Source organism: Chiloscyllium plagiosum, unplaced genomic scaffold, assembly GCF_037043375.1.
Source record: "Chiloscyllium plagiosum isolate Xiang-an unplaced genomic scaffold, Cpla_swu_hap1 HiC_scaffold_45, whole genome shotgun sequence".
Lineage (NCBI taxonomy): Eukaryota > Metazoa > Chordata > Chondrichthyes > Orectolobiformes > Hemiscylliidae > Chiloscyllium > Chiloscyllium plagiosum.
In genome coordinates this window covers 68,020,092-68,164,270 of record NW_028270183.1, presented here as the reverse complement: position 1 = coordinate 68,164,270, position 144,179 = coordinate 68,020,092, and the positions used below count along the sequence as shown (strand labels likewise).

The following is a 144,179-nucleotide window of genomic DNA, read 5'->3' as shown; positions in this document are numbered from 1 at the left end:
AACATAAGTGCATCAGAATTAGCAACAGGATCATTAATCCAGCCCCTTGTACCTGCTCTGCCATTTGATACAGTCACAGCTAATCTCATCTTGGCATGAATACCACTTTCCTGCCAGCTCTCCTTAACTTTTCAACCCATTACTAATTAAACCTGTGTGTCTCCTGTTTAAATTTACTTAGTGTCCCAGAATCTACGTTGTTCAGAGGTAGCGAATTCCACTGATTCACCATCCTCTGAGAGAAGTAATTCCTCCAACTTCCCCTTTATTGTAAACTTCTGACTCCTCATTTTAGGTGGAATCATCTTCTCTGCATCTACTTGGTCAATCCCTTGACCATTTTATAAACCTCAATGACCCACTTCTCATTCTTTTGCTCCAATGAATATGAATACAAATAGTGGTTGTAGTTCAGCTTGTGACATTTGAATAACTGTGGCAGAGGATGTTTGTTCAAAACTGAGCTGGACAGTTAGTGCTTTTCAAATAAGAAATAGTTGATGAGATTAAGTACATTCATATATTGGAGTTTTGTTTTTAGAAAGACTTACTTTTGGGAAGATTTGGTAAAGGGAATATTGCAGTCAAAGCTTTGGAAGATTAACCTCCACCCATGTGTGAGGTAGTACACTGTGGTCAATAGAATAAAGAGATCACTTACTTTTTGGAAATATGTCCTTAAATAGGGCAGAGGGATCTGGAGATAGGAATGTGTCACTAGCAGTAAATGGCACGGATTTGTGAGGTTAGTTAGAAAAGTAGATTATGGGTTTATTTCTGGGGCGACAGAATGGAAATGTATTAAATATGTGTAGAACCACAGACAGATCACCATTGAAGCACTGCAAACTTCATATTGTAATATGGATGTCGAGACAGTAGAGAAGATAGAGAATAGTCATTGGACTTATATCAAAACTGAAGTTGAATTCATCAAGTAAGATTGGACAGTCTTGTCTTGTTGTAAAAGAATGACATGGTCCTGTTAGGTAGGCGTTTGATAGGGAAGACATAGAAAAGATGTTTCTGCTTGTGAATGACACTATCCACTGGAGCTGGGGATATAATTGTAGTCACTATTAAATCCAATGGGGACTTTGCAGAGGGCGACAAAGTTTTTACCCAGAAAGGGGTCTGACTGTAGAACCTAGCTCATCAGGAATAATTGAAGCAAATAACAAATGAGTTCAAGGAGGAGTTTGAAATACAAGAAATCAAAGAAAATTATTTTGATGGGTTTCGGTTGAGAAGGAGGCCTGTGTAAATCACAAATACTGAGAACCTGTTTTTCTGTCCTGAAACTATGCATCTGTGTTGATCTGTGATATTTCTATATTAGCAGCAGCGGCAGCAGTAAACAAGACAGCTCACTCTTACCATTCTTGGAGAAAAGCAGAACCTCTAGACACACCACGGAAAATAACTCTTTTGAGGAGGTGGTTCAAACAGTGGCCAATGACTCGATCCGCAGAGACAGTGTGCCTTCATTATCTGGTAGGAAAGGCGAATTCTTTAACCAGAAAAGGTGTTTTGTCCTTCCACTGATCTCATGACTTAAACGGGGAAATGTGTCTCTTCAATCAATCAATCAATCAATCAAATCTATTGCTACGTTAGCACTCCTCCGCTACCCAAAGGATATGTTGGTCAAATAGGCACATGTCCTGCGCTGATTTAATTCAAGGCACATGTCCTGCACTGATTTAAGTTGGATTGAACTTAGGTTATTCAATCCACGTTCCTTGTGTTTCCCTTGGATCTGTGGTTGTGCATAAGGAAACTTAAATAATGTGTGATTCAATATCAAAGTTGTATTGAATCAATAATTGTAACCCAACTCTGCTCCTTGAGCAGATAATTAATCCAACGATTCTAGCTCAGCATCTAACTTCAACTTCAAATTCTAAACCTTTCAGTGAGCAATGGAAAATAACAAAGAATAATGTCAATCATTTATTGACTCTCCAGACTCTGCTTCTGTTGCCACTGAATACTCTCATGAGTTTGACGAGTCCATGACTAAAGATGAGATTGAAGAGAAATCCTTCCGTTCCCTTCTGCTGTCAAAGAGTCATCACCGCTTTAATATGGGGAAGAAACGCAGCCAGCAGGATGATTCAGATGAGGACATCGTGCGGGACCAATTGGCTTCTCCTATGGATTAGGGTGACTGGTGGTGCCAAATAGTGGAATCTCAGTGCTTGGAATTGTTGTTCCTCTCCATGTTCGAGGTATCTTGCCACGAGATTCAGATGGAGAGGACGAGGAAAATATGGTGGAACGAGTGCGAGTCAACAGTTGGGCGGGGCGTGTATTTTTGAAACAAAAAGTGAGTACCACTCGGTAACAATGTGCCCAGAGTCGATAAATCATGACGGGGAATAAATATTTCACATTGTTAATCTTTGTGATCGAGTTCCCATGTAGTGAAGGCAAAGATTAATATTTACTGGGAATCCTTGCTCCCCAGTCAGGTAAACACATGCTAAATTTGACTGCTAAGAATGTCCCTGAATTTACACCTTTCTACTGTCCATTCAAGGTGATAAGATGCAAAAGACAGGGGGCGTTTGCAGAGGAATTTGATTTGAACAAGAGACATTTGTGCAGATAATAAGAGATATTCTAATTAGAAGGATATAGTTAGTGATATCCTGCACGGATCGATGTAGGAGCCCTAATTATTCGCTATTCACAATGAATGGAAAGCCACATTCAAAATTTGGGGCCACTCTACAGATACACCGATTTCAAGTGTAGGTAGATGGAAGCACAGCATTAGAAAGCAATCTTGATAGATTCAGTAAATGAAAAAACAACGACAGATAAGTTTATGTCTGCAAGTGAGAGTTCGGATCAAAATAGGATATTTCTTGATTGTGAAAATTGAGAGAGTGTGGACTCCAAAGAAACTTGTTGGGATTGATCCAGCTGTATAGTTGACGAAAATGTCTCAAACAGGTTCAGAAAAGTGACCAAGGGGCCATTGTAATGTAGACATTGATCTCGACAGAAGACTAGAAATCAAAGGATTAGAAATCATGCTTCAGCAAATCAGAGCCTAGTTAGACAAAGCTGTCAGGGCTGGGCACCATGGCTTAAGAAGGGTATCACTCTGAGTGGAAGTGCAGTGTAGATTTACTGACGTGATACTTGGATTCCAAGACTTAACTTAAGAAGAAAGATTAAACAGATAAAATGTTCGAGTCAGAACATTGCGGTCTGATATCCGGGAACACTTAAAGACCCAGAAATGGATAAAGTTTGATAACGTTCCACGAACAGCGATTGATTGAAAATCTTTTGCAAATTTTAAATCAGAGGTTGATCGATTTTGAATGAAAATGCTGATTATGGGACAAAGACAGGGATTTGTCATGATGATGAAGATTACCATGATTTGGGTGAATGGTGGAATAGGCTCACGAAGCTAAATAGCCTCCTCGTGTTCAGATGTTGATGTAACCATGGCACCCTTATTCTCTGCAAGTGCACCTCCTGTTGTGTTTTTGGTTATTTATCAGAACGTGGCAGCAAATTAGTGACTGAAGTCCTGACCAGAAAATTATCAGCATGAGGGACTTCGCTGGTCTTAATTTGTTTCACAAATAATGAAATGACATGGAATATTTACTAATCCTGATAAATATTGGGATAGTTTGTTGGGATTACTTGTGATGCAGCATGATTAGCATGTCTGATGATACTCCAACTACTTTTAAGCGTTGCTGTTGTCTGCACTCAGTCCGGTGTTTTCGTGGATTACAGGGCAATTTTTACTTGAGTCAAGATAAGCAGATCACTTCACTCTTTACTGTTTGTCTTCCTGTCTTTTACTGTCCCATATTGTTTGAGCATCCTCTTCTCGGGGGACAAGACAGTTTCTCTACATTCACTATGGAGATGATGCAACAGTACATGGAGGAGGAGGAGCTGCGTGCACAGCACCAGGTGTCACTCCTCAAACTGTGAAGACAAGCCTTGAAGGAAAAGACCAAAACAGAGCTGGCCTGGTTGGAGCCCCAAAACAAGGGAGGAGCTGACCTATGCAGTGATGTTAAGCTTAATTGCCATGCAAAAATATGATGTTAGAATGTGCAACTCCTTCCAGTAATCCTTCCCAGAAAAGGGAGGAAAACCGTTGTCAATTCTCATTGCAGTCTGGCTGTTGTCCAGAATCTAGGGATTCACATCATCTTTCCCCTTATCATTGTTGTGGACTGCGTAGAATGAAGTCCATTTTGATTTTTTTTTGTTTCAGATTTTTAAGTTCCTTCTTTGAATTTGGATGTTTCCGGGAATGCTGGTGTTTGTTCCCTTTCCCTCGTTCTCGAAATGGTCACGGTGGTGAGCTGCCTTGAGCCACTGCAGTCTGCTGGGTAAACATAAACATGTCAACCCCCACGTGCTGTTAGGTTTGAAGCTCAGGGCTCAGTAGCAGATTGATTGAAAACTGCTGTCCTAACCCACGTGTCAGACTTTTAAATAATATTTTTCAATGGATGTCAGCACTGCTGGCAAGGCCAGTGTTGTTGTCTCTTCTTCATTGCACTTGGGGCGTTGATAGTGAACCATTTCCTCAAACATCTGCAATTCACCTGCTCCAGGTACTATCACAATGCTGATCAGAAAGAAATACTTGGAATTGTGATCCGATAGCAGTGAAGAAACGATATATTCTTAAGTCAGGACGGCGTGTGGCTTGGAGAAGAACTTTACCGGTAAGGTGTTACCATGTTATCTACTTGCCTGTGTCATTTTAGGTGGCAGAGGTCGCAGGCTTTGAAGATGCTGTTGAAGGAGTTCAGTGATTGCTGCAGTGCACATAGCTTTCCCTGTTTATTGGTGAAGGGAGTGAATGTATAGTTTGATGAATGTGTGCTGATCAAGCAGGTTGCTACATCCTATCTGGTGTTATGTTTTTTGGGCATGTAATGGGAAGACAAAAAGTGAGTTACTTAGTGAAGAATTTTCAACCTCTGACCTGTTTTTGTTGGCATAATGTTGTATAAAGTTTGTGAGAAGATTTGTAGCTCGGGTGCTCGTTGTTGTGGTTCTGTTCGCCGAGCTGGAAGTTTTTGTTGCAAACTTTTCGTCCCCTGTCTAGGTGACATCCTCAGTGCTTGGGAGCCTCCTGTGAAGCGCTTCTGTGGTTTTTCCTCCAGCCTTTATAGTGGCCTGTCCCTGCCGCTTGCGGTTGTCAGTTTCAGCTGTCCGCTGTAGTGGCCGGTATATTGGGTCCAGGTCTATGTCTTTGTTGATGGAGTTTGTGGATGAGTGTCATGCTTCTCGGAATTCCCTGGCTGTTCTTTGTTTCGCTTGCCCTATAATGGTAGTGTTGCCCCAGTCAAATTCATGTTGGTTGTCGTCTGCGTGTGTGGCTACGAGGGATAGCTGGTCGTGTCGTTTCGTGGCTAGTTGATGTTCGTGGATGCGGATCGTTAGCTGTCTTCCTATTTGTCCTATATAGTGTTTTGTGCAGTCCGTGCATGGGATTTTGTAAACTACATTAGTTTTGCTCATGCTGGGTATCGGGTCCTTCGTTTTGGTGAGTTGTTGTCTGAGAGTGGCTGTTGGTTTGTGTGCTGTTATAAGTCCTAGTGGTCGCAGTAGTCTGGCTGTCATTTCAGAGATGTTCTTGATGTATGGTAGTGTGGCTTGTCCTTTGGGTTGCGGCATGTCCTCGTTCTGTTGTCTTTCCCTGAGTCATCTGTTGATGAAATTGCGAGGATATCCGTTTTTTGCGAATACCTTGTATAGGTGTTCCTCTTTCTCTTTTTGCAGTTCTGCTGTGCTGCAGTGTGTTGTGGCCCTTTTGAATAGTGTCTTGATGCAAAAAGATGAAGAGGAACACCTATACAAGGTATTCGCAAAAAACGGATATCCTCGCAATTTCATCAACAGATGCCTAAGGGAAAGACAACAGAACGAGGACATGCCGCAACCCAAAGGACTAGCCACACTACCATACATCAAGAACATCTCTGAAATGACAGCCAGACTACTGCGACCACTAGGACTTATAACAGCACACAAACCAACAGCCACTCTCAGACAACAACTCACCAAAACGAAGGACCCGATACCCAGCATGAGCAAAACTAATGTAGTGTACAAAATCCCATGCAAGGACTGCACAAAACACTATATAGGACAAACAGGAAGACAGCTAACGATCCGCATCCACGAACATCAACTAGCCACGAAACGACACGACCGGCTATCCCGAGTAGCCACACACGCAGACGACAAGCAACATGAATTTGACTGGGACAACACTACCATTATAGGGCAAGCGAAACAAAGAACAGCCAGGGAATTCCTAGAAGCATGGCACTCATCCACAAACTCCATCATGAAACACATAGACCTGGACCCAATATACTGGCCACTACAGCGGACATCTGAAACTGACAACCGGAAGCGGCAGGGACATGCCTCTATAAATGCCGGAGGAAACACCACAGAAGCGCTTAACAGGAGGCTCCCAAGCACTGAGGATGTCACCCAGACAGGGGACGAAACGTTTGCAACAAAAACTTCCAGCTCGGCGAACAGAACCACAGCATAATGTTGTATAGCTGATCCGGTTCAGTTTCAGGTCGAGGTTAACTCTATTGTGTTAATCGTGAGGGAATCAGTGATGATAATACCACTTAATATCAAAAAGATTGCAAGAGATGGTCATTGCTTGGTATGGTCATTGCTTGGTGTGCATGCCAACCATGCTGCCATGATACTGTAGTCACACATGCGAGACTAGTTGTGGGCAGAAGATTTCCTTCTTCAAAGACTATCCATGAATTAGTTGAGTTTTTATGGCTAGTTAACGTCTTTGTGGACACTTTTAGTGACACCATCTCTTTATTTCTAGATTTTCTTTTAAAGTACACTTTTTTTTTAATTTCGTGAGCAGAAACAATGTCTAGTTTTAATAAATTTTCACCAAATTGAGTATGACAAACATGTATGGGCATTAAAGTTATAAAATATCTAGAAGAATTTGCTGTTGAACAAAATCTTAAACCCTGAACATTCTCTTTCTGGTTTAGTTGCTAATTCGTGAAAATGTGTGATCTCTTTGGGCAGATTTACCCAAGTTTGTCTTCCAATTAGAGCATCATTATACCATGTGTAGTGAGCTGCGGTTTAATAAAGAATTTGAATCTCTTGTCAAGAGGAAGAAAAGGCTTATGTTAGGAAGGGACGTGAAGCTTAGTTAGGACTCTTGAGAGTTACAAGTTAACCAAAAAAGACCTAAGGAGAGAGATAAGAAGAGCCAGGAGGAGACTTGAGAAGTCTTTGGCAGACAGGATCAAGGAAAACCATAAAGCTTTCTATAGATATATCAGGAATAACAGAATGACTAGATAAAGATTAGGGCCAATCAAGGATAGTTTTGGGAAGTTGAGCGTGGAGTCCGAGGAGATGGGGAATTATTTTTTTTTTGTTTTGTCAGCATTCACACTGGAAAAAGGTAGTGTTGTTGAGGAGAATACTGCGAAGCAGGCTACTGGACGAGACAGGATTTAGGTCCAAAAGGATGTGTTAACAATTCTGGAAATTGTGAAAATATATAAACCCCCTGGCCCGGATGGGATTAATCGTGGGAATCTCTGGAAAGCCAGGGAGGAGAGTGCCAAGCCTTTGGCTTTGATCTTTCTCGTCATTGTCGACAGGAATAGTACCAGAAGAATTGAGGATAGCGAATGTTGACGATAGCTAATTAGAGACCAGTGAGACTTACTTCGGTTGTGGGAAAAGTGAATGAAAAGGTTATAAGAGATAGGAATTATAATCATCCAGAAAGGAATACGTTGATGAGTAATAGTCAACACTCCTTTGTGAAGGTTAGGTCATGCTTCTCAAACCTTATGGAGTTATTTTGAGAAAGTGACCAAACAGCTGTATGAGATTAAAGCAGTTGATGTGGTGTCTGTGGATTTCAATAAGGCATTTGATAAGCAGACCCACGGAAGGCTATTCCACAAAATACGGAGGCATGGGATTGTGGGTGATTGAGTGGTTTGGATCTGTAATTGGCTAGCTGAAAGAAGACAGAGGCTGGTGGCTGATGGGAAATGTTCATGCTGGAGTCCAGTAACGAGTGATGTACCGCAAGGATCTGGTTTGGGTCCAGTGCTGTGTGTCATTGTTATAAATGACCCAAATGAGGGCATCGAAGGGTGAGTACATTTGCAGATTACATTAAAATCGGTCGACTCGTGGAGACTGGTGTAAGATGTTGTAGGTTACAGTGGGAAAGAGATAAGCTGCAGAGCTGGGCTGAGAGGTGGCCAACAAAGTTCAATGCAGAAAAGTGTGAGGTAATTCACGAAGGAAGAAGCAACAGGAATAAAGAGTTCCGGGCTAATGGTAAAATCCTTGGTAATGTAGATGAGCAGAGAGATCTCTGTATCCTGTACATAGATAGAACATCGAACATAGAACAGAGAAGAATACAGCGCAGTACAGGCCCTTCGGCCCTCGATGTTGCGCCGATCCAAGCTCACCTAACCTTCACTAGCCCACTATCCTCCATATGCCTATCCAATGCCCGCTTAAATGCCCATAATGAGGGAGAGTCTACCACTGCTACTGGCAGGGCATTCCATGAACTCACGACTCGCTGAGTAAAGAAGCTACCCCTAACATCTGTCCTATACCTACCCCCCCTTAATTTAAACCTATGCCCCCTTGTAATAGCTGACTCCATACGTGGAAAAATATTCTCACTGTCGACCCTATCTAAACCCCTAATGATCTTGTACACCTCTATCAAGTCACCCCTAAACCTTCTTTTCTCCAATGAAAACAACCCCAAGTGGCTCAGCTTTTCCTCATACGATCTTTCTACCATACCAGGCAACATCCTGGTAAACCTCCTCTGCACCCGTTCCAGTGCCTCCACATCCTTCCTATAGTATGGCGACCAAAACTGCACACAATACTCCAGATGCGGCCGCACCAGAGTCTTACACAACTGCAACATGACCTCAGTACTCCGGAACTCAATTCCTCTACCAATAAAAGCCAGTACGCCATATGCCTTCTTCACCGCACTATTTACCTGGGTGGCGACTTTCAAAGATCTGGACACCAAGATCCTTCTGCTCATCCACACTACCAAGTATCCGACCAGTAGCCCAGTACCCCATCTTTTTATTACTCTTACCAAAGTGAATCACCTCACACTTAGCTACATTGAACTCCATTTGCCACCTTTCTGCCCAGTTCTGCAGCTTATCTATATCCCGCTGTAACCTGCCATATCCTTCCTCACTGTCTCCAACTCCTCCGACTTTCAAATCATCCGCAAACTTGCTCACCCAACCTTCTTACCCCTCCTCCAGGTCATCTATAAAAATGACAAACAGCAATGGTCCCAAAACAGATCCTTGTGGAACACCGCTAGTGACGGCACTCCAAGATGAACCTTTTCCATCAACTACTACCCTCTGTCTTCTTCCAGCCAGCCAACTCCTAATCGAAACCTCCAACTCAGCCTCAATGCCATACCTCCGTATTTTTTGCAGGAGTCTACCATGGGGAACCTTATCAAACGCCTTACTAAAATCCATATACACCACATCTACCGCTTTCCCCTCGTCCACCTCCTTTGTCACCTTCTCGAAGAATTCAATAAGGTTTGTGAGGCACGACCTGCCCTTCACAAAACCATGCTGACTATCCTTGATCACATTATCCCTATCCAGATGTTCATAAATCCTATCCCTTTCAATTCTCTCTAAGATTTTGCCCACAACAGAAGTGAGACTCACCGGCCTATAGTTACTAGGGTTAACTCTACTCCCCTTCTTGAACAAGGGAACCACATTTGCTAGCTTCCAATCTTCTGGCACTACTCCTGTAGAAAACGAGGACATAAAAATCAAGGCCAATGGCTCTGCAATCTCCTCCCTTGCTTCCCAGAGAATCCTAGGATAAATGCCATCAGGCCCAGGGGACTTATCTATTTTCACCCTTTCCAGAATTTCCAACACCTCTTCTCTACATGCCTCAAAGCCATCCATTCTACTTAATTGTGACTCAGTACTCACATTGACAACAATGTCCTGTTCCTGATTGAATACTGACGAAAAGTATTCATTCAGTGTCTCCCCAATCTCTTCAGCCTCCACATAAAAATCAAGGCCAATGGCTCTGCAATCTCCTCCCTTGCTTCCCAGAGAATCCTAGGATAAATGCCATCAGGCCCAGGGGACTTAACTATTTTCACCCTTTCCAGACTTTCCAACATCTCTTCTCTACATGCCTCAAAGCCATCCATTCTACTTAATTGTGACTCAGTACTCACATTGACAACAATGTCCTGTTCCTGATTGAATACTGACGAAAAGTATTCATTCAGTGTCTCCCCAATCTCTTCAGCCTCCACTACTATCCTTGACTAGACCTATTCCTACCCTAGTCATTCTCTTATTCCTGACATACCTATAGAAAGCCTTAGGATTTTCCCTAATCCTACCAACTGAGGACCTTTCATGTCCCCTCTTTGCTGCTCTTAGCTCTCTCTTCAGGTCCTTCCTGGCTACCTTATAACTCTCAATCGCCCCAATTGAACCTTCACGCCTCATCTTTACATAGGCCGCCCTCTTCCCTTTAACCAGGGATTCCAATTCCTTATTAAACCACGGCTCCCTCACACGACCCTTTCCTCCCTGCCTGACGGGTACATACTTATCAAGGACACTCAATAGTTGCTCCTTGAACAAGCTCCACATATCAATTACGCCCTTGACTTGAAGCTGACTTTTCCAAGCCACACATCCTAAGTCATGCCTCACCACATAATAATTTCCCTGCCCCCAGCTATAACTCTTGCCCTGTAGTGCACACTTATCCCTCTCCATCACTAGAGTAAAAGTCACCGAATTGTGGTCACTGTCCCCAAAGTGCTCACCTACCTCTCATTCTAACACCTGGCCTGGTTCATTACCCAGAACCAAATCCAGTATGGCCTCACCTCTTGTTGGCCTATCTACATATTGTGTCAGGAAACCCTCCTGCACACAGTGGACAAACACTGACCCATCTAACGAACTTGAGCTGTGGCTTTCCCAATCAATATCAGGAAAGTTAAAGTCCCCCATAACAACCACCCTATTACTTTCACTCTTCTCTTGAATCATCCTCGCAATCCTTTCTTCTACGTTTCTCGGAGTATTAGGAGGCCTGTAAAAAACTCATAACAGGGTGAGCTCACCTTTCCTATTCCTAACCTCAGCCCAAACTACCTCAGATGGCGAGTCTTCATCCATCGTCCTTTCCACAGCTGTAATACTATCTTTGACAAGCAATGCCACACCTCCCCCTCTTTACCCCCACCTCTGACCCTACTAAAACATTTAAACCCTGGAACCTGCAACAGCCAATCCTGTCCCTGTTCTACCCATGTCTCCGTACTAGCCACAATATCGAAGTCCCAGGTACCAACCCACGCTGCAAGATCTCTTAAAGTTGCCACCTAGGTTGCTAGGGTTCTTAAGAAGGCATTCGGTGTGTATGAGGGATTGAATTTCGGAGACATGGGGAAATGTTGCAGCGGTAGAAAGCCCTCGTGCGGCTGCACTTGCAGTATTGGTTACAGTTCTCGTCACTGCATTTTAGAAAGGATGTGGAAGCTTTAGAAATGGTGCAGAGGAGATTTACTAGGATGTAAACTGGTATGGAGAGAAGGTCTTATGAGGAAAGGCTGAGGAACTTGAGATTGTTTTCATTGGAGAGAAGAAGTTTGTGAGGTGACTTAATTGAGACATATAAGAAAGTCGGAGGATTAGATTGGGTGGACAAAGACAGCCTTTTTCCTCAGATGGAGATGACTGGCACGAGGAGACATAGCTTTAAATTGAGTGGATCTCGGACAGATATAGGACAGATGTCAGAGGTAGTTTCTTTACTAGGAGTTGAAGGGGTATGGAATGCACTGCCTGTAACAGTAGTGGACTCACCAACTATAAGAGCATTTAAATGGCCATTGGAATAACATATGGTTGATAATGGAATAATGTAGTTTAGATGGGCTACAGATTATTTTCACAGGTCGCGCAACATCGAGGACTGTTCTGTAATGTTCTATGTAAGTAGGGTTAATTTTCAACAAAGACTGAGCTTACATTGTGCATATTAGTTTGATTTCCTTATACTTCATAAGCATTTTGTTAAAGTTCTGTTAATCCATGCTTGCTATCAGCAACGTTTGTAGTCTACTTTGTCATTAAAATATAATTTTTTTAGTATTTTACAGAAATGAAATAAGAATGGTTTGTCTGTTCGTGAGAAACATCAACTTGAGACTCAGTACAGTTATTAAGTTGATAAGATGTGCACATGTTTATTTACGTAGAGGTCAAAGCTCTGCAACCTATACCTGTATATGCAGGAATACCTTCTGCTGTTGAGAATACCATCCTTTGTATTCATAGATATCGCGATACATTCTGCATTCTGTAGAAATAACAGCACAATCAATTGAGCTTTCAGCCAAATGTATATGTGTTTCTGTTCTTTCACTCCTGTAATCTGGCTCCTACCTGTTATCAGCATATCCTACAAAGGGATCCAAACATCTTGGCACTTGATCATGTGCATAGGAATAGGACTAGATAGTTGAGCCACTCATCTGTTTGCATTGAACAATAATACTTTCTTTTCTAGTAATAATAGTTCTTTTATTATTGATCTACATCTAACTGCCTTAATCTGTTTCCCTGAAAAATCAATCCCAAAAAAACAAAAAAAATCACTCTCACTTTTGAACTTTTCAATTTATTCAAAGCCTAGCATACTTTTTTTGAATGGCCCAAAGCAGGGAGGGGTAAGAAAGGGTAAATATTGGGATTCACACAACCCTATGTATGAAAGACATTTCCTGAATGGTTTAGCATTGGTTTTAAAATTATGACCCCTTGTTCTGGTCACCACACCAGAAAAACCTCACTGCGACTGCTCTCCAAGTAGTGCAGTGATTTTCTTGCCGTCATCTTTTTTTATTTACCCCCATTGTCCTAGTATAACAGTCTCAGAATTGAATTACAATGTGAAAATGTTCACTTGTTGCAAAGCTTGCTTTGCCTTTTAGTGCTGAAAATGTGTTGCTGGAAAAGCGCAGCAGGTCAGGCAGCATGCAAGGAACAGGAGAATCGGGCTTGCCCGAAACGTCGATTCTCCTGTTCCTTGGATGCTGCCTGACCTGCTGCGCTTTTCCAGCAACACATTTTCAGCTCTGATCTCCAGCATCTGCAGACCTCACTTTCTCCTCAAAGATTTTGCCTTTTAGTGATTGTGGTGGGAAACTGGCGGTCCATGCAAATGTTGCAGTATTTGTACTTCCTGGTGGAAGTATCAGCTTTACATCATGGTGCAAGTATTTTTTTAATCCTATGAAGAAGATTGTAAAAAATAATGGAGGATGCAAACAGGCATTATTAATGCGGCACCATGCTTAATGGTCTCAAAGTGCCAAGAACTCGAAACCATGCCTGACAGTGCCAGGAACCCAGGTTCGATTCCACCTTCAGGCGCCTGTCTGTGTGGAGTTTGCACATTATCCTCGCGTTTGCGTAGGGTTCCTGCTTCAGTCCAGAAATGTGGACTGGCCATGCTAAATTGCCCACAGTGCCTAGGAATGTGCAGGCTACGTGAATTAGCCATGGGAATTGCAGGGTTACAGGGAAAGTGGAGGGGAGTGAGTCTAGGTGGACGGTGTTCGAAGGGTCATTGTAGACTCAACGGGCTAAATGGCCTGTTCCAAAACTAGGAATTTTATGACTTGTTCCAATCAGTTCACATCAGTGTTACTGCTCCACTCGAGTCTTCTGTCACCTTTGTTCATCTATTACCCTAACCCTCTATTCTGCTATCCCTCTTATCTTGTCTATCTTCCCCTTAAACCACTCCCTGTGCTTCTTTTTTGGTAATCCAAAGCTTCCATATCTCCCTTTTGGATTTCTTGGTGACGACTTTCTGACCTCAAGGTATGCTCTTCCATTTGAAAAGAAACATTCTGTCTGTATCCAGTCTGTTAAATCCTCTCATCATTTAAAGATCTCTTTTACGTCCTTTTTTGGCCCACGTTCCTTTTTAGCCTCCTTTCAGAGAAGAGAGATGCAGCCTGTCAACCCTTTGATGACATGTAAACCCACACATTTCTGGGATCCACCTTGTCAATCTTTTCTGTGTACCCATTTTTGTTTCTGTTTTTCTATTTATTGTATGGTGAACAGCGTGCACACAGTATCCAAGAGTTGTTTAAGCAAGGTTTGATTCAGGTTTAGCATATTTAATGCATAATTAGATCGGGATGATGTGCTAAACTACTGGTGGGTTTTTTTCTGATCTGATTAATTGAGATAAATGTGAGGTACTGCATTTTGGTAAGGTAGATCAGGCAGGACTCAATGGTAAGGTCCTGGTCAGTGTTGCCGAAGAAAGAGACCTTGGGTTTCAGGTTCGTAGTTCCATCAAAGAGGTGAATGGGTGGTGGTGAGGTTTGGGGAAAGATAGCTGGGAAAGCAATAGATCGATGAAAGTAAAGGGAGAAGGTGATCAGAGTGGGAAGTGAGGGACAGGTCCGGAGGGCGGGGCAGAGTTGCCACGGCAGGAATTGCATAACCTGTACCCACACCACTCCCCTCACCTCCGTCCAAGGCCCCAATGTATCTTTCCACAACCATCAGAAATTTACCTGCACCTCTTTCAATGTCATCTATTGCACCCGGTGTGGTCTCCTCTACATCGGATAAACGGGACACCTTCTTGCGAATCGTTTCAGAGAACATATCTGATACACCTGCACCCAGCAGCCCTACCGCCCCTTGGTTGAACACTTCAACATCCCCAAATAATCCATCAAGGACATGCAGGTCCTGCGCCTCACCCATCTCCAAACCATTGCCAACCGACGCCTGGAGGAGGAACGCTTTATTTTATGCCTTGGGACCCTGCCACCACACGGGATAAATGTGGATTTCAACAGCTTCCTCATTTCCCCTTATCCCTCATTATCCCAGTCCCAAGCCTCCAACTTGACACTGCCTTCCGGACCTGTCCATCACTCCCCCTCTGTCCTATCACCTTCTCCCCAATTTGCATACACCTTTCGCTTTCCCAGCTACCTTACTCAAACCACGCCCTCTCCCATTTATCTCTCATTCCCCAGACCCACAAGCCTCATTCCTAATGAAGGGCTTATGCCCAAAATATCGATTCTCCTGCTCCTCGGATGCTGCCTGACCTACTGTGCTTTTTCAGCATTACACTCTCGAAACTTGCTTCACAACATAATGCTACGAGTTAAATGTCAGTTTCATAGATAATTGTGGAACTGATTATGTTAATTGAGAAATTTGGGCTACTCCACCTTCAATGATAATAGCCCTGAAGGTGAACAGTTCTTACAGTAAGCGTAGCACTTAACAGCCACGATGCTAAATGGGACAAACCTTTGAGCCAATTTAGGAAATTGAGACTGGGCATCCATGAGGCACTGTGGGCCATCATCATCAGCAGAATTGTACTCCTCAATCTGTAGTCTCATGGTTTGGCATATCACACACTCAACCAGGAGTTCAGCCCTGGTTCAATGGAGAGTGCAGGAGGGCATCCCTGAAGCAGCATCAGGCGGACCTAAACGTGAAGTGCCAACCTGGTGAAGCTATCAAACGGGACTACTTGTTCACCAATCAGCAAGTGATAGGCAGACCTAAGCGATGCCACAACCAGTGAATTAGATCAACATTCTGTAGTCCTGTCACATTCAGTCGTGAATGATGGTGGATTTTTTTTTTCTCTGAGAAAAAGCTTGCTGGAGGAGAAGAACGTAGAACATGGAACATAGAACAATACAGCACTGAACAGGCCCTTCGGTCCACGATGTTGTGCCGAACATTTGTCCTAGCTTAAGCACTGATCCATGTACTTATCCAATTGCCACTTAAAGGTCACCAATGATTCTGACTCTGCCACTCCCACAGGCAGCGCATTCCATATCCCCACCACTCTCTGGGTAAAAGACCTACCCCTGACATCCTCCCTTTACCTTCCACCCTTCACATTAAATTTATATCCCCTTGTAACACTCTGTTGTACCCGGGGAAAACGTTTCTGACTGTCTACTCTATCTATTCCTCTGATCATCTTACAAACTCTATCAAGTCACCCCTCTTCCTTCGCCGTTCCAATGAGAAAAGGCTTAGCACTCTCAACCTATCCTCGTACGACCTATTCTCCATTCTAGGCAACATCCTGGTAAATCTTCTCTGCACCCTCTGCAAAGCTTCCACATCTTTCCTAAAGTGAGGCGACCAGAACTGCACACAGTACTCCAAATGTGGCCTAACCAAGGTCCTGTACAGCTGCAACATCACTTCACGACTCTTGAATTCAATCCCTCTGCTAATGAGCGCTAATACACCATAGGCCTTCTTACAAGCTCTATCCACATGAGTAGCAACTTTCAAAGATCTATGAATATAGACCTCAAGATCTCTCTGCTCCTCCACCTTACTAAGAACCCGACCGTTAACCCTGTATTCCGCATTCTTAAGTATCCCTATCGTCAATAATGGAAGAGCCCAACACATTAGTGCACAGGTTCAGGCTTATACATTTTGAGAAATCTTCAGTCAGGCGTAGCTGATCCAACTTGGCATTCTCCAGCGGTCCCAAACATTGTTAATACCAGTCTTTAATGAATTTGATTCATTCCACACGTGACCAAGGAACAGTTAGAAGCACTGGATACTGCAAAGACTATGAGCCTGACAACATTCTGGCATAAACCCGACAAGATAGAAAATTGCCCAGTTATGTGCTGTACACAAGCAGAACAAATCCAACCTGGCCATTTACTGCCCTATTACTGTCGCTCACCAGTAAAGTGATGGAAGGGGTCATCAACAATCCTAACAAGCAGCACCCGCTCAGCACTAACCTGCTCAGCGATGCCGAGTTTAGTGTCTGCCAGGGCCACTCAGCTCTTGACCTCTTTACAAACTTGGTTCAAACATGGACAAAAGAGCTGAATTCCAGAGGGGTGGTGAGGTGACAGGTCTTAACTTCAGAGCCGCAGTTGTGGAATCAAGGAGGCTGAGCAAAATTGGAATCATTAGGTATTGGGGGCGAATTGTCCTCTGGTGTCATACCTGGGAAGTAGGAAGATGGGTGTGGTTGTAGGAGGTTAGTCATTTCAGCTCCAGGACATCTCTGCAGGAGTTCCTCAGGGTACTGTCCTGGTTCCACTCATCTTCAGCCAATTCATCAATGACATTCCCTCCATTACAAGGTCAGAATGTGCACCCATTGCTGAACATTCCCAATGTTCAGCACTATCTGTAACTCTTCAGATACTGAAGCAAACTCTGTTTAAATGCAGCAAGGGCTGATCAATATACAGGCTTGTGGCAAGAAATATTTGTAAAGCCCTAGTTAAAGACCATCTGCAATAAGAGACAATCTAACAACCATCCCTTGACATAAATTTCCATCACTAAATTTCCCCCTATTAAAACCCTGAGGGTTACCATTGACCAGAAACTCAACAGGACATACAAGACAATCACAATGTGGCTACAAGAGCAGGTCAGATGTTAGGAATATTGTGGCGAGCAACTCACCTCCTGACTTCCCAAAGTCTGTTCACCATCTCCAAGACACAAGCCAAAATGGCGATAGTATGCTCCCCACTTGGCTGGAATGGTAGGGTTCCAAGACGCTTGACCCCATCCAGGACATGCGAGCTGTTTGATTGGCACCACATCCACATGCACTCACTCCCGCCTCCGCTATGCTCAGGAACAAAAGTATGTACGAGGTAAAGATGCATTGTAGAGATTCACCAAAGAACCTGAGGCAGCAACTTATCTGCTGACAACCACTTAGATCTCGAAGAAGGCGAACAGCAGATCCATAGCAGTTTTTTTCACATCTGGTAATCCCATAACAGGAATTAGTTGCATTTAAGACAGCATATAATTAACGAATAATTTGCAAAATTCAGTGTAACCACATCAAATAAAGTACGTTCTGATAACGAGTGGGCCATTGTAATATTTCTGCAGTGTTGTGCCCTTGCTAAAATAACATGCATATTACTGGAACCAGCCTTACTTAACCCTAAAACATATGGTTTCATATTTTATCTGGCACAATAAATGTTAACAGATGATTTATGTGCAATGGTACGATACGATCTAGACTAGAAATCCTAAATATCAATCTCCAAACTATTTAGTGATGGTTTTTGAATTGATTATTTCACACCCCACTGAGTAAGAATGCCATGCAGTGTTGAAACCAGATCTATAATTCCTCACCTGATAACTGGTAATTTATGATAGTCAAGTGATATTTGAAGATCTGTACTTCACTTGGAAAGATAAAAGACCAAAGACCTAAATCAGATTGCTTAATTTAAACTGAAAACACACTTGAGGTGAATTGCTGAAAAACTTCCTCTTAAATTTGAGATTAATTTATGACACGAAGGGGCGGGGAAATACATTGCGTCAAGTGGAGCAGAAGGTTTCAGTTATTATTTTCTGCAGGTCTTTACAAAATGCGGGGTAAGGCCCTGTTTGAGCTCACAACCTGAAATTTCGGTGTCATGAGCTCCAAGGTAGCAATGGTCAACCCCTTCCCCACCCAGACACTCTACGTTTTAACAATTTACAAGCCTTAAAATGGCGTCATGGTGGGAACAGATTTGAGAAACTCTGATCTACTGCATCTTTTAAATAATTGACATTGAGTTGTGCTGGGGCTTATATCAAATTCTTCATTGTTTTTAATCCATTTAGACTTGGACGTTTTGTGGTATACTTTAAGTCCATGAATTCCCACTTGATTCAGGCCCTGTTTTAGTTTTGTAAAATGAGAGTCATGTTTCTGCAAACCTTACTATGCGAACTGAATGCCACGTTTCCAACACTGAAAGAGTGGAAAATGGTAATCCACTTGTTGCTCAGTGAACTGCAGTCTTACATCTGCCTTGGCAAGTCTGTGCAGCCAGATCAGCAAAGATCAGAATCCCTGGGGCATTTAAGGAAAGTTAAGGAATCCAGATAAAAGACTAAACTTTTCCCTCTTTGCCAAACATGCTGGTTGATTCGAGATTAAGTACTCTGTCCTTATTCACACGACTGACTAGTGTGTTTTTGAGGTTGGGTGTGAAGTGGAATAGTACATCACAGTGGTGTGAATTTGGAATACTGATTTAATTCACCCTCTTTTATTTCCTTTGCCTCATTCCAAGAAAACGATTTGTCAGCAGAAAAACAGAATCCCATTTTGCTTGTACCATCGAGGAACATTTCTTCATTCTGTATCCCAATGCTGCAGACATTCTCACCCTTTTTCAGAGGGATGTGTAAGCTGTGGTTGGACCTAAGTTGGATCCAAATCAGAAAGAGAAATGGAGCTGGTGTTGGCTTTACTGAGCTCTGTTGCTATTTGAAGTTAACGAACCTTAGCAGAAGGAGTTGTGTTGAGCCAGAAGGTGCAGGGAGATTGAATAGAAATTGTTGTATGGAATACTTGGAATTTTTGTTTAAAATATGAGGTTTTCTTGAGTATCTAAAAGATAAAGCAATTTCAGCTGCTTCTTTTTTTTTCATTTCGCTTTTTTTGTTGTAGTGTATTCTCCTGTCCACTGTTTCTTTTTCTGTCTTTACATCTCATCACTGGGCTTCTGTCAGTGTCTGTTTTCCCAACCAGCGTCCCGAATTCCAGCTGTACATCTGCAACTAGTTTGGCAGTTACTAAGCAAACCTCTGCTTCTCACTGATCGAGCATGCTCTGTTTCATCACATGCATGTGGATGCTGTGGGGGTCGGTGGAGGGTCAAGGGAAAGGAATTGTGTTGAGAAATGTGCATTCCTATGTCTTAGTTGAGGCGTCACGCAGATGCAGCAAGCTGCTGGTTAGCAATATACTGCAGACTTTATAATTAATCTGGAACAAGCTTTAAAAGTGGCATTACTGTAAAGCAAAAGTTGAAGTTACACAAGCAATCTAGAGCTGCACGTGCTAACAGGATACTATTAAAGTTTGACTTGTTTAGCATTGAGTTAGACTTTCGCAAATAGTCTGTCAGAGTTAGCAGCCCACTAATCTTGATAAATGCAGCTTTAAGAAATCTACAATTTGATTTGCAAGCTTGAATTTTCCGATTGCAATGCCCCTTTAAGAGTGCAATGTGTCTTTGGTTAAAATTTGGGGTGTACTGATGAATGTGAAACTTTAATTGGTATGTAACTATTACAGTGGACATGGGGACCTACAACTACATGTAGCTACATTTGTTAAAACCCCTGTCAGTTTAATAGTCCCTTCAGCTATTAGATGTTTGTGTAAAATTGAAAGTACCGATTAAAAATATAATTCAAGGCTCAGTGCTGCATTTAGTGGCATGGCTCCTCCTTGACACTGGATGGCTCCTCCCAGTAACTCAGACTAGCAATTTGAACTTTTTACCACAGTCTCAATTCAATGTCAAGAAGCTCATTTTCTAGCCTGACTTCCCTTTGTGCACGGTTTTGTGAAGTATTGCAGATTGCCACGGGCTGAGAATGGGCATGTGTAAATCAGTTTTTCGTTCGCAGAACAAATTTGGAACAGTGCATTTCCTTTGATTTGTCTTTATAACTCTACTGTGATGTGTCTTCAGTTTGAACTGTACTACTTCCCAGACCAACATTTCTGGGCGAGTGCCTTGCCTCTGGCAGTGTTAGCAGAGAAACCTATCAAAATCTTCCTGTCTGGAGCCATGAGAGACATTCCTGAAATGCTGGGTCCGCTGTATGAATCCACTTCAGCCCCAATATTTATTGTGAAACTTCCCACAGTGCTGATCTTGAATTGTCTGCCTACATACTATTAAAGTCAGAGCATTTTTGGAATTTGACGGAGCAGAAGAATCTTAGCAGATGCTGTTGGCATACTTCAGAAACATGTAATGCAGTGAATCGATAAGTGACTAATTAATCATTTCTCAGCCTTCGTCTTAAGCAAGCTAAAATGTCAAACCTTCTCACAGTTTGGAAGTATTGCATGTTACCTTACTGATGTTATGCACTTCAATTATAATTATTTTTTCATGCATTTCGCAGGTTTTTGTTTAATAGACCATGTTTTGCGGTCCGTCCAACTTTACATCATCCAAAATGGGGGAGGAATCAGAAGGTCCAAGCATCAACGTCTTCATTGGGCAGTTTTAGGAATGGATAATGGATTTGGAGTCGTTTTGTCTGTGTATTTAGGGTCTGTGCAACAGCTGTCATTTCTCCTGCGCTTCTACTCGCAGATCCTGATTTCAAATGAGGTTATAAATTTGTCTGGATTCAACCAAGAGCAAAATCAGAAGACAGACTGGCAGAAGTTGAAGATATTCGGCAGGTGAAAACGTGATAAGATGGATCATGTTCTGGTAAGTGCTTCAGTTTAGGAACTGTTCAATTTTGTATTGCACCATTGCATCCCAGCCGACAGAAAGATTAGGATTTCACTCACACTCAGTGAATGGGGTAAGACAAACTTTAAGAATGCTTATTATTGTTGGCATTTTGTGGAGAATTATGCAGAATTGGCAGAACCTGTTCAGAGGTAGATACAGTCTAGTGAAAGAATAGAGTGCACCCCTCATTCAGAGGAAGCCTTTATCAGTTAAAGCAAGCCTTACCATTCGCCCCAGGATTAGGACTGCCAGACGGGTCAAAGCATTTTCATAATTTCTGTGATAATGTGAATGGACATTATATAACAGCCACGTGTCAAAGACCCGGTGATAGGCAGGTCCATTACGCTGAACTGTGTGACTGATCACCCATTACCCTGATGGGACATGGTGGCATACACACAGCCCACAGTTTAGTGACTCTGTCAGGGACAGAACAATTAAGGGCAGGATCAGATAGTCATTCGGTAACTGGGAATCCATGTTACTCCCTGCAGATAAACATGTACAAGCAGTCAGAGATGGTTTAGTCAACCCAGCAGGACTGATGGTGAAGGAAGGAGATTAACAGGAGGGTGAGAGAGAGGTTGATGATGGAGTGTGTGGTGGGATTGCTGAGGCTCCATTAGAAGGAGATTGAGTGTTGGAGTTATTTGTAGATGGATCGAGGAAATGCAACGAGGGAACACTGCACACTACTTCGGTAGTGGTAGATGGAGAGGGAAAATTGATAGCAGGAGAGCAGGTATCTGGGAAGGATTCAGCCCAAGCAGCAGATTAAACCCCTGACAGAAGCACCGATATAAGCCAGGGGCCAGGGAATCAACATCGATACAGACAGTTGGTATGCCTTTAATACAGTTCAAGACCATATATTGGCCTGGGCTTGGTGAGGGTATGTCACTGTATCTGCGGGCCACAGACAGCACAAAGAATAGAGTAAAGTATTTGTGGAAACAGCTAACTCTCCTCCTGACGCAGATCAAATTAAGATTAATGGTCACAGCAAGGAATAAATTCTGCAACAACAGGGCAGAGTGTTTGTGGGTAAAGCAGCAAAAACACTTACTGAAACAGTGCAGATATGCCACAACTCTCTCGCCAACCCCTCACTACCTCTCTCTCTCCAAACCTCTCTCATCCTCTCTCTCGCCCCCTTTCTTGCTCCCCTCTCTTGCCCCCCAACACCCCGCACCCCACCACTCACAACCCGCATTCACGCCGCCCGCTCACGCCCCCTCTCTCGTCTCCCTCACTTGCTCCCTCTCTCTCTTCCCTTCTCTCTCCCTCTCTCTCGCCCGCACTCTCGCCCTCTTTCTCGCCCCCTCCCCCGCCCCCTCTCATACCTTCTCTCTCTCGCCCCTCACTCTCACCCCTCTCTCTCTCACGCCCCCTCTCTCACACCCCCTCTCTCATGGCCCTCTCTCACACCCCCTCTCACGCCCCCACTCTCACGACCCCCTTACGCCCCCCTCTCTCTCGCTCCCTCTCTCATGCCCCACTCTCTTGGCCCCTCGCTTGCTCCCTGTCTCATCCCCCCTCTTGCGCCTCTCTCTCGACCCCCTCTCTCGCCCCTCTCTCGCCCCCTCTCTCGCCCCAATCTCTCGCCCACTCTCTCGACCCCTGTTGCCCCTCTCTCTCTGCATCACTCACACCCCATTTCTCTCACCACCTCTCTCACACCTCCCTGTCTCGCCACCTCTCTCGAACTCCCTCTCTCGACCTCCCTCTCTCGATCTCCCTCTCTCGATCTCCCACTCTCTTCGCTTGTTCGCCCCCTCGCTCACCCCCTCTCTTGACCCATCTCTCTTTCTCTCTCTCTCGCTCCCTTCCTCTGTCTCTCGCTCCCTGTGTCTCCCACCCCTTCTATCCCCGCTCTCTGTCGCCCCCTCACACTCGCTCGCCTCCCCTCTCTCTCTTACTCTTGCCCACTCTCTCGCCCAATCTCGTGGCCCCTCACTCTCTCTCGCCCCCTCTCTCGCCCCAATCTCTCGCCCACTCTCTCGACCCCTGTCGCCCCTCTCTCTCTGCATCACTCACACCCCATTTCTCTCACCACCTCTCTCACACCTCCCTGTCTCGCCACCTCTCTCGACCTCCCTCTCTCGACCTCCCTCTCTCGATCTCCCTCTCTCGATCTCCCACTCTCTTCGCTTGTTCGCCCCCTCGCTCACCCCCTCTCTTGACCCATCTCTCTTTCTCTCTCTCTCGCTCCCTTCCTCTGTCTCTCGCTCCCTGTGTCTCCCACCCCTTCTATCCCCGCTCTCTGTCGCCCCCTCACACTCGCTCGCCTCCCCTCTCTCTCTTACTCTTGCCCACTCTCTCGCCCAATCTCTTGGCCCCTCACTCTCTCTCGCCTCCCCTCTCTTTCACTCTCGCCCCCTCTGTCACACCCTCTATCTCCCACTCTCTCTCCCCATCTCTTTCCCCCTCTCTCACACCATCTTCGGTCCTTGTCTCGCCTCCTCTCCCGCCCCATCTCTTGTCCCATCTCTCTCTAGCCCTCTCTCATCCCCTCTCTCATCCCCTCTCTCGCCCCCTCTCTCGCCCCCTCTCTGGCCGGTTCTCTCGCCCCGTCTCTCACCCGCTCTCTCGCCCCATCTCTCGCTCCCTTTCTGGCCCCTTATCTCACCGCCCTCTCCTGCCCCCTCTCTTGTCCCGTCTCCCTCTACCACTCTCTCACCCACTCTCTCCTCCCCCTCTCGGCCCCTCACTCTCGCACCCTCTCTCGCTCACCTCTCTCTCTCCCCCTCTCTTGGCCCTCTGTTGTCCCCTCTCTCGCCCCCTCTCTCGCCTCCTCTCTTGTCCCCTCTCTCGCCCCCTCTCCCGACCACTCTCTCGTTCCCTCTCTCATCCCCTCACTGTCGCCCCCTCTCTCGTCCCCTCTCTCACCCCCTCACTGTCCCCCCCTCTCTTGAACCACTCTCTCTCCCCCTCTCTTGATCCTCTATCATCCCCTCTCTTGCCCCACTCTCGCGGCCTCTCTCATCATCTCTCTCGCCCCCTCTCTCACCACATCTCTCTTGTGTCCTCACTCACCCTCTCTGTCACCCCTTGTCTAGCCCCCTCTCTCGCCCCTCTCCCGGCTCTTCTCTCTCTCTCTCACCCGCTTTCTCATCCTCTCTGTCGCACGTTGTGTAGTCCCCTCTCTCGCCCTCTCTCTCTGCCCCTCTGTCTCTCACTCTTGCCCCCTCTCTCTCTCCCCCTCTCTCACCCACTCTCCCGCCCCTTCACTCGCCCACTCCCTCACCCTCCTATTGACCTCCCTCTCTCTCGCCCCCTCATTCGCCCCCTCACGGATCCCCTCTCTCACATCATCTGTCTCGCGCTCTCCCCCCTCTCTCGCCACCTCTCCCTCTGTGCCCTCTCTTGCTCCATCTGGCCGCCTCTCTCTCTCTCTCTCTCTCTCTAGCCCCTCTCTCGCCCCCTCTCCCTCGCCCCCTCTCTCACTCTCTCTCTCACCCCCTTTCACTCTCGCCCCCTTTCAATCTCTCTCTCACACGCCCTGTCTAGACCCCCTCACGTCCCCTCTCTCATCAAACTCTCTCCCTCACTCTCGCCCCCCTCTCTTGCACCCCTCTCTCGCGCCCTCAGTCTATCGCACCCCCTCTCTCGCCCCCTCACTCTCTCTTATCCCTCTCTCTTACTCACACCCACTCTCTCGACCACTTTCTTGCCCCTTCTCTCTCAGCCCCCTTCTCACGCCCCTGCTCGAAAACCCCACTCTCGCGCCCCTCTCTCACCCCTTCTCCCACTGTGGTCTCTTGTACCCTCTCTCTCGCCCCACTCTCGCCCCCTCTGTTGCAGCCCTCTCTCGCTCCCTCTCCCTCGCCCCCTCTCTCACTCTCTCTCTCACCCCCTTTCACTCTCGCCCCCTTTCAATCTCTCTCTCACACGCCCTGTCTAGACCCCCTCACGTCCCCTCTCTCATCAAACTCTCTCCGTCACTCTCACCCCCCTCTCTTGCACCCCTCTCTCGCGCCCTCAGTCTATCGCACCCCCTCTCTCGCCCCCTCACTCTCTCTTATCCCTCTCTCTTACTCACACCCACTCTCTCGACCACTTTCTTGCCCCTTCTCTCTCAGCCCCCTTCTCACGCCCCTGCTCGAAAAACCCACTCTCGCGCCCCTCTCTCACCCCTTCTCCCACTGTGGTCTCTTGTACCCTCTCTCTCGCCCCACTCTCGCCCCCTCTGTTGCAGCCCTCTCTCGCCCCTCCCCCTCTCGCCCCCGTCTCTCTTACTCTCGCCCACTCTCTCGCCCCCACCACTCTCACCACCCCTCGCCCCCTCTCTCGCGCCCCTCTCTCTCGCCACCTCTCTCTCGACCTCTCTCTCGCCCCACTCTCTCTCTTCCCCTCTCTCACGCCCTCTCTCATCCTCTCTCTCTCTCACCCCTCCCTCTCTTACCCACTCTCTAGCCCCCTCTCTCGCACCCCACTCTCGCTCCCCTCTCTCACTCCCCTCTCAAACCCCCGCTCTCTCCTTCCTCTCACTCACCCCCTTTCTCTAAAACGCCCCTCTCTCGTCCCCCCTCTGGTTCTCCTGTCTCTCGCTCCCCTCTCTCTCGCCCCCTCTCATCCCCTCTCTCTCGCCCCCTATTTCGCCCCCATTTCTCCCCATCTCTCTGTCCCCATCTCTCTCCCACACCCTCCTCTCTCTCTCATCCTCCTCTCTCTCACCAACTTCCTCTCTTTTTCACACTCTCGCCCCCTCTCTCACGCCCTTTCTCACCCTCTCTCTCTCTCGCCCCCTCCCTCTCTTGTCCCCTCTCTCGTCCCCTCTCTCGCACCCCACTCTCACTCCTCTCTCTCACTCCCTTCTCAAAGCACCGCTCTCTCCTCCCTCTCACTCACCCCTTTCTCTCGTCCCCCCTCTCATTCCCCTGTCTCTCGTTCCCCTCTCTTTCGCCCCCCTCACCTCCTCTCTCCCGCCCCCTATTTCGCCCCCATTTTTCCCCATCTCTCTGTCCCCATCTCTCCTCCACACCTTCCTCTCTCTCACACCTCCTTCTCTCTCACCACCTTCCTCTTTTTTCCTCTCTCGCCCCCTCGCTCTCGCCCCCTCTCCCTTCCCCTCTCGCTCCCCTCTCTCTCCCTAATCTCTCATCTCTCTCTCTCGCCCACTCTCTCTCGCACCCTCTCTCTCATCTCTTTCTCGTCCCTCTCTCTCCCTCACTCTCTGCCCTCTTTCTTCTCCTCTCTCTCCTCCTCTCTCTCCCCCTCTCCCCTCTCTCTCTCCCCTCTCTATCCTCATCTCTCGCCACTCTCTCTCTCACCCCTTTCTCCACTCACTCTCTCCCCTCCCTCATCCTCTCTCATTCCCTCTCTTACCACCTCTCCCCCTCTCTCTTGCCCCATCTCTCTTCCACACCCTCCTTTCTCTCTCTCTCTCACCACCTTCCTCTCTCTTTCTCTCTCTCACCGCTGGCTCTCTGACCCTCTCTCTTGCCCCTTATCTCTCTCACACACACACATACTCACTTGATACTCTCTCCCTTGCCTCCTATATCTCTCTCTTGCCATCCCCCCCTCCCTGGTCCCCCATCTCTCAACCCCAGTCTCTCTCTCGCCCACTCATTCTCTCTCCCTGCCCGCTCTCTTTTTCCCTCTCCTCCCCTATCTCTCTTGCCCCTTTCTCTTCTCCTCCTCCCTTTCTTGTCTCCTTTCCCTCTCTCTCGCTGCTTCAATCCCTCTCTTTCTCTTTCCCTCGCACACTCCCTGTCTCCCCTCTCTCTGATTATCTCCTCCCCTGTCTCTCTTCCCGCTCTCCCTCATCCTCATTCTCTCTTGCCCCTCTCTCTCTCTCCGTGCTCCTTCACTCTCTCTCCATCTCTCTCCACCTTCTCACACTGTCGATCCCCTCCCTCGGTGTCTCTCCCTCGCCCCGCCTCCCACTATTGCTCTTTGACTGAATCTCTCTCTTTCCTGTCTCTTCCTCTCTCTCTCTCTGACACTCTGTCTCCCTGGTCCTTCCATCTCCCTCTGACCCAGAGACTGGGTGTGGGGTTGCTGGGGAGACTGTATATGGGTGGGGTGGGTGTGAGAGGATAAAAAGATTTGGGATGAGGGGAAATGGGGTCGAGACGGAATGGCGAGAGGGAGACGAGGCGGCAGGAGAGAGAGGGAGTGACGGGGAGGGGAGAGGAAAGAATGGAGGCAGCTGGAGAAACCGGGCTTGGGGGTTGTGTGAGAGAGAGGGGGACGAGGGAGAGTGAAAGAGAGAGGTGGTGAGAAAGAGAGACTGTGCAGAGAGAGTTAGGGGGAGAAATGAGGAGAAAGAAGAGGAGATAGGAAATGGGGAGGTCAGTTTGGAGTGGGGACGACAGCGGGAGTTAAACCCAGCTCCTGAGCTCAGGGCGCGGTGCCCCCACCTTCCCTGAGGACCAGGACTTGGGGCTGAGTCTGTCTTCCACCAGCTCAGCTTCTCCAACACAAAGACACACAACAACATCGGTCACTCTGCTGCTCAGCACGCTTTCAAGAACATTTTTTATTGTTTACAAATGGAAGTGATGGATACAGTCAGTGGGATGGTGCCTTTTCTCACCGGCCCCTGAGTTGTGAGAAACATTGAAATGTTTCCCTGTAAACCCGCTTGTGGGATAAGGATGTAAAAACCAGCGCTACCCTCAGTCTGTTACCATAACGACAGGCTGCTCCATCGCTGAAACACTGAACTGAAATAAGAAAATCCCGGATGGAGTGATTAATGAGGGAATTTGATTGATGGATGGATTTGGGTGAAGGGATATTTCAGCACATTCTTCAGCTGCTGCCTGAACTTAGTCTGGGTCACGGCATAAATCGCGGTGTTTGTGCAGCAACTGAGGAGCTGCAGCATGAAGCCCAATTCCTTCACAAAGTCATGGATAAACATAGACTTATACCCAATATTATACATCCGGTACCATATAGAATATACCATTACCGTTGACCATAACAGGATGAAATTGGCCGAGATCACAAACAGTAAAATGATGGATTTTTTTCGGTTTCTCATTTCTGTGTCAGACTGAGCGTCCCCATTGGTGTGAGTGCGGAGTCTCCTGCGGGCTCGGCTGGTCACTAAAATGTGTCTGACGGTGAGAACATTGAGCAGCAGAATCAGGAGAAATGGGACGCACGGGGTTAGAATGTGGTGGAGGAACTCGATTGTGACCCAGACACTGGAGGATGGAACAGCGTTTTTTACATCACAAAACCAGGGCTCGTTCATCAGCCGATACCGAGCCATGAGCATAAAATACCAGAAAAGGTCCTTTAAACAGCTCAGCACAGTCACTGCTCCCAGAACCACAGCCGCCGTTTTCTCACTGCAATATTTACTTTTCAGCTTCTGGCAACAAATGGCCACAAACCGATCAAAGGTGAAAGTGACGGTGAACCAGACAGAGCAGTCAGTGGCTGCATAAAGCAGGACGGCGTGGATATTACACACGGGGACGGAGTACATGAGGAAATGAAACTGTTCCCGATAAACAATGGGAATGTGTCTCAGTATCAGGTCGAGGATAATGACCAGGAGATCTGCCGCTGCCATGGCCCCCAGGTAACGTCTGACACATGGAGACAATCCACAATCTTTATAAAGCAGGACGTAGATGGTCACTACGTTAACTGTGAGGAAGGAAAACAAACCCATTATCCATCAGCCTGGAGGCAAAGGGACCCGTTTGATCGGGGACCCAGTGAGATTTTCAAATGTGTACCTGTATTCAGGGATTTATTAAAATAATTGGAGCTGGAATCACAAATGGGAAGGTCGGAATTACTGACAAAAATGTGACATAAAACACAAAAGACCCTCCCTCTCCTAACACACAGAGACACATCCAAAGGGACAGATGGTTTTTGGAAAATTCCTATCCACTCGATCACTCACGAACAGATACAGGTCACTCCTTCCCAGTTCCTAATACGGAGGATGGAAACGTTGCTGTCCTGAAGGATTCTCTCCCAGTTTCCTGAAGACACACGGCGTTTGGAAATTCCTGTATTTTTGTCTAAATTGTTGTCGATCCTGTGTTTATTCAGCAGGGTAAGGGTCACGCACTGCGTAACCATACAGAGTCAGTGTTTATTCAGCAGGGTAAGGGTCACTCACTGCATTGATCTATAATCCCGGACTAAGTATCTGTCCAGCACAGGGAGCTGTGCAGACCACAGCTCTGCATTGATCTATAAACCCAGACTACATATCTGTCCAGCACGGGGAGCTGTGCCGACCACAGCGGTGCATTGATCTATAAACCCGGACTAGATATCTATCCAGCACGCGGAGCTGTGCAGACCACAGCAGTGCGTTGTTCTATCAACCTGGACTGGATATCTGTACAGCACGGGGAGCTGCACAGACCACATCATTGCATTTTCTATAAACTGAACCAGATAGTCTTACCAGCACAGCGACCTATGCAGTGATCACCCGTGAATTAATCTGTAAACCAGGAACAGCTATCCTCCCAAAATGTAGGACTGTGTACACCACCCCAGTGCATTGATCTTTAAACCAGGAGCAGTTACCCTCCCAGCATGTAGGACTGTTTACCACATCCCAGTACATTGTTCTGGAACACTGTGTTAGATTCCTGCCCAGCGCGGGGAAACTTGCAGCCCATGCTGGAAATGACAGCATGTGCAGCCCCCATCCATTTACAGCTCCACATCTCCATTATGCCATGACAAGTGGTTGTTGTGCGTGTGAACATCACTGCCAGAGAGAGGTGGCGGGGGAATAAGTTAAAATATCACCACATGGGAGGTGTTTGGGAAGTAGACAGAGACGGGGAGACTGAGATACAGTGTCATGGAAGGATGTGTTCCCAGGGTTCAGAATGTTGAAATTGCATCCGGTAACATGAGGCAGTCTTCCTTGGAAAGATTGGGAAAAGGGATATTGGTGTGAGGTGAAATGATGGAGAGTTTTGGATGAACATTTGTTCTACAGCTTTGTAAATCGGATTGGTTTCAACAGAGTCCAATGCTCATTGAGCAGATTCGAACAATAATTTCTCTCAGTGCCATTTTCATTGAGTTTGACAGAGGGATCATCCGCACGAGACCGAGCTAGTTTCCTGGTGCTATCTTATCGGACTCACCTCATTAACTACCCACCCCACCCCATGGTGACCCTCTCATTCAATGCCAGCCTGATTCTTCTCCCCATCATGACTGAAGGTACTCACCATCGCCCGGATACCCCTAGGTATTCCGTGACCCCTGGCACTCGTGCCATCTTTAAAAGGCAAATGGGCACAGAGTTGAGCTTTCTCTGTTAGGAGCTGCCCTGCACAGTTTACCCCGAGCATGGCAGATAAGTGGCAATTACACCATGGTTTGTCGACAGGGGCACAGTGGGCCTGGTAGATGCGATAGTACAGAGGGGGACCATTCTCTTCCCAGAGGGGTCCACACCAGCAGACCCACCGAGCACGGTCTGAGCTCACCACCCAGATCAGTGCAGTATAGTTCAGAAGAAATGTCCAGCAATTCAGGAAAAGCTCTGTCAGCAAAAGGGTCACCGTGTACTCTTTGCTCCCTCACACTCATTTTATATCTGTTATCGCACCTCCCCCCCCCCCACGCCGCACGCTCTCTCTCCCCCTCTCTCCCTCTTTCTCTCCCTCTCTCTCACTCCCTCCTTCCACTTTACCCCTCACAATAATAACACTTCATGGATACAACACTGTAGACTGACTCCCTCTGGACCTCTTGCCATGTCCCCCACCTACACTGGCACTTCAATAGGGCCACCCACTCCCACCGATTCTCCATCCGTTGCTCCCATTCCAGGAGAAACAGCCTGGAATAGGACAGAAATGACCAAGCCGGGTGGTGGAGAGTCCGATATCCGTTCCCTCACCACCCCCCTCCTCCCGCCATGTGGGGAGGACCCTGGTAGGAGCTGGAGAGGACAGGGACACCTCGTGTGGAGATTCTGAAACATCCACGTCCCACCAACCGAGCAAGGAGCAATTTCAGTGAAGGACAATTCTCACTTTAAAATCTCTGGCAGCTCCGTTCCCCCACCCCGCCCTCCACCGCCGCACCGGCACAACTGAGATGCCGTAACCCTGATGCCATCTCCCTTTTGTGTCGAGCTGTTACAAATGGAATCTCCACGGTCTCGGTGAGCAGGAGGGTGGGCTCACAACACATCATCACCGTCACCTCCCAGGAAGGGAGCACGGTGACTCCCTCCTACACCGTCCCCCAGTAAACAGCTCAGATACTGTAACTAATCTGGGATAGTAACTGCTCTCCTCACTTGTCCTGATATCTGTAACAATCTGTGCTCATATACACGCAGCGCTCTCTGCTCCTGCCCGCCCCCCCCCCCCCCCCCGTTATAATGGCACAGCCTATTTTAAACTGTCTTTCATTGTCTTTCCTACCAAAGTGTATCACCTCACACAGCTCTGCACTGATCCCCATCTGCCATAAACCTGAACACTACACCAATGTGTGATTGTCCTGTTAGAGTTCCACACTGTCCTCCATAGACTTCAGAGTTCTTCCAGGTTCGGTGCCATCTACAAACATTGAAATTGTCATAGCCTCACAGTCCCCATGAAACAACTGAAATCCTGTCCCACATACACGAGTGAGAGCAAGTGAAATACTGATATATTCTCACGGACAGAGTCGAATAATGACATGCTGTCAATGGAGCAACATAAATCCTGACACATACGAGACAGAGTAGACGAAATATTGACAAACCACAGAGCAAGAGAAATCGGAGAGTTTCCATTTATCTATATTCATCAGGGTATAATGTGATGAAGTTGAAAGTGTGTACTGTATCTTAAAGCGAGGGTGAATGCTGTTCTGAACTGAGAGCTTACAAGCACCTGTGGTATGAGAGGATGGCAGACCCTGAAACAGTATATTGCTGTAGAGCTGGAGTCGGTTAATAAGTGGTTAAGAAAAAGAGGGTCCCAGAGTTGTGAGCAGTTGACGTAAAATGTTCACTTCCAGAGTGAAAAAATAAATTGATGCTTTTATTTAAACAGTGGAATTTAGCAGATCTGTCACTCATATTTTAACAGTTTCCGAGACGAATTGAGCATTTCTTTATGTTTCAATTAAGTTACCAGATGAGCTTCACACCGTGTCCTAACAATTGCTGTGTGTGTATCTGTGTGTCTCTGTATGGGGAGGTCTGGCAGTCTCTGTGGTGCTTAAAGTGATGCAATACCTCCCTCTGCTGGGCTCCCCACGCCACTGTACAGGCATTGGCAGAGGGTGAAAACCAACAGAGATTCATTCAGAGAGGGGGCCGGGGAGGACAGATGCTCATAGCATCATCCAAACTGATGTCTTGTCCATGTACTGATCTAAATGTCCTTAAACGTTGCAGCTGTCCCTGCTCTCACCACTTCCTCTGGAAGTTCATTCCACACACAAGCCAGATTGTATCTAAAATATTTCCATCTCATGACTTTTGTAGATCTTTTTCCTCACACATTAAAATATCCCCCAGTTTTGAATCCCCACTTCTGGGAAATGACATCAGCCCTTCCGCTTATCTGTACCCCTCATTATTTTATAAACCTATGTAAAGTTACCCCTTAATCTCATATTCTTCAGTGAAAAAGGCCCAGCCTATCCAGTCTCTCCTTATAGCTCAATCCCTCCTTTCCCAGCAACATTCAGGTTAATCTCTTCTGAACCTTCTCCAGCTTAATAATATCAAGGTCAATAATATCAAAGTGAATAGTCCAGGAATTTTCTAAGTGTACGGGAAGTCCAAAACTAGAGGACATCGGCTTAAGGTGAGAGGGGAAACATTTAAATGTGACCTGATGGGCAGCTGTTTCACCCAGAGGGTGGTGTGCCTATGGAATGAACGGGCAGGATGACCAGACTGGACACAGTATTCCAGAAGAGGTCTCACCAATATCCTGTACAAGCTCGACATTGACGTCCCAATTCCGATACTCAAAGGTCTGATCAATGAAGACAAGTGTGCTAAACATCTTCTTAACCACACTATCTATATGAGATGCAAATTTTAAAGAATTGTACCTGTCGGCCTAGGTCTCTGTTATACAGCACTGCCAAAGGCTCTACTTTTAATTGTATAGGTCCTTCTGTTGTTTGATTTACCAAATCCAATACCTCACATTAATCCAAACTAAACTCTATCTGCCACCCCTCAGCCCAGTGTGCGATATTACTGCCACCCCACCACCCTTCTTCAATTTTAAAACGCCCATCCCTCTCCAGGATGCCTTGATTTTCACAAAGATCCTGAGCTTGGTTTGCCTTGTGTGGTTAGGGGGAGGAGGGACAGATTGCAGACACAATCAGTGGGGAGGAGAGGTTGACTGTAATCAGCAGCCAGGTGTCATTTCATGGTTTTAGGAATAGGGCAGTCGCATGTTCGATGTGGGTAAGAGTGATCGGTGTTTTGGGACCAGAAATTAAGCTCTTCCTTCGTCTCTGGTGTTCAGTAATAAATATCTATTTGAGACCCTTCATTGGGCAGAGTGTGTCTGCAGGATTTCTTTCCCTAATATTGCAGACTACAGATAATAGCGATTAAAGCTGATCATAGTTAATTTCGATAGCACAGCACAAACAGTCAATATCCAACAGTTGAGACAAATATCTTGCATTTGTTTAACAATACAAAGTGATTTTTGTAATTCAGTAATGGTAACCTGATTATAATAAATCCACACCGAGCTGAAAGTGGGCACTAAAATATGACTCAAAATCTGGGTAAGGTAGTGTGGTGGATAATGTACCTGCCTCTGAGCCAGAACTCTGGATTTGATTCCAATTCCTGAACTTGTGTGGTATTGTTCCTAGCTCTGGACTAGAAGGCCTGGATTCAAGTCCTGCCTGTTGCAGAGGTATGTCACAGCATGTCAGAAAAGGCTGATGAACAAACACACAGGAGAATACTGTTACAGCTTTATGGGTATTGCTGAATGATGTTAGTGTCCCTACCTCCGGACACAAACGTCTAGGTGTAAAGCTCACAGATGTATCGCGTGATACATGTGAACAAAATGATTAAAAGGGATTTAGAATTGTGACTTGATGGAGAAGGAAGAGGTGCCAGCATTGCATTTCAGAATTTAGGCCCAGGATGACTGAAAGCACAGCTCTTCGCGTTGATTGGGGTCACATCTTGCAGCAGTATAAACTCAGGATGGTCATGGGCGGCACGGTGGCACATTGGCACAGTGGTGAGCACTGCTGCCTCACAGCACCAGAGACCAGGGTTCAATTCCCGCCTGAGGCGACTGACAGTGTGGAGTTTGCACGTTCGCCCCGTGTCTGCGTGGGTTTCCTCCGGGTGCTCCGGTTTCCTCCCACAGTCCAGAGATGTGCAGGTGAGGTGAATTGGCCATGCTAAATTGCCCGTAGTGTTAGGTAAGGGGTAAATGTAGGGGTATGGGTGGATTACGCATCGGCAGGTCGGTGTGGACTTGATGGGCCGAAGGGCCTGTTTCCACACTGTAATGTAATGGATAGGGTGAGTAGTCAGAGTTTTCCCCCAGGTTAGGGTCGTCCAAAACTAGAGGGCATTGGTTGAAAGCGAGAGGGGAAAGGTTTTGATGAGGCCTAAAGTGAACATTTTCACGCAGAGGGTGGTGCGGGTCTGGAATGAGCTGCCAGAGGAAGTGGTGGAGGCTGGTACAACTACAGCATGTAAAAGGCATCTGGATGCTGACAGACCTGCCGAGCTTTTCCAGCAATTTCTGTATTTCTTTTTAAAAATGCGTTCATTTTAACACAGGTATTCTGAATAAATTAAACATTTTATTTTTTCAATGACTAGGGACGTTTAAATATATTTCAAATCGACCGAGACCATTTTCTGCTAAGTGTATGGCTCTCTGTATGACAGCAGCAATGCTGCACCTGCATGGAACAGGGAATGTGATGGAGACATTGTTTTGACAATGTACAAGGAGACCTCACATGATCCAGGGTGGGAGAGGATGACATTATTGTGTGGTTCAGCTCAGAGAGGGAGACAATGTAATCTGCCCGAGAAGAAACGACCTATTGCACTGTTTTTCCTTCATCGTTCCTCATCACAGCACTGTGTGCAAGCTAAAAAAACTCTACAGTCATCGTTCCCATTCTTATTTTTATAGAATTTCTGCAGTGTTGTAACAGGCCTTTCGGCCTAACAAGTCTATACCCACCTTCCCATCCCATTCCCCTATATTTACCCCCGACTAATGCACATAACCTAGAAATCCCTGAACACGACAGACAATTTAGCATGACCAATCCACCTAACCGACACAGTTTGAGCTGTGATAGGAAACTGGATCACCCATTAGAAGCTCACAGAGGAAAGTGGAGAATGTGCAATCTCGACACAGAAAGTCATCCAAGGCAGGAATCGGACCCAAGTCCCTGGTGCTGTGAGGCAGCAGTGCTAACCACCGTGCTAACCTTTGCTTGACCTTGGACCAGAATTCACTGGAATCTACTCACTGCCCGAAGCAAAGGGAATTCAGCCAAATCCAACAGTCCCAGGATGAAATCCCATTGCTAGCAGCTTTGTGAGTAGAATATCTTCAGAAGAGAATAATATGTTGGACAATCTCAATTTTTTACTTTTGTCATGAGTTACACTAATATTTGGACAAAGTTCTTTCAAATTAAAATTGCAGAGATTTTGTTAACCGGTTTGTGTGTGTTTGTGAGTGTGTGTGTGTCTCAATGTTTTAAACACGGAAATATCAATTATATATTTGCAATACCCAAACACTTTTCCATTCATCTTTCCATCAGAGCTTGAGTAACATTGCTGTGGATCATAAACTTTTTAAAGAAACTAGCCTGACTTGTTGCTAAAACTGACCCTGACACAGTCTGAGACCGATATCATCGGCCATATTACCAAGCTGGTTACATTTAACATTTGTTCTGAGCAGTGGAGGAGTGGGACTAGAAAGGAAACAGTGACCCAAAAGTCGGGGAACTATAGACCAATTAGCCTAATGTCAGTGGTGGGTAAATTGTTGGAGGAGATTCTGAGGGATAGCATTTACATACATTTGGGAAGGCAAGGGCTGATCGGGGTAGACAACGTGTCTTTCTGCATGGGAAATCATGTCTCATTAATTTGGTTAAGTTTTTTGAAGAGATGACAAAGATTGATGAAGGCAGTTTGGTAGATATTCTATATGGACCTCAGCAAGATGTTCATAACATTCCGATTGGTAGACAGATTAGTAAGGTTCGATCACATGGGATACAGGGGAAGCTGCTCACAATTGGCTTGAAGGAAGAGGGGTATTTTTCAGATTGGAGGCTTGTGAGCAGCAGTGTGCTGCAAGAATCAGTACTGAGTTCAGCATTTCGTCATTTATATCAAGGATTTGGATGTGAACATTGGGGCCATAGTTAGTAAGTTTACAGATGACATCAGAGAGATGGTGTAGTAGATTATCTCAGAGTACAACGAGACTACAATTATATGGTACAAAGGGGCAAGGAGTGACAGATGAAATTTAATTTAGATAAAGACGAGGTTTTGCATTTTGGGTAGACAAATCAGGGCAGAAATTATATACTTAATGGTAAGGTCCTGGGGAGTATTGTGGAACAAAGGGACCTAGGGCTGCAGGTGCATTGTTCCTTGAAAGTGGAGTCGAAGGTAGACAGAGTGGTGCTGAACACACTTGGCACATTTGCCTTAATCAGTCGGAGCACTGAGTATAGGAGTTGTGGTGGCATCTTGCATCTGTGGTAGGAAACTGAGCACCCATGAGAAGCTCACACAGACAAGGGGAGAATGTGCAAACTCCACATAGACAGTCACCCAAGGCTGGAATCGAACACACGTCCCTAGTGCTGTAAAGCACCGTGCTACCCTTTGGAGTGTCCCCAACCAGAATTCACCGGAATCTCCTCAGTGCCTAAAGCAAAGGGAATTCAGCCAAATCCAACTCTCCCAGGATGTTGGTGAGGCTACTTTAAGAATACTGCGTACAACTTGGTTGTCTCCAGAAAATATTTACACGGATGTTCCAGGACTGGAGGTTTGAGCTTCGAAGAGAAGTTGATTATGTTGAGGTGCTTTCTCCTAGAGTGTCAGAGTCTGAGGGGTGACATTATAGAGGCTTATAAAATCATCGGAGGTATGGATATTTTGAACAGCCAAGTTCTTGATCCCAGGATAGGGGAGTTCAGAACAAGAGGGCGTAAGTTGAAGGCGAGAGGGAGAATGATTTAGAAAGGACCTGAAGATAAATGTTTCACGCAGAGAGTGGTGTGTGTACAGAAATTGCTGTCAGAGGTAGTGATCAAGGAGAGTACAATCACAGGAAGAATATTGGCCAAATGCTGGCAAATGGGTCTAAATCAGATTTGATATCTGATCGGAGTGAACAGATTGGACTAACGGGTCTGTTTCCATTCTGCATGACTCTCTGATTCTATAAGAGGGATGACGAAAAATTCTTAAAGGAACTTTCAAGTGGCGGTTCTCTTCACTTTTTATTGTGCCTCTATGTTCAAATGGACTGAAAGCTGTGTTAGTTAGTTATTTGACAGGGAAGTGAGTCACAGATACTTGGACACAGACTGGAAAGTGGGGCTGAGACCACAACCTGATCAGCCACAATCTTAGTGCCTGGTGGAGAAGGCACAAAATATGTAATGACCCACTCCTGCTCCTCACTCCCATGTTCCTGTGTTCCATTCAGCCCCTCAAACTTGCTAGACAGGAACAGTTGGAGGCTACATACAATTGTAATCTGATGCACAGAAACAGACGAGACCATTCAGCCCTTTAAGGATGTCACGTGCTTTGAAGTGATTTGGGAAATGAATTGAAAAATTCAGGCTGGGTATGAAAGAGGCCCGTCATCTCTCTTTACAGAGCTTCCCATCTCTGAAACTTGTGTTTCATTTGTTGATCATGTTATAGACCCAGATTCACTATGAATACAGCCCATAAACCTCACCAAAGATGTCTCACAAAATCCTCTGGTCTCACTGGCTGCAATATGCAGTAATGCACATTCATAAAAATAACAGCCACTAACTTTCCAATAACAGAATGTGAGAACATCAGAAACAGGGGCAGGTCCTTCACTCCCCAAGCCTGCCTTGCCCTTCACTAAGATCATGACTGATCTGCTCTTGGTCTCAAATCCTCTTTCATACCCAATTCTTCTCCGCCCTCAACTCTCTGACAGGTCAATATCCATCTACCAACTCTTCAAATACTTGAAGCCATCTGGCTCCCCGAACACTCTTGCAAACAGAAATCCTGACATTCAACACCACCTGTTTGAAGAAAACACTCGCTGCTCCTATAATATGCTCCTATTGATATGAACAAAAGAGGCTGACACAAGGGTTCAGGTAAAAATGACTGGCCCTGATATCAAGGCAGTGGTTGCCTTCTGTTGACATCATGGAACTTAGAAAACTGGATATAATGGGAATCAGAGTAAACTCTCCAGTGTTTGTAGTCAAACATAGCACAAAGGAAGATGTTCGCCATCTCAGTCCTGGGTAAGCTCTGTGGGAAATCGTCAGGGTACCTTCCTCTTCACAAACAGCTGTTTCATCAATGTCTCCCCGCCCCCACCCTCCCGACCATAAGATCAGAAGTGGGGATTTTCACTGAAGATTCCACAATGTTCAGAATATTTTGTCCCCCCTCTGCTCCTGAGCTGGTCTGTGTCCATGTGCAGCAAGACCCAGACACCACTCGGGTTTGTTCTGTTAAAGTGTCTGCAACATTCGTGTAACAGCACTGCCTGGCATTGCACATTGCCACAGTAAAACAAGAGTTCATTCAGCACCTCACGCTGGTTTCACAGGAATATGAGGAAGTCATTCAGCCCCTTGACAGTATTGGAGAAGAACAGGGACAGCCCATTCAGTGCCTCGAACCGATTACTCCGGAAGACAAGGAGTGTAGTGTGATGGACCACACCAGAGCCCCGCGAAAATAATTGAAGGCGGTAGCCTAGACTCTAATATTTTCAAATTTTAAAGGAAATCTACACTGTCTGTTCCAGATGCAATGTGAATGGTCAAACTACTCGGTGTGAAACAAAACACTATTTATTTAAACACAGAAGATAAAATGAAACAAAAAAAGAGACATTTTGAATAACGTAATTCTATTGGACAAGTTAACAGAATAATAGATCTAGGAACTATTACTAATAAACTGCTCCAATATAGGAAAATCGCATAAACACAGCCCCTGACAAAAAGGAATATTCAGACACAGATTGTCACAAACATTTCCCCAATCCAGGAATTAAAAACAGCATCAAGAGAAAATTCAGAGATAGTGGCAGCCAGGAGACATCTACTGAAGCTTCCAACTCTGTACAGACCCCAATAGTTTCTGATGTTACTGAGAAACCAAAACCCAGTGATCCTTATCTGTGAGAACTGGCCACACCCATTCAGGCTCCATTAAAATAAACGTAAGGCCTTCCTAGCTGTTTACTCCAGTGGTCCGAAGTAGCCAGCTTTGTCACAACCGTTCAATATCTCTGTTAAAAGAATCAAGTAGAAAATAACCTCTTATGCTACAGCATCACCACACTTGTCAGCACATGGAGCTGTCAAACAGGAACCAGGGGTAACCCAATCAGGCCCTTGGCCCTGTCCAATCGGACGAGGAAGAAGTCAGTCAGTCCGTTGAGTCACTGACACAGCAATAGGATGAGGCCATTCATTCCCCTGAGTCAATTACACAGGAACAAGAGGATGCCATTCAGCACCTTGAGCCACTTATACAGGAATAGGAGGAGGCCATTCCTCCTCAACGCACTTACACAGGGACAGAATGAAATAATTGATACTGATTCCTGATGAACGGCTTATTCCCGAAACATCAATTCCCCTGCTCCTCGGATACTGCCTGACCTGCTGTGCTTTTTCAGCAAACGACGCTCAACTCGGATCTCCAGCATCGGCAGTCCTCACTGTCTCCTAATAGATGCTCGAACATGATGAACAAGTGGAGCAGAGGCTGCGCAGACAGACTGCTCAACGTTGTTCCTCGTGCCTCCGTTGCTCATGATACACACATGGGACTTTAACGTGGTTTTCTCGCGGTGAGGAGAGAAGCCATATATCTTGTGTGAAGTCTCAAGAAGGCATAAATCATCTCCGAGAAGACAGCCTGGTGTTCACTATGTAGGGCGGAAGCTGGTGGGAATGGCTACCTGTTTCAGATGGAAGGTATTGTGGCTGCTGTTGGGGATTGTTCACACGCCGACTTCACATTAATGTCGGGAGAGTTAATGTAGGCATATAAACTATTAGGAAAGTCACATTAGACTGATTAATGTACTCTCTAAGTTCAAATAATGATGATATTAATCATGTTGATCTTGTCTAGTGCACATCCTGTTCAATGTACCTGTATGCCTTACTCTGTCCAAGCCTATTTCCACCCTATGATCTGTCTGGCCATGCTTACTATGACCTGCCTCCACTGCTCAGAACTAAAATGTTTCCCTGTACTGAGGTACACGTGGCAATAAATCAAACCAATTAATCCTTTGTAAAGTATGGAATTTCTCACACTATCAATGTCTCTTTTGGAAATAAGTGATCGCTGCCACTCCTCTTGTTTCAGCGTCACCATTTCTCCATCTCACACAGCTCTACAGATTAAACACTCAGCTTCTTCACTCTATTCTCATGCTACCATCATCCGTGTCTGTTGTAAGGAGATCATTCCTTACAAAGGAGATCAACTCTGGAGAGAGTGCCCCAATGCTCTCTCAACACGGCTCTACAACAGCAGGAAGATGGCTTTACTTATGCACTCGAATCATCATACAGTGAAGGACAGTATACCATTGACTGCACCCATTATTACACAGGGTTTGATTCAGAGCAGTCCGCAAAGACTTCTGAGTGGGAGATCATGCGTCCCAAATTTGTTAGAGTTCTTTGATGAAGTGACCAGGAAGGTTGACGAGGGCAGAGCAGTAAATGTAGTCTCTATGGATTTAGTAAGGCCTTTGAGAAGGTTCGAGGAGAAAGTTAGGTCTGCAGATGCTGGAGATCAAAGTTGAAACTTTATTGCTGGAACAGCACAGCAGGTCAGGCAGCATCCAGGGAACAGGAGATTCGACGTTTCGGGCACAGGCCCTTCTTCAGGTTCCTTTGAGAAGGTTCCACATGGCAGGCTGCTCAGGAAGGTTGCATCACGTGGAATACTGGGGGGACTGGCTAATTGGATACACAGTTGGCTTGATGGTAGGAAGCAGAGGGTTTAGTGGAAGGATGCTTGTCAGACTGCAGGCTGGGTCCATTACTGTTTGTTATCTATGATTTGGTTGAGAATGTACAAGGTATGATTAGTAAGTTTGCAGATGACACTAAAGTAAGTGGGAGCATGATCAGTGAGGACGTTTATCAGAAATTGCAGTAGAACCTTAATCAGGTCTGGAAGAGGGCCGAGAAATGGCAAATGGAATTTAATATAAATGTGTGTGGTCTTGCATTTTGGAAACTCAAAGCAAGGTAGGAGTTTCATGGTCAATGGAAGGGTCTAAAGGGGTACAGTGGGCAGAGAGACCTTGGTGATCAGGTGCACACGGTTTTTTAAGAGTGGAGTCACAGGGAGACAGGGAAGTGAAGAAGGCTTTTGGCACATTGGCCTTCATCAGGCAGGATATTAAGTATAGAAGTTGGGAATTTATGTTGCAGTTACACAGTATTTTGGTCAGGCCACACTTGGAGTATTGTGTTCAGTTTTGTCACCTTGTTATAGGGAGGATGTTATTAAATTAGAAAGAGTGCAGAAGAAATTTACAAAGACGTTGCTAGGACCCAATCGTCTGAATTATAGGGAGAGGTTGGACAAGCTAGAACATTTTCTTTAGCGTGTAGGAGACTGAGGGAGTCCTCATAGAGCTGTATAAGATCACGAGGGGTATGGATAGAATTAATGCTCTCAGCCTTTTTCCTAGGTGCAGAGAATCGAGGATTAGAGGAGATCAGTTTATGGTTAAAGGTGAAGGAATAAAAGGCTACCTGGGGGACCAATTCTTTACCAGAGGATGGTACGTTGTTGAGCTGCCAGCAGATGTGGTTGAGGGGTATACATTAACAACATTTCAAAAGCATTTGGTTAAATATGTTGATAGGAAAGGATTGGAAGGATGTGGGCCAACTGCAGGGAAATGGGGTTAGCGTGGATGGACATTTACAAGGTAGAGTCGAACCCCTCTGTTAATTAAAACCAAACACCCAGAAAAAGCTCACCTCACCTCATAACCTGTTAAAATATGAGTGACACAGATATCCTGAATTCCACTATTTAAACAAAAAATAACAAGTTAGTTTCTTAACTTTAATAGTGAACACTAAACAACAACTATTCACAAATACAAGCCCCTCTTTTCTTAACTGCATATTATCTGACTCCAACTCTGTAAAATTATGCTGTTCCAAAAACCCACATATTAAACATTATAATCTCAAGACCACACAGTTTCTATCTTCCCCACTATGTTCCCTCTTCCAGCTGCTGATCTCCCTGGGTCATTTTGTTTTTTTACTGCAAGTAGGTTTGACATGAGCATATATCTTTGATAGAGAGTGTTTGAGATGTCCAGTTAGCACTCCTGCTCAACAGCAGTTACTCTGTTGTTGGATGGCAGTGGCTCTCCCTCTCGTGTTCAAAATCCTGTGTTCATATACTTCCCATGTTACAATAAATCTCATACTTCCCAGGTGTCCAAACAATAATATCGAAATTCCGTTGGCTTCTGGTCTGTTAAGCGTTATTTAAACTCTTTGGTTGTATTTGAATTGTTGCCAAAACAGCAAACAAAACTCAGGTATCCATTTCCCAGCTAATAGTGACATGTGGAACAGTGTGACCTTTAGCTGGCATCTGTGGCTGTACTTTCTATTCAGCAAAACCCGTTCTGTCTTAAAGTGACCAGACATGCTTACGGCTTAATTCCCCTCCCCCCTTCAGAAATAAAATGCACCATCAGTGTAAAAAGATGGCTTCATTTCTTTTCCTCAAATTCTTAATCCCATTATTATGAAATACAAAAGTCATTAATCTCGGTTATACCATTCATATTAATTCTGTACACATATATAACGTTGGAAAAAGTCAAATCATATCTACACTTTTTCCTTTAAATTCGCGGTAACACATCTGCAATCACATGCTTAGAACCCACAGCATGTACATTTTGTAGGTTTAAAGTCGATAACATTAGACTCCAATGAATTAGTCTCATATTTTGGTCTTTAAATAGTCTAAAAAATGCGAGAGGTTTGTTGTTGTTATCAACAACCAACTGCGACAATTTGTTTGTGACATAAATATTAAATTATTGTTAGAGCAGTACGAAACTCAATCATTCTTTTTCAATAATGGAGATTTTCTATTCTTTCTGTGGATATTTAGTTTTTTGGACAAGTAGCCAATTGGCCATTCAATTCCATCATCATCTTTCTGTATCAATGCATCTCCGACCCCATATCCCTAGCATCAGATACAATTTTCAAAGGGTTTCAAAATAGTTGGTGCAGCTAAAACTGGTGCGGGGATTAATGCTGCTTTAAAATTCTCAAAAGCCTCCTGGCATTGTTCTGTCCACCACAATTCTGTCATCTTCTTTAGTAAATCCAGCAGTGGTGCAAATACGCTGCTGAAGTTTGTAACAAACTTCCGATAGAATCCACTCAGTTCCAAAAATCGAAGCACCTCTTTCTTCGAGGATAGTCGTGAAAATTCCTCAAAGCCCTTATTCTTTGTGTTCCATGGAGTCAAACTTCCATGTCCAAAGTAATGTCCCAAGAACGTCACCTCGGCCTTCGCGAATTCTGTTTTCTTTAAGTTTATTACGAAGTTTGCTTCTTGTTATCGTTCAACATGCTCTGCCAACTGTAACATGTGAACTTTCAATCACTTGCTAAAGATTACCACATCATACAGATAACCTGCACAATTTGTTCATCTGGCCACAACTCTGTCCCTGAGTCTTAAATGTGGTGGTGCATTATTCATTCGCATGGCATACACGACAACGATTTTGTCATATCGAGTATCTTTACCAGACAGGTTAACTGACTCTTTTTTATTTCATTTGAAAGGGGCGACTAAACCTGGTTTTGAAGGGATTTCCTACCACTGGTGGCAATACTAATACATCGTCCCCACGGGTAATCGTCAAAGTTTCAGATGTTTTACCTTCCACCTGCTTCACTCTTTGCTGTGTCCTCTTCAGGTGCTGTTTAGCTAACTCACCTACTCCATCTAATGTTTCCTCACCTCACATACATAATCCAAGTGTGAGATCTCCGACTTCGATCTTGTCAATTAATATTTAATTAATTTCAAAGGACCTCTCACTTCATGTACGAACATTAACTCAAAGGAAGTAAAGTGAGTAGATTTATTTGGGCATCTCCGATGGCAAGCAATTTAATGGGGCACCTTTTTCCCAAACATTCAGACAATCTTGTCAGGACTACAGATGCAGTCTGAAAACTGTGGTTGGAAAATCACAGCAGTTCAGGCAGCATCCGAGGATCAAGAGAGTTGACGCTTCAGGTACAAATCTTTCATCAGGAAAGTGGGGGGCAAGGGAGGGGGAAGGATGTTGAGAAATAAATAGGAGGAGGTGTTGGAGCTGGTGGAAGGTAGCTTGGAAGGCGATAGGTAGATGCAGGTGGGTTGTGACAGTGATAGGTCGGAGAGCAAGATGAAGTGGATAGGTGGTAGGACAGCTGGAACCCTCAAGATATACAGCATCAACGTTGACTTCACCAAATTCCAAATCTCCCCTCTCCCAACCTCAGCATAGATCAAACCGTTCAAATTAGCACCACCCTCTTGAACCGTCCCAACTTTCCCTCTTCCTTCCCACCTATCTAGTCCACGTTCCCCTTCAACATATCACTATCACTCCCAACTACATCATCCGATTACCTTCCCAGTGACGCTCTGGCCAGCCCAGCTCCTCTTGTCTTATTTCTCTATCAGCCCCCTTGTCCCTCCACCACATTCCTGATGATGGGTTTATGCCTGATATGTCGATTGTTCCACTTTTCGAATGCTCCCCAATCTGTTGTGCTTTTCTGGCACCTCACTTCACAACTGTTAGAGACTGAGCAGATCCCGTATCTCACAAATTATAATTTCTTATCCACGCCTCCCTCCCTCCCCCACCCCACCTTTCTGAGTAAACTTCATCCATAGAGGCGAATTCTTTGTCGAGATCAGGCACTGACTCCATACCCAGCCCCTGCCTAGGATGTACACTCTCCTGCAGCTCCTTGGCTCCACTTGGGGTCTCTTTTACCGGTTTCACTAATGTCACTTGCTTAACCTCTTTTACCACACCTGTTCCCAAAGTGACTTCCTTCAACGCCCAACACGGCGTGTCCCAGCTTACTGCAGTGAAAATACCTATTCCTAGTGCCCTTCTAAAACCATCGCCACTGTAATTTTATGTGTTCCACTCCGTTATAGTGAGAACACCTGAGACCTTTCACCACCTTTCAACCCCCTTGGGTTTCTTTTCTCACCTGTGGTGAAATATTGCCACTGTGATTTACTCTATGTCATTTAGCGTAGGATCTCCCCTTCTCCCAATTTCTATTCTTCACATGATGAAAATCCTCCCAGAAGCTAAATTTCATCTCATGCACCGATGCATATTTTCCTTCCATTTCTTCCGCGCTCCTCACTGCTTGAACTCTCTGTTCATTTACATGAATTCTTCACATCTCTGGAAGTGAGTCTTTAAACTTCTCCAGCAGAATAATCTCCCTTCGAGCCCCATTTTTAAGGCCCACACCCATGTTTCAAAATATCTGTATTTAATTCTTTCAAACTCAGCATAACTCTGACCACGTTCCCTCTCTATATTTCTGAACCTCTGTCTATATGCTTCTAGTACCAATTCATAAGCACTCAAAATGGCCTGTTCGGCATCTGCATAATCTCTTGACCCCTCATCTGTTAGCGCTGCACATATCTCACTAGTTGTGCCCACCAGCTTAGTCTAAACTAGCGTTACCCACAAGTTCACTGGACACACCATCTGCCAAGCCAATATTACCAAAGTAATAAAAAAGATTTTGACATTATTCTCACTCAAATATGGCAATGTATTAACATAGTTGTATACATCCCTACGTCCTCCCTTCATCTTCATCCTGCTAATTTAACTTTCTTACCTAATTCCCAACTTCTGAATTTCAAATTCTCTCTCTTTTTCGTCTCTTTCTCTTACTCTTTTTAACTCTCTCACACTTACTGTCTCTTTGTTTATCTTCTAACTCCAGTTGCCATATTTGCAATTTAAGTTTTTCTCACTCGACTGCAGTTGCCTGTTTGTCTGATACATCAAAGTCCTTGGCCAATTTCATTACAATTTCAGCTTTCCTTTTCTCCCTGGTGAAACCTAATTCTAATCTATTTGTTAACTCTAAAAGTATGCCCTTCCTCTGTCTTTCTAAACTTTCTTGGCAAACTTGGGAATCATTTTCAAACCCCAGAACCTCTTTCGCAATGTTAAAAGCCATTTCTTTTAATTTAACCAAATACAAGGAAACAAGATTAAATGAATTTTCTCACCTGTTTTATTTAACAGTCAAGTGATGGAGTCTGCTGGGACCTTTTGTACCCCAAATGTGTCTAAATCCCATACGACAAGCCCTCAAACCGTTATGATGTCGATGTCGAACCCCTCTGTTAATTAAAACCACACAACCAGAAAAGCTCACCTCGCCTCGTAATCTGTTCAAATATGAGTGACAGAGAAGTCTCAAATTCCACTATTAAAAGAAAAATAACAATTTATATGTTTGTGAGTTAATTCGCTGGGCTTGAAGGTTTGTTTTTAGATGATTCATCACCATAACTAGGTAACATCATCAGTGAAAGTCTCCGGTATACCATGGTGGTATGTCCCATCTCTCTGTTTATAGGTTTTGGTTTCTTCAGGTAGGTGATGTCATTTCCATTTCTTTTTTTGAAGGGAAGGTAGATAGGATCTAAATTGCTGTGTTTATTAATGTACTTCTGGTTAGATTGCATGCCTCTCAGAACTTCCGTGCATGTCTTGGTTTCGTCTGTCCTAGGATGTGTGTGTAGTCCCAGTCAAAGTGGTGTCCTTCTTTGTCTGTATGTATGGAAAATAGTGATAGTGGGTCATGTCTTTTAGTGGCCAGCTTGTGTTCATGTATCCTGGTAGCATGACAACAGGAGAGTTGAAATGGAGGAAAACTGATTTTATGTACACTGTTTAATCAGAGTGTGTTCAGGTAAGGAAGATTGATCATATGTGTACAACACACTCTGATTGGACAACGGAGACACAGTTAATAAAAACTGGTGCACATGATGTATAACATTTATAATTCATTGAAACATTATTTGATCCTCATCTGAAGTGATATATTCCCCTTCTCTCAAAGATCCCCCTTTTCTGGCATTCCCTACTCCTGTCTCTCATTATTATCAGGATGTGTGTTATAAATCTTGCTTATGGTGTCCCAGCTTATTTCAGTTAATCCCCTTTCTATCAGGAATTAAATATATTGGCCTGTTGGGTTCTTTCCAAAGCTAGTGTCTGTCATATTATTGGAGTGAAAAATTCTGGCATCAGACCCAGCATTTGAACATATTACTCTGTTGTACATGCACTGTACAAAGGACCACAGCACACAGGAATTGACAAAACATTGAGGGATATACATCTACTTCTTTCGATAATCTAGTTTTCGAATTTCTCACATCTCCATATCTCACATCCTCTCTCTCCTTCTCTCTTTGTATCTAGTTAAGAAATCCCCCAATTATTCTTCGTGTCCCTTCTCTCAAAACTCCTTCTTTCGGTTTATATCTGTTGCTCTCTTCTTGATGGTAATGTGATTATAATTGAGAAATGTAACTACAAAGACATTTGGGAGGAGCTGGTCACTGTTAATTGGAAGGGGAGCCGAGCAGGAATGACCATCTGGGGATAATTCAGAAGATAATAAAATTCATCCTAAAGAAGATGAAACATACACATGGGAGGACCAGGTAGCCATGAGCGATAAGACAAGTCAGGGACTGCATTAAACCAAAAGAGAAAACATACAATGTGATGAAGATTTTTGGGAATCCAGGGAATTCATTGGCTCTGAAGCTACACCAGGCTGGTATGACTGACACTACAGAGCTCTTAATTATAGTCAGGGACAGAAACAGAGGGAAACACATTTACTTTAAACACAGAAAATGGCATTACTCAATGAAAAGATTTAGATGAATTAAGCAATTGAATAAAAATCAGTTAAATGCTTTTGTGGAATGTATCAGATTGAAAGCATGACCCGGGAGAGACCCTCAGCAGAACGAAAATTTGCAAACGGAAGCACTATCATATTAGAAACCAGAGTAAGTCATTGAGTAGAGGGCTGATGGGTGAATGGGTCTCGATGTGAACTTTGGAACAGCCAGCAGAATTGCATTGCAGATAGTGCAGCTCTAAACTATGTATTCATGTAGTGCTGCAGACTACAGCAGCAGGGGAAACAGAACTGCGTTCAATCACAACCTGCATTCAACTACAACCTGCAACATTTCTACCGAGGGATTATCCTTCAGTCTGCCATCAACACGTACTATCAACACGATCTATGGCTCAGTGACGAGTGTGGATGAACATGTCAGGGTCAGAACCACGTGAACATAAACCTGATGCTAACACATTAAAGCTATCGCACTTTACCAACAGATTTGATTGAAGCTCTGCAGTCCTGCCACATTCAGTCATAAATGGTAATGGACGATTAAACAAACGACAGAGGACAGCGCTCTATAAGCATCCCCATCCTAAATAATCAAATAGACCTGCAGCCTCAGTGTAAAAGAGAAGGATTTAGTATCTGCACTATCTTCAGCCAGAAATGTTGAGCCGATGATCCAACTTACCCTCGCCTTGAGGCTCACAGAATCAAAGATGCCAGCCTTCAACCAAGTCGATCCGCTGCAACTGACATGAAGAAACAGCTGAACGCAGTAGATACGACAAAGGAAATTGTACACCAACCCTATACACAATACTCCAGGTACAGTCTCACCAACCCTGTATACAATACTCCAGGTACAGTCTCACCAACCCTGTACACAATACTCCAGATGCAATCTCACCAACCCTGTACACAATATTCCAGATGCAGTCTCACCAACCCTGTACACAATACTCCAGGTACAGTCTCACCAACCCTGTACACAATAATCCAGGTACAGCCTCACCAACCCTGTACACAATACTCACGTTACAGCCTTACAAACCCTGTACACAATACTCCAGATACAGCCTGGCCAACCCTGTACACATTACTCCAGGTACAGTCTCACCAACCCTGTACACAATGCTCCAGGGACAGTCTCACCAACCTTGTACACAATACTCTAGGTACAGTCTCACCAAGGCGCTGTGAAACTATTTCAACCTGTCGTTGCATCGAAATGCTGACTCCTTTAATTGAAGGTGAACCCAACTTTAACTTGCCTCTAACATACATTCTTCCTAATACCCTTCAAAAAATTCCGAATTATCAAGTATAATTTCTCTTTCAAAAATGTATACTGATTCTCTTCAATATTGCTGTTAATTTCTAAATATCCAGTATCGCTTCCTGTCTCAGATTCCAAACGTTTCTCTACAGATGTCATGCTAATTGGCCTGCATTTCTTCACGCTATCACTTTTTCCTTTCTAGATCCATTCCATTCATCTATCTACCATGCTTGGATCACGTTTATTACCTTCCATTTATCTACAATGGCTTTCCAGCCTCTCTGGAATATACAGGAAAATAAAACACAGTCATTGACAGTGCAATTAATACTTCAATGCTGATTTATTTCTGTCACTTTGAAATGAGTTACATTTGTTTCGTTAGACATGGCAATGATTAATCCAGCTATATGTTCAAGTACTACCTTGTTACTGATATGAATTGACTTATACATGAGTGCACGAAGCATTAGACATAAGATGGATGAGCTTGAGGCTCTTTTGGAAATTGGCAGATAAGATATTGTGGGGATAACTGAGACGTGGCTTCAAGTGGACAGGGCCTGGGAAATGAATATTCAAGGATACACGTGTTATCGTAAGGACAGACTGACGGGCAGAGGGGGTGGGGTGGCCTTGTTAGTAAGGGATGATATTCAGTCCCTTGCACAGGGGGACCTAGAGTCAGGAGATGTAGAGTCAGTGTGGATAGAGCTTCGAAATACCAAGGGTAAAAAGACACTCTTGGAAGTCATCTACAGGCCCCCAAACAGTAGTCTGGATGTCGGATGAAAGTTAAATCAGGAGCTGAAATGTCGCAAAGATGTCACTACAGATGTTATGGGGGATTTTAACATGCAGGTAGACTGGGAGAATCAGGATGGTATTGGGCCACAAGAAAGAGACTTTGGGGAGTGCCTCAGAGATGGATTCTTAGAGCAGCTGGTGCTGGAGCCGACCAGGGAGAAGGCAATTCTGGATCTGGTATTGTGTGACGAACCAGAATTGGTCAGAGACCTCGAAGTGAAGGAGCCATTGGGAAGTAGTGACCATAATACAATAAGCTTCAATCTGCAATTTGAGAGGTAGAGGGTACAGTTGGAAGTGACAGTACTTCTGTTGAATAAAGGGAATTATGGAGCTATGAGGGAGGAGCTGGCCAAAGTTCAATGGTGCAATACCTTAGCAGGGATGACCGTGGAGGAACAATGGCGGATATTTCTGTGTATAATGCAGAAGTTGCAGGATTAGTTCATTCCTAAAAGGAAGAAAGATCCCAGGAGGAGGTATGGGCGGCCGTGGCTGACGAGGGAAGTAAAGAAACATATGAAGTTAAAAGAGAAAAAGTATAACATAGCTAAGATAAGTGGGAAAACTGAGGACTGGGAAGCTTTTAACGAGCAACAGAGGATTACTAAGAAGGAAATACGTAGAGGAAAAATGAGGTATGAAGGTAAACTGGCCAAGAATATTAAGGAGGATAGTAAAAGCTTTTTTTAGGTATGTGCAAGGCAAAAAAATGGTTAGGACAAAAATTGGGCCCTTGAAGACAGAAACAGGGGAATATATTACTAGGAACAAAGAAATGGCAGAGGAATTAAATGGGTACTTCAGATCTGTGTTCACTTGGGAAGACACAAGCAATCTCCCTGAGGTAACAGTGGCTGAAGGACCTGAACTTAAGGGAATTTATATTTGCCAGGATTTGATGTTGGAGAAGCTGTTACGTCTGAGGTTTGATAAGCCTCCGGGGCCTGATGGTCTGCATCCCAGGGTACTGAAGGAGGTGGCTCGGGAAATCGTGGATGCGTTGGTGATTATTTTCCAGAGTTCAAAAGATTCGGGGATCGGTTCCTGAGGATTGGAGGGTGGCTAATGTTACACCACTTTTTAAGAAAGGTGGGCGAGAGAAAGCAGGTAATCATAGACCAGTTAGTCTGATCTCAGTGGTGGGAAAGAGGCTGGAGTCTGATATTAGATTAGATTAGATTACTTACAGTGTGGAAACAGGCCCTTCGGCCCAACAAGTCCACACCGACCCGCCGAAGCGTAACCCACCCATACCCCTACATTTACCCCTACCTAACACTACGGGCAATTTAGCATGGCCAATTCACCTGATTTGCACATCTTTGGAGTGTGGGAGGAAACCGGAGCACCCGGAGGAAACCCACGCAGACACGGGGAGAATGTGCAAACTCCACACAGTCAGTCGCCTGAGGCGGGAATTGAACCCGGGTCTCTGGCGCTGCGAGGCAGCAGTGCTAACCACTGTGCCACCGTGCCGCCCTCTATTATAAAGGATGAAATTACTGCACATCTGGATAGTAGTAACAGGATAGGTCAGAGTCAGCATGGATTTATGAAGGGGAAATCATGCTTGACTAATCTTCTTGATTTTTTTTGAGGATGTAACTATGAAGTTGGACGAGGGAAGTCCAGTAGATGTAGTGTACCTGGACTTTCAGAAAGCTTTTGATAAAGTCACACACAGGAGGTTAGTGAGTAAAATTAGGGTGCATGGTATTGGGGGCAAAGTACTAGATTGGATTGAAAATTGGTTGGCTGATAGGAAACAAAGGGTAGTGATAAACGGCTCCATTTCGGAATGGCAGGCAGTGACCAGTGGGATACCGCAGGAATCCGTGCTGGGACCACAGCATTTTACAATATATGTTAATGATATAGAAGATGGTATCAGCAATAACATTAGCAAGATTGCTGATGATACAAAGCTGGGTGGCAGGGTGAAAAGTGATGAGGATGTTAGGAGATTACAGGGTGACCTGGACAACTTAGGTGAGTGGTCAGATGCATGGCAGATGCAGTTTCATGTGGATAAATGTATGGTTATCCACTTTGGTAGCAAGAACAGGAAGGCAGACTACTACCTCAATGGAATCAATTTATGTAAAGGGGCAGTACAGAGAGATATGGGTTTTTTTTACACCAGTCAATGAAGGCAAGCATGCAGGTGTAGCAGATAGTGAAGAAGGCTAATAGCATGCTGGCCTTCATAACAAGAGGAATTGAGTATCGAAGCAAAGAGGTGCTTCAGCAGCTGTACAGGGCCCTGGTGAGACCACACCTGGAGTACTGTGTGCAGTACTGGTCTCCAAATTTGAGAAAAGACATTCTGGCTATTGAGGGAGTGCAGCGTAAGTTCACGAGGTCAATTCCTGGAATGGCAGGATTATCTTACACTGAAAGACTGAAGCGACTGGCTTGTCTACCCTTGAGTTTCGAAGTTTGAGAGGGGATCTGATTGAGACGTATAAGATTATGAAAGGATTGGACACTCTGGCAGTAGGAAACATATTTCCACTGATGGATGAGTGCCGAACCAGAGAACACAGCTTAAAAATACGGGGTCGACCATTTAGGACAGAGCTCAGGAGAAACTTCTTCACCCAGAGAATGGTGGCTGTGTGGAATGCTCTGCCACAGGGGGCAGTGGAGGCCCACTCTCTGGATTCATTAAAGAAGGAGTTGGATAGAGCTCTCAAAGATAGTGGAATCAAGGGTTATGGCGATAAGGCAGGAACAGGATACTGATTAGGAATGATCAGCCATGATTATATTGAATGGCGGTGCAGGCTCGAAGGGCTGAATGGCCTACTCCTGCACCTATTGTCTATTGACTTTGTTTCTTTAGTTCCAAAAGCCCTATAAGATTACTTGGTATTTCTGGATGATTTTCTGGGTCTTTCTCCGTGATGACAGATGCAGAGTAATGGTTATTTAATCGGCCATTTCCCTGTTCTCCACAATAAACGCTCCTCTCACGATTACAAATTTCCACATTTGACCTTATTTTTGTTTTGTTTCCTTTGAAATACAGATTGTAGATTTGTGCAGTCCTCGTATTCCTGTGTGTGAGCATGCAGCTTCGCTTTTTGATTTCCTTATCATTTTCATCGCCCTCCTTTTCTGTATTGTATATTTCTGACATTTCGCAGGTTTCCACAATGTCTAGAATTCTTCTGAAGTCACTTCTTATCATTAAAATAATCCTCAATTTGTTATCTTAACCATCATTAAGTCACTTTATCACTCTTTGGTGTTTTTACCTTAAAGAAATAGACTTTTGTTTCTAACTTTGCAGTTTTTCCATAAACAAATATATCGACGAACATTGCAAGAAGACAGAGAAGAGATTGCAGGGGGTCTGGCTGATTTGTTACATCATCGATGGCCACGGGTGACATCCCGAATGACTGGAGGACAGGGAATGCTGTGTCCTTATTCAAGAAGGGCGACAAAAAAAAACTTGGGAACTATAAACCAGTAAACCGGACATCTGGAGTAGGTAAGGTACTTGAGAAGAATCTGAGAGATAAGATATACATACATTTGGAAAGGCAGGGTGTGATTAGGAACAGTCAGCACGGCTTTGTGTATGTGAGAGCATGGCTCAGAAATCTTTTAGAGTTCTTTGATGAAGAGACCAGCAACATTGACGAGAGCAGGGTGGTATACGTAGTCCAATTGATTTTTTAAGGCCTTCAATAAGGGTTCACATGGTATGCTGCTATGGAAGGTTAGATTGTATGGAATGGAATGGGAACATGGCAAATTCGATACAAAATTGTCTTGATGGTAGGAAGCAGAGAGTAAAAGTGGAAGGATGCTTGTCGGACTGGAGGCCTGTCACTAGTGGAGTGCCTCAGTGTTCGGTGCTGGGACTATTACTGTTTGTCTTATGTATAATGATTTAGTTTATAATGTACAAGGCATGATTAGTAAGATCGAAGATGACACTAAACGATGTGGTCTCGTGGACAGTGAAGAAGATTGTCAGACATTGCAGCAGGACCTTGATCATTTGGAGACGTGGACCAAGAAATGGCAAATGGATTTGAATGTGGATAAATGTGAGCTCTTGCATTTTGCAAAGTCAATTCAAGGTCCGAGTTTCATGGTGAATCGTTGGGTCGTAAGGAGTGCAGTGGAACAGTCGGACTCTGGAATGCAGGAGCATGGTTCTCCGAAAGTTGATTCAGAGATAGACAGGGCAGTGAAGAAGGCTTTTGTCACACTGGCTTTCATCAGTCTGGGCATTGAATATCGAAGTTGGGGAGTTGTGTTGCAGTTATACAGGATGGTGGTGAGGCCATACTTGTCGCCTTTTAATCAGTTTTGTTCACTTTATTCTAGGAATGATCTTATTAAACTGGAAAGAATGCTCAAGAAATTTACATGGATGTTGCGAAGAACTCTATGGTCTGGATTTTAAGGAGAGGTTGGACAAGCTAGGATTTTTTTAACTTTAGAGTGTATGAGACTGATAGGGATCTGTTAGAAGTGAATAAGATCATGGGAGGCATGAACAGAGTGAATGCACTCAGTCTTTTTTCCCAAAGGTTGGGCAATCCCGGACTAGAGGGCATTACTTTAAGGTCAAAGGAGAAAGAATAAAAGGGAACCTGAGGAGCAATGTTTTTACACACAGGGTGGTAGAATATGGAATGAGCTGCCAGTGGAATTGGTTGAGGTGTGTACATTAACATTTAACAGTTATTTGGACAAATACTTGGATAGGAAAGGATTAGAAGGATACTGGGCAATAGCAGGGAAATGGGATAAGTGTGAATGGACATTTTGTTCAGAATGGACCACTTTGTGACGAAGGGAATATTTTTGTACTGTACGACTCTATGACTCAAACAACCATTGCTTGTCTCTCACTGAATGTTATATTGTACTTTTATTATTCACTGGAGCTAACTTGATGCTCTAGCCTCTGGGCTTCCTCGATGCTTGATTATAATGTTCAAATTTTCTATATTGCGTCACAATTCCTCAAAGCTGCTTCAGCGCACGGTTAGTAATTAGTTCTCCAGACCACACAACACCAAATCCGAGCTAACCTGCTCTCCATATTAGTTCACAACATAGTCTCAAACTACCTGATATACACCTACGGAATTTATTTTTCACAACATGAGCAGACACTCAGTTAACGCAGTTTCGATGCAACTTGACACCATCCATTATTACTGTAGCACCCACGATTATTTGTTACTCATGCACAGGAGGAGGGCTTCGCATTTATAACCAGCATTTATTGCCCATGGCAGAGGGCAGGTAAGAGTCAACAGTGTTGCCTTGGGTCTGGAGTCGCATGCAGGCCAAACCAGGGAAGGACAGTAGTTTTCTTCCCTAAAGGACATTAGTGAACCAGATGAATTTTTCCAACAATCGACAATGGGTTACTGGTCATCATAAACCCTTGATTCCAGATACTTATTGAATTCACATTCCATCATCTGCACTGGCAGGATTTGAACTCGGGTACTCAGAACATTACCTGGGTCTCTGGGCTAAGATACCAGCGGTAATATCACTATGTCATTGCTTCCCCTTGCATATACTTGCATATCCAATTTCCAGAGCATATCATGCAAAGTATTTGCGCAACAGTTTTGGTCTCGATATATAAAACATTAATGTTTACTTCTGCTTGCTATTTGTAAGATCCACCCAAGCTGATTCTGTGGAATCTGAGGGACAGGGTCTGTGAAGTTATTAGTGATAGACTTGGACGGGATGATTGGGGAGTCTCACCTCGACATTTAGATGATCTGAAGAATTGGTCAGAAATACAGGACAAGCATCAATATCCTCCCCGCTCTGTCAGGATAAGAGTCATCATATTCTCTCTGCTCCCTCACACTCACTGTTTATCTGTTAAATCACCTACCCCCGAACAAGGCTCACACTCTATCTCCAAATAAGGCTCAAGCACGACCACTCTCACTATTGAATTCAGCACCTTCCCTCCCCCACTTTCTCTGTCACTGACGCAATAGCCCCGCACACTAATAACACTGCATGGATAAAACATTGTGGTCAGACTCCCTCCGGACATATCACCCTTACCCCGTCCAGCACTAAAAGCAGGGACACCCACTCCCAGACTCACTCCTTCGCTCCCTTCTCCCATTTCTGGAGAAACAGCCTGGAATTGGACAGCAAGGGCCAAGCCGGGTGGTGAAGTGCCGATATCCGTTCCCTCATCCCCCTACCCCGACATGTGGGGAGGATCCTTGAAAGAGCCGGAAAGGACCGGGGGGATTGTGTGGACGTTCTGCGATCACTCTCCATTTAAATTGTTTCCTACTGTTCTATCCTTCCTACCACAATAGACAACTCACTGCATATTATTTCTGCTGAAGGTTTGCTCACGAACCTTTCCTGTCTATATCACAATGCAGATTCACTACCTCCATTCGAAGATATATTGAATGATCATATTGGTGGAAAAGGTAATTCAGTTTTGATCCACTCAGTCCCTTCATCCAGATATTTAACATGATTATTGATCAATGATGACCCCAGAGTGATCTCTGAGGCAAAACTAGTTACTGTTTTGCAAAAATATGCATTTATCTCCACTGTATATTTTCTGTTAGCGACAGCAACTCTGTTCCTCTGCTGCAGTTCAGTTGAATTGCCTCCTCCTGGGCTGTGTAATGTACTCAACGAGCTGAATTACTTATTTCTATATTCCTGAAAGCAAACTTTAAATGTAACCACTTGAGTGCTGTGGCCAATGAAATAGGTATCAGACTGGGTAAAATACATCAAAAAGTTACAAACAGCAAAGAAGTTACATTGTTGGGGCTATACTATAGGCCTCCCAATAGTGAGCATGAGGTAGAAGAACAAATAGGTAAACAGATTATGACTATTTGTCAAAGCATAGTGTGATTAAAGTCAGTCAGCATGGCTTTGTGAGGAGCAGGTCATGCCTCATGAATCTAATTGAGTTCTTTGAGGATGTGTCGAGCAGTGGATGTGGTGTTTATGGATTTCAACAAAACACGTGGGCGGTATGGTGTTATAGTGGTTAGCACTGCTGCCTCACAGCGCCGTAGACCCGGGTTTAATTCCCGCCTCAGGTGACTGACTGTGTGGAGTTTGCACGTTCCCCCCGTGTATGCGTGGGTTTCCTCCGGGTGCTCCGGTTTCCTCCCACAGTCACAAAGATGTGTAGGTCAGGTGAATTGGCCATGCTAAATTGCCCGTAGTGTTAGGTAAGGGGTAAATGTACGGGTATGGGTGGGTTGCGCTTCGGCGGGTCGGTGTGGACCTGTTGGGCCGAAGGGCCTGTTTCCACACTGTAATGTAATCTAATCTAAATCTAAAAACTCTGTGATGCAGATGTTTTTCATATTCCTGGTACATGAATCATATGAAGTCTGTCTGCAGATGTAACAGGTGATTTGGAAGTTTGTGGCAACAGGTATTGGGTTTAATCAGGAATGTTTTACTGCATCTGTACAGGGCATTGCTGAGACCACATCAGATACGCTGGGGGCAGTTTTGATCCTCTAAACTAAAAAAAACGGGTATAACTCCTTTTGAATATGTTCAAAGATGCTTCCCTTTACTCATTCCTGAAATGAAGGCCTTTTGTGATCGGGGATTATCTGCTAAGGACTGAGATGAGAAATCTTACTGAAGCACGATTTTCAGAAAAGTGTTTCAGCTGGATCCATATTTTCTCTTGTTAAGGAGACTAAAGTTAGAGATTTTTTTAATGAATATGATATGTTGATATAAACACAAATATTTTGAAGACATCAACACATTTATGAAAATTACGCAGACACATATAAAGATGTCATCAAATTATAAAGCGGGCACATTTGATTTTGCTAATGAAAGGCACTGTGCACAACAACAGCAATGAGGCTGCATTTTGCAAACAGTCTATTATCATCCATTCAGAGACTCTTCATGGAGATCGCACATGGTCCAGTTTGGTGTTCAGTTGACATTACATTATCTTTCCAAAGCAGCAGCCTCTAAAGCAGCAGCCAATTTGACTCTCTATCGTACTTTGATGTGCCTAAAAACAAGGTGTAAGAACAGAAAATCCCTGAGTCATCTTTACCACTCGAGGGGAATTCCTGGTGAGAATTCAAAGGATTCTCTCCACTGCCCGAAGCAAAGGGAATTCAGCCAAATCCAACTGTTCCGTGAAAAATCCGTGTTCCCAGACATTTGTGTGAGCAGAATAAGTTCAAAAGCATTTGGGACACTTGATCATTTTAGCATTCGTTCAGCGTTCAAATGTCGGTGTCCTACATTTTTGTAGAAAATTACCCAGTCTGATACCTATTTCATTGGCCACAGCACTCAAGTGGTTACATTTAAAATTTGCTTTCAGCAGTAGAGGAGTGGGAAAAGATATCAGTGACCCTCGGACCTTGGTCAGTACACGATCAATAGATTCTCAAAGGGCTGTTAAAGTTTGTGATGCCTGGATATTTCCATTTATTCAAAATTGCGTATGTTAAACATTTGACAGACAAATGAGAGTAGGAAAATGGTACATAGACAGAAAACTGCTGCTGAGACCATAATCAGATCATAGTGTGTGGTGGAGCAGTGACACAGCGACTGGTGAGCCACTCTTGCTCCACAGTCCCATGTTACTATTTTGCATTCAGCCCCTCACAGCTCCTGCACAAGAGCAAATGGAGGCCACTTGCGCCAAATGCCTGATCCACAGTAGCACAGGATCTCATTCAATCCCTCCAGAATGTCACACACGGTTTGAAATTAAAAATCATACAACACCAGATAATAGTCCAACAGGTTTAATTGGAAGCACGCTAGCTTTTGGAGCGACGCTCCTTCATCAGGTGATTCATCAGGTGGACTATAACCTGGTGTTGTGTGATTTTTAACTTTGTACACCCCAATCCAACAGCGGCATCTCCAAATCATGACCCACGGTTTGGATTGGGTTGGAAAATGTTATTTCGAAATCCAGTCTGCCTTCGAAAGACGCCTCTGGTCTCTTCATAAAGTGCCTCCTTTCTGCAACTTGTGATTCATTTGTTGGTAATTGTCTAGACTAATATTAATTATGAATAAAGCCCCCTAAACTCAGACAGGTATGACTCCAAACTGCTTTGCTCTCTCTGATTGCAATATTCAATAATAGAACGTCGAGGAACATTACAACCTTTAACTTTGTAATTGCAGAAAATATGAACATAACGAATAGGAGCAGGTAATTCGGACGGTCAAGCCATTGTATACGATCATGGCTGATGTACTGTCTTTAATAGGAGCTGGCCCTGAAGAAGGGCTTATGCCCGAAACGTCGATTCTCCTGTTCCCTGGATGCTGCCTGACCTGCTGCGCTTTTCCAGCAACACATTTCCAGCACTCGTCTTTAATACCCAATCTTTCACACTCGCCAGCTCTCTGACAGGTCAAAAATACATCTACCTCCTCTTTAAATACTTTCAGTGATCTAGCTCCCTTAACTCTCTAGCCCAGATAATTCATGACATTGATTACTCTCAGTGAGAGGAAAAAACTCCCCACACAGGCACCGTAACCTATTGATATGAACAAGAGGTGAACACAGGAGCTCAGGAAAGAGTGAATGGCCTTGATATCAAGGCAGTATTTGACTGAGGATGTCATCGGGACCACCTACTTATTTGAACTTAATGGGAATCTGGTGTACCATCCCCACTGGTTGAGGTCTTTCAGAGCACAAAGGAAGATGATCTTGGGCTGTGGCTGCCAATTCTCTCAGCGCCAGGACATCTCTTCAAGAGATCCTCAGGTTAACTTCCTCAGCAAAAACATCTTCAGCTCCTTTGTCAACGTCTACGAATCCGCGGCGCCCGCCATCCATCATAAGATCAGAAGTGGAGTGATCACTAAAGATCACACAATATTCAGAAAATTTTGTCACCCCTCAGCTCCTGAACCAGTCTCTGTGTCCATGTGCAGCAAGATCTAGACAGCATTCAGGTTTGTGTTGTTAACGTGTCGTTAACATTCATGTAACAGCACGGCCAGACACTGCACATTTCCACATTTAAAAGAGGGGCTCATTCGACACCTCAAGCTAGCTGCAAACGGATATGTGGAATTCATTCAGCTCATCGGAATGACTGATCAAGAAGAGGGGCAGCCCCTTCAATCCACCTGCCTATTCCACGGGAAGAGGAGGGGTCTGGTCAGTACATCGATGTGTTAAACAGGAACAGGCAGAGCCCAATCAGACCCTTGAACCTGTTCCATGAGAGCAGGAGGAGGCCATTCAGCCCGTTAAGTCACTTATACAGGAACAGGAGGGAGTCATTGATGCTCCAACCTGAAAAACCAATGGAGCAGAGAATGCACTCACAGACGGCTCCACGATGTTTCTCGTGGCTCCATTGCCTGTGGAATACATGATACTTTAACATGTTTTGCCGGCAGTGAGGAAAGATGCCAAATGTTTTGTGCCAAGTCTCAAAGAGGTAACTTACATCTCCGAGAAGATGGACACATGTTCTCCATGGAGGTCAGAAACTGGTGGGAATAGTTAACTGTTTTAGTATGAAGGTATTGTGGCTCATGTCGGGATTGTGCAGAACATGAAGTTCTATTCAGGATCACACCCCAAATGTACTGTGTTAATGTGGGGAGAGTTTAGTCAAAGACTGTCCCCCTGTCTCTCTCTCTCTCTCTCTCAATCGAAATGGGGAGTGGCGTGGGGTGTGAGGAACGTTCTCAGGGGCTTTTAAACTATCGAGAATCATGCAAACCAAGTAACAAACACGCCATGTAATTTATCACCGTATCAGTGTCTGTTTGTAATATAATGAGTGACTGTCCATCCCCTTAAGGTTCAATGCTGTCACCGCTTATTCCCTCAAAGCGCTACAGATGGTATAATCATCCTAACAATTAGTCTGGTGAAACTCCTTTACACGCTTTCTGCCAAGAGGATTATTCCTTATAAAGGAGAGAAAATCTGCCCACAATACCCCAAATACTATCTCAGCAACACTCTCAAGGTTGATCACAATAATTAGGTTCCCTCATTTAGCTGTCTCAGCTTCTTCCTTGTGCCGGAAAAAGCAATTTCTTCTCTCTACGCTGCAAATGTTGTGCAATTTAGAAGATCCCTACATCTGTATATGAGCATCGATGAAGTCAACATTAGAGGTGTCGATGGAGATGTATATCACGGTCAGAGGGAGACTCAATCAGAAAGAATTAACTCGAAACAGGGAATGGTCACCTACCTGAATGGAAATGACTTGCAGGGACATGGAAATCAGGCAGGGGAAGCGAGCTATCTTTTCTTTTGTTCTGCTCTCACGGGATGTGTGCAGCCCTGGTCAGACCAGCATGTTATACTGATCTTTAACTGAGTGGCTAGTTCAGCTGTTCCACAGGACAGGAAAGAGTAAAAGACATTGCTGTGGTTTTGCAGTTACACAGAGACCTGACCATGGAACGGTGACCCATTGCCTTCTCTAAAGGGCATGAGGCAAGCAGATAGGCTTCTGTTTAAAGCAAGTGGTGATGATTTCATTTGCGTTCCATCAACTTCCTTCATGGGACATCAAAAGATTATTATTCTGCACTGTCTGCCCATCTGACAGATTCTGTGGAGAGAACAGACAAACCATCTCAAGTGCAAATATTTTATGATGGAAGCATAGTTAGAAGTGATTTGAAACGGTTACATCTGGATTTAACAAAGGCACAAACAATGGGTTATTCAGCAGTTGAACTGAGGCTGAGAAGGAGACTGAAATATCCTGATAGTGGTCCTGGGCAGGATTGGTGAGTCGGGAGAATATGTAGAAACGTAAACCTGAATGAAGAAAAAAGATCATGGAGATTAGGAACAGTCTGGTTTCTCCTCGCGCATTGTTGCATAAGTTGTGAATAGTAATTTGCTAGTTATAATTTGCAAGGAATAAAATTTTTGACTGGATCTGAAAATGATGACTTCCAAATTCTAAATTTAATTATGAACAGCAATGCAGTTCAACTCAGTTTAATGGTCAGATGGAATGACTTACCAGGAACACCAACTATAGCGAGGATGGGATAGTAACCTCCTTGTATAATCCAAAGGATATCTTCGATTCGTGATGTTAATGATATCCAAGGCTGAGAAAGGTAGTCCAGACCCAAGGATAAACTCCTGTCTGTTGTAATATTCTCGTCTAATGTTCTCAGATGCTGATACATTATTGGAACATTCCAGTCTATTGTTCTCAGCGTCTGATCTCTCCTCCCCCATCTCTCGAGCTGTTGTTCAGTGTTAGTGCTGTTGGTGATGCTCCCGCCCATATTATGGGATAACACATTGAACCGAGTCTCGAATTAATAGAAGAAGCAAACCCTTCAGTCCATGGAGACTGACAGCGATCACAGACGCTGAATAAATAGCTCCAGCCAACGCCTTTCAATTCAATACTGTTTTATTAATATTCAAAACAATGATTCAAGATTTGACATTCTGGATGGGGTCTGTAAGGGTGACTGATGGAGCAAATGTTGAGGCTAGTAGATCAATTGAGTGTAATCATTCAATCTGCCTTGGATATGGGAGTACTGCTGGAGGTTTATCAGAATGTAAACATGCTTCTCTATTTAAAAATGGAAACATACATTCTGTAACTACTGACCAAGCATTATAACTTCAATAAAACACTGAGACAATTTTTATAGTCCATGATCTGAGGGGAATGTGTGCCTGAGAAACGCAGGGGTATAACAGACAAATGGCATGGATATGTTAACAGAGAATTGTACGTGTCAAGTGGAATTCAGATTGTTATTCCATGATCAGAGAGGGCAGATGAGGCATGTGCTATTGAGTTATCGATATCAATGAACTGTGATGAAATGTCATTTACTGGACTTCAATTACAGTGTGATTGTGGCATTGTGGAGGAGACAGAAAACAGAGAGAATTGGGGGACATGGCAGTTCAGACTGGAGGGAGGGGCAATAATATTCCCCAGTCATCAGTATTGGAATGTTACCCTTTATAACTCATATGAAGAACAGATTCAAGGATACATTTAAAGTGACGAATGAGGACTAAAATCTGTTTATGAACTCAAAATACAGGGACAAAATATTTTCGCTCCATACTAAAGTATGGAAAGTACAAAGTGATAAGATAGTTAAAATACACTCATGATATTGCGCTACATAAGTTGAAATGTGTATTACAAAACCATGGACGTGGTGTACAAACTTTATCAATCATTATTTGACGCGCAGCTGAGATGCTGATTTCCCCACTGTCATGATCCACCTCACTGAGTTGCTCTGGCGCAGGATCACAGTAGCGAGGGGGTTTGTCCATTTCGGCGGCTTTTCACCCAGTCTATTTAAAATAATCCACCTTCTCCCTGTAAAAAAAAAAATCGCTTGGCCTTTTGCACTCTCTTTACTGTCAGCAACTCAACCCTGTGATATTATTGGTGATAAATGATCTGAGACCACAGCCAGTGTCAACCCAGTGTTCACAGGGTATGGCACAAGACAAAGGCCACGCAGTCCGTGCGAATTTCTAAATAAAACTTCCATTTTCTGTCTTTTCCTGTCTCTCACCCCTCATACTGTCTTCTGATCTATCCGACTCACCCTCGTTTAACACCTCTCCAATCACTCCCTGTTTCCAAATTGTGCAGTTGTACAGCTTGATGTTGTGGCCATTTTGGAGAAATGGACAGGAATGGCTGTTGTATGTTCTGGGGTATAGATCCTTCATTAAGAACAGAGAAAGTACTAAAAGGGGGAGGGTGGCATTTTTGGGCGGCACGGTAGCACAGTGGTTAGCACTGCTGCCTCACCGCACCAGAGACCCGGGTTCAATTCCCGCCTCAGGCGAATCTCTGTGTGGAGTTTGCACATTCTCCCCGTGTCTGCGTGGGTTTCATCCGGGAAACCACAACATCCGATTTCCTCCCACAGTCCAAAAATGTGCAGGTTAGGTGAATTGGCCATTGCCCTTGATGTTAGGTGAAGGGGTAAATGTAGGAGAATGGGTCTGGGTGCGTTACGCTTCGGCGGGTCGGTGTGGACTTGTTGGGCCGAAGGGCCTGTTTCCACACTGTAAGTAATCTAATCTATTACAGTGGCAGCAAGGATGGTTGATAAGGACTCGTCCACTGAGCTTGTATGGGAAGGGCTTAGAAACAGGAAAGGAGAGATCACCCTGTTGAGACTTTTCTATAGACCTCGGAAAAGTTCCAGAGATGTAGAGGGAAGGATTACAAAGATGATACTGGATAGGAGCGTAAGTAACAGAGTAGTTGTTATGGAGGACTTAAACTTTCCAAATATTGACCGGAAACTCGACAGTTCAAGTACTTTATACGGGTCAGTTTTTGTCCAATGTGTGCAGAATGGTTTCCTGACAGAATATGTAGATAGGCCAACAATTGATGAGGCTAAATTGGATTTGGTATTGGTAATGAACCAGGCCAGATGTTTGATTTGGAGGGAGGTGAACACTTTGGTGATAGTGACCTCAGTTCAGTTATGTTTACTTTAGCGATGGAAAAGGACAGGTGTATGACAGGTTAATGCAGGGAGCTTACCAAAGGATCTTCCTCGAATCTGGATTTGACATGAGAAGACAATGGTTTCCTTAATCCTCAGCTCAGATCACAAGAGAGATCAAGGGTACACTTCGGGTTTTACAGCAAAACAACAATCATACTCAACGTAGTCAGGGTCCCCTTCTCACCCCTTCTGCAGAACCAATCTTGTAAAACAACTGATCAATGATGGACACTCCCATGGACAGCCCTAGGCATCTCTTTAAGATTTTATAATTACGTTGAAATTTGTCTCCATGGTTATTCACCAAATCTTTAACTGGAACCTATTGCTATTGTAAATAGCTTCAAATGCACAGCTAGCTTCGTAAAGATAATTTAAGTTGCTGTTTTTGTCGCTGAACACATGCTTATTGAAATCAGAATAAGTTACCTTTTGTAGTGATTCTTCAACATTTGTCTGCTACAATTTCATTAATTCATCCGCGTTCTGTTACAAATCATCAATTTAAAAAATAATTACCGTCTTTATCACTACGTTAGCATGTTTCAGAATCTTGTGAATCAGATTATTCTTTGTTTTGCCTTGGAATAATTCCCGTCTCAAAAGCCCTTTTTTCACTTATGCTGAAACAATCTATTTTAAATTCTGGCTATTTTGTTCAAAAACAGAAGTTGAAGTAGACTTTTAAATTTCGGCTACTCCATGTCTCGAAAAAAAAAAGGCCGCTCCAACACCCACAATGATCTGCCAGAACTGTGTATAAACAAAGAGTTTCACTCTATTTAGATACATGCGTCAATAAATCCTACCAAATGTAATTAAACCAAATCATATGAAAGAGAGGGAGAAATTCTCGCAAGGTTAACACACCCAGATTGAAGCTCTGCAGCCTGCCGCATCCAGCCAAAACTCGTGATGGACAATTAACCAACAAACTGGTGGAGTGGGCTCCACAATTATCCCCATCTTATCAATGGATTAGCTCTGCACATCAGTGTGAAAAACAAGGAAATAGTATCTTTACCATCCTCAGCCAGGAGTGTTGAGTCGATGATTCAACTCACCCTCATCATGATGCCCACAGAATCACAGATCAGTTTTCAACCAACTCGATTCGCTGCACGTGACATGAAGATACAGCTGAACACAGGAGATACGACTGACGCCATTCCTGCAATAGGACTGAGGACGTGCTGCACAACAAGCCGTGCCCCTGGGAAATCTGTATTATTCCAGCTCCAACTCTGACATCTCCCTGGCAATGTGGAAAATTACTCAGCTATTTCCAGTCCCTGAAGAGGGGGATAATTACAATCTAACCAACTACAACTCCCTCCGTTTCATCACGATAGCCAAATTGGTGTGAATTATTTTTGACAGAGCTGTCACGCAGCCCATAAATAACCTGCTAAGTGTGGTTTCAGATAGGTCCCCATGTCGTGATGGGCTGTTGTGGAAATGTCACTGGATTACTAATCCAGACCAGGCTAATTGTCTAGCAGCTGGGGAATGTTAAAAACAATTAATTAAATATCTAGATCTCTAATCTGGTGCCAGTAACATGACCTTGAAGCCAATGTCGATTTTACACACCAATATGTTTCCCCGATGTACTTTCAAGAAACAAATACCCTGTGCTTTCTGGCCTAAAAGTGATTCCAGACAAATAGACACGTGATAAACTCTTCAAGGGTTTCTGAAACAGTCAAGCAAGATATTGTATTGTATTAAATTGCTCCGAGGTCTTAAAGGATAAACACGGACAGATCACACAGCACGAGCCTCGATATCGGAAAAGAGAATGGGAAACACAGTTCTGTCGATCCTGCAGAGACCTCCTACCAAACATCTGAGAGTTTGTGACAACATTTACAGAGCCTTCCCACGGATTGCACAGACACATCGGGAATGGAGAAGGCCGTACTCCATTGAGCCGTCCAATTCTCGTTCATGGCTGAACATCTCCTCAATGCACTTTCCCCACAGACTGTACACATCCCTTAATGTGATTAACTTTGTGAAGCTCTAAAATAGGAACAGCAGTAGTTCCTTTGGTGTGTCGAGTTTGCTACCCAATTCAATAGAATGATCGCTGCTCCTTTATTTCCACACCGTATTCCTGCTCTCTCCCCCATCCCTTCAGCGTCTAGACGTTCTTATTAGTCTTTAGTGCCTTTTCTCCCACCACGTTACGTGGGATATAATTCCCCAGGTTCACCAGTCTGAGTGCAGTCTTTTATTCTCATCTCAATGAAGTGTCACCTGCCTGTACCGAATACTGTCGCCCCTTACTTTAGACATCCCAGTCAGGTGAATTATCATTCCTGCTTCCAATCTGTCTCACACTGTCAGGGTTTTATATATTTCAATGATATCTCCACTCACTTGCCTAAATCCCATGTAATACAGGTCCAATTGCCCCAAACTCTGCTCCCACAACAAGCCTGTCATCGCAGAGATCAGTCTGGTCATTCTATGCTGCAACCCCCAATGTCAGGCTATTCCTTTATTAGGTAGGGAGAACAAAATTACACACAACACTGCACAATGTTTGAGAAGGGATCTCACCAAGGCCCTGTCCAACTGCAGTAAGACACTCTTACTCCTGGACTCACATCCCCCTGAAATGAAGGTCAGCACTCCATTTATCTTCCTAATCTTTCTGCCCCTGCAGTATTGCTTTCAGTGACTAGTGTACAGGGAGATCCAGATGCTTTTCAATGTTACAGCTCTCCACTTGATGGGTCTGTGTACATTGGTCAGCGTGACAATGTATTCCCAGTATTGGCTCCTGTCTTCAGAACACACTGCCCTGCATGTAACGTGGAGGTCTGTCCAATTAAAAACAAAAAATAACCCTTTAGTTCCTTTTATAGATCGACATTTCTCAATCACTCCCTTTTAAAATGTTCTGCTGGCATTATATTGTTCCCAACAAAGAAGACAACATCACATCTATCCACACTGCTCTACATCTGTCATATATTTACTCATTCACTCAATTTGTCTCAATCACCTTCTTAGTGTGCTGCCATTCAGTGAGTACTCACCTGTCTGGTTCCTTCTTCCAAAGTACATCACATCATATTTATCAGGGTAACATTCCATCTTCCATTGACCTGCCCATCTGACAATTTCATCTGTATCTTCCTATAACATAAGGCCTTCCACCTCACTGCCAACTACCCGGTGCTTATCACACGTGCTAATCACACTCCCCCTACCCACTTCACATTCATATCACTTATGAGTACCACAAATAATAAGGGACACAGCACTGATCTCTGCGATACACCAGGGGACATTGACCACCAGTCATACAAACAGCCTTCTACCACGAAGTTGAGTTTGCTTGCAACCTGGCAAGTCACTGATATATCCTACTTGTTTCCTGGTTGTTCTAATCCACTTGACATACGTGTAGAATTAGATTAGAGTAGATTTCATTAAGGTGTGGAAACAGGCCCTTCGGCCCAACAAGTCCACACCGACCCGCCGAAGCGCAAACCACCCATACCCGTACATTTACCCCTTGCCTAACACTACGGGCAATTTAGCATGGCCAATTCACCTGACCTGCACATCTGTATGTGAAAAAAACAAAGACTCAGTCGAGAATTGAACCCGGGTCTCCGACGCTGTGAGGCAGTAGTGCTAACCACTGTGCCACCGTGCCGCACGCCCACGTGTCTTGTTGAAATCCATAAACACCAAAGAACTCAATTAGATTCATGAGGCATGACCTGCTTCTCACAAAGCCATGCTGACTGCCTTTAATCACACTATGCTTTGCAAAATAGTCATAATCTGTTTACTTATTTGTTCTTCTACCTCATGCTCACTGTTGGGAGACGTATAGTATCGCCCCAACAATGTAACTTCTTTGCTGTTTGTAACTTAGTGATGTGTATGTATTTTTCAGACTTTGCAGTATTTCTATCAATAACAACCATTGTTTGTCTGACACTAAATGTCATATTGTATTTTTCCAATTCACTTGATCCTCTAGCCTCCGGGCTACCATGATATTTGAGCGTAATGTTCCAAAATTGTATATTGTATGCAGACGCCCTGTAAAATGCAACATATTAATGTCACTTATCCTCAAAAGCTGCTGCAGAGCAAAGTTAGTAATTAGTCCTTCTGACCACACAACACCAAATCCGAAATAACCTGCTCTCTAGTTTTGTTCACAACATACTCTTCAACCAATCTCATATACACTTATGGAATTTATTTTTATAGCATTAGCAATGATTTACTTAACGCAGTTTAGATGCGATTTGAGATCATCCAGTCTTACTGCAGCACCACAATATTTGCATATCTAATTTGCAGAGCATAGGACGCCCAAAATTTGCACAACAGATTTGGTTCAGATATGTAAGGTACCAATGTTTGTTCCTCCTTGCTGTTGGCAAGATCCATGCAAACTGATTCTGAATAAGTGAAGGGATGTGCTCTGTGGTGTTATTAGTGATAGACGTGGACAAGACATTGGGGAGGCATACCCCGACGCTGAGATGACCGATCAATATAGGACACGCATCAATAACCTTCCCCGCTCTGCCAGGATAAGTGTCTCCGTATTCTCTCTACTTCCTCACACTGTCTGTATATCTGTTATAGCACCTAGCCAGAAACAAGGCTCTTGATCCACCACTGTCACTATTTCATGCAACACTCTCTTTCCTTCACTCTCTCTGTCACTGAAAGCAAATTGAGTTTGAATGTATTGTTTTGCCAACATCCAATCAGTGAGACGATCTGATGCTGGGGATATAAAAATGAAGATATTTTGAAAATTGGGGTAAGAGCAGATGCCATCGAGACGGAAGAAGCCTGGGGATCAAGCAATTTGCTCTGCAAGAAATTAGGAAATACTCTCCATCAAAGTTTTTTTTTCATATGGAACATATTCACAATAAACAGAAATATGATGACCCAGGGAATTCATCAGCCAGTAGAGTGACGTCACAGAGGACGGCAGCAGCTGTGAGGTTTTGAAATTAAGTTGATGTAATCTTCATAATTGTCTTAATGTAACAGCATATTGTTATAGATTTGGAGGCAGATAATTAGCAGTTGTGTGTGTGGGGGAGGAGGGGTGTAGAGTGGCGAAAAGTGTGATGTTCACGTTTAGAGTTAAAGAAATAAATTGATGTTATTTTCTTTAAAAAGTGAAATTCGGCAGTTCTCTGTCATTCATATTCTAATTAATTACGAGGTGAGGTGAGCTTTCCTGGGTGTTTGGTTTAATTAACGGCCATGTTCACCGCCATGTCATAACATTTGTAAAGACCAACAGAGAGTAACAAAAAAAAGAAAGAAGGAGTGAGAAGATTAAATATGAAAGTAAGTAAGCCAGTCATATAAAGAAAGACTGTAGAAGCTTATTTCGAAATATAAAGGGCTAACGAGAGGCAAAAAATGTGTACTTGATCGCTAGAAATTGACACAGGAGAGATAATAGTGTGGAACAAGGAAATGGCTGAGGAGCTGAATAATTACGTCGGGTCAGTCTTCACGGTGGAAGACACGAGCAATATCCCTAAATTTGAAAAGAGTGAGTGGACAAAGCTGGGTAAGGTGGACATCACCTAGGAGAAGGTGCTGGAAAAATTGCATGGTCTGAAGGTAAGTAAATCACCTGGACGAGATGGACTATACGCTAGAGTTCTATGGGAGATAGCTGCTGAGACAGTGGAAGCGTCAGTGGTGATCTTTCAGGAATCTCTCGAATCAGGGAGATTCCCAGAGAAATGGAAAATCGCTAAAGTGATACCCCTGTTTAAAAAAGGAGTAAGGCATAAGATGCAAAATTATAGACTGATTAATTTAAACTTAGCTATGGATAAGATCCTGGAATCCATTGTGAAGGAAGAGATTTCTGAATACTTGAATGTGAATGATAAAGTATAACAAAGTTAGCATGGCTTCATTAAGGGAAGTCGTGCCTGAAAAAATCTGTTGGTAAACCTTGAGGAGGTAACGAGCAGCTTCGAAAAAGGAGAGCCAATGGATGTCATCCACCTGGACCTCCAGAACGTCTTTGACAACGTGCCGACAGGAGGCTACAGTGTAAGGCAAGGGCCCATGGTGTTATAGGCAAGGTGCTGGCATGGACAGAGGTTTGGCTGTCTGGCAGGAAGCAGAGAGTGTCGATAAAAGTGTCCATCCCAGGATGACAATCGGTGACAAGTGGGGTTCCTTAAGGCTCAGTGCTGGGACCACAATTTTTACTTTATACATTAACGATTCAAATGAAGGAACTGAAGGCATTCTGGCTACGTTTTATGATGTTACAAAGATAGGTATAGAGATAAGTGACGACGAAGAAGCAATGAGCCTCATGAAGGATTTGGACAGGTTAGTATAATTGGCAAAGAAGTGGTAAATGCAGTACAAAGTGGAAATTTTAGGAACATGCACTTTGATAGGAAGAACTCAAATATGGACTACTTTCTAAATGGGCAAACAATTCAGATGTCTGGAGTGCAAAGGTACTTGGGAGTTCTACTCCAGGATTCTCTCAATGTAAACATACAGGTTGAGTCAGTAGTTAGGAAGGCAAATGCAGTGATGACATTTATTTTGAAAGGATTTTAATGTAAAAGCAGGGAAGTAATTCTGAGTCTCGAAAAGACTCTGGTCAGACCACATTTGGAGTATTGTGCACTGTTTTGAGCTCCTTATCTCAGAAAGGATGTGCTGGCCTTCGAATTGGTTCAGAGGATGTTCACAAGAATGGTCCCAGGAATGAAAAGCTTAAAATATGAGACCACTTGTGGAGTCTGAGTCTGTTCTTGATGGATTTCAGAGGGATTGGGTGGGGTGGGGGTATCTAATTGAAATATACAGAATACTGAATGGCCTCGACAGTGTGTATGTTGAGAAGACTTCCATTGGTAGGAGACTCTCGGACCTGAGGACACAGCCTTAGAGTAAAGGGAACCCCCTTTTGAACGGAGATAAGGAGAAGTGTTTTCAGCCAGAGAGTGGAGAACCTATGGAATTCTTTTCTGCAGAAGGCATTAAATGTCAGGTCATTGAGTATATTTGAGGCAAAGATAGTTAGGTTTTGAGTATCAGAGGGATCAAGGGTTACATGGAGAAAGCAGGAGAATATGGTTGAGAAACCTGACAGCCATAATTGAATGGTGGATCAGACTCGATAGGCTGAATGGCCTAATTTCTGTTCCTCTGTCCGATGATCTTATTGTCGTAAGTCTCAGTCTATTGCTCCCCTCTCTCTTACTTTGTCCCTCCTGACATCAAAATGTGAGAGTACAAAATCCCTGAGTCATCTTTACCAAACGTTGAGGATTCCTGTTGAGGATTCATGAGAATCGCTCCACTGATTGAAGGAAAGGAAATTCTGCCAAACCAACTGTTCCAGGATTAAATCTCACAGCAGCAGCTTTTTTGAGTAGTATAACGTCGGAGACAAAATAGCAATTGGGACACATTATCACATTTCCTTTTGTTATGAGTTGAACTACTATGAAATTCTGGAAACCTTCCTTTAGTGTTTTTTTGTCTTAAGACATGTGCATTGGTACACGTGTGTGACTCTGTGCCTCACATTTTTCAAGAAAATGACTTACGTTACACTTAAAATTTGTTGTAACCAGTGGAGAAGTGAGGCTGGAAAATTAAACATTGACCCTCCAACATTGGTCGGAGCAGGAACGAGAAATTCTCACGGGCTGTTCAAATGGGAATTCTCTTTCCCAGAGTGTCATCCCAAGGGGGCAGCTCAACACCACCACTTCCAGAGTAATTAGATATGGTCCATAAATGTTGGCCTATCAACAGCACCCGCATTCCATATACAAATCAAAAATGATAAACTGCAGCAAAATTAATTGAATGGGAGCAAGACTGATAGATAAAAGCCTGTCGCCTTCCAGAATTGTGCTGCCTGTGTATTTTGGCTTTGTGCAGTTTCCTAGTATTGTGCCTGGATGCTTGCATTTATTCAAAGTTGGGTTTGTTCAACATTTGACAGACATGTGAATGGAGGAACATTGTGGACAGACAGAAAAGTGCTGCGGAGACCACACTCAGATCAGCCATGATCTTACTGTCTGGGCGAGCAATGACAAAGCGTCTAATGACCCACTCCTGCTCCTCAGGTCTCTGTTCCTATGTTCTAATCAGCCTTTATAACCACCTGAACAGGAGCAGATAGAGACCACTTGCTCAAAATACCTGGCCTGCAGTAACACAGGATATCATTCAGTCCCTCAACACTGTGTGGTTTGGTGTGGGTTTGAAAATGTGATGTGAAATCCAGGATGGGTACGAAAGAGGCCTCCCACCTCTTTACAGAGTGTCTCCTCTCTGAGACTGGTGGAAAGGACAAACAGGAAGACAGCTAACGATCCGCATCCATGAACACCAACTAGCCATAAAACGACATGACCAGCTATACTTAGTAGCCACACACTCATATGACAAGCAACATGAGTTCGACAGGGACAACACTACTATTATGGGACAAGCCAAACAGTGAACAGCCAGGGAATACCTAGAGGCATGGCACTCATCCACAGATTCAATCAATACGCACATCAACCTGGATACAATATTATGACCACTGCAGCGGACAGCTGGAACTCACAACCGGAAGCGGCAGGTACAAATCATAATAAATGCTGGATGAAACATCATAGAAGCGTTTCACAGGAGGCTCCCAAGACTGAGGATGTCACCCAGACAGGGGACGAAAGGTCTGCAACACAAATTCCCAGCTCGGCGAACAGAACCACAAAAACGAGCATCACTCTTGTGGAGAGACTCAGTCCGAAAGATTGCACTTGAAATAAGAAATGGTCACCTACCTGAATGGAAATGAAGTGTAAGAGTAAAGAAAACAGGCAAAAGAAGGGAGCTAACTTTACTTTAGTTCTTCCCTTATGGGATATGTGCAACCCTAGTCAGGCCAGCATATTGTGCCAATCTTGAACTGAGTGACTGTTTGAACTATTCCACAGGACAGTAAAGATTAAAATACATTGATGTGGGTTTGCACAGACGTGACTGGGAAAGGATAACCCATTGACTTCTCTGAAGGACACGAAGCAAGCAGATGGGCTTTTTCTTACAAATGATGTGAGTTCCATTTCAATTACATCAGTTTTCTTTATGAGATATCGACAGATTATTATTCTGTGCATCTAGATTATGTGTCAATGACTTAAGCAGTATGCAGTGTCTGCCTGTCTGACAGAATCTGTGCAGTGTCTCAGTTCAACATACTCAAGTGCAAATGTTCTGTAATTGACACATGGTCAGAAGGGACTTGATAAGTTGTATCCAGATTTAACAAAGGCACAGTTGATGGTTTATTCAGAAGTTGCACTAAGGCTGAGGAGGAGACGGGGATATCATGTTTGTATTGGACAGGATTATTGATTGGGGAGAATATAGAAATGTAGATCTCTGCAGGGCTAGAAGAACTATGGAGTTTAGAACAGTCTGGTTCCTCCGCGCATATTGGTGAGATATTTGTTGTGACTAACTTGCTCGTTATAATTTGTGAGGAATGAAATATTTCATTGGAATTGAAAATGTTGACGTCCATCTTACTACATTTTAAATAATATGAACAGCAATTCAGTTTAACATGGCTTAATGAACAAACAGAATGACTTCGAGGAGAAAGTGAGGACTGCAGATGCTAGAGATCAGAGCTGAAAAAGGGTTGCTGGAAAAGCGCAGCAGGTCAGGCAACATCCAAGGAGCAGGAGAATCGACGTTTCGGGAATAGAAAAAGAGCTCATTCCTGAAGAAGGGCTCATGCCAAAAACGTCGATTTTCCTGCTCCTTGGATGCTGCCTGACCTGCTGCGCTTTTCCAGCAACACAATTTCAGATCTTCCGCAGCTACACTGGCACGAACCCCCAACCTTTTCCTCCGCTACATTGATTACTGTATCAGCGCTACCTCGTGCTCCCACGAGGAGGTTGAACAGTTCATCCACTTTGCTAACACCATCCACCCCAACCTCAAATTTACCTGGACCGTCTCAGACTCCTCCCTCCCCTTCCTAGACCTCTCCATCTCTATCTCGGACGACCGACTCAACACGGACGTATGTTATAAACCGACTGACTCCAACAGCTACCTAGATTACACCTCTTCCCACCCTGCCCCCGTACAAACGCCATCCCATATTACCAATTCCTTCGCCTTCGCTGCATCTGCTCCCAGGAGGACCAATTCCAATACCGAACATCCCAGAAGGCCTCCTTCTTCAAAGACTGCAATTTTCCATCAGACATGGTTGACGATACTTTCCATCGCATCTCCTCCACTTCCCGCTCCTCCGCCCTTGAACCCCGCCCCTCCAACTCCCACCAGGACAGAACCCCACTAGTCCTCACCTACCACCCCACCAACCTCCAGATGCATCGGATCATCCTTCGTTATTTCCGCCACCTCCAAACGGACGCCACCACCAAAGATATATTTCCCTCCCCACCCCATCAGTGTTCTGGAAAGACCACTCCCTCCGCGACTCCCTTGTCCGATCCACACCCCCCACCAACTCAGCCACTACTGCTGGCACCTTCCCCTGCAACCGTACAAAATGCAAAACCTGCACCCACACCTCCCACCTCACTTCCCTCCAAGGCCCAAACGGACTCTTCAATATCCACAGAAATTCACCTGCACCTCCACACACATCATTCACTGCATCTGCTGCACCCGATGTGGCCTCCTATACATTGGGGAGATAGGCCACCTACTTGCGGAACGTTTCACAGAACACCTCTGGCACACCCGCACCAACCAACCCAACTGCCCCGTGGCTGAACACTTTAACTCCCCCTCCCACTCCGCCAAGGACATGCAGGTCCTTGGCCTCCTCCATCGCCAGACCATGGCAACACGACGCCTGGAGGAAGAGCGACTAATCTTCTGCCTCGAAACCCTCCAGCCACAGGGGATGAATGCAGATTTCTCCAGCTTCCTCATTTCCCCTCGCCCTACCTTTTCTCAGTCCCAGGCCTCAGACTCAGCACCGCCTTCTTGACCTGTAATCTTCTTCCCGACCTTTCCGCCCCCACCCCCTCTCCGGCCTACCACCCTCACCTTAACCTACTTCTACCTATCGCATTCCCAATGCCCCTCTCCCAAGTCCCTTATCCCTACCTTTTATCTTAGCCTGCTTGGCACACCCTCCTCATTCCTGAAGAAAGGCTATTGCCCAAAACATCGATTCTCCTTCTCATTTGATGCTGCCTGAACTGCTGCGCTTTTCCAGCCACACATTTTTAAGCTCTGATCTCCAGCATCTGCAGTCCTCATTTTCTCCTAAGCTTTCCCCTTGTTTGTTTTATCAAAGTGCAATGCCTCACGTGTATCCATGTTAATCTCCATCTGCCACACCTCATCCCAGTGATATTACTACCCCCTCAACTCCCCCTTGGATTAGAACCACCATCCTCTCTCCAGAAGGCCGGCATACACCAGGCTTGAGTTTCCCAAAGACGCAGAGCTTGGTTTGCCTTGCGCAGGCAGACGGAGGACTGGGTAAAGAGAAGCTGGAAAGTAAACAGTTGCCGTGTATAATGAATGATCTGAGGAAGAGGGAAGCTACATGCTCGAGGTTGGAAATAGTCACTGGTGTTTTTTTGGCCAGAATTGTGATCTTTCCTCATCTCCAGTGATCAATATTGATATCTACTCGAGATCCTCCATAGTGCAGAGAGTGTCTGCAGGATTTCTTTCCCTGATATAGCAGACTACTGATAATCGCCATTTAAACCGGAAATCATAGCCAAGCAATTGAAGATGTTCATTGTTTATCTCAATGGCACATCGTATGCACTCAACACCCTATAGTTGAGGCTAATAAATTGTACTTATTTTTCCATGAGAAATGTCCCCTGTATAATTTGGTAATGTTAACCAGAAGTTAATAAATGTAAAAACTTAAAATAAGACCCAAAATATGGGCATGGTTTCGGCCTTGTGTAGTGGATGGTGCCTTCGTTTCTGAGCCGGAACTCTGGATTCCATTCCAGTCCATGAACGCGTGGTAGGGCCCCTATCTCTAGAGATGGTGGTGTTTATTCATGCCCAGTGGAGGTATGTCACGGGATATTACAACAGGCTGATGAACAAACACACAGGAGAATAATATTACACCTTTAGAGGTTAATGCTGAATGATGGTAATGTCCCTATCACTGCACCGAAAATTCTGGTTTCAAATTCCACAGAGCTGTTTCATAATATGTCTGAACAAGTTGATTAAACTGACTTTAGTATCGTGCCTTGACGGAGAAGGAAGAGGTGCCGCTATTGAATTTGAGAATTTAGGCCCAGGATGACTGAAAGCACAGCCATTCATCTTGATTGGAGTTACACTTGCACTGTCTCGAGGTTTATAAAATTATGAAGGGCATGGAAAGGGTGAGTGGTAAAGGTTTTTTTCTTCTCCAGGGTAGGAGAGTCTAAAACTAGAAGGCATAGTTTTAAAGTTGGAAAAGAAGAATTTGAATGACAATTAAGGGCAACGTTTTTTTCCTGCAGAGGGTGGTGCGTCTCTGGAAGAAGCTGCCAGCGGAACTGGTGGAGGCTGGAGCAATTACAGCATTTAAAAGGCAACTGAATGGCTATATGAATAGTAGGATATGGGCCAAATGCTGGCAAATGGGACTACATTAATCTAGACTAGTTGGTTGGCATGAACGAGTTGAAGCGTCTGTTTCCCTGTTGTACATCTCTAAGAATCGTTGATTTACTTAATGAAGGTCTCTTTTTAATCTTCAATTGTTCACCATTCTATAAACACTGTCCACTATACACCAAAACTTGATGTCATCCGCAAATTTGCTAAATATACCTTCTTTAATTCTCATCTAAATCATTTATATAAATGACAAACAGAAGTGGACTCGACAATTTTGCCTGTGGATCATCGCTGTTCACAGACCTCTAGTTCGAAAAACAACCATCCACGACTACCCTGTCTCCTGCCTTGGAACAGATATGCACAGAAACACACACACACACACACACACACACACACACACACACACACACACACACACACACACACACACACACACACACACACACACACACACATATGTACACGCACACATATACACGCACACTCTCACACGAACATACATATAGAGACACAGACACTGTCATGGTTTTAAGACAGCGATAGGCAATTTTGATTAAAACAACGATCAAGAGTTAGAGTGGCGGGAGAATTATGTTGAGATACACACCAGGCAGGATCAAAAAGCAAAGCATTTATGATTGGTCAAATGGCCTAACTCCAATTTCCTAGGCTCTATGGCCTCAAGGTATTGGGATTATTTTCCAAAGAGTGAAGTAGAAGCTAAGTTTGATGAATAGTTGACTGAACAGTCAATGGGACTGTGGGATAGGTTTGAGTGGCTGAATAGTGTACGTCTGTTCCTATTTGCTGTGCCCTTGTTTCTGAAAAGAGGAAGCGACTTGCTGTGAGGTTAACTCACTATAAAATTAAAGCAGTCTCCCATTTCCGTTTGAGATAAGATTGCTCCTTTCTCCTTCAGACTGTGTGATCGTGGCGCTGTCATCCCCATGGAACAGTGAAGACTGGGTCATTGAAGACATTCAAAGCTGGCCTTGACTGGTCTTTGTTGGACAGGGAAGTCAATGTTTATTGGGAACAGACAGAAGAGGGGGTGTTCAGCCACAATCAGACCAGCCATGATGTTTCTAAATTGAGTAGCAACCTGGAGGGGCCTAATGGTCAATTGCTGCACAGATCCCATGTGTTTTCCTCTCAATTCATCCCTCGAGGCTGCTATAGAGGTCGAGCAAGATACCATTCAGCTAGTCAGCATCGTGACAATACAGCAGGGGAGGCCATTCTGTCTCTTCATGCGGTTAGGCAGGAATAGAATGAAGTGTTCAGTCACTTCAGTAAATTACGCAGCACAGGAGGACGCCATGTAAAAATCACAGGCTGTCATGTCGGAGCAGGGGAGCCTTGGGGAGCTATTAGGAAATATAGAGTAGAAATCATTACTCTTTTCTTGTCTGGAAAGCGATAAGTCGTGGAATTCTTCAGGGATCTATGTGAGGTCATCAACAATCTATACCAATGAATTGGCTGAAGGGGATGGAGCTCGGTTTGCTCATACACAAGGATAGTCATGCAATAAGATGTCAAATCTAGACGGAGCGTCTGCAATCGGTCAAAGACAGGGGGAGGGCAGAGCGCCTGCAATGCGATACAGACTGGGAGGGCAGAGCACATACAATGGGTTACAGACAGAGGGAGGCGCAGAACGCCTGCAATGGGATACAGACGGGGGCGGGCAGAGCGTTTGAAATGAGATACAGACAGGAGAGAGTCAGAGCGTCTGCAATGGGATACAGACAGGGGAGGCAGAGCGTCTGCAATGGGATACAGACAGGGGGAGGGCAGAGTGTCTGCAATGGGATACAGACGGGGAGGGAGAGTGTCTGCAATGGGACACAAACAGGGGGAGGGAGAGTGTCTGCAATGGGATACAGACGTGGAGGGAGAGTGCGTGCAATGGGATACAGACAGGGGGAGGGCATAGCGTCTGCAATGGAATACAGACAGGGGAGGGCAGAGCGTTTGAAATTGGATCCAGACAGGAGAGAGGCAGTGCGTCTGCAATGGGATACAGACGGGGGAGAGAGAGTGTCTGCAATGGGATACAGACGGGGAGGGAGAGTGTCTGCAATGGGACACAGACAGGGGGTGGGCCGAGCGTTTGCAATGGGATACAGACAGGAGAGAGGCAGAGCGTCTGCAATGGGATACAGACAGGGGGAGGGCAGAGCGTCTGCAATGGGATACAGACAGGGGGTGGGCAGAGCGTTTGAAATTGGATACAGACAGGAGAGAGGCAGAGCGTTTGAAATTGGATACAGACAGGAGAGAGGCAGAGCGTCTGCAATGGGATACAGACAGGGGGTGGGCAGAGCGTTTGAAATTGGATACAGACAGGAGAGAGGCAGAGCGTCTGCAATGGGATACAGACGGGGGAGGGAGAGTGTCTGCAATGGGACACAGACAGGGGGTGGGATGAACGTTTGCAATGGGATACAGACAGGAGAGAGGCAGAGCGTCTGCAATGGGATACAGACAGGGGGAGGGCAGAGCGTCTGCAATGGGATACAGACAGGGGGTGGGCAGAGCGTTTGAAATTGGATACAGACAGGAGAGAGGCAGAGCGTTTGAAATTGGATACAGACAGGAGAGAGGCAGAGCGTCTGCAATGGGATACAGACAGGGGATGGGCAGAGCGTTTGAAATTGGATACAGACGGGGAGGGAGAGTGTCTGCAATGGGATACAGGCAGGGGAGGGCATAGCGTCTGCAATGGGATACAGACGAGGGAGGGAGAGCGTCTGCAATGGGATACAGACAGGGGAGGGAAGAGCGTCTGCAATGGGATACAGACAGGGGGAGGGCAGAGCGTCTGCAATGGGATACAGACAGGAGTGAGGCAGAGCGTCTGCAATGGGATACAGACAGGGGGAGGGCAAAGTGTCTGCAATGGGATACAGACAGGGGGTGGGCAGAGCGTTTGAAATTGGATACAGACAGGCGAGAGGCAGAGCGTCTGCAATGGGATACAGACGGGGGAGAGAGAGTGTCTGCAATGGGATACAGACGGGGAGGGAGAGTGTCTGCAATGGGACACAGACGGGGGTGGGCATAGCGTCTGCAATGGGATACAGACGAGGGAGTGAGAGCGTCTGCAATGGTATACAGAGACAGGTAGGGCATAGCGTCTGCAATGGGATACCGACAGGGGAGGGACGAGCGTCTGCAATGGGATACAGACAGGGGGAGGGCAGAGCGTCTGTAATGGAATACAAATCTAGGGAGGGCAGAGCGTCCGCAATGGGATACAGACGTGGGAGGGCAGAGCACCTGCAATGGGATACAGACGGGGGAGGGGCAGAGCGTCTGCAATGGGATACAGACGGGGGAGGGCAGAACATCTGCAATGGGATACAGAGAGGGGGAGGGCAGAGCATCAACAATGGGATACAGACAGGGGGAGGGCAGAGCGTCTGAAATGGGACACAGTGCGAGGCTGGAAGGAGATACAGTAATCAGAAACTGTAAAATGAAGAGACAGGTTAGGCTGCATCTCGGCAGGGGGCAAGCAATGCCTGGTGGATTAAATTGCATCTGTTTCAATTCAAGATGGCTGACAGGTAAGGCAGATGAATTTAGGGCGTGGATAGGTACGTGGGACTGGGATAGTATAGCCGTTACAGAAGCATGGCTAAAGACTGGTAGCTTTATATACCAGGGTATAGGTGCTTTCGGAGATACAGAGACGTTGGAAGGAGGGGAAGGAGGGGAAGGGTGTTGCATTTTTGATTAAGGCGAGTATCACAGCAGTTTTCAGGGAAAATATAACTGAAGGATCATCCAGTTAGGATTTGTCGTGGGAGCTAAAAATAAGAAGAGAATGGTGATATTATTGGAGTTATATAATAGGGCTCCAAATAGTAAACGGGGAATTAGAGGAACAAAAATATTTGGAGATTTTGGGGAGACTTGCAGGGCCAATAGGATTGCCATAGTAGGAGATTTTAATTTTCTGAACATAGACTGGGAAAGACACAGAATAAAGGACTGAGATGGGGTGTATCTATTTAGTATGCTCAGGAAAGTTTCCTCAAGCAGTATGCAGAGGGAGCAATTCGGTAAGGGGTAAAACTTGACCTACTCTAAGAAATAGGGCAGGACACGTGATTGAGGTGACAGTGGGAGAGCACTCTGGGACCAGTAACTATAGTCCCATTAATTTTAAAATAGTTATGGAGAAGGACGAAACTATTCCACAAGTTAAACTTCTAATGTCAGGCAAGGTGAATTTTGACGGAATTAGACAGGAGCTTGTCGGGGTTGGTTGGAGTAGTTTGCTTGCAGGCAAAGGAACCTCCGGCAAATGGGAGGCCTTTAAAAGTGAAATGGCAAGAGTTCAAATTCTCTATGTTCCTGTGAGGGTAAAATGCAAGGTAGGCAGTAGTAGGGAACCCTGGATGTCAGTAGATATTGAGGCTTTGACCAGCAAAAAGGAGGCGTGGCTCAGATCCAGTCAGCTGGGATCAATGGAATCCCTGGAGGTATACAGGGCAATATAGGATTTTAGTGAAGAAGGAAATCAGGAGGTCGAAAAAGGGGCACAAAGTAGCCTTGGCTGAGCAGATTAGGGTGAATCCAAAAACGTTCGTTCAGTGTATTAAATAAAAAAGAATAACTAAATGAGAATATGACCCCTCAATGTCCAAAGTGGGCATACATGTCGAGAACCGTGGGAGATATGCGAGATTCTCAATGAATATTTCTCCTCTGTCTTTACCGTGGAGAAACACATGAAGACTTGGGAGGTTAACCTGGTGATATCTTGGGGTCAATATCACAGGAGAGGATGTGTTGTAGGCATTAGAATGTATGAAGGTGGATAAATCTCCTGGTCCTAAACAGATGCATCCAAGAATACTGCAAGAGGCTACAGAAGAAACTACGGGGACCAGGGTGATATTTTTGTATCATCGTTAACCACAGATTAGGGTCCAGAATATTGGAGGGTAGGAAGTGTTGTGCCATTACTCAAGAAGGGAAGCAAAGAAAAACCTGGGAACTATAGACCAGAAAGTCTAATATCTTTGGTCGGTCGATTACTTGAGAAGATTCTAGGGGATACGATATGCATGCTTTTGGAAGGACAGGGTTTGATTCGGCATAGTTTTTTTGCCGATTACCTACAGCATGGAAACAGGCCAGTTGGCCCAACAAGGCCACACCGACCCTCTGAACAGCAACCCACCCCGGTCCCATTCTCCTACCCTATGTTTACCCCGACTAATGCACATAACACTATGTGTAACTTACCATGGCCAATTCAACTAACCTGTATAACTTTGGATTGTGGGAGGAAAATGGAGCACCCGGAGGAAACCCACACAAACACGGGAAGAATGTGCAAACTCCACACAGAGACTCACCCGAGGCTGGAACCAAACCTGGATCCATGACACTATGAGGCCGTTGTGCAAACCACTGAGCCACCATACCACCCTTGCTTTTTTCAATACAGTTCAATGACGCAGGTATTAAATCTATTCTGCCCTTCACCCATAATTATGTTCCATCATCACATACCATGGATAATTTATTCTCCACTGAAAATGTCGTCTTATTATTATTTGTTATTGTTTGTTATTAGCAATTTTAATAATAATTATTAATAGTTGTTTTTATAGTGAAAAGATTCCATGGCTTTGTGAGTGGGAGATCATGCCTCACAAATTTCTTTGAGTACTTTGATGAAGTGACCAGGAATATTGATGAGGGTAGGGCGGTAGACGTAGCCTGTATGGTTTTCAGTAAGGCCTTTGACAAGGTTACCCTTGGTAGGCTGGTCTGGAAGGTTAGAATCGCATGGAATCCAGAGGGAGCTGGCAAATTGTGCACACAATTGGCTTGATGGTAGTAAGCAGAGGGTAATAGTGCAAGGATGCTCTCGGACTGGAGGCCTGTGACACATGAAGTGTCTCAGGGGTCAGTGCTGGGCACATTGTTGATTATTATCTATATCAATGATATTCTTGAGAATATGCAACGCATGATTAGTAAATTTGAAGATGAAACTAAATTAGGTCGTATCGTGGTCAGTGAGGAAGGTTATCAGAAATTGCAGCAGAAAGTTGATCAACTGGAGAAGTGGGCTGAGGAATATTTTTTTTCAAATTTAGATCAATGTAGAAATGTCATGGTGAATGGTATAAGGCCTTAAGCAGTATCGTTGAGCAAACGGACCATGAAGTTCAGATCCACCGTTCTCTGAAACTGGAGTCACAGGTAGACATGGCAGTGAAGAAGGCTTTTGGTACACTGGCAGTCAACGGTTAGGACATGGAGGAGAGAAGTTGGTAAGTTATGTTGCAGTTATACAGGATGTCAGTGAGACTGCACTTGTAGTGTTGTGCTCAGTTTTGGTCACATTGCGATAATAAGGATGTTTTTAAATTGAAATGTGTGCAGACGGAATTTACCAAGATGTTGCCAGGACTCAATAGTATGAATTATAGGAAGATGTTAGACAAGCGAGAACTTTTTTTCTTTAGAGCATAGGAGACTGATTTGGATCTTATAGAAGTGTACAAGATTCTGAGAGGCATGGATAGGGTGAATGGACGGATCTTTTTTTTTTCCCAGTGTTGTGGAATTGAGGACTAGAGGGCATCAGTGTAAGGTGAGAGGGGAAAGAATAAAAGGGAAATTGAATGGAGACTGTTTTACACAGAGAATGGTACACAAAGGGAATGAGCTGCCAGCGGAAGTGGTTGAAGCATTCATATTAACAATATTTAAACGGCATTTGGACAAGCACATGGACAGGAAATGATGAGAAGTGACATGTGCTGGGAAAAGAGGTTAATGTGGATGGATATTTGGGTCAGCATGGACCAGTTTGGGTCAAAGGTCCTCTCTCCATGCTGTAGGACTTGATGACGCTATAAATAGAATAGCATTTGGGTCAAATTCTCATTTGTCCTTTGGTCATGAGTTCGAATAATACTTGTACAAAGCTTTTTCAAGATAACTTTGCAGAGATTTTGTTTTTCAGTTTGATATCAAACATATGTGTGTGTGTGTGCATATGTGTGTATGTATGAGTGTGTGTGTGTGTGTCTGTGTGTCTGTGTGTGTGTGTGTTTGTGTGTGTGTGTGTGTGTGTTCCACAGTATTTTTCAAAGGGAAATATCAATGTACATATTTGCAATATCCAATCGTTATTCTTCTTTCAATCATAGTTTGATTAACTTTGATTCGATCATATACATGTTGTTTTAACAGATTAAAGAATTCTGTCTGTTTTGTTCCTAACACTGACCCTGACACACTCTGAGAACTATATCATTGGCCATTTCACCAACCTAGTTATATATTTTTTGTGCCTATTGGACGAATGGGACTAGAAAAGGCAACAGCTATCCAAAAACACAGGAAATTATCGACTCAGTCAGCCTAACGTCAGTGTCGAGGAGATTGTTGGAGGGGATTCTAAGGGATAGGATTTACATGCATTTAGAAAGACGAGGACTGATTAGGAATAGTCAACATGGCTTTGTACGATGGAAATCATGTCTCATTAATGTGATTGGTATTTTGAAAAGGTGACGAAGAAGATTGAGGAAGGCACTGTGGTGTACATTGTTTACACAACTTCAGCAAGGCATTTAATAAGGTTCCTCATCGTAGACAGAATACTAAGGTTAGGTCATATGGAATTCAGGAAAGGCTAAACAATTGGATGCAAAATTGGATTGAAGGTAACGGGTTGTTTTCCAGACTGGAGGCCTATGGGCCGAGGTGTGCTGAAAGAATCAGTGCTGAGCTCACTGTTTTTCATCATTAATATAAAAAACTTGTATGTGATTATCGGAGGCATGTTTAGTAAGTTTACAGATAACATCAAAAAAAGTGGGGCAGTGGACAGTGAAGATTATGTCAGAGTACAACGGCACCCATGACAAAGGGCAAAGGACTGGCAGGTAGAATTTAATGTAGACATTTGTGAGGTTTTGCATTTTGGTAAGTTAAAGCACGGTAGTGCCCTGGGGAATGTTGCAGAACAAAGAGATCTACGGATGCAGGTTCATAATGCCTTGAAAGTGGAGTAGCAGGTAGGCAGAGTATTAATGTTCAGTCAGAACATTGAATATAGGAGATGGGGGTAGCATAGTACGCTTCTAGAGGACGTTGGTGAGGCCACTTTAAGAATACTGCGTACAATTCAGTTGGCACTGCTAAAGGATGGACGTTGCTAAGCTTGAGAGGGTGCAGAAATATTTACAAGGATTTTCTCGAACCTGAGGGATTGAGCTGCAGGAAAGGATGAACAGGTTGAGGCTTTTCCCCCGGGACAGTTGGAGGCTGAATAGTGACATGACGGAGGTCTATAAAATTCTGAGGGCTATGGATAGTCTCAATGGCCAACATCTTTTTCCCAGTGCAGGGACTTCCAGAACTAGACGGCATAGGTTGAAGATAACAGGGGAAAGATTTAAACAGGACCTGAGGAGAAATGTTTTCATGCAGAGGCTGGTAGGTGCACGGAAAGTGCTGTCAGAGGAAGTGGTGAAAGCAGGTACAATTACATGTTCAAAATATATCTAGATAGATACATAAATAGGAATGGTTCAGAGGGATATGGGCCAAATGCAGGCGAGTTGGACTACGTCAGGTTAGGATGCCTGATCGGCATGGAGTATTTGGACAAAAGGATGTGTTTCCATGCTGTATGACTCTCCTATTCTATCGCAGGGATGAGGAAAAATGCTAAAAGTGCTTTTGAATGGGAATTCTCTTCCCCAGAAGTTTGTGGTGCCTCTCTAATTGCAAGTATTCACAGCTGAGTTAGTTAAAAATTTCACAGAGACTGCGTCATGGATAATGGGATGCAGACAAGAAAGTGGGGCTGAGACCACAACCTGATCAGCCACAATCTTAGTGCCTGGTGGAGAAGGCTCTAAGTACCTCATGACCCACTCCTACTCCTCAGTCCCCTGTTTCTGTGTTCCATTCAGGCCCGCAAACCTGCTGAATAGGAGCAGTTGGAGGCCACTTATTACTATCACCAGGGCACAGAAACAGAGGAGAACATTCACTCCCTCTTGACTGTCAGACACGGTTTGGGAAATTTGGAAAATGTAATTGGATAACCCAGGCTGGATACGAAAGCGGTCCCTCATTTCTCTTTACAGAGTTCCCCTCTCTGCAACTTGTGCTCCATTTGTTGGTAGACCCAGATTCACTGTGAATACAGCCCCCATACCTCACCCAGAGATGTCTCACAAAGTCCTCTGGGCTCCTTGACTGCAACATTCCATAACAGACCTTCCAGGTACCTTACTGTAAGTAATCTAATCTAATCTAATCTAATTTTCCAATAACAGAATGTGAAAATATCAAGAACAAACGCAGGTCGTTCACCTCCCAAGCCTGTCTTGCCTTTCAATAAGACCATGGCTTCATAGCCCTCACCTCTCTGACACATCAAAATACATCTCCAGCCTCTATGAGTACTTCCATAGAACACAAAACAAAGAACAGTAGAGCACAGTGCAGGACTTTCGTCACTCGATGCTGTTCGTCCGTTGATCTTACTCTATGATCAGACTAACCTACATGCTTCAGTTCACTTTCTTCCATATGCCTATCCAAGATTCTCTTAAGTTTCCTTCACGTATTTGACTCTACTTCCACTGCTGGCAGTGCATTCCACACAGCCACCACTCTCTGTCTAAAGAACCTACCTCTGATATCTCCCCTAAAACTTGCTCCAATTACCTTAAAATTACGAACCCTTGTGATAGATATTTCTGCCCTAGGAAACAGTCGCTAGCAATTCACTCTATCTGTGCCTCTCATCATCTTACACACCTCTATCAAGTCACCTGTCATCTTTCGTTACTCCAATGAGAAAAGCCCTCGCTCCCTCAAGCTTTCTTCATAAAACTTGCCCTCCATACCAGGCAGCATCTTGGTAAATTTCCTTTGCACCCGGTCTAAAGCTTCCACACCCTTCCTATAATGGGGTGACCAGAACTGAACACAATATTCCAAGTGTGGTCTAACCAGGGCTCTATAGAGCTTCAGCATAACCTCACGGCTCTTAAACTCAATCCCCCTGCTAATGAAAGCCAACACATCATATGCCTTCTTAATCACACCATCAACTTAGGGAGCAAATTTGAGGGATCTGTGGGCACGGACCCCAAGCTCGCTCTGTTCCTCCACACTGCAAAGAATCCTGTCTTTAAACATGTATTCTGCATTCACATTAGAGCGTGTAAAGGGATTCACTTCACACGTTTCCAGTTTGAACTCCATCTGCCACTTCTCAGCCCAGTTCTGCATCCTGTCAATGTCCCGTTGCAGCCTACAAAAGCCCTCCACATTCTGTACCACTCCAACAACCTTTGTGTCATTGGCAAACTTGCTAGCCCACTATTCAACATCTCCATCCAAGTCATTTATACAAATAACAAAGAGTAGTGGTCCCAGAGACGATTCTGGCAGAACACCACTGGTCCATTTCATGATCTAGCTCCCCTAACTCTGTGTAAGAGAATTCCTGACATTCACTACCCTCTGTTCGAAGAAAACATTATCTGGTTCTTCAACATGACCTATTGGTATGAAGAAAAGAGGGAACACAGGGGCTCAGGTAAGAGAGACTGGTCTTGAAATCAAGGCAGTATTTGACTGAGGATGGGATCAAGGAGCCTGAGCAAAATCACACTTAATGAGAATCGATTTTGACATCTCCACTGTTTGGAGTCATTCACTGCAGAAGGGAAGATGACTATCATTGGTGGGCATCAAACATCTCGGCCATGGGGCAACTCTGCAGGAGATCCTCAAGGTAGCTCCCTCAGCCCAGGCATCTTCTGTTTGTCAGTGGGGAATCCCTGCAGTTTGGAAGGGGGCCTTTCAGCCCATTGAGCCAAAACTGAGCAGAAGTGGGGATATCCACTGAAGTTTACATAATGTTTAGAACAATTTGGCCCTCTTCAGCTCTTGAAGCAGTCTGTGTCCATGTGCAACTAGACCTGGACAACATTCAAGATTGTGCTGTTAAAGTCTGGATAACATTCATGTTACAGCACTGTACGTTTCCACAGTAAAACGAGGAGCACATTCAGCACTTCAATCTGGTTTCACTAGAGTATGGGGAAGCCATTCAACCCATCAAAATGATTAGGAAAAAAGAGAGATAGTCCATTCAGTCCCTCCTACCTATAAAACAGGAAGAGAAGGAATCTGCTCACTCCCACACCCACTTACAAAGGATCAGAAAGAGACCATTTCACTCCCGGTGTCATTAAAAAGGAACAGGAAGAGGTCATTCAGCTTCTCAAGCCATTAACACAGGAACAGGAAAGGGTCAGAGATGTTCTAACGTTGCAAACAAATGGAGCAGGACTTGCACAGATAGACTGCTCCAAATTGATCCACATGACCTTATTACTCACAGTACAGAAGTGTTACTTTAACATGGTTTTCTGGCATTCGAAATGAAGCCAACCTTTTTAAAGTATTGTCCAAATAATTGTTTTCAATCTCCAAGAAGGCAGACCCATGGTCTCCATGGACGTCAGAAGCTGGTGGGGAATGACTAACTCTTTCAAAATGAAGTTAAAGTAGCTGCTGACAGGATTGTGCAAAAAGTGACATTCAATGCAGGGTCAAACACTAACTGCGTATTCAAGTGTCCCGAGTTCATTCAGAGCCTGTAGTTCTCTTTCAATCGACATGGGGCTCTGCAGATGGATGTAAACTATCGGGAATCAATCATCCAATGAAAAGTATGGATTTTTCACACTATTCAGCTGTTTGGGACATAATGAATGTCCGTCCATTTATATCAAGTTTCACTTTCTTATTTTCTCAGAGCCCTACAGATTAAACACATAGTCGCTGCACTCACTCCTCATGGTCCCGTCATGCCAGGGTTTAGTCTGGTAAAACTCCTTTCCGCTGTCTCGGTGATAAAGAGATCATTATCTATAACGCAGACCAAACAAATAATCTCTCAACAAAACACGATCAATGGGAAAGATGTTCTAACTCTGGTGCTTCAGTCATTTTGCATGAAGGGCCACATATGACTTACTTCCTGCCCCATAAGAATTCTGTTTGCGAATTATGACCAAGAACATCCAAGTCCTTTTCAACAATAGCACTTCCCAATCGCTCACCATTTAATAAATGTAAGTGTACATTATGATATTTATTGCTCTCATCTGAATTATTTTTATACCTTGTGAACAGATATTGACCAAACACTGATCCTGCTGCCATCCATCAAGCCTTCAGTGCAGAGAAACAAAACAACATTCTTCTCGTATCTCCATTACTAATTTTTAATCCATATGGTATATATTCCACCCCTACATACCCATGGATTCTCATATTCCCCACTCAATCTGTATTCAACCAGGTCAAGCGTCCTCTAAAATCTCAAATAATCTACTCCCATTGATTCTCAATTGTCGATGTCACAATGCACAATCTCCACAAAAAGTTTTATCAACGATCATTACCCTTTCCTGAATCTAGGCCGACTCTACCAAATCATATCATTGTTTTCCAAGTGTCTAGTTGTCACGTTCCTTACAAAAGGTTCCTTTTTTTTTCTCACAGGTAACATCAAGCTATTTAGTTTTCTGTTTTCCCTCTCCATCCTGTTTTAAATATTTACGTTTACAATAGCTGCTTTCCAGTCTGCAGGATCCTTTCCAGAATCTAACCAGCTTTGAAAAATAATCAATAATTTTTTCACTAGCTCTGTTTTCATCTCCTCAATACTCTGGGATGTAGCTCATCAGATTCAGCAATTTATAAAACTTCAGTTCAATTAGATTTCCAAAAGGGTACCCCTCATTAATTCTAATTTCCTGCCTTTCCACATTTTCACCCGTCCCCCTTCTCTCTAGTATTTCTGGAAGGTGGTTTCTGTACCTTCCACTGTGGATATGGAACCGATGCATTCCTCTCAGCAGGCAGGTGGCTTCTGTCAGCTTGTGATACATCGGAGGACTACAATGCAGAGATGGCAGATACATTTCCCACTCCTGCCTGGAAAATCCCACGATTAAAACAGCTCAATTCATGGTGAGAGTCAGCACAGTCCTGCCCCTGGTGTGAGGCTACAGGTTATACAGAAGGAGGGACACAGCTCAGTGAGCACCTCATTTTTGTAACAAACTGGTTTCACACTTTATACCTGAATGGGTCCAGCTTAGACAAATGTTCCTGGAAATCCCAGGAAGGAAATTGCATTTTTTTGCTCCTCCTTGTTTCCAGAGCTTCCCTTCTGTGTCGTCTTCGCTCTATTTGTTTACCATGGACACAGACGCTCTGTAAATGCAGTGTCCAGAGTGCGGTCACCAGACCCTCGGGTCTCCATGAATAAACTCAGCAGCTGACAAAACAAACCTGAGAACACCATCCACAGAAACTCCACTGACGTTCTAATGACAGCACCAAGTTAATGCCCCACACATATGGTGCACCCATTCAGTGTTGAAAATGCCTCCCTCTCCTCAGTTTCTCTTCCTGGCTGAGAAAGACATTGCATCTCTGTACAGTCCCACAGTAACAGTTCCTCTCTTGAAAGAAGCAGTTGATATTGCAACATTACCTCTTTCTGTATCTCCAGCAACTGTAAGGGCAGCATCAGTATTGCCAATGGAATAGATCATCACATTCAGAGAAGAGAGACGGAGGGAACATAACTCAATTTAATCAGGGACATACCTATATGGACGTGATATTCGGGAATATGGGAAAGACAGGAATGTTAGAATAACTTGTCATTCTATTTTCCTTCCAGTCCATCGTCAGCAATCCTTTTGTTTGCTTTTCCTTTCTCTCTCTCTCTCTCTCTCTCTCTCTCTCTCTCTCTCTCTCTCTCTCTCTCTCTCTCTCTGGTCACTGGAGAATTTTATTTCAGATCTCCATTATCCACAGTTCCTTGGTTTATTTCACCATTAATGTTGTTGTTTCATGGTATGTCAGCATCACTGGCAAGGGCAGCATGTGTTGTCCATCCAAATTGCCCTTGACTGTGAGGCCATCTGTCAAGACAATATGGAGCCAACTATTTTGTTGTGGATCTGAAGTCGTCCTTAGTCCAGATCGGGCAATAATTTTAAGCTTCTTTACCAAAGGCTATCAGTGAAATATTAAAATAAATCCTGATTGTTTACTGTTTCCATCAGTGAAATTTCATGCCAATGTTTGTCATTCGACTTTAAGTTCAGTCATAGGCTGTGGTAGGATTTCAAACAATGCCATTAAGGTGATCACCTTTGCATCTGAATTGCACATCCAGTGACATTATGAATCTGATACAGAGTACTTGTTGTGAATAACCAGTAGTGACGGCAACAAGTTTGTGGTCAAAATATTTGTCTCTGGTAGAGAGGTCAGAATATTTCGGGAGCCATAATTTCTGAAGTTAACAAAGGTGTAGATGATATTTAATTCAGCAATAGCACTGAGGCAGAGGTGGAGACTTGGGATATTATCGAGGTGGGTGTGGGCAGGTTCGATGACAGACAGAATACAGAGACATAAAATAGTTCAGGGCAAAAGTCAGATTGAGGTTGTGAACAGTCTTGTTGCTTTTTAGATGTTTATGAATGAAGAGTCGGAAATTAAATTAAAGGAAGTGGAGTTTGTGACTGAACCTGAATAAAATGCTGTACATCTTTGCGAAATATAAATAACAGAATTAGAAATGATCTTCACCATAGATTATAGAATTGACAGGTATAGATTTACTAGGAACACCAATAATAGCGAGGATGGGGTAGTAACCGGCTTGAATAATCCTCAGTATGGCTTCGATCCGCAACTCTAACCATGGCCAATCCTGAGAAAGCCAGTAAAGACCCAAAGATAAACTCCTGTTCATTGTTGTAACATTCCAATCTAATATTCTCAGATTCGGATCCATTGCTAGATCATTTCAGTCTTTTGTTCTGATTCACTTCCTTTCCTTCTCTCTGGAGCTGCTGATCCCTATCATGTTGAGGATGACGCTGTCCCTAATACCACAGGATAACAGGTTCAAAGAAGCCCCTTGACTATGAAAGAGGGAAACCCTCCAGTGACACAGTTAGAGTCCACGGAGACTGACATCAATCATAGTCACTGAACAAACAGCTTCAGTTAACCCATTTCACGGCATCCCTTACATGCCACATAAATGCTTGTTCTGGGTGGGATATTTACGATACAACTCCAATTGTAAAGTGAGAGGTGACGGAGCGAGATGATCCTTTCTCTTCACAAGCTCGATGATTCTACAGTGTTTTGGCAAGGTAGGAATGGCTGGGCTCATGAGGCCATCTGTGGCTGATCAACAGGCCTGCTGCATCCTTTGATTTATGGATTTATGTTTAACTTTGACATATATCTTACAATCATTTAACGGCTTAGGTGGGGTTAGGCATTTTTGAGAGGCACCTACAGTGCCATAGACGGTGTAGATACAGTCAATTCCTTGTGGTTCTTGCAGCCGCGGCCTGGTCCTGGGGAGTGACGGTCAAGCTTTCCCAGAACCAGGATTCTTAGTTTTACCTTTCGCCATTTATTGCTGGACTGGAAGGCTGGAAATATCTCCCGGCTGCCACACACTCTCTCTGAGATTTTTCTCAGAATTGTCTTTTGATTAACTTTCCTCCTGGATTGGAGAACTGCATGTGAAACAATCTGTTACCTGAATTTTTTTGTGAAAAGTGTGTGTTTCAAGGATGTTACCATATTGGAGCAGTTACTGCGTAGTAGTTAAGTAATCTATTATTCTGTTATGTTTACCAATAGATTGAAGTTATTCCAAGTTACTCTTATTTTTGTTGTATTTTGTCGACTGTGATTGAATATATTGTATTTTGCTTAATGTTGAATATTTTCACCAATCGAATTGCATCTGAAACAGAGCACCTCACATTTACCTTTAAATTAGGAAAATGTTTGTGTCAACACTACCTTCATCATATATGTTCAGGTACTTCTGCTCGTGTGCATCGCCAGAAGGACAGATATTCATGTTTTTATTGGATAATTACTTAATGGACAACATGTTGCAGAAATACGGGGTTTGTCAGTGGAATGCGCCAAGCTAGGGGAGTGGTAGCTCTATCAGGAATTATACCGGATACTCAATCCTCCTTACAGATGCAGCCCAGGCACATATAAGCCTAGGTGAGATATCTACTTAGCGTGGAGCTCCGTGGAGCTTTCTAGAATGGAGCACTATGCAGACCAAGCCCAGTACAACCCAGCAATCTGTCCAGGATGGAGCACTGTGCAGACCTGGCTAAGTACAATCAAGCAATCTTTCTAGAATGGGGCACTATGCAGAGCAGGCTCAGTGCAACCCAGCAATCTGTCCAAGATGGAATACAATGCAGACCAGGTTCAGTACAATCCAGTAATCTGTCCAGGATGGAATACTGTGCAGATCAGGCTCAGTACAACCCAACAATCTATCCAGGATGGAATACTGCGCAGGTCTCACCAGGCCACTAGCTATCTGTCCAACATGGGGACCAGCACAGATCACAGCGGTGCGTTGATTCAGTAACCTAGATGAACCCATCGCCCGGGTACCCCTGGATATTCCGTGATCCCTGGCGCTCGTGCCATTTTCAAAATGCCAATCGGCACGCGATTGAGCTTTCTCTGTTTGGAGCTTCCCTGCACAGTTAACCCAGAGCATGACAGATAACCGGCAATTGCGCCACAGTTTGTCGACAGGGACACAGAGGTCCTGGTGGATGGGCTAGTACAGAAGAGGATTATTCTCTTCCCAGAGGGCGCCACACCACCATGCCCACCGAGCATGGTCTGACCTCACCACCCAGCTCAGTGCAGTTTCTGGGGTCTGAAGAAATGTCCAGCAATACAGGACAAGCTTCAATAACCTTCCCCGCTCTGTCAGGATAAGGGTCACCGTATCTCTCTGCTCCCTCACTCTCACTGTATATCTGTTATAGCACGTACCCCCGATCAAGGCTCATGCTCCACCACTCTTAACTGCATGCAAAACCTTCTCTCTCACACAGAAATACACACACTCTCGCCTTTGCAATATCCCCACATGTTGATAGAATATTCTGAAAAATGCTGATTTTGGAATGTTCCAGCTAGTGTTCCAAATAATTCCCACATTCAGGAAAATGTCAATGCCCCAGCATGTAACACAGAAGGGGAAGGAGTAAAGGTGTACAGTTTTCAAATCACATACAATTCAAATCCACCACGAGGCCATTCTTTCCTTCAAACGCATTCTGGCATTTAATAAGATCAGGGCTGATCTGAAGGTTTTCTCAGCTCCATTTTGTAGGATCTTTCAGTCATTTACCCACGGCTTCCTGTCACTGAGCAGACGACACTTGGCCACTTGTATCCCGGTTTGCTTCAAGCCCCTGTTCGAGGGCATTTTCCATGGGAACGCACTCTCCTAACAATATATTCCATCAGCTTTGTACTTTTATGTAATGGTAAGTATGCTTTACCCGGACCAATCAAAAACAGGCGCTTATATTATGGTTATCGATATCCAATCACATTTGGTCATTCTGGTTATTTCACTTATCTCACCTTATTGTATTCAGTGAAAGACAGCTGCTAATCACTTGTCTCATTATAAAATACAATTTCTGGCAGAGAACGTTTTTATCCTCAGTCGTTATCTTGACCATTATCAGAATTGTACTTTTATCCTTGTTGTGAAGGTTTTTCTTGCCCTTTTTCTGTGACTGTTTCTGTCTGTGACAGTTATACAGTCTCCCACTCAGGTTGGCTGAACGGCTGGTTTGTGATGCAGAGGGATGCCAACAGCGCAGGTTCAATTTCCCCACACTGACAGAGGTTACCATGAAGGGGAAGCTCTCTCACCCTCAACCCATCACCCGAGGTGTGGTGACCCTCAGGATAAATCACCACGAGTGGTCTCACTCTAATGGCAGAGCAGTCCCATGGTCCTTTGGAACGCTATTATATCACTGTTAGCTTTTTAAAATGTTTTCTAGATTATCATTTCGTTTTGCCATACGTTCTGGAGCAGTGCCATTTTGTACCACTGTCAGCGTTTCCCCATGCTGCACATTCCTGCCCATTCCCAGATAATCGTTGACTATATTATTACTTTATGAACCTTTTGTCTGCGCCTCAAAACTATTCAATATCTCTGCCTTTATAGCGCTGTGGAGAAGAGAGTTCCAAAGACTCACCACACTGAGAAAACAAACAAACAAAAAAATCATCTGGGGCATGTGGTTACTTTCTGTCTACTTATCCGAGAAAGGATATAATTACTTTGGAAGCGGTTCAGAGATGTTTCACTTCATGTATTCCAAGGTAGAACACCTTATATTATGGAGTCTTTAACAGGTTTCACTTATTGAAATATACAACACCTTGAGGAGAGTGGATCAGGTCGATACCCACTGGGTATTTTTATGGACTAAACCTGTTGTCATTATTATAGAATCTCGACCGTGTGGAAGCATTCATTCTGTCGATCAAATCTGCACTGACCCACCGACCAGCGTCCCACCCAGACATAACCCCCTACCCTATCCATGTAATCCTGCATTTCCCATGACTAACCCACCTAACTGACACATCCCTGAGCACTATGGGCAATATAGCATGGCCAATCTACTCGAAGCTGCACATCATTGGACTGTGGCAGGAAACTGGAACATTGCAAGGAAACCCACATAGATACATGGAGAATGTTCAAACACCACATAGAGTGTCACCTGACGTTGGAATTGAACCCAGCTCCTTGGTGATGTGAGGTAGCAGTGCTGACAACAGATCCACCATGCTGCTCCGTTAGCTCTATTAATTACAAGTGGCTGACCAATGAAATCTGCCTGACATGTTCCTAGCACTGTGTTTGACCCTGTCTGAGAACTTTATCATCGGCCATATCACCAACCTGTTTACATGTAAGATTTGTTAGGAACAGTGAAGGAGTGGGACGAGAAATAGAAACAGTGACATTTTCCAACCCCATTCAGAACCGGAGTGAGGAGAAATTCACCAAGTGGGATTTCATTCAAGTGGGAATTCTCTTTTCCATAAGTTTGGGATGGCTGAACCTTTATATTATATCAAGGCTGGCTTCGTCTGATTTTCCATAGACAGGTTTTTCAGTGATAATGGTGCATGGAGAGAAAAGTGCAGCAGGGTCCACAATGAGATGAGCCACGACCTTATTTACTGGTGGAGTAGTGTCAAAGGCCCGTAGAGCCCACTCGTGTCCCTCAGCCCTGTGTTCTGATGTTCCATTCAGCCCTTCGGACTTTCGGACAGGGGCAGATCAAGGCCACTTCCGATTGTTAGGTGTAGTTTCAGAAAAGTACTTGGAAAATCCAGGCTGGGTCAGGAAGTGACCCCATCACCCCAATCCCTCTCTCCAGGCCTCCCCTCTCTGCACATTCTGCTCCAGATGTGGGTCATGTTACAGATCCAGATTCGATGTGAATACAGCCATCTACCCGCATTCAATGTTAACTCAAACAAATCCTCTTCTCTCCCTGAATGCAGCATCGTACAACACCATTTTCAGGACACAATGAGTTAGTTTCCAAAAGAACGTAAGAAATACGAACAAGAGCAGGATATTCGTCCCCTCAAGCCTGCACTGTCATTTAACCAGAACACGGCTGATCTACTTCAGGGCTCAACTTCAATTTCGTGTTACCCCCTATTACCCCTCACTCGTTGATATGTCAAAACCCAATCCACCCCGTCTGTAAATACATTCAGTGGCCCAATCGCCACACTCTCTGGGTTAGGGATTTCAAGACATTCACTACCTTCTTAAAGAAGACATTTATTTGCATTTCAGTTTGAAATCGATATCCTTTATTCTGTATTAACATTCCTGTGTTCGGGATTCTGTCCTGAAATGGATCCACATTCTCAAAAGCTACCTTGTCAAGCCCCCTCTGTGTCTTATGCATTTCAGTAATATTATCTTCATTCATTTCAACCAGAATGAATAATGCCTCACCATTTTAGATGTACTCAATAATTCAACACGATCATTTCAGGAACCTTCCTAACGAATCAGCGTATTTACTTGCTGCATCAGCATGCTGACGTTATGCTTCAGATACAAGAACAATTCCATCCCTTTGCACTACTCCTTTGTGGAAGTCTTCTCCTTTAAATAACATCTGCCTTTTGGTTCTCAGTGTCATCCTCAACCTCGGAAGTACATTTCACTCAGCTCCTGCCGTCAGTCTATCAGTATAGACTGTAAATAAATGTTGCCATTGGGCTGATATTTGTGATACTCCAGCTGATACATTTTACCAGGGAGATCCATTACCCCTGACTCTCTGATTTCTATGTGTTAAACAACCGTTATCCCATGTTAATATTTTATCTGTCATACTATGAGCTTCTGTCTTATATAACAATTTTTATTTTGTGATACTTTGTGGAAAATGTCTGGAAAGCCTCGTGTCTGCCAGTACCCCTTTATCACGCCCTCTTGTTCCATTCTCAGGGATCTCCAGAAAAGCTCTGCATGATTTTGCAGGTAAAATATAGATCCCCTTTCACAAAACCATGCTGCCACAGTGTGAATATTTTCTAAATGCCCTGCAATGTGTTCCATAATAGCAGAGTCTCGCATATTCCCAGCAATAATGGTGAGGCTAAATAGTTCCTGCTTTAAGTCTCGCTCCTTTCTCGAAGACAGGCGCCACAATGGAGGGTTTCCAGTTTCGCTGGAACACTCCTGTAATGGAATATTTCACACAGTACCTCCAGTCATTCTGGAATCACTGCTTTTAAAACCAACAATGAATTACTGCTTCGAGGAGAAAGTGAGGACTGCAGATTCTGGAGATCAGAGCTGAAAATGTGTTGCTGGAAAAGTGCAGCAGGTCAGGCAGCATCCAAGGAACAGGAGAATCAACGTTTCGGGCATAAGCCCTTCTTCAGGGCATTCCCTCCGAGCATCAGTTTGATTACATCATTGAAATACTTACAGTGTCTTCTTCTGTGAGGAATGACGTAAAATTCTGGTGTTGATTATCTATCTGCTCCCTCTGGGCACACCCTCCAAACGTCCTCCTTCATCTTGAACTTTCTTTATATACATAGAAAAGCTCGTGCTGTTTGTTGTTATATTTTTTGCCAATTTGCTTACATCATATCTTTTCTTCCTTTTTCGTCGCTTTCTAGATTCATACAGTCATATAGCGCACAAACAGACTCTTTGGTCCAACTTGATCACGCGGACCAGGCTTTCCAATCTAACCTAGTCCCATCTGCTTGCATGTGGCCCATATGCTTCTGAACCTTTCCCATTCATATGTTTGTCCAAATGTCTTTGAAATGTTGTAGCTGTACTTGCATCTACCACTCTTCATCTGGCAGCTCCTTCTATACACACATCACCTTCTGTGTGAAAACATTGTCCCTTCGTCTCCTTTAAATATTTTCCATTTCACCTTAAAGCTACGTCCTCTAAATTTAGACTCTACTATCCCGTCGAAAAGACCTTGGCTAGTCACCCTATCCATGCCTCCATGATATTATAAACTTCTAGAATGTCACCCCTCAACCTCCTACACTCCATCTGATACGAGCTTCAAGAACAAGCATTTTAAAGTAAGCAATACTAATTTGATACAGTATTCAAAATGACAGGTAAACAACACTCAGCCCAAAGTTCATACTGTGATTTGTTTTTCTCCATGTTACAATACTAAGGTAGCGTGAAGCTCGTACTAGCGCCAATAAGACATCAAGTACCTGAATTCTTTTGTCTAAAGGGGCTGATGATCTCCACAGTGAAAACGTATCTCTGGCCAGATCTATGTTAGAAAAGAAATTCTTATACTAGACGGTCAACATGCAGTTGCCTTTAGCAGAGTGAGATGAAGGCTGAGTATACTTTTGGAAATTTGGATCACAGTGTGAATTCAGTGCAAAGGGGAAGAGGTGTTTTCAATATGGTTTACTCCAAGAAGGAAACTTTCCGGAATGAGATGTGAGTGGGAGGTGTAAAACAGCATGAATGGGGAGGCCGAACCACACTGAGACTAGAGACACAGTGACAGCACAAAACGTAGATTGATGTTTGGGCAGGGAAGGTGGACTGGATCAAAGAGCTTCAGGTGAAGGGGGTTGGGACCATAATGTGAGAAAATGTGCTCTGTAATGTGAAAGGGATAACCTGGCAGCAGGAAGGGGAGACGAGCAGGGAATGGGTGGAGTAGCAATGGCAGGCATTTCTGGGGGTAGTTCAGGAAGCACCGCTGAAATTCATGTCCAGTATCTGCTCATGGTCCCTGGAATAAACATTCTCAATCTGGCCCCTCACTACCGATTATCAATTAGAAAATTAATAGTATCCTTGACAGCTTTTGTGTGGTCACCTTCTTATCGAGTCCTTCTTTTTGAACAGAAACAATTATTTCTGAGCATTATGTGATATCTCCTTGAATGTCTGCCCATGTATACCCACTGACCTTCCCCTGGGTGTGTTTCCACATCGCAATTCAAACTAGATGTGAGACAGAAATCCGCAATTTGTATGCTTGGTTCTTTTAAAATATTCAGGAGGAACTTCTGCATGTGGCTAAACACATGATCAGCGGAGGCTGACTCCATTCTCCCAGTTTCTCCATCTCTGTTGTTTTTGGTTAATGATGCCATATACCAGTGGGCAGCCGCTGACGTGGGCTCCTTTTCCTTCAAACCTGAAATCCCCAAACTCCGGTAGACTGAGCCTTCAGCTGTGACTATCCCGTCTCCCTCACTCCTGCCCTCACTCCGTCCACTCCTTCCCAGAACAATGATAGACCTCCCCTTGCCCTCACTTCTTACTGCACTAGAATCACAGAATCATACTTCCCCACTTCCACCACCCTCCAGCAGGACAGCACCATGAAACACATCTTCGCCTCCTGTCCACTGTCAGCAATTCACAGGGACCATTCCCTCTGTGACACCCGCCATCATTCCGAACACTTCCCCACTCCCCCATGGCACCTTCCCATGCAATTGCAGAAACTGCGACACTTGCCCATCACCTCTTCCCTCTTCACTGTCCAAGGTCCCAATCACACCTTCCAGGTGAAGCAGCATTTCACTTGTACAGTTTCAATCCAATCTCCAATCATTGCTGCTCACAATGCAGTCTCCTTTACATTGGGGAGACCAAACAGAGACTGCATTGAGGAATATTCCCACTCTGGAGGAATAATCCTGACCTTCTCATTGTTTCCAATTTTAATAATCTACCGTGCTCTGATGCTAACATTTCAGTCCTGGGCAGATGCAATGTCTCAATGAAACACAACCCAAACTCGAGTCACACCTCAGGTTGCACTTTGGAACGTTACAGCCTGTAGGAGTTAATATTCAATCCCATAACTTCACAGCCTAACCCCAATATGGCCATTCTCCATTTCTATGACCTTGTGTGATTGTGTCTTCTTTATCTTGCACTCAATAGAGAGAACCCCTTTCCCCCATTCGCATCTTAATTGAAAGCTATTTCACATCATCTTCTCGTTCACCACTGATAAAAATCCGGTTATATTTTGCCATGCCCTCTTTTCCCCGTCACCGACCCCCTCATTTCTTTCAACGGATTAAAAAGCTCAGGTTCCAATCCTTTCCAGCTCTGAAGAAGTATCATACTAGATTTGTAACTATAACTCTGTTTCTCTGTCTCTGCAGATGCTGCCCCTCCTGTTGAGTTTCTCCTGAAATAAATAGGCACAGAACACATTTTCAATTAAACAAATACCGACGGATACTGGGAATAAAAATGCAAGTTTTAAGGGAGACACTGCGAGCTTTGTAGAAGGGTGACTGGACCTAAAAGATCAACTTTACATTCACTCCACAAAATGCTGCCAGACCCGCTTAGTTTCTTCAGCAATTTCTGTTTTTGAACAAGTTCCACAGACGTGTGTCAAAGCTGCTCGAACGCCCTGTCCGACATGGATCGTTGTACACCAGAAAGTGGACAATAGCACTAGGTGCACACGTTCATTGCCACTGCCACTAAATAAGGTTTTCGCATCAACACAGATGATGGCATTATGGGAATTGAAAGTAATCAAATGAATATTTTAAAGGGTTTTAGGAAGGTAATACATTGGAGGCCATGACATCAAGGATAGACCCTCAGTGGAATGAGAATATGAAAATGGAAGTGTTCCTACATCACAAACCAGAGCAGGTCACTTAGTACAGGGCTGATTGGTGAATGGGGCTCGGTGCGAACTGTGGAACAGTCAGTAGAATTTAATTGCAGATATTGCAACTCAAACGGGGCATTCATGTGCTGCTGTAGCTCACAGTAGCAGCAGCAGAATTGTATTCAATCGTAATCTGTAACTCCGCCCTCAGGATAATCCCTCAGTCTACCATTACCATCAAGCCAATCTATGGTTCAGTGACAAGTGTGGCTGAACATGCCAGAGTCACAACTATGTGTACCTAAACCTGATGATAAACAAAAATTCTGTACAGCTACAGTGACACACCCGTACTCCTGTACACAAATCCTCCAAAATGAAAGTCAACAAACCATATATCTTCCTAAGTGCTTCTTCTTCCACAATGAAACCGTCACAGAAGCGTAGACACTGTTCTATCAAAAAAAGCATGATCTATATTAGTCTTACTTTCTTGCATGCGATCCATAGCCATAAATGTTATGACACTTCAAGTTTTGGTCCAATTACTGTTTAATGGTTGCGAGATTACCCATCACAACTACCTTCTCAGGTAGTTTATTCATGACCCCAACACCTTCTCGGTGAAAAACAATCCTCAAATCCTCTCTAAACCTCAAACCCTTCAGTTCAAAAGTCTGCTGCTTGTTCTTGGTCCTTTGACTAAAAGGGACAACTGCTGTCCAACCATCATGTCCATGCCCCTCGTAATCTTATCCTTCTAAATCACGTCACCTCAGCCTTCTCAGCTCCAAAGTAAACAACCCGAGCTTATTTAGCCTCTCTCCATAGCTGATATGCTCCATCCTGGTGAATCTCCTCTGCAGCCCTAGAGTGCAATTACATCCTTCCTACAATCCCAGAACTACACATAGTATTCCATCTTGGCCTAACCAAAATCTTGTATAACTCTTACAATCTATGTCTCGTTGAATAAAAGCTATGCCAACAGTCGCATGTAACTACTTAGCGAACCTATTACCCTGTCCATCACATTCAGGGATGTGTGGAGAAGCACCCTCCGAGTTTCCTAGTGTGCTGCCATTCATTAAGTTCTCCCCTATCTGGTTCCTTCTTCCAAAGTGCGTCACCTCATATTTATCAGGATTGCATTTCATCTGCCATCGATCTGCTCATCTGACCATTCCATTTGCATCTTCCTGTAACATAAGACCTTCCTCCGAGCTGACGACCACCTGTCAAATCTTTGTTTCGAACATATAATTATTTATTACACTCCCCCCACCCCCCTCCACTTTCACATCTACATAATGTATGAATACCACAAATAATCAGGGTCACAGTATTGATACCTGTGGTACACCAGGGGACTTTGGTCTCCAGACGCACAAACAGCCTTCTCCCACCATCCTCTGTCTCCTGCCACTAAGACAATTTGAATACCAATTGCCAAGATACCCTTGATAGCGTGAGATTTTACTTTCTTTATCAGTTTCCCCCGTGCGGCTTTGTCAAAGGCATGGCTGAAAAACCATTTAAATGACCTCTTCGAACAAAAGTCAATAAAATTCGTTCAGTATGACTTCCCTCTGATGGCTTCACGCTGACGATCCCTGATCAAACATTGTACAGAATTAATACACTCAGCCATTCATTCCTCTTACACAGCAATTGGAGGAGATCTTTTGCAGTTTTGTGCCTGTTTCACAGGAATTGAAAGGGAATGTGCAGGTTATAGATAGGGAAGAACTTAGAATAACCAACTTCACTAGGGAATGGAAAGTATTGGGCAAATTATTGGGATTGAAGACAAATTGTTAGAATCTAGTATGAAGGAATTAATAACGGGAGATTTTCAAAGTCACGCCACGATCCGTGACAGTTAATATAGTATTACTAAGGATAAATCATGTTTGAATGATTTGACTAACATTTTAAAAATGTGACAAGCAATGTGGACAAAGGAGATCCTACAGATATATTATATCTGGACTTCCAGAAGCAATTGCAAAACGTGCCTCACAAAAGACTAATAGGCAAGACAAGAGCACATTGTGTTAGAAAAATAATGCTATGAGAAAGGACTGGCTAACTAATAGAAACCATGATACGAAGATGCTGGTTTTGGACTGGGTTGGACAAGGTCAAAATCCACACGACACCAGATTATAGTCCAACAGGTTTATTTAAAAACACTAGCTTACTGTGAGCTGCTTCTTCACCAGGTGTTAGGGAGAGAAGAAGACCTTAGAGACAGGATATATGAGGAAAAGATCAAAGTGTGTACAACTCTTGCACATGAATTGAACACACCGAAGATGGCTCTTAAATCTTTATTCTTTTCGAACGGGAAGGCTGGTTTAGCTTGATTAATATGCAAGTCTCTGCGTTTTTTTTTTCAAGTCGCTGCCTCGAGATAGCTTCTGGTATTATCGATGGAAAGAAGTTGACACCTCCGGTCAGACAATGTATTTTAGGCATGAGGTCTTGTTTAGAGTCTGACTGCGTCTTCACCTGGAGTCGGACTAGGTTTATTTCCAACGTAGGAGGTGATGAATACCACATTGTCCAACTGACTACAAATTGTATGTTTTTGAATAAAATAGATTATGTATGCAAATACAATTGTGCAAGTGTAAATTCACCCTACAAATTTATATGCATACGTATGCGTCTATGTGTTTGTGTGGTTGTGCGTGTGAAAGAGAGAGGAGTGTGTGTGTGTGTGTTTCTGTGAAGGGGAGAGAGAGACAGTATGTGTATGCGTGAGAGAGTGAGGGCAAGTGTATGTGTGAGTGTGGAATGGAGAGGGAGAGAGGGTGTGTGTATGTATGTGCGCATGTGAGATGGGAGAGTGTCAATGTGTGCGTGGAGCAGATAGGGTGAGTGTGCACCGGTGTATGTAATGAGGAGAGTGACAGTGTGTGCTTCTCCAGGATAAGACAAAGATAGATACGACAGATTCTTTTCCTCACAGATGCTCTCTCCGTGGTTTCAGAGCTTATCGTCTCTGCAGCCTCTGCTCCATTTGATGTTCACATTGCAGACCCAGAAGCTCTAACTACAGTCCCCATGCTCCATGCAGATTTGGATCACCAAATCCTCAGGACTCCCTGAATGTCTCAGGCAACTCACAGCACAACCTCCAGCAAACTATCCCCAGCACCTCCACTAACATTTCAATAACAGGAGTCAGTCACAAGCCCCTCAGCTGCAAGTGTTTTAAGAAGGCAACCTCAACCCTACAATTTCCTTATATTAAATGGAGACATGAATTGGATGTTCCAGATGTGTTGTGACTGGTCAAACCACTCAATGTTAAGCTCAAAGCATTCAACCACTCTAGTTAAAACAAAATCACCGAGATGAACAATTTAGGATTGCTTCTTTATTGGAACACTTATGCAAACAACAGATGCAATGCCTTCTACTAATTAACTGTGCTGATACAGGAACATCCCACAAACATACCCCTTGGCAAATAGGTAAATTCAAGCACAGAATCTTTCGTGCAGTTCCCCAATCCAGGAGGAAGCCGCTTCAAGAGAGATCTCACAGAGAAGAGCAGCGGTGGATAATGTTTTGAAGCTTCCACCCCTTCTGGGACCCCGAGCAGCTTCTGAATGCTGCAGCTAAGAACAAAACGAGGAAACCTGGTCTGGGAGAGCTGGCCACTGCCCTTCCATTGTTACGACCGGTTTAATAAAAGGTCTCCTCAGTTATTTAATTTAGCCGTTTTCAGTAGGCAGTTCTCCACCTCTGCCTTTAAGACCTCTCTTAAAAAAAACCTAAGAGAAAATAACTTTTGTAAAGTGACAGTATCATAACAACTCCCCGTTTAAAACAAAATGAACCATCCATATACAAATATTGCCTCATTTTAAATCCTTTATTCTAACTGTTTTAGTAGACTACAATACATATATATTGCATTGACACTAAGCGTGTGAACATCCACAACTCCATTCTATTTCAGTCAGTTTAATTGCGCCTAAGAACGCCTCTGCATTTCTTCATCCAAGCCTCAGCAACTTGTCAGCAAGTACGGTTTCTCGTCCTGTCACCTGTATAACTTCCAGATTGAATGCCAACAATAATAACCTCTATCTGAACAGACCGGAAGTTTTCTCCCTAAATTTCTCCAATAATGTTTAGGCGTTATGATCGCATATAGATTTGTGTCAGGCATGTTAATTCCAAGTTAAATGCTGAAATGTTGCAACGCCAACAGCAAGCTCAAGGCCTCCTACCCAATTGTGAAATATTTTTGTTGATGGTTTCCCTGGACACTCCAACCACACGTTACATAATGGAGCAGCTTACATCTCTCTCACAGTCCTTCTGAATGACATGTCTCCTCATGTCTCAGCTTAAAAACATTTACATACTTGGGTACCTCTTAATGCTGCAACCTCTTCTCCTCCTACTCCTGGCCTATGCCAGTAAACCTTACTCGCACAAGTATATGTTTTAAGAAGGTCTCGCACATTCTTCTCAATCCCTCACAGAAACCAAACTTTGATTTATAGGCCAACTGAAAATCATCAGCCATTTCAGTTCTCATCTTGCCATTTTAACTCTCTGCTCTTCCACACGAGTTCTCACGACTGAAGGAAGTGAATTCTTGAACATCTCCAAAATAAGAATCTTTCTAACAGTGCCATAGGTTGCTCTCTTTTTAATACCCTTACCCACCTTTCAAAATTACTTTGTTTGATTCTTTCAAACTCAATGTACATTTAACCAGGGACGCTTTTTTAGATTCCTGAAACACTGTCTGTAGCCTTCTGACCCAAGCTCATATGCAATTTGATGGCTTTCTTCACCTCCTCATACTGGCCAGATACCTCTTCCGAAAGGAATGCAAATACCTCACTCCTTACATCGACCAGCTTTGTTTGGATCAACTAAATCCACATAGTCACTGTCCACTGCATTCGTTAGCCACTTTCTCAAATAAAATTATAAAGGCTTCTACGTCTTTCTCATCAAACGTCGACAATGCTTGAATGTATTTAAACAGATCCCCATCAGGCCTTTGACTCCCATAGGGTTTCTCATTCTCACTATCCTCCTCATTCAGCCTACCATCTACCTTCATCTCCATCCTGCTAAGTCGACTGTCCTCTCTAATTGCTAACTTATAAAGTTGAAACTCTCTCTCTTCCTGTTTTTCTTCTTTCGTTTACTGTCTTTCTTCGTCCTTGCCTTTTCTTTTAATTCTACTTTTAATAATTTTTCAAACTGTTTCAATACATTTTCATGTTCAAGCTGCCTCATCTGCAATTGAAGTCTAGCCATTTCCAAAATTCTGTTGGTGTTTCAACCAAAATTTAAATGCCAAGCTCTAGCTGCAATTATCTCTCCTTTTCTCACAAAACAAACTCCAGCTTGTCTGACAATGTAGATGTGAAATGGGTGTTCCAGATGTGATATGGCTGGTCAAACCACTCAACTTCAAGCAAAACACAATTTAATTAAACACTCTAATAAAAACACACACAAAAAGAAGAGGAATTAAGAATGACTTAACTATTGGAAACCTTAACAGAATAATAAATACAGTACCTTCCACGAATGAACTGTTCCAATGTAGAAACATCCCATAAACTCATCCCTTGGCAAAAAGACACATCCAAGGCCAATCAGTCTTGCATGCAGTTCTCCAATCCAGGATCAAGAGAGATTTTAGGGAGAATAGCAGCAAGGGGTCATTTACTGAATGATGCAACCCTTTGCCGAACCCAAGCACCTGGTGACTGTTACAGCTCAGAAAAAATGGAAAGCCTGATTTGTGAGAGCTGGCCATTGTTATCATTATTTAAGAAAAACCTAAAAGCCTCTTAAATTATTTACTTCAGCCGTTTGCAGAAGGCAGTTCGGCATTTAAGTGCTGTCTTTAAAGAAAAGGAGCAAATAACCTTTTTTAAAAGGGGCAGCATTGTGAGAGATGTTAGATACCTGGTCCTTTACAAGGGGTGTCCTCGTGTTACTGACCACATGATCAGCTCAGAGGGACAAACACAGACGTCAGACGTTAAGTGGATTGGTACAGACTAAGTTTCAAAAACGTGAGTCAAGCTGCTGAATCACCTTCCAACATGGAGCACCACATGGGGCACACCGGAAAGTGAACAACAGCCCGGCACACTCCAACTTTCGCCCCCCCTCCCCCTCCCATGGAACACCACATGAGACACACCACGACGTGAACAACAGCCCAAGACACACCATTTTATTGCTTCTGAGTTTCACAATGTCAGCACTCAATACACGAGGGAGCTAAAAACCAAGGAGAAAGATACAAAGGGACAGAAAGATTCACATTAAAGACAGACACAGATAGTTAAATAACTGAGAACATGTTGTGGAAATATGGAGAAAAAGTGGGACTAACTGGAGAATTGACCCCTTAGAGAGCAAATATTACAAGAATGAGAACATTGAATAAAGGTATTTTCACATCAGCTTAAATGAATTGTTTCTGCATTTGCTTCACAGAACACTTCAAACAACATAAGCAAGGACAAGATGACTAACACGGATAGCTGTGCAGACTGTGCTGGTGCATTACTCAGTAACCTGGATTATCTGCCCAGCAGGAGGAGCATTGCTACCATTTATTATCATATGGGGACGATACACACATCAAATACACACAGCAGGGGAAGGTTTCTATCTCCATTGGACCAGAAGAAGGTGTGTGTGTGTGTGTGTGTGTGTGTGTGTGTGTGTGTGTGTGTGTGTGTGTGTGTGTGTGTGTGTGTGTGTGTGTGTGTGTGTGTGTGTGTGTGTGTGTGTGTGTGTGTGTGTGTGTGTGTGTGTGTGTGTGTGTGTGTGTGTGTGTGTGTGTGTGTGTGTGTGTGTGTTTGAGAGAAAATACACTTGAAGGGACAATCAAGATAGAAAGACTGAGGTAAGTTTCATGGACAGATGAGTTAAAGTGCTTGAGAATATTAAAATAAAGGCATTGGTAGACACCATAGCGAGATAGATCAGCGTGCACAGGAATGTCAGATATATAGGAGTTTGGTATGAGTTCGAATCAGATTTGTTTCTACAGGTTTCAAGCTGACAGTGTCAGCAGCAGATTGTTGTCATCATACAGTCTGTACTTCACAGCTCAAGGTTCAAACAGCAGATGAGTTAAGCCAATGAAGTACAATCTGGAGCATTGTGTAGTCAAAGGTAAGAATGGTCAGGGCATTGTGTCAGGAATCAGCTTCACCAAAGTTGTGATTAGTCTGCTTTAACCACCACCTGTAAATTCACCTCCAAGCCACTCATACCCTGACTTGGAAATATACATTCGTTGGGTTAAAATCCTGGAATTCCTTCCCTTTTGGCATTATGGGTCAACCGACAGCAAGTGGACTGCAGCGATTAAAGAAGGAAGCTCACCATCATCTTCTTAAGGGCACGTAGGAATGGGTTATCAAGGCTGGCCAGCCAGCAATGTTCAAGTCCCACAAATGAATGAAAAAAATATTGGCCAGGAATGAGATGGAGTCCCAGGAAAGAATTGGAGTTTGTAAACATAATAGTGGGCAATGACCTCCACGCTCCCAATATTTAAATAACAAGGGCAGGGAGACAATGGTTCACATCTGAAACTGAGTACGTCAACATAGAGACCCATGAGTAACACTGCCAGAAGCAAGGAGGGAGAAAGTAAATGATCAAGTTCCCTGATTCATTTCGTCGTGATCTGCAGAGTGAATATCTGGATTCAGAGTCTCAACATGAAACAATAATAGTGACAAGAAGTGAAGACTATATGAAAGAACAGTAATGCAGTCACAGTTGGTTTATAGAAAAAAAATATCTGGACGCTGAGACTTACCAAAGACACCAACGATAGACAGGAGAGGATAATAAAAATGTTGAATAATGCGAAGTGCATAATAGATCCTTGAATCTAATGGCAACCAATCATAATATTTAGAAATAAGCCAAACATAATAGAATAAAGTCCTGTCCATTTTTGTAACATTCCAGTTCAACATTCTCAGATTCGCTTCCATTGTAGGGACAATACAGTCTAATATTCTCAGATTCGGATCCATTGTTGTAACATTCAAGCCGAATGTTCTCAGATAATGATCTTTCCTCCCCCTCTTTCTGGAGCTGCTGATCCCTGTCAGTGCTGTCGGCGATGCTCCCGCTCAGACTATGGCAAAATACTTTGAATGGAGCCCATTTATCATTTGAAGATGGAAAACTTCCATTGGAATAATTATAATCCATGGAGGACTGACATTAAACACAGTCACTGAACAAACATGTCCCGTTAACCATTTCCTTACAGAACATTTCATATCACAATAAAAGGGAATATTTAATGAGTCTGGATGGAATAGATGAGGGTTAATGACCGACGGACTATAAATCTTCCATTTTTTTACTTTTTTCTTGCATGTGGGAGTATTGCCAGACCACTGCAGGGCTGTAAATGTCCCACTCTGTTTCTATAGGTGAGAGGGATAAAATAACAGAGCAGCTGCATAAAATGTCTGGTAGGAACATTTCTGGATACATTTACTCAAAGGAGAAAGTGAGAATTGCAGATGCTGGAGATCAGAGTCGAGAACGTGGTGCTGCAAAAAAAAAGCGGGTCAGGCAGCATCAGAGGAGCATCGACATTTCTTGTGTAAGTGCTTTACCAGGAACGAGGCTTATGGCTCAAGGGTACTGAGAGATAAATGAAAAGGGGATGGGGTTGAGGGAAGATAGCTGAGAATATGATAAGTAGATAAAGTTGGGTTTAAAGTTGAGATGTTGGAGAGGAGGATGGAGCGGATAGATGGGAAGGAAGATGGACAGGTAGGACAAATCATGAGGAGGTGCTGAGTTGGAAGTTTGGATCTGGGATAACGTGTGGGGAAGAAAAATGTGGAAACTTGTGAAATCCATACTGATCCTATGTTGTTGCAGGGTCCCAAGACAGAAGATGAGTATTTCTTCCTCCAGGCGTCGAGTGATTAAGATTTTGGGATGGAGGAGGCCCAGGACCTGCGTATGTACGCCAGAGTGAGAGGTGGAGTTGAAGTGTTCAGCCACAGGGTGGTAGGGTTGGTTGGTGCGGTGGCACAGCCATGTTCTCTGAAGTGTTCCACACGTTGGCATCCTGTCTCCCCAATGTCGATGAGACATTATCAGGAGCAACGGATGCTGTAGGTGACTTGTGTAAGTGCAGGTAAAAGTCTGATGGATGTGGAAAGATCCTTTGTGGTCTCGGATGGAGGTGAGGGGGAGGGGGAGATGAGGGGAAGTGAGGGGGAGGTGAGGGGAAGGTGAGATAGGAGGTGAGAGGGAGGTGAGAGGGTGTTGAGGGGGAGGTGAGGATGCAGATTTTCTAATTCTTGTGGTTTCAGGGGAAGGGGACAGCAGTGGAGGGGGTTTAGTGGGTGGCGTGGACCTGACAAAGGAGTCACACTGGGAATGTTCTTTATGGAACGCAGATCGGCATGTGAGGGAAATGTATCCCTGGTGGTGGAGTCTGTTGGAGGTGGCACAAATGGGGGAGGATAATGCATTGTGTCTGGAGGTTTGGTGGGTTGGAAGGTGAGGAAGATTGGTGTCCTTTCCCTGTTGCGTTTGGAGGGGTGGGATTCGAAGTCGGAGATGTGAGAAGTGGATGGCATGCGTTGGATGACATCGTTAACCATGTGGGAGGGGCAATTACTGACTTTGAAGAAGGAAGTCATCTGGGATATACACTGTGTTCAGAGTGTGGTCCTGGAAAACACAGCGGGTCAGGCAGCATCCGAGAAGCAGGAAACTTCGACGTTTTGGGCAAAAAGTGCTTCACCAGGAATCGCGCTTTTGCCTGAAACGTCGGTTCTCCTGCTCCTCGGATGCTGCCTGACCAGCTGTGCGTTTCCAGTACAACACTCGCGACTCTAAACTCTCGCATCTACAATGCTCACTTTCGCCTACACGCTAGGTGCAGCCACTTCTGTAATACTGCCTTTAATTTTGTTTTCACTGCTGTAGGAACGATGTTGTTAAACTTGAAAGCGTGCCAAAAAGATTTCCAAGTATATTGACAGCGTTGGGTGGGGCGATGGGGGCGAGTGATGTTGAGCGACATGAAGATTATGAATTGGCTGGGGCTATGATCCCTGAAACGTTGTTTCTGAGGAGTGACTTTACTGAGGTTTATCGCAATGAATCCTGATGCTCCAGGGTAAGCAATGCCAAAGGCCAGGGAAATCGACAGGACAGATATTCACATTGAAACTGGAAAATTAAAAAATCAACAACATGTTGTCGAACGATGGAGGTAGACTGAAGAATGGGAACAGAATTTGGAGGGTCCAATCACATGAATGAGAACAAAAATACAGGCATTGAAAATATTTATTATATAACATTCTCAATCCACCTCAGCGAACCAGACCAGACTCCAGAAACCCAGAGGAGATATCTGTTCAGCATGGAGCACTGCGCTGACCAGGCTAGTGTACTGCTGAACACCACCCTGCAATCAGTCCAGAGAAGAACACTGTGCATTGATCCATAAACCCAGATGACACATGTATTCAGCCGGGAGCACTGTGCAGACCCGGCTGGTGTACTGTGCAATGCAACCACAATCAACCCAGAGTGGGAAGATATGCAGACTACAGTAGTGCATTGATCTATAAACCCAGATGAGATATGCGACCAGGGTGTGGAACTGTGTCCATCATCCCAGTGTATTGTTCAGTAACAATACGTTAGATCACTGCCCAGCTTGGGAAAACTTGCAGTCCATGCTGGAAGTGACAGGATATACAGTTCCCATCCATTTATAGCTCCATATCTCCATTGTGCCATGACACGGGGTGCTGTGGGTGTGAAAACCACTGCCAGCGAGAAGTGGCATGGGAATCAGTTTAAGTATCAACAAATGGGAGGGGTTTGGGGAATAGACAGAGAGAGCGATATTGAGAGACAATGTTATGGAAGGATTTCTTCCCAGGATCCAGAATGCTGAAATGAAGACATTTCAACGGTATCCTGCAGCATAAGCCAGTGTTTCAAGGAAAGATGTGTGAACGGGATATTGGTGTGAGCTAAGATGATGGAGAGTATTGGATGAACATTTGGTTGGCAGCTTTGTAACTGTGAGTGGGGTCAGTAGAATCTTCGATACATTGGGCTGCACCTAACAATAATTTTTCACAGTGACATTTTCTCTGAATAAGACAGAAGGATTGTCTGCATAAGACTGAGCTAGTTTCCTAGTGAAATCCCATCGAACTCACCTCATTAACTACCTACCCTACCCCTTGGCGTCCCTCGCATTCAATGCCATTCCGATTTCCTTCATCATTGGAAGTAATCACCATTGCCCGCATGACCCTAAATATTCCGTGATCCCTGGCACTGGTGCCATGTTCAAAAGGCCAATGGGCACAATGTTGAGCTTTATCCGTTTGGAGCTGCGCTGCACTGTTTACCCCGAGCATGGCAGATAACCGGCAATTACACCAAAGTTTGTCAACAGAGACACGGAAGTACTGGTGAATGGACTAGTACAGAGGAGGACCATTCTCTTTCCAGAGTGGGCCACACTACCAGATCCACCGAGCATGGTCTGAGCTCATCTCCCAGCTCAGTGCAGTATCTTCGGTCTGAAGAAATGTCCAGCAATACAGGACAAGAATTAATTACCTTCCCCGATCTGTCAGGATGAGGGTCACTGTATTCTCTCTGCTTCCACCCACTCACTGTATATCTGTTATAATACCTACCACTCATGCTCCACCACTCTCACTATTGCATGCAGTCTCTCTTTCTCTCTCTCTCCCTCCCCCCTCCACTTCACTCCCCACACCAATAACACAGCATAGATACAACATTGTGCACTGACTCCCTCCGGATGCCTCACCATGTCCCCTACATACACTAGCACTAACAGCAGGGCCACCCACCCCCACCCTCCCTCCATCCCTTTCTCCCATTCCAGGAGAAACAGTCTGTAATAGGACAGAAAGGGCCAAGCCGGGTGGTGGAGTGTCTAATAACCATTCCGTCACCCCCACACGCCATGTCGGGAGGACTCTGGTAGGAGCGGGAGAGGAGATTCTGAAATATCCACGTCCCATCAACCGAGTAAGGAGCAATGCTCAGTGAAGGACAATTCTTACTTTAAACCCAATGGCAGGTCCGTTTTCCCCTGGCACAACTTACAAAATCGTGGCCCTGATGCCATCTCTCTTTTGCGTCTAGCTGGTACAAGTGGAATTCCCACGGTCTAAATGGTCAGGAGGGTGAGCTCACAACACACCGGCACCACCACCTCCCAGGAAGGGAGCACGGAGGCTCCCTCTTACACCTCCTCCTGTAAACAGCTCAGATACTGAAACTAATCTGTGATAGTCACTGCTCTCCCCACTTGTCCTGATATCTTCAATGATCTGTGCTCATATACACCCAGTGCCCTCTGCTCCTACATCTGCTTTATAATGGTTAAGAATGTTTTATTTGACTTTCAGAGTTATTCCTACCAAGGTGCATTACCTCACACTGCCCTGCCTTGATCCTGATCTGCCATAAACCTGAAAACTACACCAATGTGTCACTGTCCTGCTGGCGTTGCACACTGTCCTCCACACACTTTATAATTCGCCCAGTTTTGGTATCTGCAAACATTGAAATTGTCCTACAGTCCCACTCCCCACAGAAATACTGACTCACTCACTATTGTGAGCAAGTGCCACAGTAACCCACTCCCTGGGGACAGACTTAAATACTGACGCACAACAGACAGAGTAAGTGAAATCAACAAGGTAAAAACAATGACTGCAGATGTTGGAAACCAGATTCTGGATCAATGGTGCGGGAAGAGCACAGCAGTTCAGGCAGCATCCGAGGAGCTTCAGCAAAATCGACGTTTCAGGCAAAATCCCTTCATCAGGAATAAAGGCAGAGAGCCTGAAGCGTAGAGAGATAAGCTAGAGGAGGGTGGGGGTGGGGAGAAAGTAGCATTGAGTACAAGGGGTCATCTCCTCCCCCACTCACCCATTGTACTCTATGCTACTTTCTCCCCACCCCCACCCTCCTCTAGCTTATCTCTCCACGCTTCAGGCTCTCTGCCTTTATTCCTGATGAAGGGCTTTTGCCCGAAGCGTCGATTTTGCTGAAGATCCTCGAATGCTGCCTGAACTACTATGCTCTTCCAGCACCATTGATCCAGAGTAAGTGAAATATTGACAAAGCCAATGTGGAGCAAGAGAAATACTGACAGACACAACATGTCTATTCTTGTTTCTGTGTATTAGTGAGTGTCTCTATGTCTCTATGTTAGTGTGTGTATATCTGTGTGTTTCAGTGTAAGGCGAGTCTGCAGTCTCTATGGTGCTTAAAGTGATGCAATATCCCCCTGACAGGAGATCTGAGGAAGGGTCCTTTCATTTCTGTCCACAGATGCTGCCAGACCTGCTGAGCTTTCTGTTGCTGTCAGTCTCTGCTGGCCTTCCCAACCTTTGTTCAGGTGGGAGTGGAGGGTGAACCCATCAGGGATTCAGTTTGGGAGGGACAGAGAGAAGGCAGCAGCTCACAGCACCATCCAAACACAGACAGATACACAGACGCACACACATACAAATACATAGACACAGACAAACAGACACACACACAGAGACACACACTGACACACACACACACACTCACAGAAATAGACACACAAATTCGCAGATACACACACACACACATAGATCCAGACGCAGACATAGACAAACACACACACTCACAGGAAAAGACACACACAGATGCAGACACACACACTCGCAGTCAAACACAGATACACACACAAATGCACCCACACTCACAGAAACAGACACACAATCACACAAATGCACACAGACACACCCAGATGCAGAGAGACACACAGACGCACAAACAGATACACAGAGACTTACGCACGATCGTGTCCCCCAGCCCGATGTTCTGATGTTCCATTCAGCCCTTCAGACCTGCTACACAGGGCAGATCGTGGCCACTCCGATGGTTAGGTGTAGTTTGGAAATGTACTTGGACAGTCCAGGAAGTGACCCCACCCCCACCCCAATCCCTCTTTCCAGGTTTCCCCTTTCTGTAACATCTGCTTCAGATATGTGTCATGTTACAGACCCAGATTCGTTGGGAATTCAGCTCCCATATCCCACCCAGGATTAACGCAAACAAATCATCTGCTCTCCTTGAATGCAACATTGTACAACATGACTTCCAGGAAAGTAACCAGTTACTTTCCAAAAGCATAACATGAGAACGTACGAAATGGGCACCGGAGTAGGAAATTCGGCCCCTCAAGCTTGTACTGTCATTCAATAAGTGAATGGCTGATCTACTCCAGGGCTAACCTCAACTTTCCTGCTAAAGCCTTGCATCCCTCACCTCGCTGATATGTCAAAGGCCGATACACCCTCTCTGTAAATACATTCAGTGTCCCTTGGATGCTGCCTGAACGGTTGTTCTTTGTCAGCACTACAGTCTTTCAACACAGACACGAAATCACACACACACATACTCACAGCCATCCCACACACACACACACACACCCACACCCACACAGACACGCACATACCTGACAGAGACATACACAGACGCACAGACACGCAGAAACATACACACGCCGATCGAAACTCCCACACACACACGCACACACACACACACACACACACACAGAAATGCACACAGCCACAGATTTCGCCATTTCCCCTCCCCCTACCTTATTCAATATCCAACCCTTCAACTCGGCACCTCCATCTTAAACTGTACAACCAGTTCATCTTCCTTCCCACCTATCCACTCCACCTGCCGCTCTCACCTATCACATTCACGCCACCTTCATTTAACAATAGGCTTCCCAGCTACTTTCTCCCCCAGCACCCTCCCCTCCCCCATTTATCCCTCAGCCCTCTTGGCCCACAAGCCACATACCTAATGAAGGGAATATGCTCGATTTTTCGACTCTCCTGCTCCTTGGATGCTGATTGAACGGTTGTGCTTTTTCAGCACCACACTTTTTCAACACAGCACACGCACGCACACAGACACAGAAACACACACACACAGAGACGCAGACAGACAGACGGACACACACAAATACCTGTACACGCACAGACACACAGACAGCCACACGTACCACCCACGAAGACATCTACACTCCCCCTCCACACACACAGACACCAACACTCCCCCCCCCCCACACGCATACATAGGCTCACACACAGACACACAAACACAAACAAACATATTCAAACAGTCACGTACACACCCACACTCCCCACACATGCACACATACGCTAACATTGACACACGCAAACAGATATATACACTCAACAGACACACACAACACAGATTCAGACACACACAAAAACACATACACACACACATACACACAGACGCACACACACACACACACACACACATGCAGGCACATAGATACACGCATAGACAGATGTACACACAAAGGCACACAGACAGAGGCGCACATGCATTGACATACACCACACAGAAAACACACCCACACAAACCAACACACAGGCACAGTGTGGGCGGCACGGTGGCACAGTGGTTAGCACTGCTGTCTCACAGCGCCAGAGACCCGGGTTCAATTCCCGACTCAGGCGACTGACTGTGTGGAGTTTGCACATTCTCCCCGTATCTGCGTGGGTTTCCTCCGGGTGCTCTGGTTTCCTCCCACAGTCCAAAAGATGTGTAGGTCAGGTGAATTGGCCATGCTAAATTGTCCGTGGTCTTAGGTAAGAAGGGGTAAATGTAGGGGTATGGGTGGGTTGCGCTTCGGCGGGTCGGTGTGAACTTGTTGGGCCGACGGGCCTGTTTCCACACTGTAAATAATCTAATCTAATCTAATCACACACACGCAAACAGACTCTCACACACACAAACAGACAGATACCCACAACCACCGATACACAGACACCTACACTCCACACACACATGTACACGCGTGCACACACTGAGAGGTACACAAACACACAGGCATGCACGCAAACAGAACAAGGACACACATTAACACACAGAGACACTCAGAGACATGCGCCCACATACAGACATACAAACACATAGACACGCACGCACACATCCTCTAAAGTGAAATGTTTAGTGACTTACCCTTATAAATAATCTTACAGGTAAGGAAAGATCGAAAAGTCCTAAAACACACCAGCAATGTATCACTTTCCGCAAAAGAGGGAGAGACAGAGGTGGATGGGGAGGGAGGAAGGGAGGCTTTGAACCCCATTCAATGATCCACCCCAAAACAAAACAGAGACGCAGACAGAGATAGAGATGCAGAGATAGAGATGCAAATATACATACACACACTAATGCAGAACACACAGAGAGATAGATACACATAGGTACACAAATAGACACACGTAAATCGAAAAGCGCGGGCAGAAATATGCAAAAAACAAACTTGGACATACAAACATATATGGTTTATACGAGGGTTTGAAAACAGACATATCAGCCCATACAGTCAATTCTAACGATGATCTCAAACTAAACTAGTCCCATGTTCCTTTGGTTGGGCCATATTTTTCCAACGCTTCTCTTATTCTTGTATTTAATAAAACGTCTTTTAAACGTTGTAACTTTACCCACAACTACCACTTCCGAGGACGTTCATGCCACACACGAACCAAATGATGTGTAATCACAATGCACTTCATAGATCCTGATCAGGTCCACACAAGAACTCTGTGAGAAGCTCGAGAAGTGATTGCTGAAATCTTGATGCGATGTTCTAATCATCAATATCCACAGGTGAGGTGCTGGAAGACATGAGTCTGACTAACGTGGTGCCATTATTAAACAAACTGGCAAGGAAAAGCCAGGGAACAATGGAGCAGTGAGCCTGACATCGGTGGTGGGCAAGTTGCTGGAGAGAATCCTAACGACAGGATTTACATGTATTTGGAAAGACAAGGACTGCTAAAGGAAAGTCAACATGGCTTTGTGCATGGGAGATCATGTATCACGAACTGGATTACCTTTTCTTGAAGAAGTAACAAAAAGCATTGATGAGAGCAGAGCATTAGACGTGAGCTATATTGACTTCAGCATGGCATTAGACAAGGTTACCCATGGAAGTTTGGTTAGCAAGGTGAGATCTCATAGAATACAAGGAAGACTAACCATTTGGATACAGAACTGGCTCAAAGGTAGAAGACAGAGGGTCGTGGTGGAGGGTTTTGCTCAGACTGGAGGCCGTGACCAGTGGTGTGCCAAAAAGATTGGTGTTAGTTCCACTGCTGTTGATCATTTACATAAATTATTTGGATGTGAACACAGGAGGTATGGTTAGCAAGTTCATATTTGACACCAAAATTGAAGGTGCAGTGGATAAAGAAAATGATTACCTCAAATTATAACGGGATCTTGATCAGATGACCAATGGGCCGGGGAATTGCAGATGGAGTTTAATTTAGATAAATGTGAAGTGTTTCATTTTGGAAATGAAAATTAAGGCTTGGCCTATACATTAAATGTTAAGTCTCTGGGGAGTGTTGCTAAACAAACAGACCTTAGAGTGCAGGTTCATAGTACTTTGAAAGTCGAGTCGCAGGTATTTAGGATAGTGAAGATGGTGTTTGATATGCTTCTCGTTGTTGAATAGTACATTGAATGTCGGTGTTGGAATATCATATTGCGGCTGTGCAGGACATTGGATAGGCCAATATTGAATACTTCGTGCAATCACGGTCTCGCTTTTCGAGGAAGGATTTGTGAAACCTGAAAGCTTTCGGAAAAGATTTGCAAAGAAATTGCCAGGTTTGGATGTTTTGAGATTCATGGAGAGGCTGAATATGCCGGAGCAATTTTTCCTAGAGCATGAGCGGTTGAGAGTTAATCATAGAGGCTTGTATACTCACAAGTGAAATGGATAGTGTCAATAGCCAAGGTCTTTTCCCCAGGGTATCACTTTCCAAAGTTAGTGGACATAGGTTGACTGTCAGAGGGGAAAGACTTAAAAGGGATCTAAGGGTCAACGTTTTCAAAGAGAGGGTGCTTTATATCTAACGATACGCCCGAGGAAGTTGTGGAGGCTGGAACAATTACAACATTTAAAATGCACCAGGATGGACACATGAATAGGAAGTGTTTAGGGGAATGTGGGCCAAATGCTGGCAAATGGAACTACATTAATATAGAACGTCTATTTGACAGGGTCGAGTTGAATAGAAGGGTCTGTTTCCATGCTGGACAGCTCTATGAAACTACATCTTCTGTAAAACTTTCTCCTGTCATATTATAATTACCCCCTTACCTTTAAATCCACCACCCCAACGATATGACACGTGCCACTCCACAGTATCTATACCCCTCATTATTTTTTCACCCTCTATTAGGTTGATAAGGTCTCAAACTTCTACGCTGCAGTGGAAGAGGTCCCAGTCCATCGAGCCTGTCCTTATAACTTCAACCCTCCATTCTCAGCACAGCCAGAATTAGGTGACCAGAACTACACAGTACTCCAGGAGAGACCTATCGAATATCCAGTACAGCCTGAAGATAATGTTTCAGCTCCTGTTCTCAAATGTCTGAGCAATGAAGGCCTGCAAGCCAACCGCCTTCATAACCATCCCGCCCACCCATGATGCAAGCCTCAAAGAAATATATCAGAACCCCTTGATCTGTCTGTTCTACAACGGTACCAATGGCTCGACATTGAATTGTGTATGTCCTCTCCTTGTTTCTTTCACCAAATTGCGATACATTGTATTTATTGAAATTAACTCCATCTGCCACTCCTCAGCCCAGTGAGTGATCGTACTGGGGAAGAAAGGCTGCACAGTAATCAGCTGCTTTGGATCATTTTGTGGTTTTCAGAAGAGGGCAGTCACACGTTAGAGGTGGGAAAGAGTGATTGGTGTTTTTGATCGAGATAGTATGCTATTTCTTCGTCTCTGGTATTCAGTAATAACTCTGTATTCCAGGTTCTTTCTCGTGCAGAGTGTGTCTGCATGATGTCTTTCCCTCATATTGCAGATATCAGATAATAGCCACTGAAGGTGGAAATCATAGCCAAACAATTAAAGATCTTCATAGTTTAACTCGAAGGCAAAACACATGAACTGAACATCCTATAGTTGAGTTGAGTACCTTTCATCAGTTTAACAATGTGATTCTTTCAGCTGTGTAATTCAGTAAAGTTAACCAAATGTTAATGAATCCACACAAAGCTGAAAGCTGACATTTAAAATGTGATCCAAATTCTGGGCATGGGTTAAGTCTTGTATCGTGGGTAAGGCCCATGCCTCTGAGCCAGAGCTCTGGGTTAGATTCCAACACCTGAACTTGCGTGGTAGTGTCTCTCACTCTGGACCAGTAGGTCTGGATTCAAGTCCTGCCTGTCATGGAGGTATGCCACAGCATTTCAAAACAGTCTGATGAACAATCACACAGGAGAATAATGTTGCAGCATTTGGGATTATTGCCAAGTGGTGGTAGTGCCCCTACCTCTGAGCCCACAAGTCTAGATAAAAATGCCGCGGGGTGTTTCATAGTGTGGCTGAACAAGTTTTTAAAATGATTTTAGAATTGTGGTGTGATGAAGAAGGAAGAGGAGTCAGTATGAATTTCAGAATTGAGGCCTCGGTTTACTGAAAACACAACCATCCGTGTTGATTGGAGTCACATTTGCACCTGCTCGACGTTTATAAAATGATGATAGAGTGATTAATCAGGGTCTTTACCCCAGGGTAGGGAAGCCCAAAACTAGTGGACATAGAATTAAGGTGAGATGGACAAGATATAAAGAGGACCGAAGGGGACCATCTGCATACAGAGGTAGTGTGTGTATGCAACGAGCTGCCAGACGAAGCGGTGAAGGATGGTACAAATTACAACATTTAAAACGCATGTGCATGGGGACATGAATTGGAATGGTTTAGAGGGATATGGTACAAATGCTGGAAAGTGAAACTAAGTTACTTTATGACATCTGGTTGGCAAGAATGAGTTTGACCAAAGCGTCCGTTTCTGTGCTGTACATTTCTATGATTCATTGATCCAATTAAAAATGATCTCTTTGTAATCTTATGTAACCTTCTTCACCTTACACTATATAACTAAATTTGGTGTCATCTGTAAACTTTCTCACCATACATTGCATAATTCTCATCTAAGTTACTGATATAAGTGACAACCAAAAGTTGATCCAGCACCAATCCCTGTGGAACGCCACTGGTAACAGGCCTCCAGTCCAAAAGACAACTTTCCTCCACCACCCTCTGTCTCCTGCCAATAAGCTAAAACACACATACGCATACAGACATAGAGGCACTGACATAATCTGTCTTTAAGACAGCGATTGATACATTTGATTGATAAGAGGATTAAGATTACAGTGAGAAGGCAGGAAAATTTTGTTGAGAAACATGTCAGCCATGATTGAATAGCAGATCAGATTGGATGGACCAAACAGTCCAGTTCTGCACCAATTTCATACACTCTATGGTTATGCTATCTGAAATATCTAACCAAGAGAACAGTGGAGGCTGAATTTGATAAATACTTTACTGAACAGAGGCAATGGGAATGTGGGATAAGTTTGAGGGGCTGAATGGTCTATGTCTTTCCTAATGGGAAGCTGACTTGCTGTGAGGTTCGTATACTTTAAATTTAGAGGTTTCCCCATTTATGATTGAGATAAGGATGTTCCTATCTTCTTAGGGTTGTGCTGTTTGTGGTATTCTCATCCCCAGGAAACAGTGAAGACTGGACATAGAGTCATAGAGTCCAAGAGATGTGCAAGACGGAAACAGACCTTTTGGTCCAACTCACCCATGCTGACCGCATATCTCAACTCAATCTTGACCCACCTCCCTTATCCCTCCAAAACCTCTCCTATTCATATATCCATGCAGATGCCTTTTAAATGTTGCAATTATACCAGCCTCCACCACTTCCTCTGTTTGAAAACGTTGCCTGCTAGTTCACCTTTATATCTTTCTCCACTCACCCTACACTTATGCCCTTTCGTTCTGGCCTCCATTATCCCAGGGAAAATACCTAGCCTGTGTATCCTATCCATGCCCCTCATATTTTATATACCCCTATAAGGTCAACTCTCAAAGAAAATCGCTCATTTTAATGTGTAGTGCCTGCATCAATTTTTCAACACAACAGCCAAAAATGAAAGTAATGATGGACATTATTGGTTATGTTGTTAAGGGGACGCATGTTTATCAGGCTAATAGGGACTCTCCCCCCTCCTCAGGGTCTGAAGGTCAAAATTGAGCACATGATAGACATTGCAGATGGTTATTTCGTTTCATCTGAAAGATAGGGATGCCCCCAAATGTTAGTTTATATTCTGTGATCATCTTTTAAACTCTCAGGGATCAGGATAATTGACAGTACGAACTCCACCTGATCATCTGACAACAAATAGCCCGAATGGAGGATCGATGAGATCAGAAACAAATCGACAACCAGCTACACAGCATAGCAGGAGGCCATGCAACCTTTCTAGGCTGTTAAACAGGAACAGGGAAGTCCTCGTCCACCACCAGGAAATACAGAGTCGAGATAACTACTTATTTTCTGTTTGGAAAACTATAACTAGTGGAATTCTTCAGGAATCAGTATGAGGACATCAACAGTTTACAATGTAGGTTAATGATTTGGAAAAGGGTCTGAAAAATTGGAGCTCAGTTTCCTCATACACCAGGATAGTCATTCAACAAGATTTCATGTGGAGGCAGAATGTATGCAATGGAATACAGAAAGGGGAGGGCAGTGAGTAAATCTTCACCAAAAAAAAATTAGCAGTACAATGTGGGTGATGGGAAGTTTGTGATTGGGAGGAAGCATAACACAACCGTAAATTATATACCTGGAGGCAGAATGCAGAACTCCGTGGTACAAAGGGATTCGTGTGTCCTGGTACAGAAATCACATGAAGTTAGTCTGTACAGGCAGCACATGATTTGAAAATTAAATGAAATGCTACTTCTTCTTGCAAAGAGTATTAGGGCTGATCTTAAGGATGTTTTACTGTATCTGTCCAGGCCTGAGACCACATCTGTCCATGGTTGCAATTCCACTGAAGTGAAAAACAAATTGCTTTTGAAATGTTTTTGAGGTGTTTCTCTTTACTCCATCTTGCGATGAAGGCATTATGTTATGAACGATTAAAAGTTTAGGTTTGAGAGTGAGAAATGTTCTTATTGACCATATAAGGTTTTGAGCTGGTGCATACCAGATGAATATTTTATCTTCAATGGGAGAATAAGACTGGGAAGCTAATTTAAGAATAGGATGAAGATCTTATTTTGAAGATATTACAAGTTGTATTATAAAAGTATACGTGAACATATAAACACATCTTCGAAACTAGTGGCTCTATTTGTTGTGAAAGAAATGGCTGGGTGTCCAACAGCAGCAATGATGTACCTACATGGAGCAGGGAATGTGCTGGGAACGGACACTGTTCAAACAGACCTCAGTTGGTCCAGTTTGGGGCCGGATAACGTTATTGTGTGATTCAACTCAGAGAGGCAGAAAATGCATCCTTCCTGAGAAGATACAGCCTGTTGCTCACTCTCTCTCTGTGTTCCTCTTCCCCGCAACGTGAGCTGAAAACTCCTCAGTCGTCTTTACCACTCATGGAGGATTCCTGTCGAGGATTGACTGGAAACTCCCCACTTCCTGAAGTAAAGGCAATCCAACTAAATCCACCTGTTCCAGGAAGTAATCCCATTACCAGTAGCTTGTAAGAGCAGAATAGCTTCATAAGCTGAATGTTATTTGGAACTGTCACTCATGTTTCCTTTCGTCATGAGTTCAAGTAATATGTGGGCACAGTTCTTTCAAGTTTACGTTCTGCAGAGATTATATTTTTCAGTTTGTCATCAATAGCATGCATGTGTCAGTATTTTAGAGAGGGAAACATCGACGCACAGATTTGCAATAGTCAAACTATTTGTCATTCATCATTCCATCCTAGTTTGAGTAACTTTGTTTCGGTCATAAACGTGTTAATTTTAGCAGATTAAAGAATCCTGCCTGACTTGTTTCTAATCCTCACACCGTCTGAGACCTATATTATTGATCATATCACCAAACCGGTTACATTAACATTTGCAATGAGCAGCAGAAGCGTGGTACGAGCAAAGGGAATAATGCCTTGAACTATAGATCAGTCAGCCTGACGTCATTGGTTGCCATGTTGTTGGAGTGCATTGAGAGAGGCAGGATTTACATGTATTTGCAAATGCAACAACTGATGAAGGATGGTCAACATGGCTTTGTGCATGGGAAATCATTTCTAACAAAGTTGATTGCATTTTGTGAAGAGGTGACAAAGAAGATTCATGATGGCACTGTGGTCGACGCTGTCCATATAGATTCAGCAAGGCATTCAACAGGATTCCACATGGCAGACAAGTTAGTAAGGTTAGTCATAAATAAATCCAAGATAAGCTAGCCAATTAACGACAAAAAATAGAGTGAAGGTAGGAGGCAGAGGGTGGTAAACGACTGCTTTTCAGACTGGAGGCCTATTACCAGTGATGTGCCACAAGGAACCGTGCTGAATCCACTGCTTGTCATTATTTATATAAATGATTTGAATGTGAATATTTGCCTGCTTAATATGTTTACACATGACATTAAAATTGGAGGTGCAGTGGCCAGAAAGTTTTACCTCAGAGTACAATAAGACCTTTATCAGATGGGTCAATGTGTCAAGGAGTGACAGATGTTGTTAAATTTAGATTAATGTGAAGTATTGCATTTTGGGAAGGTAAAATAGGGCAGGACATATACAATTAATGGAGAGGTCCTGGGGAGCGTTGTTGAACAAAAGAGCGCAGGATCATAGATCCTTGAAAGTGAAGTTGCAGATAGATAGTATAGTGAAGGAGGGGTTTGGTATGCTTGCCTTTATTGATCAGTGCTTTGACGATGCGAGTTGGGAGATCGTGTTGCGATTGGGCAGAATGTTGGTGATGCCAGATTTAGAATACTGTGTTTAATTCACTTCGCTCGGTGACAGGTAGGATATTATTAAACTTGAGAGGGTGCAGAAAAGATTTACAAGGATATTGCCGGGCATGGAGGGATTAGGCTACAGGGAGATGCTGGACAGACGGGGGCTTGTTTACTTTGGAGAATTGGGGGTTGAGGCGTGACATTGCAGAGGATTATAAAATCATAAGGAACATGGATAATCTGAATAGCCAAGGTCTTTTTTCCCACGTTAGGGGAGTCCAAACCTATAGGACAAAGGCTTCAGGTGAGAGGAGAAATATAGTAAAGGGTCAATGTTTTCATACAGGTTGTATAATGTGTATGGAATGAGCTCTCAGACAAAGTAATGGAGGCTGGTACAGTTACAACATTTAAAAGGCATCTGGATATGCATATTAATAGGAAAGATTTAGAGGAATATGTGCCTAATGCTGGCAAATTGGACTAGATCAGACTGGGATGTCTGAGTTATGTGGACAGGTCTCCGTGCTGCAAGACACTGTAAGGGAGATGAGGAGAAATTTTAAAAGTACCATTTGAGTGGGACTTCTCTTCTCAAGAGGTATGTGGTGTCTCTTTGTTCACATTTATCCAAAGCTGAGTTAGTTAAATATTTGACAGAGAAGTGAGTCACAGATGATTGGATATAGACAGGAAAGTGGGGCTGAGACCACGACCTGATCAGCCACAATCGTAGTGCCTGGTGGAGAAGGTTAATAGTGTCTAACGATCTAACCCTGCTCCTATTCTGATGTTACATTCAGACCCTTGAACGTGCTAGACAGTTGCAGTTTGATGCCACTTACTGATATAGCTCCTCTGACTCTCTGGAATAGAGAACTCCTGACATTCACACGACCGCTGTTTGAAGAAATCACTGCCTGCTCCTACATCGATGGCCTATTGATATGAGCAATAGAAGTGAATAGAAGGACTTTGCAAAGTGCGACTAGCCCTGAAATCAAGGTAGTATCTAATATCAAGAAGCCTGAGCAAAATTGCACTTCATCAGATTCCATTGCAAACTCTCCAGTGTTTGGGGTCACCCACAGCACAATGGAACATGTTTATCATCGGTGGGCATCAATCATCTCAGCCGTGGTACATCTCTGCAGGAAATCCTCAGAGTAGCTACCTCAGCCCAGGCATCCCCAGTTTGTCAGCAGGGAATCTCTGCTGTGAGGAAGCAGGCCATTCATCCGATTGAGCCCACATCGATCAGAAGTGCGGATTCTTACTGTGTGTTAAACAATATTCAGAAAGCTTCGTCATCCTTGACCGCCTGATGCAGTCTGTGTCCATGTGCAACAAGACTGTGACAACGTTCAAGCCTGTGCTGTTAAACTGTCGATAACATTCATGATACAGCGCTGCACATTTCCACAGTAAACGGTGGAGTTCACTCAGTACCTCAATCTGGGTTCACAGGAATATGGGAAAGTCATTCGGCCCATCGAAACTACTGGACAAGAAGAGAGACAGCACATTCAGTCCCTCCTGCCATCACATAGGAAGACAAGAAGTCTGCACACTCCCACACATCAGTTACACGGGATCCGAAAGTGACCATTTCACATTTGGAGTCGCTTACAAAGGAACAGGACGAGGCCATTCAGCTTCTCAAGTCAGCAACACAGGAACAGGAAAGTGTCAGAGATGCTTCAGCATAGCAAACAAATGGAGAGGGAACTGCACAGATGGACTGTTCCATGGTATTCCTCGTGGCTTCATTATTCGTAGTGCATCCATGTTATGTTAGCATGCTTTTGTGGCAGTGGGAATGAAGCCATTTTCTTAACGAGTCTCAAAGGCATCTTCCGTCGCTGAGAGAGCAGACTATGTTGTCTCTGGAATTCAGAAGCTGGTGGTGAATAGCTAACTGTTTCAGAATGAAGGTATTGTGGCTGCTGACAGGATTATAGACAATGTAACGTTGAGCGGAGGGTCACACGGTAACTGTGCATTCCAGTGTTCAGAGTTCATTCGGAACCTGTACTTCTCTGTTAACCGAAAGGAGGTCTATGACTGGCACGTAAACTATTGGGAATCGAGCGTCCTATGGTAAGTATAAAATTTCTCACCTTATCAATGGCTGCTTGGGACAAAATGAGTGTCCGTCCATAACCGTCAAGTTTCACCTTCGTATTCTCTTACAGTGCTACAGGTTAACTACATAGTTACCGCTCTCTCTCCTGATGATAACATCATGCCAGGGTTCAGTCTGGTGAAACTCCTTTGCACTGTCTCGGTGACGTGCTGATCATTATTTTTGAAGTAGACTCAGTCTGTATATTACACCCCAAATGCTCTTTCAACAAAACACTACCATTGAGTAAGGTATATTTACTGTGGTACTTCAAGTATTTTGCATGAAAGACCAGACATCATTTCCAGTTATAATTACTTATCGTCCCATCTGAATCCTGTTAATGACTTATAACCAAGAACATTCAGGTCCATTTCAACAACACAACTTCCCAACCTCTCACCATTTAATAAACTTAAATGAGAATTATTGTATTACATCTGAATCATGTCATACCTTGCGAACAGCTATTGCCCAAGCACTGATCCTTCTGATATTCCACAAGCCTTCCACCCACAGAAAAACACTACTCTCTTCATTTTGCCCATTATCCAATTTTTGATCCATTCTGTGTGTCCCAACCCTACCTATCCTAAAATTCCCCATTCAACAGTATTCAAACGTGTCAAATGTTTTCTGAAAATTCAAATCCTCGACTGCCACTGGTTGTCAATTTTCGATGTCACAACGGACAATCGCCACAAACTACAGCAGGTTTATCAAAGACCATTTCCCTTTCCTGAATCCAGGCTGCCTCTACCAAATCATATCATTCTTTCCAAGTGTCTAGTTGTCACATTCCTTATAAAGGGTTATAGTGTTTTTCTCACAGCTGCCATCAAACTGTTTAGTTTTCTGTTTGCCCTCTCCGTCCTGTTTTAAATGTTTCGGTTTACAATAGCTGTTTGCCAGTCTGCGGGATCCTTTCCAGAATCTAACCAGCTTTGATGAATAGTCAGTAATTCTTCCACTAGCTCTGTTGCCACCTCCTCAATACTCGGAGATGTAGCTCATCAGTTCCAGCAACATACCAATATTCAATTCGATTAGGTTTTCAAAGACATTGTCTTCATTAATTCTAATTTCGTGCAGCCCCTCATTTCCACTAGGGATCCTGTTTCCTAGTATTTCTGGGAGTTAGTTCCAGCAACTTCTTCTGTGGAGACAGAACTAATGTATTCCTCTCAGCAGGCAGGTGGCTTCTATCAGCTGGTGATATATCGGAGGACTGCACTCCGGATATGTTTCTCACTCCTGCCTGGAAAGTTCCAGACTCAATCTAATACACTTCATGGTGATGGATATGTCACTCACTCTTGCCTGGAAAGTTCTAGAATCAATCCAGTTCACTTCATGGTGAGTGTTAGCACAGTCCTGTCCCTGGTGTGAGTTTGAAGGAGGGGGCACAGTTCAGTGAGCACCTCATTTTTGAAAGAGGCTGGTTTCACATTTTACACTTGGTGCCCTGCCCCACCCTGTGTACGGAACTTCCCTTCTGTGTAACCTCGACTCCATTTTTTAAACATGGACCCAGAACACTGTGTAAATGCATTGCTAATATCTCGTCCAGAGTGGGGTCACAATACCTTTGGGTCTCTCTGAATGGACGCAGCAGCTGATAACACAAACCCGTGAAAAGCGTCCACAGAACATTCCTTTATCTGTAATGACAGCAATAAGTCAAATTTTCTCACACACGATGGACTAATTCAGTGTTGAAAATGTTTATGTTCTTAGCAGAAAAAAAACAGTTGTATCTCTGCACAGCCCTACAGTTACAGTTACCTTCTCCAAAAAAAAAAGTTGACAATGTGACATTCCGTTTCTTTGTATCTCAGCAACTATAAGGGCGGCATCAGTATTGCCGATGGAGTTGATCTTCACTCAGAGAAGAAAGACAGAGGGGAAATAACTCATTTTAAACAGGGACACATCTAAATTGACATGATATTCAGGAATATGGGAAAAGGGGAAATTTTAGAATAAGCTCCCATGTTATTTTCCTTCTGGTTCATTATCAGCAGTTCCTATGTTTGCTTTCCATTTCTCTCTCTCTCTCTCTCTCTCTCTCTCTCTCTCTTTCTCTCTCTCTCTCTCTCTCTCTCTCTTTCTCTCTCTCTCTCTCTCTCTCTCTCTCTCTCTCTCTCTCTCCCTCTCTCTCTTTCTCGCTGGTCATTTCTACATCCATTCACCTAACCTTCCCCTCACACATCCGGCCATCCCTGATATAAATAACATTACTTCAAAGTTGCTTTCAGTTGTGATATAGGATCACGAGATTCTAAATTTTATCTGTTTTTCTCCTGACAGAGGCTACCATACTTGCTGTGATTCTTCAATATTTTCAGACGCTGGAGAATTTTATTTCAGATCTCCATCATCCACAGTTCCTTGGTTTATTTCACCTTTAATTCTGTTGTTTCACGAGATGCCAGCATCACTAGCAAGGGCAGCATTTGACATCCGTCACTAATTGCCGCTGACTGCGAGACCATTTGTCAAGACAATATGGAGCCAACCTTTGTTTGTCACACTTAGTTTCTTTACCAAAGGCTATCAGTGAAATAATAAAAGAAATCCTAATGGATTATGGTTGCCGTGTGTAAAATCAGGTTCTTTCCGATTGTTGCCATTTGAAGTTGAGTTCTATCATTGTTTCTGGTAGAATTTGAAACAATGCTTTTAGAGTCATAACACTGCCAGTGACATTATTACTCTGATATTATGAAATAACTGGAGAGATAAGTACAAGTTTGTAGTCAAAATATTTGTAATTGAAAGAGTGGTCAGAAAAGAACTGGAGCCGTAAAATCTGAAGTTAACAAGGGGGCAGATGATGGCTTATTCTACAACAGCACTGAGGCAGAGCTGGAGACTGGGGATATTATAGTGGTGGGCGCAGGCAGGATTGAAGCAGAGAGAATATAGAGGCATAAAACAGTTCAGGGCAAAAGGAAAACTCAAGGGTCTGAACAGACTTGTTCCTTCTTAGATGTTGATGAGTGAGGATTCGGAAATTGATAGAAATGAAGTGGAATTTGTGACTGAAACTGAAGATAACAGGTTATGTGTTTATTAAATATAACTAATAGAAATAGCAATAACCTTCACCGTCGCTAATACAATTAACAGAAATACGCTTACCAGGAACACCAATAATAGCGAGGATAGGATAGTAACCTGCCCGTATCCTCAGCTCTAACCATGCCCAATCCTGAGAAAGCAAGTATAGACCCAAGGACAAACTATTGTCCATTGTTGGAACATTCCAGTCTAATGCTGTCAGATTCTGATCCATTTTTGGAACATTCCAGTCTGTTGGTGTAAGGTTGTCTTCCTCTCCCTCTCCCTGTAGCTGCTGAGCCCAATCACCTTGAGGATGACACTGCCACTGACATTATGGAGTAACAGGTTGATGGAAACCCCTTAATAATAGAAGAGGGAAACCCTCCAATGACACATTTAGTATCCATGGAGACTGACAGTAATCACAGTCAATGCAGAAACAGCTCATTTCACTTACAATCCTGATAAATCACAATAATACTTGATCTGGTTGGGATGTTGACATCGCTGACTTTTGGGCTAATAGTATAATCTCCAAATGTAAGGTTAGAGGTGAGGCAGAGAGATGATGCTTTCTATTCAATAGCTCGATGATCCTAATATGTTTTGGCAGGGTCGGAATTGCTGGGGTCCCAAAGCCGGCTGTGTCTGATAACAAGGCCTGCTTCGTCCTTTCGTTTTATTTATTTATGTTTAAATTTGACATTTATCTTACCATCATATAACGGCTTAGGTTGGGTTATGCATTTTTGAGAGGCTCCTACAATGCTATAAACAGTGTAGATACAGTCCATTCTTTGTGGCCCTTGCAGCTGCGGCCTGGTCCTGTGGAGTGACGGTCAAGCTGTCACAGAAACAGGATTCTTAGTTTTACGTTTCGCCAGTTATTGCTGGGATATCAGCAGGATTGGAGGGCTGGAAATCTCTCAGCTGCTACATTTCCTCTGAGATTTCTCTCAGAATTGTCTTTTTGATGTTCTTTCCTCCTGGATTAGAGAACTGCATGTGAGACAATCTGTTTCCTGAATTTGTTCTTTGACAAGTGTGTGTTTATAGTATGTTACCATATTGGAACAGTTATTGTTTAGAAGTTAAACAATCTATTATTCTGCTTTTTATGTGTTTTGTCGACAATGGTTGAATGAATTGTTTTTGCTTAATGTCGAATATTTTGACGAAGCGAATTGTATCTGAAACACAGCACCTCACATTTATCTTTAAAATATGAAAATGTTCCGGTCAAGACTACCTTCATCATATATTTTGAGATGTGTCTGCTCAGTTCCATAACAAAAGGGACAGATATTCATGCTTTATTTGGCTAATTACTTAATGAACTACATGTTGCAGAAGCACAGGATTTGACAGCGGAATGAGCCATGCTGGGGGAGTGATAGCTCTATCAGGAATTATATTGCATAGCTAATCCAGCTCACAGATCCAGCCCAGACCGTATAAGCCCAGAGGAGTTATCTGCTCAACATGGAGCACTGTGCAGACCAGGTTCAGTACAACCCAGCAATCGGTCCAGGATGGAATATAGCACATGTCTCTCCAGTCCACTAGCTAGCTGTCTAACACGTGGAGCAGTACAGTACACACCGATGCATTGATACAGAAACACTAATGAAACGGTCTGTCCAGCATGGGGTGATGTGCAGCCCACACCAGTGTTTTGCTCTAGAGACGTGGACAAGGCACTTGTATAGTCCGGGGAGCTTTGCAGTGAATTGATCTGTAAACCTGGAGCAGTTACCGTCAAAGCAGCTGTTTTCACCACTCCAGTACATTGCTCAGTAACACTGTGTTATATCACTGCCCAGAGTGAGGAAATTTGCAGCCCATGCTGGAAGTGACAGGATGCGCACCTCCCATCCATTTGCAGCCCCAGAAGTCCACTGTGCCATGTCAAGGGGATGTTGTGGTTGTGAACGTCACTGCCAGAGAGAGATGGCGGGGGAATCAGTTTAAATATCAAGAAACAAAATAATTTTGGGGAGAAAAGGGAAAGGGAGATCGAGAGACAATTTCATGGAAGATCACAGGTTTCAGGAGTCTGAAATGAAGATATTTTGACAGCACCCGTCAACGTGAGCCAGTGTTTCCAGGAATGAGGGGTGAATGGAATATTGGTGTGAGTTCGGATGATGGGGAGTTTTGGGTGAGCATTTGTTCTTCAGGTTTGTAACTGGAAGTGGAGTCAGCAGATTCTTCAACTCATTGGGCAGAAACTAACAATAATTTATCTCAGTGCCTTTTTCATTGAGTGTGACTGAGGGATTATCTGTACGAGGCTGAGTTTGTTTCCTGCTGCTATGTTATCGAACTCACCTCATTAACTACCCACCCCACCCTACAGTGTACCTATCATTCAATGCCAGCCTAATTCTCTCCCCCTTCAGTGCTGGAGGTAAACACTATCGCTTGGATGCCGCATGGATATTCTGTGATCCCTGGCACTGGTACCATCTTTAAAAGGCCAATTGGCAAATAGTCAACATTTCTCAGTTTGGAGCTGCCCTGCACAGTGGTGGCAGCTCACCACCCAGCTCAGTGCGGGATCTGCGGTCTGAAGAAATGTCCAGCAATACAGGACAAGCATCAATAACCTTCCCCATTCTGCCAGGATAAGGGTCACCGTCTTCTCTCTGCTCCCGCACTCATTGAAATCTGCTATAGCATCGACCCCCGAACAAGACTCATGCTCCACCACTCTCACTGCTGCATGCAGTACCTTCTCTCTCTCTCTCTCTCTCTCTCACCATTTTACCACCACATTATAAATACTGTATATCTGTTATAGCACCTACCCGAACAAGGCTCACGTTCCATTCTCTCAGTGCTGCACGCAGCGCCTTTCCTCTTTCTAAATTTTCTCTCTCGCCTTTCAATACCCTCACATGGTGATAGAATATTCTGGAGAATGCCGATTATGGGTTGTACCAGAAAAATGTTCCAAGCAATTTCCGTTTTCAGGAAAATGTCAATGCATCAGTATGTAACATATAAAGGGAAGGAGCAGAGATGTATGTTATTTAAATCACATTACAATTATAATCCATCACGAGGCCAATCAACTCTTCAAATGTGCTCTAGCATATAATAAGATTGCGGCTTATTTGATGGTTTCCTCAGCTACATGTTGCAGGAACTTTCAGTTATTCAACCCCCTGGGTTCCTGTCATTGACTAGACGACACTCAGACACTTTTACCCCGGTTTTCTTCAAGCGCCTGTTCGAGGGCATTTCCCATGCGGACGGACAGTCCAAACAACACGTTCCATCAGTTGTATTCATTTATGTAATGATAAGCTCATTTTACACAGACTGACCAAAATCTACACTTATTTTATGGTTATCGGTAAGCAATAACAATTAGTATCCTGGCTATTTCAATTGTCTCACCTTATTTTATTCAGCCAAAGCAGCTTCGAAACACATATCTCGTTATAAAATACAACTTCTAGCCGAGAAAATTTTTATCCTCAGCCGTTATCTTGACCGTTATCTAATTTGGACCTTTTTCCCTTGTTATAAAAGTTTCAATCGTATTTTGCCTGTGGCTGTTTCTGTCTATAACAGTTACACAGTCTGCCACTCATTTGGTTGGATGGCTGGTTTGTGATGCAGAGGGAGGACACCAGTGCAGGTTCAATTCCGCACACTGACGGAGGTTGCCTTGAAGAGGACGCTCTCTCAACCGCACCCCAACACCTTAGGTGTGCTGACCCTCAGGTTAAACCACCACAAGTTGTCTCTCTCTCGCATGACAGAGCAGCCCCATGGTCCTTTGGAACTCTATTCTATCACTTTTACATTTGTTTTATTTATCTACGTTACCATTTGTTTTGCATTATGTTCCTGGGTGTTTTGGATCAGTGTCATTTTGTACTACTGCCAGCATTTCCCCCACACTGCACATTCCTGCCCAATAATCCTCGACTCAATTGTTATCTACGAACCTTCTGTCTGTGCCTCAAAAATATTCACTATCTCTGCCTCCACTGCTCTCCGGGAAGAGATTTCCAAAGTCTCACAACACTGAGAAAATAATAAATAACTTCATCTGGGGTGTGAAGTTGTGACTTTGTCTCCTTACGTGACAAAAGATATAATTATATTTGAAGCAGTTCAGAGATGTTTCCCTTCAAGTATTCCAGAAATGAAGGGCTTATATTATGGAGGCTTTAATAGATTATTCTTGGAATGAGAGGTGATTCAATTGAAATATGCAAGGCCTTTGAGGAGCATGGGTCAGATAGATATCCACTGGGTGTTTGTCCAGTCCAAACTTGTCATTGTCATAGAACTTCTACAGTGTGGAAGCAGGACATTCTGTCCATTGAGTCCACACTAGCCCACCGAACGGCATCCCACCCAGACTTATTCCGCTACCTTAACCATGTAATCCTGCATTTTCCATGACTAAACCACCTAACCTACATATTCCTGAACACAAAGGGCAATTGAGCATAGCCAATTAACTCTAACCTGCACATCTTTGGACTGTGGGAGGAAACTGGATCACCGGGAGGAAACACACACAGACACGGGGAGAATTGAAGGTTGCAATTGAACCCAGCTCCTTTGTGATATGAGGAGCAGTGCTAACCACAGATCCACCATGCTGCCCCGTTATTTCTATTAGTTATATGTGGCTGACTAAAGAAATCTGCCTGACACGTCCCTATCACTGAACGTGACCCAGTCTGAGACCTTTATCATCGGCCATATCTCCAACCTGGTTACATTTTAATTTGTTGCAAACAGTGGAGGAGCGGTAATAGAAAACGTAACAGTCACACCCTCCAACCACAGTCAGAACCGGAGTGAGGAGAATTCACAAAGTAGGTATTTATTCAAGTGGTAATTATCTTTCCCAGAAGTTTGTGATGGCGGAATCTTTATATTATATCGAGGCTGGCTTCGTCTGATGTTCCATGGACATGTGTATCAGGGATAATGTTGCATGGAGAGAAAAGTGCAGCTGAGAGCACAATGAGATGAACCATAACCTACTTTACTGGTGGAGTAGTGTCAAAGGGCCGAATGGCCCACTCGGGTCCCTCAACCCTGTGTTCTGATGTTCCATTCAGCCCTTCGGACCAGCTACATAGGAGCAGATCGAGATCACTCCGATGGCAAGGTCTTGTTTCGAAAATGTACTTGTAGAATCCAGGCTGGCTCAACTGGACTTTCCTGCTACACCCTCGTATCTCTCAACTCGCTTATATGTCCGAAACCAATCCACCCCTCTGTAAATACATTCAGTGACCCACCTTCCACAACTCTCTGGGTTCGGGAATTCCAGACATTCACTATTTTCTGAAAGATGACATTTCTTTACATCTTAGTTTGAAATCGATATCACTTATTCTGTATCAATGTCCCGGGGTGAGACACTCTGCTCAGATGTGGAACCACATTCTTAACAAATACCTTGACAAGCCCCCGTTGTACCTGATCTATTTTAGTAATATCACGCTCATTCAATTCAAGCACAATGAATAATTGCCTCACCATTTTAGATGTACTCATTAATTCAACCTTGTCATCCCAGAAACCCGCTAATGTACCAATCTAGTTACTTTCTGCATCAGCATGATGACTTTATGTTTCATGCGCAGAAACACTCCAATCCCTTTATACTGCTCCTTCGTTCGGACTCCTCTTCATTAAATAACAGCCTGCCTTTTGGTTGTCAGTGTCATCCTCAAACTCGGATGTGAATTGCACTCAGCTCCCTCCTTCAGGCTCTCAGTATAGGTGTAAATAACTGAAGCCATTGGACCGATATTGGTGCTACTCCAGTAGATATGTCTTCATCATAAAGATCGATGAATCCTGACTCTCGAATTTCTATGCGATAACCATCCGTCATCCCATGCTAATACATTATCCATCATACTATGAGTTTCTGTCTGTGGAAGAACTTTTAGTTTGTGATACCTTGTGGAAAATCTCTGGAAAGCCTCATGTCTACCAGTTCCCCTTTATCAAGCCCGCTTGTTACATTCTCAGACATCTCGAGAAAAACTTTGCATGATTTTACAAATATAGATTCCCTTTCACAAACCATGCTGACTCTGCCTGAAGCTTTTCTAAATGTCCTGCAATTCCTTCCTTAATAACAGACTGTCGCAGGTTCCCAGCAATAATGGTTAGGCTAAGTGGTTCCTTCTCTGTGTCGCTCCATCCTTGAAAACAGGCGCCATATTGGAGCTTCACGAGTTTCGCTGGAACACTTCTGTAATCCAAAGAATTATGGAATATTTCACACAGTGGCACCGGTCACTCTGTAACCACTTCTTTTAAAACCAATTATGAATTACTACTGACGTGCCTATCCTTAGACTTATCTGTTCTTAAAAACCTTGTACTTTTTGTTAGAGACAGTTCGAGAACGCTCCGATTACCATTTCTTTGATGATTTTGATATACTTACAGTGCGTTCCCTGTGAGGATTGATGTCAAATACTGGTGTAAATTATCTGCCTGTTCCCTGTAGCCACTTCCCCAGTCACACCCTCCGAATGTCCTCAATATAATTTCCTGACTTCCTTTCTACCAAAGGTCACACACTCTTCTTCAAATTTTTATATACACACAGAAAAAATTGTGATGGTTGTTTTTATATTTCTTGCCAATTTATTTACATCATATCTTTTCATCCTTTTCCCGTCAATTTCTTGCTTTTTCCCTCGCTTTCTAGATTCATACAGTCATATTGCATACAAACATTTCATCCAACCTGTCCATGCTGACCATGTTTTCCAAACAAACCTAGTCTCATGTGATTGCATTTGGTCCACATGCCTCTAAACGGTTCCAATTCATATGTTTGTCCAAAGGTCTTTTAAATGTTGCCACTGTACTTGCATCTATCAGCTCATCTGGCAGCTCATTCCATCCACATACCTCCTCTGTGTGAAGCGTTGCCGTTTTATCCCTGTTAAATCTTCCCCTTTTCACCTTAAATCTGTATGCTTTCTGGTTGGTCTCCCCCATCGTGTGGAAAAGACCTTGGCAATTCACCCTATCCATGCCTCCCATGATTTTATTAACTTCCAGAATGTCACCTCCATTCCATTTGAAACTAACTACAAGAACAAGCATTCACTAATAAGCATTGCAAATTTGAAACAATATTTAAAAAATGACAGGTAAACAACACTCAGCCCAAACTTCATACTGTAATTTGTTTTTCTCCATGTTACAATACTGAGGCAGCGTGAAACTCTTCCTAGTGCCAATAAGACGTCAAGAAAATAAATTCCTTTGTCTAAAGGGGGTGATGATCTCTACAGTGAAAACGTTTCTCTCGCCAGAGCTATGTAAGTAAGGGAATTGTTACACGGTCAGCGTGCAGTTGCCTTTAGCACAGTGAAATGAAGGCTGAGAATATCTTTTTGAAATTTGGATTATTCAGTGCAAAGGGGAAGAGGTGTTTCCAATAAAGTTTACTCCACGAAGGAAACTTTGTGGTGTGAGATGTGAGTGGGAGGTGTAAAACAGCATGAATGGAGAGGCTGAACCACACTGATACCAGAGGCAAAGTTGCAGCACAAACGGAGCTTGGTGCTACTGCATGGAAGGTAGATTTGATCAAATAACTTCAGTTGTAGTGGGTAGGGACCATAATGTGAGAGAATGTGCTCTGTAATTGGAGAGGGAGAACCTTGAGTCAGAAAGGGGAGCCAAGCAGGGAAGAGGATAGAGAAGCAATGGCAGGGGTTTCAAGGTGTAATTTAGGAAGCACAATTGAAATACATGCATCGCATCTGCTTCTGGTCACTAAAATGAATGTCCTAAATCTGGGCACACACTAATGCTTGTTAATTTCTGATTGAATAGAATGCTTGACAGACTTTGTAAACCACGGATGTTTCATCTTCTTTCAAGTACTTCTTTTTGAACAGAAACAATAATTTCTGAGCAGTATGGGATATTTGCTTGCATGTCTGCCCATGTATATCCAATGACCTTCCCCTGGGTGCAATTTCACATCACGACTCAGACCAGATATGAGACTGAAATCCTCAATTTAGATGTCTGGTTTATTCAATCATTCGGGGGAACTTCTGCATGTAGCTGAACATATGATCAGCGGAGAGTGACTCAATCACACCTACTGGTACTCTTTCAATCCAGTCTCCTGTCATTGCTGCTCACAATGCAGTCTCCTTTACACTGGTAAGACCAAACAGAGACTGCACTGAGGAACATTCCCACTCTGTCTGAAGGAATAACCTTGACTTTCTAACTGCTTCCCATTTCAATTACCTTCTTTGCTCTCATGCTGACATTTCGGTCCTGAGCTGCTGCAATCTTCCAATGAAGCACAACCCAAGTTCGAGTAACACCTCACTTTACGTATTGTACATTACAGCAAGTAGGAGCTAACATTCATTTCCATAACTTCACAGTCTGAACCCATTATGGCTGTTCTCCATTTTACATACATTCTGCTCTCTGGTTTCCCTATGACTTTGTCTATGTCTTGTTTCTTTTGCACTCAGTAGAGAGAAACCATTTCTCCCATTCACACTTCAATATACACCGAATTTACATCTGTTTCTCTTTAACACAATCAAATGCCCCTCCTCCGTGACATTGCACCCCCACATGCTCTATTTCCCATAATCCCAATGTTCACTTTTGTCAAGGGATTAAAACGTCCTTTTCAGTTCTGAACAAGGGTCAAGCTGGACTTGAAACACTACCTCTGTTTCTCTGTCTCCACAGATGCCGCCAGACTTGCTGGGTTTCTCTAGAAATTTCTGCTTTTGAATAGCTTGAAAGACTGTATCAAAGCTGCTCAAACGCCCTGTCCAACATGGAGCACCATACACTGGGAAGTGAACAATAACGCAAGATGTACAAGTTCCTTGGTTCTGAAATTACTTAAGATTGGCATCATTGACACTACAAAGTTCTTAATCAAGGCTATGGAGAGAAACAGAGAGAAACAGTTACAATGTTAAAATCGAAAGTGGCACGACTGGACGGAAAAGATTCAGATGGAAGCAGGCCCTTCGGCCCAACAAGTCCACACCGATCCTGTGAAGACCAAACCAACCAGACCCATTCCCCCATCCTATATTTACCCCTGACTAATGGACCTAACCTGCACATTCCTAAACACTATAGGCAGTCTAGCAAGGCCATTAACCTGCACATTATTGGATTGTGGGAGGGAAACGGAGCACGCGAAACAAAAACTCACACAGACACAGGGAAAATCTGCAAGACATTTGCCAGAGGATGGAATCGGAGCTGGGTCCCCAGCGCTGTGAGGCAGCAACGCTAAGGACTGAGCCACGGTGCTGCCCCATGGAAAATATTTAGGGGTTTTCTGAAACATGACAAAAAGAGGTGTGACACCATGGACAGACACTCAGAGGAATGAGAATATTAAAATGGAAGAGTTACCACATCAGTAAACAGGGTAGGTCACGGGGTGATGGGTGAATGGGTCTCGGTGTGAACTGGGGGACAGACAGCAGAATTGCATTACAGAAATTGCAGCTCAAACCTGGAAATGTATGTGGTACTGTAGATCGCAGCTGGACAGAAGAAGAATTGTACTCAGTTACAAGCTGTAACGTTTTGCCCAGTATAATCTTTCAGTCTATTATTCCCATTGTCGGATCAATGTTTCATTGACGATTGTGGGTAAATATACCAGGGACAGAACCATATGTACCTAAGACTGATGACAATTCGTTTGAAGCTATCACACTGCCTACTGTACTTACATTCCAGGACTAATATCTGATAAAGAGGGCAACCTGATTAGAAAGCAAACAGAACAGATCGAAAATCTGCAGTCCTGCCACATCCAGACAAAAGTAGGATGAACCATGGAACAACTCACGAGAGAAAAGGACTCCACAAATATTCTTTGAAAACAATGTTCATTGGGATGAGGGTGTCGCTGACTATGTCAGCATTTATTGCCCAGAGGACTGTTAAGAGTCAATGACATTGCTCTGATGTCTGGAGCTACATGTGGGCCAGAGCAGGTATGGATGGCAGTTTCCTTCCCTAAAGGACTTCAGTGAATCAAATCGATTTCTCCCACAATCAGCAATTGATTCATGATCATCATTACACTCTTAATCCCTAACATTTATTGGATTGGAGTTCGATCATGTACTGTAACAGGATTCGAACTCAGGTCACCAGAACATTACTGGGGTTGTTAGACTAACACATCAACAGCAACAACATTCGGCTATTGCTTTACCATTCCCCATAAAAATGGAATCTTCCTGCACATCAGTGTAAAAGACAAGGATGCAGATATACACCATCCTCAGCCAGAAGTGTTGCCTGGATGGTCCCCACAGAATCACAGATGCCAGACTTCAAACAATTCGATTCGCTGCACGTAACATGAAGAAACAGCTGAACACAGTAGATACGACAAAGGGACTGGGCCCTGACTCCATTCCTGCAATATAACGAAAGACTTGTGCAGCACAACAAGCCGTGTCTCTGTGGAAGCTGTTTCATTCCAGCTCCAACTCTGACATCTCCCTGGCAACTCGGAAAATTACACAATCCCGTCCCCTAAGAGGAGAATAATTACAATCTGACCAATTACCACCCCCTCAGTCCCATCACAGTAATCAAATTGGTGAGCATTCCTTTGACAGAGCTGTCGACCAGCACAGAAACAACGTGCACAGTGTTGTGTCCGATAGGCCCCCATGTGGAGACGGTGTTCCTGTGGAAATGTCACTGGATTACTAATCCAGACTAGAATAATGCTCTGGCAGCTGGTGAAAGTTAGAAATAATTAATAAAATATCGAGATCTAAAATCTGGTGCCAGTAATATTGACCTTGAAGCGCATGTCCATTGTCGTAAATTTCCATCCCCAATATACATTCAGGAAGTGAATCTCCAGTGCTTTCCTGGTCGACCCAAAAAGTGACTCCAGATATACAGACATGTGGCAAACTCTTCAATTGTCTCCCAAGCGGCCATGCAAGGCCGTTATATCAAAATTCTCCGAGGTCTTAATGGCTAAAAATGATATAACACCCTGCACCATCCTCTGTATCGGAAAAGGGAATAGGAAGCACAGTCCTGTCGACACTGCAGAGACCTCCTTCCTTACATTTGAGACCTTATGGCAATATTAACAGAGCTTTCCCACAGACTGCAAAGAAACATCGCGAAATGACAGATTTTTCAACACATTGAGCCTTCTCCACTCTAGGTTTTGGCCAAACAACTCTTCAGTTAACTTTTCCCTAACACTATATACTGTATGTCCTTTGAAGTGATCATATATCAGAAAAATATGAAGTAGGAAATTTGATCCGTCAATTTTGCTCTCCCACTCAATATAACAATGGCTGATCCTCTGTCTCCACACCAAACTCCTGCTGCAACTTCACTCCTTTAGTGTCTAGATATAGTTATTATATTCAGTGCCTTAGTTTCCACAGTCTTATGTGCGTCAGAATTCCCCAGGTTTACCAGACTGCGAGTGCAGACATTTATTCTCATCTCAATGCAGAGTGGCTTGCCTGTACCTAACACTGTGACCCGTGTTTTAGACGTCCCAGCCAGTGAAATTATCATCCCTGCTCACCCTGTCTCACCCTGTCAGAGTTTTATATATTTCACTGTGATCTTCACCCATTTTCCTAAGCTCCATGAAATACAGGCCCAGTCGCCTCAAACTCTGCTCTCACAACAAACCTGTCATCCCAGAGATCAGTCTGGTCATCCTTCACTGCACCCCCTGAATATCATGTTTGTGCTTTATTAGGTAAGGAGGCCAATACGAAATAAGCACAATGTTCGAAATGGGGGCTCACCAAGGCCCTGTGTAGCTGCAGTCAGGCACACCTGGATTCAAATCCCCCGGAAATGAAGGTCAACACATCATTTATCTTTCTACCTACTTTCTGTTGCAGCAGTGTTGCTTTCTGTGACTGGTGTATTAGGTGATCGAGATCCTTTTCAATGATACAGCTCCCAACTTGGTGGTTCTATGTATACTGGTCTGTGTGCCAATATCAATCCCAGTACTGACTTCTGGCTTCAGAACTCAATGCCATGCATGGACCTTGGAGTTTGGTGAAGAAGTCATCAAAAGTATACACAAAAGTATGTTCATGCATCAACTGTTTTACATTAATTTGTTTCGAAGTGCTCGCCTGTTCGTCTATTTTTCCAACCAAATTGCTCAAAGTTATGTCTATGCACATTGTTCTTCATCTGCCACGTATTTTAACATTTCGTCCACTTTGTCTCAATCACCTTGAAACTTTTTCATATCCTCCTCACCCACTCACAACCTCAGTTTGGTACCATCAGCAGATTTGGAAAGACTAGATTTAATACCCATGAACAAATGTTTGATCTGTTTCTGAATAGATGGGGCCCAAACATCAATTCCTGGATTATCCCGCTATTCCTTGCTTTCTACTGCAAAATATATGGAATGGTTTATGCTGATTCATTTATTTCCTGTCAGCTCTCCTATTCTCAACCCATGCCAGTATATTAGATCTCGCTGTTACACACTGTTCTGCGCCAGGACAGACCCCCCTCAAATCATTTCAAGGCAGTAGCACAGACCCAACTTTTGCTAATTGACTTAAACAAGTGTAAGGCGGGTATTTCAGGAGTGATGCAGCGAGTTGTAAAGATGCACTTAGTTTTAAAGAAAACAGAATGTCTTTGCAAGGTTACTGCGTAAGACACAAACACAAGAATATACAATACAGAATAACTTCACCTATCCCAACAGATTCTTCCAACTTAATGATGGAGTTCCAAGTCCTTGATATAATCTCCATAAACACCCCATGGCATAACCGAAAGGAAAGAAAAATCAAACCCAGTTTCTTACAGGAGAGATGT

At 44.0% G+C, this 144,179-nt stretch overlaps 1 protein-coding gene across 1 annotated transcript; it reads right to left on the bottom strand.

Annotated features, from left to right (window-relative positions):
• Positions 1–28,178: 28,178 nt before the first annotated feature.
• On the bottom strand, positions 28,179–110,163 carry LOC148136732 (putative G protein-coupled receptor 139). The gene is made up of 2 exons (XM_087983302.1): positions 109,983–110,163; positions 28,179–29,089 (listed from the first exon to the last, which is right to left on the bottom strand). The coding sequence occupies exons 1-2, from the start codon at positions 110,161–110,163 to the stop codon at positions 28,179–28,181; spliced, it is 1,092 nt and encodes a 363-aa protein (XP_087839428.1).
• Positions 110,164–144,179: the final 34,016 nt, after the last annotated feature.

What these genes read in the sequence shown, in the direction of transcription:
- LOC148136732 (XM_087983302.1), bottom strand. Translation starts at nt 110,163, where the DNA reads ATGGAAGCGAATCTGAGAATGTTGAACTGGAATGTTACAAAAATGGAC. An exon ending in GTCTATCGTTGGTGTCTTTG is followed by an intron (nt 29,090 to 109,982) that starts GTAAGTCTCAGC and finishes CCTTCCTCACAG; the next exon opens with TTAACGTAGTGACCATCTAC.